This window comes from Eubalaena glacialis, chromosome 12 (assembly GCF_028564815.1).
Source record: "Eubalaena glacialis isolate mEubGla1 chromosome 12, mEubGla1.1.hap2.+ XY, whole genome shotgun sequence".
NCBI classification, from domain to species: Eukaryota; Metazoa; Chordata; class Mammalia; order Artiodactyla; family Balaenidae; genus Eubalaena; species Eubalaena glacialis.
This window is the reverse complement of record NC_083727.1, coordinates 105,608,184-105,752,362: the sequence shown is the minus strand read 5'-3', so window position 1 is coordinate 105,752,362 and position 144,179 is coordinate 105,608,184. Positions and strand designations below refer to the sequence as shown.

The following is a 144,179-nucleotide window of genomic DNA, read 5'->3' as shown; positions in this document are numbered from 1 at the left end:
GCACCACCAAACCAGCTTTACAACAAATGCTAAAGGAACTTCTCTAGGCAAGAAACACAAGAGAAGGAAAACACCTACAATAACAAACCCAAAACATTTAAGAAAATGGGAATAGGAACATACGTATCGATAATTACCTTAAATGTAAATGGATTAAATGCTCCCACCAAAAGACACAGACTGGCTGAATGGATACAAAAACAAGACCCATATATATGCTGTCTACAAGAGACCCACTTCAGACCTAGAGACACATACAGACTGAAAGTGAGGGGATGGAAAAAGATATTCCATGCAAATGGAAATCAAAAGAAAGCTGGAGTAGCAACTCTCATATCAGACAAAATAGACTTTAAAATAAAGACTATTACAAGAGACAAAGAAGGACACTATATAATGATCTAGGGATCGATCCAAGAGGAAGGTATAACAATTGTAAATATTTATGCACCCAACATAGGAGCACCTCAATACATAAGGCAAATACTAACAGCCATAAAAGGGGAAATCGACAGTAACACAATCATAGTAGGGGACTTTAACACCCCACTTTCACCAATGGACAGATCATCCAAAATGAAAATAAATAAGGAAACACAAGCTTTAAATGATACATTAAACAAGATGGACTTAATTGATATTTATAGGACATTCCACCCAAAAACAACAGAATACACATTTTTCTCAAGTGCTCATGGAACATTCTCCAGGATAGATCATATCTTGGGTCACAAATCAAGCCTTGGTAAATTTAAAAAAATTGAAATCTTATCAAGTATCTTTTCCAACCACAACGCTATGAGACTAGATATCAATTACAGGAAAAGATCTGTAAAAAATACAAACACATGGAGGCTACACAATACACTACTTAATAACGAAGTGATCACTGAAGAAATCAAAGGGGAAATCAAAAAATACCTAGAAACAAATGACAATGGAGACACGACGATCCAAAACCTATGGGATGCAGCAAAAGCAGTTCTAAGAGGGAAGTTTATAGCAATAGAAGCCTACATCAAGAAACAGGAAACATCTCGAATAAACAACCTAACCTTGCACCTAAAGCAATTAGAGAAAGAAGAACAAAAAAACCCCAAAGATAGCAGAAGGAAAGAAATCATAAAGATCAGATCAGAAATAAATGAAAAAGAAATGAAGGAAACAATAGCAAAAATCAATGAAACTAAAAGCTGGTTCTTTGAGAAGATAAACAAAATTGATAAACCATTAGCCAGACTCATCAAGAGAAAAAGGGAGAAGACTCAAATTAATAGAATTAGAAATGAAAAAGGAGAAGTAACCACTGACACTGCAGAAATACAAACGATCATGAGAGATTACTACAAGCAACTCTATGCCAATAAAATGGACAACCTGGAAGAAATGGACAGATTCTTAGAAATGCACAACCTGCCAAGACTGAACCAGGAAGAAATAGAAAATATGAACAGACCAATCACAAGCACTGAAATTGAAACTGTGATTAAAAATCTTCCAACACACAAAAACCCAGGACCAGATGGCTTCACAGGCGAATTCTATCAAACATTTAGAGAAGAGCTAACACCTATCCTTCTCAAACTCTTCCAAAATATTGCAGAGGGAGGAACACTCCCCAACTCATTCTACGAGGCCACCATCACCCTGATACCAAAACCAGACAAAGATGTCACAAAGAAAGAAAACTACAGGCCAATATCACTGATGAACATAGATGCAAAAATCCTCAACAAAATACTAGCAAACAGAATCCAACAGCACATTAAAAGGATTATACACCATGATCAAGTGGGGTTTATTCCAGGAATGCAAGGATTCTTCAATATACGCAAATCAATCAACGTGATACATCATATTAACAAATTGAAGGAGAAAAACCATATGATCATCTCAATAGATGCAGAGAAAGCTTTTGACAAAATTCAACACCCATTTATGATAAAAGTCCTGCAGAAAGTAGGCATAGAGGGAACTTTCCTCAACATAATAAAGGCCGTATATGACAAACCCACAGCCAACATTGTCCTCAATGGTGAAAAACTGAAACCATTTCCACTAAGATCAGGAACAAGACAAGGTTGCCCACTCTCACCACTATTATTCAACATAGTTTTGGAAGTGTTAGCCACAGCAATCAGAGAAGAAAAAGAAATAAAAGGAATCCAAATTGGAAAAGAAGAAGAAAAGCTGTCACTATTTGCAGATGACATGATACTATACATAGAGAATCCAAAAGATGCTACCAGAAAACTACTAGAGCTAATCAATGAATTTGGTAAAGTAGCAGGATACAAAATTAATGCACAGAAATCTCTTGCATTCCTGTATACTAATGATGAAAAATCTGAAATTGAAATTAAGAAAACACTCCCGTTTACCATTGCAACAAAAAGAATAAAATATCTAGGAATAAACCTACCTAAGGAGACAAAAGACCTGTATGCAGAAAATTATAGGACACTGATGAAAGAAATTAAAGATGATACAAATAGATGGAGAGATATACCATGTTCTTGGATTGGAAGAATCAACATTGTGAAAATGACTCTGCTACCCAAAGCAATCTACAGATTCAATGCAATCCCTATCAAACTACCACTGGCATTTTCCACAGAACTAGAACAAAAAATTTCACAATTTGTATGGAAACACAAAAGACCCCGAATAGCCAAAGCAATCTTGAGAACGAAAAATGGAGCTGGAGGAATCAGGCTCCCTGACTTCAGACTATATTACAAAGCTACAGTAATCAAGACAGTTTGGTACTGGCACAAAAACAGAAATATAGATCAATGGAACAGGATAGAAAGCCCAGAGATAAGCCCACACACATATGGTCACCTTATCTTTGATAAAGGAGGCAAGCATATACAGTGGAGAAAAGACAGCCTCTTCAATAAGTGGTGCTGGGAAAATTGGACAGGTACATGTAAAAGTATGAAATTAGAACACTCCCTAACACCATACACAAAAATAAACTCAAAATGGATTAAAGACCTAAGTGTAAGGCCAGACACTATCAAACTCTTAGAGGAAAACATAGGCAGAACACTGTATGACATAAATCACAGCAAGATCCTTTTTGACCCAGGTCCTAGAGAAATGGAAATAAAAACACAAATAAACAAATGGGACCTAATGAAACTTAAAAGCTTTTGCACAGCAAAGGAAACCATAAACAAGACCAAAAGACAACCCTCAGAATGGGAGAAAATATTTGCAAATGAAGCAACTGACAAAGGATTAATCTCCAAGATTTACAAGCAGCTCATGCAGCTCAATAACAAAAAAACAAACAACCCAATCCAAAAATGGGCAGAAGACCTAAATAGACATTTCTCCAAAGAAGAGATACAGATTGCCAACAGACACATGAAAGAATGCTCAACATCATTAATCATTAGAGAAATGCAAATCAAAACTACAATGAGGTATCATCTCACACCGGTCAGAATGGCCATCATCAAAAAATCTAGAGACAATAAATGCTGGAGAGGGTGTGGAGAAAAGGGAACACTCCTGCACTGTTGGTGAGAATGTAAATTGATACAGCCACTATGGAGAACAGTATGGAGGTTCCTTAAAAAACTACAAATAGAACTACCATACGACCCAGCAATCCCACTACTGGGCATATACCCTGAGAAAACCATAATTCAAAAAGAGTCATGTTCCACAATGTTCATTGCAGCTCTATATACAATAGCCAGGACATGGAAGCAACCTAGGTGTCCATCATCGGATGAATGGATAAAGAAGATGTGGCACATATATACAATGGAATATTACTCAGCCATAAAAAGAAACGAAATTGAGTTATTTGTAGTGAGGTGGATGGAGTTAGAGTCTGTCATACAGAGTGAAGTAAGTCAGAAAGAGAAAAACAAATACAGTATGCTAACACATATATATGGAATCTGAGGGGAAAAAAAAAAGGTCATGAAGAACCTAGTGGCAAGACGAGAATAAAGACACAGACCTACTAGAGAATGGACTTGAGGATATGGGGAGGGGGAAGGGTAAGATGTGACAAAGTGAGAGAGTGGCATGGACATATATACACTACCAAACGTAAAATAAATAGCTAGTGGGAAGCAGCCGCATAGCACAGGGAGATCAGCTCTGTGCTTTGTGACCACCTAGAGGGGTGGGATAGGGAGGGGGGAGGGAGGGAGATGCAAGAGGGAAGAGATATGGGAACATATGTATATGCATAACTGATTCACTTTGTTATAAAGCAGAAACTAACACACCATTGTAAAGCAATTATACTCCAATAAAGATGTTTAAAAAAAAAAAGAAAAAAAAGACTTCACCTTCTAATGCAGGGGGTGCGGGTTCGGTCCCCGGTTGGGAAGCTAAGATCCCAAGTTCCACGTGGCCAAAATTGTAACAAAATGTAACAAATTCAATAAAGATTTAAAAAATGGTCCACATCAAAAAAAAAACCTTTAAAAAAAACCCAAAATATTTAAAAACTCGTTGAGACATCTTACTCGCAAATATTGGTACTATATCCCTTCCTGGGTGTATATATAAGAACTTGGGTTGCTATTGCTTCAGAATTCAGGCCTCACAAGTTCCCAGCTGTCCTATAACTACATTGAATGTGCTGACTTAAGTCCTCTCCAAAGACCAGAATCATTCTCTCCTTACCAGGGCATCTCTCACACTGTTTCTTCTACTTCAATCCTCTCAAATACAAGTTTAAACTCCAGGTCTCACCAATAAAAATTTCATGAAGCATTACCTTCTATTTTAATATTTGTCAAACACTATCTTTCCATTAAAAAGAAAGCACTCTTGCCCCCTCTATTCTCATGGGTTGCTGACATTGCAGGGATTGCCTGGATAACATAGCCCCGTTCTGACAGAAAAAGATTCAAGTAAAACACAGAATTTCATCAATTAATTGGAGAGAGATAACAAGGACAGGGAGACATTCATAAACTTAAAAACTGAATGAAGCAATTCCCTCTTTATAAGAAGATCAGTAAACAGAAATGTTATAGAAAACAAACTTATGGTTACCAAAGGGGAAATGGCAGGGAGAGATAAATTAGGAGTTTGGGGTTAGCAGATACAGACTGCAATATATAATATAGGTAAACAACAAGGTCGTCCTATACATAAATATATATCTATATTTTTATTATTATGCTGTACACCAGAAACTAACACATTATAAATCAACTATACTTCAATAAATAAATAAATATTCAAAAATTTAAGCGATCCCCCCACCCTGCCAAAAGAAGAAAACAGAAATGTTAAAACTCAGGGAAGAGATGGCAAAGCAATGGGAAGAGATGAAACAAGAGCTGGTAGAAACCGGCAAAGAACTGGAAAAGAAAAATCACAGAAATAAGACAAAACTGGAGGGAGCACAAATCAAATCAAATAGATGCTGTAAAGTAATCAAAACAGAAAAGAAACTTACTTCTTTAGAAGTTGAAAAGAATTAGAAAGAAAATGAGAAAGAAACAGGCAAAGGAAATCCAACACATTGTTAAAATTACCAAATAAGCAAAGAAAAAAAGACTTAAACAATATGAGGATTAGAGGGACAGAAACAAAATGATAAACATGATACACCCCCTGCAAGAGAGAAACTGTAAATGGTATATAAAAGTGATATATAAAATATATAAAGTGATTTAACTATAAATAAAATATATTAAATAAAATATAAAAGTGATTTAACTATCACAGAGTGAAATGGGAAGATGGGGAAAAAAAAAGGTGGGAAGAAAAGCACAATGATCTGTAATATATCTGAGTCAAAGGATGTCATTTAAGGCTGTAAAATGAAGTAATATAAATACTAGCATATATAAATCATACAAAGATAAATTTTAAAAATTATTTCTTACCAAAATTAGGAGGTGTGGGGCAGCAAGTTGAAGGGAGAACATGAAAATAAGCTTGTTTTATTATTGCACATAGTAAGGAAAAATAGATATCGTCTCTAAAGAAATAAAAGGGCTAAGGGTGTTACATATGTATAATTACACAAGTAACCACAAAACAAAAACACTGAAATTCCTAAATACCAGATGAAACATCCACAGTATAAAATAAAGATCACAGACTGAAATACATTTTAAAAACTATAAAGGGAATTCCTTGGCAGTCTAGTGGTTAGGATTCTGTGCTTTCACTGCCGAGGGACCAGGTTCAATCCCTGAGTCAGGGAACTAAGATCCTGCAAGGCATGCAGTACAGCAAATAAATAAATACTATGAAAACCGCATATATAGGGCTTCCCTGGTGGCGCAGTGGTTGAGAATCTACCTGCCAATGCAGGGAACACGGGTTCGAGCCCTGGTCTGGGAAGATCCCACATGCCGCGGAGCAACTGGGCCCATGAACCACAACTACTGAGCCTGCGCGTCTGGAGCCTGTGCTCTGCAACAAGAGAGGCCGCGATAGTGAGAGGCCCGCGCACCGCGATGAAAAGTGGCCCCCGCTCTCCGCAACTAGAGAAAGACCTCGCACAGAAACGAAGACGCAACACAGCCAAAAATAAATAAATAAATTTATAAAAAAGAAAAAAGAAAACCGCATATATTAAAAAATAACAGAATTAAGACTACATACATCTTTTAAATCAATAAATATAATGGACTGAACACATCTATTAAAAGAAAAAGAATTGTAGACAAGTTCAAAAAGTAAAACACAACTCCAAGTTATGTGTAAAATACTAATTTAAAACAAAGTGATTCAGAAAGACTGAAAATAAAAGCATGGGAAAAGTTATACCAGATAGATATAAACCAAAAGAAAGCAGGGGTTCCAATCATAAAATCAGAATAGATGGAGTATCAGAAAAAGAATATTAAATGAAACAATAAAATGACATTTTATAATCCTAAAACTTGCAATTAATGGTGACTGTATAACAGCTATAAATATTTACTTGAGCATGAAAAAACATAGCATCAATTTTCATAATTCAGAAAGTAGGAAATACCAGAAAGGTTGACAAAAACATGTTTCTAGTAGAAGTTTAATTTCTCTCTCAGTCCATGAGTGAGAGTGAGGATTTAGAAGATTTAAATAATGAAATTAATAAGGGAGATAAATTAATAAAAATTCAATACCCAGAAAACAGAGAATACATCTCCTTTTCAAGCAGCGATGGTACAGTCAACCAAAATTGACCAGACTAAGCTATGAAGAAAATCTCAATAAATTCTTTATGATAGTGAGTTTTGTCATCCTAGAAAATGAATGCCTTTCCATTTGTCCAAGTCTTTTTTTTTCCTTCAGGAGTATTCTATCATTTACTTCACATAGGTCTTTGCCTAATTATTGATACACTTATTTCTTGATATTTTATCTTACTTGTCACCCTTGTTAATAGACCCATTCCATTAAATTGTTATACTAACTATATATATGGATATATAGAGAAATATATACGTGTGTGTGAATATATATACATTTCTGAATATTAGTGCTATACTATGCTCCTTTACTGAACTGTAGATTTTTCAGCTGATTTTTGTTGCCAAATAACCAGAAACTGCAGTCAACTTCCCAGCAGCCCTGTAGTCCTGAGGAGGGTGGCCAGCAGGGGAATCTGAAGGTTTCTGCAAAGACTCAAAGCAGCTGAAGCCCACTCAACTGCCTTCACTGCTGGAAGAGAACATGATTTCTGCCTTCTTTCCATCTTCCAAATTCTTATAATGTGCATTTTATTCATACAGTATAAATTGCACCCATAGGGGCAAAGGGAGTCTAGTAAAAGTACTTTCTGGCTTCCAATTCACCTGATACAGGAGAGGGCATACCAGGGGGTGGGAATGAATGCTGGTTGCCAAAAAAAAAAAAAAGTATCCAACATGAATATAAAATATATGAAAAGTTTTTAAGATGTCAATAAGATATAGAAAAATGGTGAAAGGATATAAACAGTTTCCCAAAAAGTTGGTATAGGTATGAATAACAGTTCACAGAAAAGGATGCCTCTTTAATGCCTCTTAAATATCTGAAAAGGATGTCTATACTAACTCATAAGAAGAGAAAAGCAAATTGAAAGTATCCCTAGATAGCAGTGTCCATTGTTTGGAAACATCATAAAGTCGGTAACACACTGTATTGGTGAGTGTATGAGGAACCAGGAACTCTCCATGTATCTGCTGGGAGAGTGCGATTTGGTATTACCTACCGAAATTACAATTGCACACAAATATTTCATTTCACTTAGAAATTCCACTTCAAAGAACTTATCCTCTAGATATACTTACACATGTGAAATTGAAATAGCAAACAGCTGCATACAACCTAGCTGTCCATCAATAGGGGATTGGTTAAATAAATTATGGTACAGTCTTCAATGGATGATTATGTATATTAAAAAATGGAGAAAAACTTTGTGTACCACTTCAGAAATAGTTTCAAGACATTAAGTGACAAAATCAAGGTGCAGAACTTTACGAAGAGAAATCTAACTTTTGTTTTTATAAAAAGAGGAAAAATCACATATTATTGCATTGGCTTTTATATGCTAAAAATTCTGGAGTGGCATATAGGAAACTAACAGTAGTGATTATCTTTGGGAGAGGACAGTAAGAAATGGGCAGATGGAGGACAGAGTGGGAAAGATACTATTGGGATTTATGGGTGAACTATATAAATGTGCTGCCTAGTCAAAAATAAATAAATGATTTTTTTAAGTGAAGAAGATTGAAGAAGGAAAAGAACTTGGCAAAAGTTCAGTGGAATGCTATAAAAGCAATATCAAAAGACTTGAGAATAAGCCCCATGAGGAGTGAGTGTGATTCAGACTAGAAAAGGGAAAGCTGAGAGGTGATAGAACAGAACTCCGACATACAAGATGGCTGCTGGCCATTTGCCATCTTCCCTGAAAACACCAAGCTAAAATGGTTTAGCTTGAATATCCAAATTAGACTATGAAAACAGAACTAGGTTATCAAAAGAATATATGGACTTGCTTTCACTAAAGCCAAACAGTCCTTGAAATATAGAGCTCTCAGTTCACTTGCTTAAATACCCTGAACTGGCTTTTGGTCCAACTGCTTTAGAACAGAATACAAAGCCCTGCATAATCCGCACCAGGCTACCTTTTAAACTAGGGCTATTGCCAGACACCTTCTGCATTCCTCCTTTCACATGATATACCCTCACCTCTGGTGTGTTTATAACTTCCTGTTTTTAAAATCTCCTATGCTTTTTCATGCCTCCATGCCTTTGCTGATACTGATCTCACTTTCTGGAATATCCTACTTATCTTCCTAAAGTGTCCCTACTCACTCTTGAGACCCAAGAAGTAACCCCTCTGTGAAACCGTTTCGGAGCCCTCCCGAATCATGGCATAATTTGCTGGGCCCTCCTATGCCTTCCCAAGTCAAATGCTCATATCTCTATTTCATTGTTCAAGAGGCTACATGATGATTAGTGGAATAGAGGTTTGGTGCCCCACTAAAGTTGGCAGATATCAGATGTCATCTTTTTATCCTTAGAAACCAATATGGTGGCCCATGGTTAGCACAGGACCTGGCCTCAAATCATGCTTACTGTATGGAGAGTGAGGTATTAAAAAAATGTATTTGGGAATATGAAAATTTAGGCACTCACTCTGTGCTTATATATTTCAAACACTTTGATGCAATGATTACTGGTCTGCTCTCCTATGTTTACAACTACAGGAATAGAATCCAAGGCAATCTGTGGGATGTACTAAACAGATCCTGAGTACACTGGAATATATTCCATTTCAAAAGATGCACAGTGGGTTTGACATCAATACAGTTGTACAATGGGGAATACAAATGTGCAAAAACATGCTCTGAAAGTGAAGCGCCATCTGTTGTACATCATTACTTGAAAAGGATAATCATTTGGGTGTGTATTTTCTGATAACATGTGTACTTAAAACTTCCAAACTTAATGTACCACTAATTTACTTCAGCATTTTAGTTCTTTTCCTTAAGGAGAAAAAAAAAAAAAAAGCCCACAAATGCTTCTGCCTTGACCTTACCAGCACCCGTTTCCACATCACCCATCACAAAATAAACAGAAATAGGTCCTCTTTAAGAAGCCTTGGTTTTAAAAATGGGTTTCTTACATGTCAGAAAAATACATTTTAATTTATAAAAAGGTTCAAATCAGCAAATTCAATCTCAGGTTCATATTTTACATCCAAAGTCTTATTCAAACACCTGAGTCCTTGTGCAATCATTTTATTTATCGTAATTGAGTAAATTATCCATAATTATTGTACATGATCGTATCATTTATCAGGAAATTAAATCAAGCAGAACTACCTATGCCTTCTTTCAGTCCAATTTTATATTGAATCTACACAAAAGAAGTGGAAGCACTCTCCCCTGAAGTTAGACTGAGTTGGGTTGGACTTGCCATTCCATCACTATGGTTGGACCATAGGCAAGTACTCATCCTCATTAAACCTTTGTTTCCTCCCTTATAAAAGAGGAACAATAATAACAACATGCCTTAGAGAGCTTTGAATTAGAAGTGTGTTGCATGCAGTACCTGGCATATAATAGGTTCTCAATAAGTTTGGGGGTGTTTTCTAAATCATGGTTCCATCTGCTAATCAGGATTTTCTTTGCCTTATTGTAGTTTCCTCAGTCTGGAGCACCTGTGTCATCCCCCTACCTTACCCTAATCAGGCAAACTCATCTTGGTGCTTAAATACCAGTGTCAACTTCCCTGAGAAAACTTCCTGATTCCTTCCAACTTTTCTAGGCCAGGTTAGTCATCCTTGAATATTCTGCTTACTTCTGCATTACCCTTATTATACTGCTATGTAATATTTATTTACTCATCTGTCCCCCACTTTAGTGTAAGTTCCTTGGGAAGAGAGATTGTGTCTTGATCTGTGGTATCTTTGTATCTTCTAACACCGTGTCTGCATTTAGAAGGGAAATAAAAATAAGTGCTCTTAAAATGCTTTTATTCTGACAGCTGGAATTAAAGACACTGTAGGTGTTAATGAGATTTTGATTAAGAACTCAAGGGGAAATTTCCTATTACGGTAAATATTTAAAATGTTCTAAGTCCTGAATTAGTCATTACTCTTCTCAAAAAATAAAGTGGTACTGTTCTTTGTTAATGTAGAGAATCTTAGGTTTTGAATCTAGTGTTTTCTTTGCCATATAAGTAAAATAAAATGGCAACTCTGCCGAAGCAAATTCAAGCACAACATGGACAATGTCCACAATGTATGTCCATAATGTCCAAAGTCCATAATAATGTTTCAACAAACCTAAAACACAGGGTCTCTCATTTTAACCTTTGGGAGAAAGGTGAAAAAGTTTCAGTGATGAGTGTTTACCAGCTGTTCTATGTATTTAATTCCCTGATGAACTATGTTTGAGGGTGGAGTAATACTGGTTTCAGGACAGGGCAGGAAATATGTAAGAATCCTCAATATTTCCTTCAAATCCCTCTCCACACGGATATGTTTCATCAGTTAAGATTAACTTAATTAACACGATCATTTTTCAAGATGGAAAATACCACTATTGAAAGTGAAGCAATCATTTGAATGCTATAATCAAGCACTCAATTAGAATTAGAACCACACCTTGCTAATTAAGTTGGAGGAATCTTACACTAGGAGTCCAAAAGGCTCAGACTCTTACTCTCTATACGTTTGGTGCAGGACAGTATATCCAGATTTTGTTATTGTTGGAATCTGCAGAGATACTCTACTTCAAAAGCCAAGAAACCTGGTTTTTCAAACCAAAAGTATGCAGAAATCTAAAATAACTCATAGAGTTTTTAACACAGAGAAAACAAAAGATTTTTTATTTATAAGTACCCCTTATTATCTAAGGAAGAAGGATTCCACCATGGGGAGGAGGTGAAAGGGTCTGAGCTCTGTAATATAAACCAGCTTCCCGACCAAGCCTTCATTAAAATGTCCATTTCTCACCAATGCTTGAGGGAGGGGCTTTTTATTGGAGAATGAGGAAACCCTCTGAGTTCTGCTCCCAGACAGTCACGGAGTGAGGACAAAAGCTGTCCCCAGAATCCAGCCACATCTGTCTCACACAATTATTTTAGTCTTTTGGTTTGATTCAAAACCCCAAAGTGAGCAACTAATTTCATCACTGACAGAGCTGAAAGAAAAAGATAAACTAACTCCAACCAGCATAGGGGTTATACATCCTGCAGGAGTTTGCTCCTGGGAACTGATCAAAAACAGTGATGTTACCTGGAGTCAGTAATGGAAAAACTCTTTAGAAATCATTGAAATCGAGTTTAATGGGCCACGCGGTCACAGTCTCAACTGGAACAGCTCTACCGACAGAGCTGTAAATATTTCCCTTCGAAATCACAACAGTCCAATATAGCATGGCTCTGTAGTAAAATCCTCCCTCCTGGCTGATGAAATCGGTTGCCGTGGTAACAGGTGAAAGCAGCAAGTGGCAGAAAATCATTTTCCATCCCCAGCACGATGCCTTCCCCTTTCACAAAATAACACCAACACTCAGGCAAAGTAACAAAAAAGAAAAGCCCTAACTGTGAACACTCTAGAATGCACAGATACTGTCTCTTCCTTGCTCCACTCCACCCATCTCCCCACCCCACCCCATCACCTGATCCCTACCAAAAAAGTTTTTTTTGATTCATCCTTCCCCTTATCACAACTCTCCCTTCTCTTTGGACGGATTTGATAGTGATAGTGTCATTTTGTAGTTTTTCACAAACGTTCACAGGCAGCCAGGAGCCAGGACAGACCCAGTAACACCCCCAGTTCCTAATTCATCCACCCTCCAAGTCCAAACAAACCCTGCTAGATCCTTACCTGTGAAAGTGAAGGCATCCCCTCCCCCTCCAAACTGATCTACTTTCCCAAGTTCCTCATTTCGTATCAAGGTGTGGCCATTTTTCCCTGGTCTCAGATTCATAATTCTGGTGTCACGTTTTACTTCCGATCTTCAGGCCACACCAGCTGCTAAGTTTTTCAGATACTTCTTTGTGGTGTCGCTGGACTTCATCCCTTCTTCCGCCCTCCCCAGCAACTTGCCAAATGCGAAACTTTGTGACTTACGCTTTGTGTGCTAACTTCTCTCCTGGCATCATATTCTTTCTCTCTGACCTATTTCCTAACCCTTGTATTATAATGTAGAAGTCCAAAAAGATTTTTCTTTTCTCAGCCTTGAAAAATCAGAGAAATGCTTGTAAAGCAAGACCTGCCCGTGTTGAGGAAATGATCTGAATCAGAATCAGCTGCTTTTGGGTAGAAGCTCAGGCTAGAGGGTCTGAAAGTGGGTGAAACTATTGTGGGTGAGGTGAGGGGAAGAATTTGTCTGTCACTCAGCAGAAGAGGAAGGACGTGGGAACCAGCGAGATGGCAGAGGCTTTGTACCCCAGGGTCCCCGAAAACTTTAGGGAAGTGATCAAAGTCACAAAATGTCTGATCTTACTTAGATTTTGGTTTTGTTTATTTTGTGGGGCTTGTATGTGTGTGTGGCAATTGGTGAAAGTGCTGTGCTTGTCATCCAGGTTGACATGGCAGGACTTAGGCAGCCAGTTTGTCTTCCTGAGACAGACAGGGAGCTGAGGGGAAAACTATGAATATATGAGTAGTAAGAAATTCTCAAAACCATAGAAGGGCTCTGGATTCTCATTTGTCATGTTTGACTATCTGAAGGAGGCCCTGGGTGATGCCTAGCATACATTTTAGTAAATTTATGTAATTTTATAACCTGCCTTTAACACTTTCTGGCCCAAGGGAGGGCATAAAAACACACAAATAAAAAAATTTTAATGTGAATAGGACACTTTATACATTGTGACTATAACTTTGTAAGAACTATTTATATGAAAAAAAATTAAATATACCAAAAGATCAACTGTTTGGTAGTGGAATTATGTACAAATTTTCTCTTTTTCAAATGTTCTGTAATATGGTTATATTACTTTTGCTTTACATTTTAAATAAGTAATTATGAAGGCTATATAATAACGTGAGGAACTATTCATGGTAGAGTGTATTTTTTAAATAGAATAAAAGTAGTTCTGTGGTATGTCTGCAATAATGTAAGATAAAAATACAATACAGGTATCCTCCACTCTTTGAAAGCTCAGTTTACACCACTTCACTTTTATGAAAGGCTTACATTAGCACGTGTGTTCGCTAATGGAAAGAAATCCTAAAAGGATTTTTGTTTTTGTGAAGGAAGGTGAAAAGCAACAGTAGTGTTCAGCGTTTGTTTTGCAGTGAGCTTAGAGGCAGCGTGCACCCCGAGCAGAGAGAGTGGCACCACCAGCTCCTTCCCTGGAACTACTACTCAGCATCTCACCATCAAGTTGCCTTAGCTTTAACTGTGTCTGTGAGCCTCTGCGCTTTAATCTCGATTTGTTTTGTGCCTCCCTTAGCTAGATGTGTCCTAGGGTAATTGCTTCTTCACTTTACGCCATTTTGATTTACAAAAGGTTTTGTAGCAATGCTCTATTTTGTTTCTTTTTTTAAATTAATTAATTAATTAGTTTTTGGCCGCGTTGGGTCTTCGTTGCCGCCTGCGGGCTTTCTCTAGTTAGGGCAAGTAGGGGCTGCTCTTCGTTGTGGTGCATGGGCTTCTCATTGCGGTGGCTTCCCTTGTTGCAGAGCACAGGCTTTAGGCGCGCGGGCTTCAGTAGTTGTGGCTCGCGGGCTCTAGAGTGCAGGCTCAGTAGTTGTGGCGCATGGGCTTAGTTGCGCCACAGCATGTGGGATCTTCCCGGACCAGGGTTCGAACCCGTGTCCCCTGCATTGGCAGGCAGATTCTTAACCACTGAGCCACCAGGGAGTCCCCTCTATTTTGGCTATGGAGGAAACCCGTGTATGTAGACAAGGGGTGGAAAGGTGTTAAAAATGGTCGCAGTTTGATTTTTATGGGAAGCAGATTCTGAGATAGAGTTGGGTTCGATATGTTTATCAGGGAGCCCTTAGGATCAAGATTTGTGGGAAGGAGGAGGCGGAAGCAGGGAGGGCAGGGAGAAGTGTAGCTGAACTGGTTCCTGGGAGTTGTCCCCGCTGGGCCAGAATCGCTGTCCTGCGTGGTCCCCCTGCACTCAGTCACTGGATGTGGGCCACTCCAGGGAGTGGCGGCCTCGGGAGAGGCACTTCTCTGCTGCATGGGCCTCCATCTGAAGGCTGTCTGCTGACAACACTTCTAGCAGCTGAGCCAACAATTTCTTCCTTGAAGGGGGCTCTGAGCCACACATACACACATATATATGAATTCATATGTACAGCAAAGTGATTCAGTTATACATATATATTCATATATATATATGTCCATAACTGGGACAAAAATGAAAACATTTTGTATAGAATGGCAGGATAAAATGTCATTCGAAAACATTTTTGTGTGTAAAAATCCCTTTTAATTTTGCTACGTCAAATTTTTATTTCTATAGAATGGGGCTTTTAATAGTATCCATCTCATAACGTTGCTGTGAGAATTAAGCAAGATAAGAAGTGTAAAGCACAAGGCCTGGCACAAAGTGTTCAATATTATTATTGTTCTTTGTTTGTAACTTTTCCTAAATTATACCCTGCTGAGAGGCTAGTCTTCTCCTTTGCCTTCCTTGTGTCACTAGTCAGGGCCAAACTACCCTTTTTTTGCACCTGCCCCTTCTCTTTCTGCTTTCTGGTATTGAAAATGACGTAAGGAGTTTGGGATTAACATACACACACTATATAAAATAGATAATCGACAAGGACCTACTGTATAGCACAGGGAACTCTACTCAATATCCTGTTATAACCTATAAGGGAAAAGAATCTGAAAAAGAATATATATATGTATACATATATGAACATATATATATGTATGTATAACTGAATCACTTTGCTGTACATACGTATTCATACATATGAATATATATGCATGTATTATATGTATTTATATATTGTATATAAATATATTGTATGTATTCATATATATGTATACATATGAATATATATGTATGAATAACTGAATCACTTTGCTGTACACCTGAAACTAACACAACATTGTAAATCAACTATACTTCAGTTAAAAAAAATAAAAATAAAAAATAATTTTCAAAAATTAAAAAAAAAAGAAAATGATGTAAGGATGTGACGCTGGAGTCACGCCAGCCTTCTTATGAGCGCTGGATAACAGGCAAGAGGAAAACAGGCCCACACTCTAAGGATGGTGAAGCAGAGGAATAAATAGTCTGGGTCCTTAATGGCGTTGTTGACAAGCAACCCTGAGCTGTCTCACTCAGTAAACCATAAATATGCTCATGATATTTAAGCTACTCATAGCTGGGCTTTATTACTTGCAGCTAAAAACATTTCTAACAAATATTTAGGTCAGTAGGGATAGATGGAAGATTGGGAGGAAAGAAACACATGAGGTTTACAAACTGGCTTGAGTTCTGTGAATATGGGAAATTCATACATAGAACTTCATGATGAGATCCCTTCTGACCGTGTCTGCTTCAGATTGATCCACGGTTTAATTTTCTGAATACCTCCCTACTCATGACATAAAACAAATTAAGCCCTCCTTTGCCTCTAGGCTATATGGAGCAGGTGTGTGGGGAAAGAAAGGATACTGATGAGATTTTCTGTTATTGGTGGATACCAGTGTGGCCATTAAAAAACAAACCAGAGACCTGCTTCAGTCAGTACACTGAGATTCCTAGAACTTTAATAAGACCTGCATTCTGACAATTTCCAACATCACCTATAATTTTAAGCTATTCATCCTCTTTATTATTCAGCAGGCATGATCCCTGTGGAGTTGTGGAAAGACACTTTCATCTCCATCCTTAGGAGAGCTGTGTGAGCATGGCTCAGCTAGTGACAGCTGGGGACCTAGGGGGAAGAAATTCAGGAGCTAGGAGTTTAACACACTTGCCAGAATTCTCCCAGCAAACAAGGAATGGAGAGAGGAATAGACTTTACTGCTTCCCCAATTTTTATTCTTCATCCTAACTCTCTAAATGATGCTGCTTATCAGAGGCAAATGTCAAGCTTTTGTATTGTCATAGATAAAAGAGATAGCTACAGAAATTAAAACTCCCTGAATGATTACTTTAAATGAATTTCAAGAACTGTAGAGTTTGGAATTGAAACATTATGAAAAATAAGACTGACTTCCTGGGTTGGCTTTTAAGAATAGAGTGAATCCATTTCCAAAAGAGGTGGATGAAATGACCCAAGCCCCAGGTCCACTGATCCCACACGCTCATATACACTTAGAAATGTCAGTTATTTAGCAAGATGCTCCCCCATGTTAGTGACACACTTTTGGTTATGCGTATGCCTTAAATTCTGTTTTGTCTTGGCTCTTAACTTTGTGTGGGCGACTGCACACTTGTCCCAATGAAATGATTTCTCTGTGCATGGCTGAGGCCCATGGGATTAGCAGAGCAGCTCCCTGCTCTCCTCTGCTGGGCTGTGCTTCTCTTCCAGCCCTCCACACACCCCAGCCCAGACATCCTGGCACGTCTTTCCAGACCTTTCTTTCAGCTGCTTACATGAGTATGTGTTTATCTTTGACCCATCAAGTGCTGTGCAATCAAGTCCATACATATAATGCCCATGTATCCTGACTCTACTATAAGGATCTGTCTGCTGCTTCGCTCAGCACACTGGGTGAATCCAGAACCCTGAGGAGGGGCACTGGAGCAGCTGGTAAGTGCAGCACTACAGAGCCTCACTCTGACCTGAGTGCTTCTGCGAGCAGGCCAGCTTTCAGCTCCCTTGTTCATGCTCCCCTCGGGCCCTCTGCTCATCGGCAATGCCTCAGCAGTGCTCAGCGTCACATGCAAGTTAAGCAAGTACATCCTGCCCTTCAGGGTGCCTACAAGGCATGAAATCAGATTGGGTGATGAGAGCAGATAAAAAGGCCTGTATAAGCACAACCGTGCAAACCCTGAACAGACACATCAAATGCATAATAGACTGTTACTTTTTAACGCCAAGCCAAAGAACTTGGCACAGGAGGGACCGACTTTAATCTGTGAGAAAGAACAATAGTCAGCAAAGTGATTCCCTCTAATTCCTATATTCCATCAACTGGTAGCAGAAGTAAAGCTATAGGACGCTCCCCCAGATAACAGACTCTCCTTAGAGTTCTCTTTTTGGTCTAAATGTGGGTATGACAACACTGGGCAGTGTTTCCCCCAGTGTGGGCTGAGAGCCCTTTTCCCCATAAATCACCAGGGTGGATTATTTAAAAACATAATTTTGTAGACTCCATCTCAGAGCCAAATCAGAAGCTCTGGAGGGTGGGGATGCTGGCAGTGTGTATTTTAACCAGATCCCCAAATTTGAGACCCACCCACATAGAGAATATGGGGTTTTACTAATATATCAATGTTTCCCAAATGTGCCTGGAGCCCTGAGGATCTTTTTAAACAGACTCCCAGGCCCCTTCCCTGGAGATGCAGGTTCAGTAGGTCTGGGGCAGGGCCCTGGAATCTGTATGCTTCATAAGTATTCCAAGTGATTCCTCTGGTGGGGCAAGTTTGGGGAACTCTGATAGGAGGCGATTGCAAAGCACATCCCAGTTAAACTATAATAGTAAATCTGCCAGTTATTGCATCCTTACCACTAAACACTCTGCTGAATGTTTTCCAATGATAGCTCATCTCAAAACGATCTTAGGAGGTAAGTGGTATTCTGACTGCTATTTTAATGCAGGAGGAAAATGAGACTTAGCAAAGTAATTTGAGGTCATAGAGCTCCTAAGTACTGAACTCAAGTCCTAGGAGTTAAAGGTCCCTGCTCTTTCCCAGGGGACCAGCCTGTCTCTCTTTACACACCAGACAAGCACCAGAATGGAGTGTCTTCCCTCCTGTACTACACTGGAGAGATTCTCTTCTATGTGGTTTTGCGATGTTTGGAATCAGGACTTAGTATTCAAGGTCATAAAATACATTCCTCTTCATTTTGTAAAATGTTTTTCTGACCAAAACATTTTTAGGTTTTCATTTTTAAAATTCTTGGTCTGATGCTCACATTTTATACAAAATTCACTTCTTCATCAGAACACCTGAAGTTTCATACCATCAGGTTCTCCCCCAGTGACCTTGTGGAATTCACCTCTATGTCATAGTGCAGAACTCGGAATTATTTATTACTGCCAAGAGGCTAGAATGAACATCACAGAATCTCCCTCTGAGCAGCTTCAACAAAGATGCTTTGGTCTTAGGTGTTCTTGATCTTTTTTTTTTTTTCTAACTATATCTAATGTTCACATGAAAATTCCAGGTCAGGCTGAACTCCTGAGCTTGTAAACTAATTTTGAAATTTGCTGGAGAAAGCTTGTTAAAAAACAATCTTCAGAAAGCTACTTTCTTTGCGTACATATTGCCTGGGGCTGCAGTACATCAAAGAAAGGATTGTGTCAGGGTTAGAAAAGGACATGGGGAGGTCTGGGTGAGGTGGGAGTGGGGAGGAGATGAAGTTGGTCTTATCCTAAATTAATGGACATTATATGTCATTTCTCATTCAAATTCAAAGGTGGAAAAAAGAACTTGATGGTGGGCAAGCCAAGCCTGATTTTCAGTGTGGCCACCATCTTAAAGGGTTATTTGGTTCTGGGCAGTCTCTGAGCTCCAGAGCAATGGATCATGAGTAGTTCAAATGGACAGGGAAAACAAATCAGGAACTGTTCTTAAAAAGTAATTGCATTTTTGATATACATGTTGTTGGATTGGAAAAAATCAGTATTATTAAAATGACCATACTACCCAAGGCAATCCACAGATTCAATGCAATTCCTATTCAAAGCACCAATGACATTCTTCACAGAACTAGAACAAAATTTTTTTAAATTTGTATGGAAACACAAAAGACCTCAAATAGCCGAAACAATCTTGAGAAAGAAGAACAGAGCTGGAAGTATCATGCTCCCTGACTTCAGACTATACTACAAAGTTACAGTAATCAAAACAATATGGTACTGGCACAAAAACAGACACATAGAACAATGGAACAGGATAGAGAGCCCAGAAATAAACCCACACACTTATGGTCAATTAATCTACAACAAAGGAGGCAAGAATATACGGTGGAGAAATGACGGTCTCTTCAATACGTGGTGCTGGGAAAACTGGACAACTACATGTAAAAGATGAAATTAGAACATTCTCTAATGCCATATACAAAAAAACTCAAAATGGATTAAAGACCTAAATATAAGACCAGATACTATAAAACTCCTAGAGAAAAACATAGGCATAACACTCTTTGACATAAATCTCAGCAATATTTTTTTTTGGATTCATCTCCTAGAGTAATGGAAAAAATAAACAAATGGAACCTAATTAAACTTAAAAGCTTTTGCACAACAAAGGAAACCATAAATAAAACAAAAAACAACCTATGGGATGGGAGAAACTATATGCAAATGATATGACCAACAAGGGATTAGTTTCCAAAATATACTAACAGCTCATACAGCTCAACATCAAAAAAACAAACAACCCAATCAAAAAATGGGCAGAAGACCTAAACAGACATTTCTCCAAAGAAGACAGATGGCTAACAGGCACATGAAAAGATGCTCAACATCACTAATTATTAGAGAAATGCAAATCAAGACTACAATGAGGTATCACCTCACCACAATCAGAATGGCCATCATCAAAAAGTCTACAAATAATAAATGCTGGAGAGGGTGTGGAGAAAAGGGAACCCTCCTGCACTGTTGGTGGGAATGTAAATTGGTGCAACCACATGGAAAACAGTATGGAGGTTCCTTAAAAAACTAAAAATAGAGCTACCATATGATCCAGTAACGCCACTCCTGAGCATATATTTGGAAAAGACAAAAGCTCTAATTTTAAAAGATACATGCACCCCAACGTTCATAGCAGCACTATTTACAATAGCCAAGACATGGAAGCAACATATATATATATAATGGAATATTACTCAGCCATAAAAAAGAATGAAATAATGCCATTTTTCATTAGATTAGAGATTATTAGACTAGAGATTATCACACTAAGTGAAGTAAGTCAGAGAAAGACAAATATCATATGATATCACTTATATGTGGAATCGTTAAAAATGATACAAATTAACTTATTTACAAAACAGAAATAGACTCACAGACATAGATAACAAATTTAAGGTTACCAAAGGGGAAATGGGAAGGGGAGGGATAAATTAGGAGTTTGGGATTAACAAATCAACACTACTATATATAAAACGGATAAACAACAAGGACCTACTTTATGGCACAGGGAACTATACTCAACATCTTGTAATAACCTGTAAAGGAAAAGAATCTGAAAAAGAATATATATATATAACTGAATCACTTTGCTGTATACCTGAAACTAATACAACATTGTAAATCAACTATATTTCAACAAAAAGTTGTTTGTTTTGAAAACAATTTTTAAAAAATACTTGAAATATTGGGGAAAAAGTAATTGCATTTTTGTAATCAGATGAAACAGTGGCCTGTTTAGTTTTGGGGAATGCTTAAGGCACCACTCAGACCTGACTGCTTCAGTGTCCTCTTTCTTTGTTTTTCCCTTTAAAGAAAAGTTTAACAGTTTTATTGAAGTATAATTGGCATAGATACACTGCACATATTTAGAGCGTACAATTTGATAAGTTTCGGCATTTGTATACACCGTGAACCATCACCACAATCAACATAATGAACTATGCATAAGTTTCCTTTTGGGTTGTTTCTAGTTTGGAGCCTTTATGAATAAAGCTGCTATGAACATTTGTTTACAAATCTTTGTGTGATATATGCTTTTATTTCTCTTAGGTAAATACCTAGAGGAGGAATGGTAGGGTCATTTAATTGATGCAGTCTTTTATTTTTAAGAAACTGCCAAACAGTTTTCCAAAGTGGTGGTACCATTTTGCACTCCCACCAACAGTGTTTGAGAGCTCTGGTTCTTCCATATCCTCACCAACACCTGGTATGGTAGGTCTTTTTAATTTTAGCCATTCCAATAAATGTGTAGCCATATCTCATTGTGATTTTAATTCACATTTCTCTAATGACTTACAATGCTGAGCATCTTTTCATGTGCTTATTTGTCATCCATATATCCTCTCTGGTAATATGTTTGTTGAAATCATTTGCCCTTTTTTTTAATAGCATGTTTTTTTTTAACTTTTGAGTTTTAAGAGTTGTTCTTTTTTTTTTTTAACATTCTGGATATAAGTTCTTCATCAATTGTATGATTTGCAAATAGCTTCTCCTAGCCTATGGTTTTTCTTTTCGTCCTCATAGTCCTTTAAGAAGCCTGTTAATTAGAGGAATCAAATCTGCCAGCAGCCTGGGTGTGGCATGCCCACTGCCCACTCAACCCCATGTGAGAAGAGCCAGAGGAAGGCCTAGGACCTCCAGCAGCTGTGAGTCAATGCCCCAAGGTGATGTCAGGGTCAAGAGTGGAGGGCTGGTGCCAGGGCAGACCGTGGGCAGGGGAGACAGGAAGGGCATCTGCTAGAAACAGGTACTGGGCTAGAGGCCCCCTCATATTTCCTTATTCTTGTCTCACACTCAGTCCTAAGAGTTAGCCGCTGTTACCCTGATTCTATAGCAACTTGCCGAAGGCTACAGAGCCTTCTGTAGCAAGGCTTCAAATCAAACTATGTATGTCTGACTACAAAACCAATGTTTTGGTTTTCGTTTTGTTTTGGTTTTCACGATGTCACCCTGTCTGCACCACAGCCTTGCATGGCCGTGGGCTGGGGTAAGTGGGTAAGACCGCCAACCTAATCGAACACAATACCAGTCCAACAAGAGTTCACTGAAGCCCATCTGTGTACGGAATAAAGAAAAAATCGTCTTAAATAAGCACCTGAAGGCCAGAGGATCTCATGGAACTCTTATGCCCTAGAGACAGGGCCCAGTCATTTTATAAGAAATATCGTAAAATGCACATGCTTTGTCCACCATATTGTTTGTACATAGGAAAAGGCCAGTCACTAAATTAGCCTTGAGAAAATGGGTGGTCTTCAACGAGCATTTGAGGAGACCCTAGTATTGCTGCGTTTGCCAATAGATAACGTAAGTACCAGTCCATCAACCTGAAAAAAACTGACTGTAATCACTCACTGGTGTGTGGTATCAACAGAGGCACCACCAGCAATCCCGTGTGCAACTGATCCAATTTGAAGTGATTTGAAGGCTCGGCCAACATGATGTGACTAATTCAAATGTATAATAATGACCTGCTTCTCCTGAACAAACTGCAGACAAAGATTCTGTGCTTCCAGGAGACAAGTCTTCTCCAGTCGCCTTCCCAGTGTCTGAAAAAGCATAAACTAGAAAGGAAGGTTTATTTATTTTTTTTACATCTTTATTGGAGTATAATTGTTTTACAATGTTGTGTTAGTTTCTGCTGTATAACAAAGTGAATCAGCTATATGTATACATATATCCCCATATCCCCTCCCTCTTGTGCCTCCCTCCCACCCTCCCTATCCCACCCCTCTAGGTGGTCACAAAGCACTGAGCTGATCACCCTGTGCTATGTGGCTGCTTCCCACTAGCTATTTATTTTACATTTGGTAGTGTATATGTCAGTACTACTCTCTCACTTAGTCCCAGTTTACCCTTCCCCCTCCCTGTGTCCTCAAGTCCATTCTCTACGTCTACGTCTTTATTCCTGTCCTGCCCCTAGGTTCATCAGAACCTTTTTTTTTTTTAGATTCTATATGTGTTAGCATACTGTATTTGTTTTTCTGACTTACTTCACTCTGTATAACAGACTCTAGGTCCATCCACCTCACTACAAATAACTCAATTTCATTTCTTTTTATGACTAATATTCCATAGTATATATGTGCCACATCTTCTTTATCCATTCATCTGTTGATGGACACTTAGGTTGCTTCCATGTCCTGGCTATTGTAAATAGTGCTGCAATGAACACTGTGGTACATGTGTAGTTTTGAATTATGGTTTTCTCAGGGTATAAGCCCAGTAGTGGGATTGCTGGGTCATATGGTGGTTCTATTTTTAGTTTTTTAAGGAACCTCCATACTGTTCTCCATAGTGCCTGTATCAATTTACATTCCCACCAACAGTGCAGGAGGGTTCCTTTTTCTCCATCCCCTCTCCAGCATTTATTGTTTGTAGATTTTCTGATAATGGCCATTCTGACCGGTGTGAAGTGATACCTCATTGTGGTTTTGAGTTGCATTTCTCTGATGATTAGTGATGTTGAGCATCCTTTCATGTGTTTGTTGGCAATCTGTATATCTTCTTTGGAGAAATGTCTATTTAGGTCTTCTTCCCATTTTTGGATTGGGTTGTTTTGATATTGAGCTGCATGAGCTGCTTGTATATTTTGGAGATTAATCCTTTGTCAGTTGCTTCATTGGCAAATATTTTCTCCCATTCTGAGGGTTGTCTTTTTGTCTTGTTTATGTTTTCCTTTGCTGTGCAAAAGCTTTTAAGTTTCATTAGGTCTCATTTGTTTATTTTTGTTTTTATTTCCATTTCTCTGGGAGGTGGGTCAAAAAGGATCTTGCTGTAATGTATGTCATACAGTGTTCTGCCTATGTTTTCCTCTAAGAGTTTGATAGTATCTGGCCTTACATTTAGGCCTTTAATCCATTTTGAGTTTATTTTTGTGTATGGTGTTAGGGAGTGGTCTAATTTCATTCTTTTACATGTAGCTGTCCAGTTTCCCCAGCACCATTTATTGAAGAGGCTGTCTTTTCTTCATTGCATATTCTTGCCTCCTTTATCAAAATAAGGTGACCATATGTGCGTGGGTTTATCTCTGGGCTTTGTATCCTGTTCCACTGATCTATATTTCTGTTTCTGTGAAAGGAAGATTTATTGATCCTTTTAGTCAGGATGGCTTTTTCCAACTACACAGGATTTGTAACATAATCCAGAGATGTTTATTCCCAGTCGGAACTTATTTTTCTTCCCTTCCTCTGTTTCCTCCCCCCCCCCCCCCCGAGTAATTTCTGCTCTGAGAGAATGCTCTTCTCCACCTCCTTCTGATGGAATTTGATATTTATACACAGCAGAAGGATACCCCGTGAAACAGTTGTGTTTGAAAGATAATCCTTTCACTTGTCCTAGAAGTGGAAATTTTGTTCTGGGGGTAGGATGGTCCGTCTCAAGATGCAGCCAGACATGACCCAATAGGGGAGGGTGAGGCAATGTGTCACGAGCCAAGACCTGGGTCCAGAGAACTGCTCACTGGGGCAGGCGGGTGCTAGGGGAAGGGGCTCTGGAACTGGAGACCCCCACCCCCATCCTGAGTCTGACTCGCTTCTAAAGGTTGACCAAGCCCTACTGCACTTATTTTAAAATGTATTTAATAAACATTTATAAAGAGCTTACTGTGGCCAGGCATCATCTTAATCACTTTACACAGATTCACTCATGAAATTTTCATTATTGCTCTGTGAGGGTGATACCGTTTTGATCCTCACTATACAGAGGAAGGAACAAAGTCACTGGCAGGTTAAGAAGCTTGACCCCAAAGTCACCCCAAAGCCAGGAGGTGGTAGAGCCTGACAGTGGGTGTCTGAGTCCACTCCCTCTATCCCTACCTGTGCTGCTTCCAAGAAAAGCCCGACGTGGACAACGGGCCATGGCAGCAGTCACGGAAGAGTCAGATGGGAGCAGGTGGCACTCAGGAGTCCAGGCCAAGGGAGGGTATAAAGGAAGTCTGTGGGACGATAGAGCCAGGACTCAGGCTCTCAGACCAGCCCACATGTGGGTGAGGAAGGAAGCTCTGAACCAGAAATGCCAAATGTGGCACCCGCATTCAAAGCCTCAGCCTTGCTTCTAATTTGTCTTATAGCTAAACCTGATGGTTTGATTAAGGAATCTATTCATTCATCCATTTGCACATTCACTCACTCATTTATTCATCATTTATTTGGTCAATCAGTCAGTCATTCAAAAAACATTTACTGAATGTGTCATACTGCCAGGAACTTTGCTAAATGCCAAGGAGAAAACATAGCAATAAACCACAGACTGTACACTAATTTAAGATTTAATAATATCCCTAAATTAAAATAATCCCTGCTTGAGAAGCCCAGGGAATAATTTACATTTAGACTTATTTAAAAATGAAGGCTAATTTAAATTGAGATAGAAAGGAATAAGTTTGCCCGTGAATCAACAGTAGTACACATTTAATGTGGAGCCTAGTCATTGAACCATTTTGGTCAAATGAGTCTATTTTCCCCCTTTGGCTAAGCTAATATTAAAATTAAAGAAAGGGTAATAGGAGGTGAAAATATAAGTTTTGACTTCAAATTCACTAAAAAGAAAAAAAAAACTATAGGTACTATTGAACCATACATTTAAATGCTAAATCAATGTTATTGTTTGAGCAGCTGTTCTTTTATGAACAATTTTAGAAGGCATAAGCTAAATTTTATTTCATTAGCAGAGTATAGCTTTTCGATAAACAACGTAAATATAATAGGCAATTTCAATTAAGGCATTAATTAAATAAATTGGGTGAACTAGGGTTTAATTTAGACCAGTGGTTCTCAAATATTTTGTCCTCAGAATTCCTTTATGCTCTTAAATATCATTGAAGACCCTAAAGAGCTTTTGTTTATGTGGATTATATTTATCAATATTTATCATTTTAGAAATTAAAGCTAAGAATGAAAATATATATTAATTGATTTAAAGATAACAATAAACCCACTTCATGTTAACATATTTATGAAAGATATATTTTCTAAAACAGTAATGTTTAGGGACAAGAGTGGCATTGTTTTACATTTTTGCACATCTCTACTGCCTAGCTTAAGAGATTCTCATATTTTCTTTTGCATTCAATCTGTTGCAATACACACTTTTGGTAGAAAAAAATCAAACTTCACAGAGATATTTAGTTGGAAAGGAGAGGAGCATTTTTAAAAGCTCTATTATTGAGGTATAATTGACAAATAGAACTTTTAAATATTTAAAGTGTACATCCTGGTGATCAGATACATGAATAGATTGTGAAAGGATTCTTCCCATCTAGTTAATTAACTTAGTATAATGCCCCAAATTCCATTCCCATTGTTCCAAACAGCAGGATTTCCTTCTTTCTCATGGCTGAATAATATTCCACTGTGTGTGTGTGTGTGTGTATATACGTGTGTGTGTGTGTGTGTGTGTGCATGTGTGTGTGTCTATATGACACATCTTTATCTGCTGACGCTTAGGTTGTTTTCATATCTTGGCTCTTGTGAATACTACTACAATTAACAGGAGAATGCAGATACCGCTTCAAGATGCTGTTTTTCGTTTCCTTTGGATATATACTCTGAAATGGTGCTCATGGATCATACGGTAGTTCTATTTTTAATTTTTTGAGGACCCTCCATACTGTTTTCCACAATGGCTGTACCAATTTCCATTCCTACCAGCAATGCACAAGGATCCCCTTTTCTCCACATGAGAGGAGCATTTAAATAGCCTTTAAATAACTGCGGATAACCTTCTTTGGTACAATACCCAAACTCAACAGCAGTACTTTCTTACAGGTAAACTGCATTGTGGAACCTGAAATATCAATGAACCTTTTGTACTTTGTAACATTAAAATCCACTGGTCTATCTTGTACTTCAAGTCGATCTTTTACTTATGCATATATTTTTTTACTAGATCACATATTGGTAAATATCCGCTCATAACACTGGGCAGATTTTCCAAATGTTGACATCAACAAATTGTACAATATCCAAAAAAATCACATTTATCAATATCTCCATCGATCTAATCAAAAATTATCTTTTTTAATTTTTTAAAATTTGGCTGCGCCGGGTCTTAGTTGCAGCATGTGGACTTCTTAGTTGTGGCATGAGGGATCTAGTTCCCTGACCAGGGATTGGACCCGGGCCCCCTGTATTGGAAGGGCGGAGTCTTATCCACTGGACCACCAGGAAAGTCCCAAAAATATCTTTAAGTATTGGGAAGCTGTCAAACTCACAGTAGAAGACACAGGTTTTCCAAAATTCGAATCTCTTGAAAGTCAAAACTTTATCATTAGCAAAAAATACAAAATTAGCCAAAAATGTCAGTCCTGGCAGTGACAGTCTACTTTGTTAGTTTTCCAAAAAAATGCCCACCAAATCCACCAGTCTGAATAATCATGGTTTGTATGTCATTTGTTCTATCAAGTAAAAATGGTCTTCTACATATAAAGCAGCCAGCTCAGCTTGCAATTCAAAGAGCTTTTCCTTAAAACAACTGTCTTCAGTCTATAGCAGAGATGTCTTATGTGTCCTCACTGTTTTGTCTCACATAATATTTTCCTGTTGCATCAAGGTCATTGTTAAGTGAAACTGGCATTTGTTTTCTCAGGGCGTGAGTGATGCTGGAAGAATACAAACACCACTGGTGCAGTGCAATTGCCTTAATTTGTATTAAGGCACCAGCGTTTTTACCCACCACTGCTTTTGCGTCTTCAATAAAATGTCAACACATTTGTCCCAAGGATAAACCATAAGATTCAGAAAAAGTGGTTCAACGCTTTGAATTTTCCAGTGCGGCTGGAGCTTATTGCGGAACATTCATGTATAGGAACCTCTTCTTTGTGCTTAGTTAGTGCTGATATGAGATGAACGTCAGCAAAAAGTCAGTCCAGCCATGTCTATAGACCAATCCATTTGTAGGGTGAAAAGTGCAATTCTGCAGAAGAGATATGAACTCCATCTTCACATTTGTAGCTAAATCTTGAATTCACTGAGTTGCTGTAACCTTGGAAAGTGGTACTGCTGGGATTTCCTTTACTTACTCTCTGTCCAGCAGGCAGTGAGCAACGTCTGATTACAAAATCGTTACAGGATTTATTTGTCTCTGAGTTGTTTGTGCTCCTTCAGTCACGTAACTTATCCTAGAACATGCTTCACGGAGTTTTCATTTCTAGTTCAAAAAGTTGGAACAAATCATTTTTGGCATTTAAAGAGCTCACCAAGTCTATGTTTAAAATACTCGATTATTTATTCTTTAAACTCTTGAGTTATTGGTCTCAAAATTGGCAAATCTAAATTGGCAATATAGAATGACAATTTAATTGATACTCTATATTATCTGAAAATTTTCTGTTGCATAAGACCCAGCTGGCAAATTATCAACACCCACAAAGTGAAGGAAACAGAACTTTTGTCATTTGTTTCATTTAGAGTTTTGCACAGTATCTTTTGAGAGTCACAGAATTCTGTTGTGTCAGTTTCCACATTCTTCAGCATCTTTAGACATGGATGGTACAACTGTGGGTTGAGAAAGCAAATCCTCTAATCTTTCCTTTTTATGCCAAGATCCCTTCTTTAAATATAAGAAAAATATATTATAATTTTAAATTTTACAATAAAATTATTGAACTCAAAATTTTCAAATATGTTTTCAATAAACTTTTAAAAGCATTGCAAAATTGTGTATATAGTATGATCTCACTTAAACAAAAATACATATGTGTGTATATCTAAATATAAAAAATACATGCAAGAATGGCCACAGACATGTTAATGGCGATCATCTCTGAGTGGCGGGATTTTAGCCATTTTTGCTTTTTCCTTTATATTTTCGCGTATTGCCTAAATTTTTGTTGTGTTTTTAAAATAGTTTTTAAAAGCTATTTTCCTTGTTTGTTGCAGGGAGGGTACCCGTTCCCAACCTTGGATGCTGCTGTGTGACGTGCTGTGGAAAGGAGGAGCGGGACTAGTCAGACGGTTTGATTGATGAATCTGATGAATCTGCCCAGAATTAATCTGGGAAAGAGAACTTATCCATGCTAATCAGAGCTCGCAAAGTTGTATTTGAATACCAAAACATGAATACTTTTACTTGATTTACTGAGAGAACTATAGCTGTCAAATTCCATCAGAATATCATCTCATTCTTTTCCAAATCACAGTGCCAATGGGAGAAAACAAATTATGGAGTCATAGAAGGCCAGAACAAGAAAGAAATTTTAGAGATCATCTGGCCCAACCCTGTCACGTTACAGACAAGAATACTGGGCTCCAAGAGGAGGAAGTATGTCTTCCAGGTCACGGAGAAATCTCGGAGTGTGTGTGTGGTGAGGACCAGTGCCATTTGGGAGGCCTGAGATTATGTCCTCATAGAGCCCTGATTTATCAGCCCTGGAGAAAGTGTGTCCCAGCCCTGACTCTCCATCTCTCCCTTATCAACATCACCAAGACTTCCCATAAGCGTCTTGTCATGGCTCCAAGATGTCTTCTTATCATGGTTTAATTACATTTACTCTACAATCTTCCTGCTTTCTTCAGAGATGCCACCTCATCCTCATAAACGTATGATATTGAAGTCTTAAGGCAGAATGGGAAGTCTTAATGCATTAATGAGTCGGCTGTTAATGTTTATTACTATCAGTTGCTGACTGAATCCTATTTCCAGATTCCAGAGTTCAGTCTCTGCTGAACCCATCATTTTTATTCCTTTAATGTATGTGCTGTAAAGATCATCAGCCAGCAGGGCAATGGTCTGGAACAGTGAGCAAGGGATTGAGAGGAAATAAAGGAGATGCTCCAAACTCTCCTGCAGGCACATTCCTTGCCCTAAAAAATTGCTTAAACCTACAAAATGTAAAGCCAGGTTGCACTGAATGTGGCTGCCTAGCCATCTGGAAACACTTCTGGAAAAAGGTGGGGTAGGTATTACAGTTCTCCAGAGAAACAGAACCAACAGAAGATATATATAACAGATGGGTAGGTAGATAGATACATCAATCTATATATAGGAATATATAGAGAGAGAGGATTAACTGATTGACTGACAGAGAGAGAGATTTATCGTCAAGCAGAGTATGCTGTATTGATTACCAACCTCAGGAAAGGACTCCACACACCTATGCCCATTGCATCTTGGTATTGGAGTGACCAAGGAAGACACTACGCAGTCAAGCACTAGATAGAACAAGTCTTTACTCACATAGAAAAGGGGCAGAGCAGGATTAGCTCCAATAGTATGCCGTGGTCCTCACGGCTGGTGGGTCCACCTCCACCATGGCCAATGCAAGGCAACTGGCCTACGAAGCCCCAAGCTCCTGAGCACCCCTCCCCAGCGGCAATAGAAGGACCCTGACCAGGTCTGAAATACCGAAAGCTGGGGGTGTGCCTGAGGGCCGCTGACATACCTGCTTAAACAGAACAAAGGGACACTCATCTGGGAAAAACATTTCCACACTAGGTGATAACCTACACAGGCTGTATGGGCTCTTTATCTCTAAGGCCCAAGACCCTTTCTTATTCCGCCAGATTGGGGTGAAAATACTGTGCACATGACACTGTCTTTGCCAACATTCATTTTAAGGAACTGGCTCACGTGACTGTTGGGGACTTCTAAGTCCAAAATCAGTGGCTAGAAAGTCAGGTAAGAGTTGATGCCGTGTCCTGAGTCCAAAACCTGCAGGACAGGGCAGTTGGCAGGCTGGACAGTCAGCAGGGTTTCTATGTCTTGAGGCAGAATTCCTTCTTCAGGAAACCTCAGTCTTTACTCTTAAGGCCTTGAACTGATTGGATGAGGCCCACCTACATTATGGAGGGTCATCTGCATCGCTTACAGCCTACTGATTAGTCACGTCTTAGAAATACCTTCACAGCAACATCTGCATTAATGTTTGATCAAACAGCTGGGCATCATACTCTAGCAAACTTGATTTTCTTAATGCATTGATTACCTTCCTTATGCCCTAAATCACTGGTTCCTCTCTGGAAGAGTATCACTGATTCTTAATTATCCTCTCACTGTGCCATTTCCCTGTGGGAAAATGTTCAGAGGGTCTCCACTGCCACTATAGTTATATACAAACTCCTTATTCTGACACATAAAACCTATGACCTGGCCACACACATCACCTGCCATCACTCACCCCCATGCAAGCAGCCAGCCTGTTTCCCTGGCTCTTCCAGGCTCTGGTACTTGCTCCCTAGGCTGCCCCCAGCCCTGCCCATCAAAATCCTACTGCCTCAGAAAGGTCAGCTCAAAGACCAAATCCGTTCAAAAATCTTATTTGTTGCTCAGTTGAAAAAATCTCCCTCTTCTATGTTTTCAAAATATAGTTCCTTTTTTTTTTTTCTTTTTTTTTTTTGGTCATGTGGCATATGGGATTTTAGTTCCCCAACCAGGGATGGAACCACGCCCTCTGCAGTGGAAGCGTGGAGCCTTAACCACTGGACCACAAGGGAGGTCCCCCAGAATAGGTTCTTTAAAACTTTTATTTTTAATGTTCTGCCTTCTACAGAGACCTTTCAAATTCACTATATCCCTTTGGAATGTAAGCATCCTGAGGACAAGGATCATCCCGACATCCTCACAGAACAGCCGTTCAGAGATCCAAATAATTTCAGAGTCTGAGAAATAAGGGAGTAGAACAATGTTCTCAAGGTGACCGAGCAGCATGAGAATAATCTTTACTTTGAGGTGAAAAAAGTAAAGTCTTGCTGTAACTACCTGCCCCCTCCCTCCTCCTGCACATTGCCCTCTGAGACCACTTCAGCCCCACCTGTACACTCCAGCTGCCCCGACCATGGTCTTGGAGGAAGGAATGTAAGGCGTACGAGATCAATTCCTCTAATCGCTGACGCTGCTCTCACTTCAGACTCCCACTGTGCTTCCCCAGGACTGAGACCCACTCAGTCCGCCAGACCTTAAAGGACTAGACTCCTGCCCACGTCCATCCTCTCATAACTAACCAAGAGTTACCCAAGGCCACAGCTGTGGTTAGGGAGGGGAGCGTGGGCTGAGTCTAAAGATCTGGGTGTGAGTCCTGAATGTTCCACTCACCAGCTTGGTTAGTTATGTAACTTCCCCCAGCACCTCTTCCCCATCTGCAAGGTGAGCATTATTGATACAGTGCAATGCGTAGGGTGCAGGGTTTGGTGAGGAATAGATGAGATGCAGCTCATGAAAATGCTCTGCAACATTTGCTACAGATCTCAGTTATTCCCTTGATTGGGTCTCATTGCAGCCCCTCTGCCCCGGAAACACTTGGAATCAGGGACTTACCCCAATTTACCAGCCTTTCATGTGGGGTCATGTGGGAGGACATAGGGAAGGAAAAATGCTCACTGAAGTGAGAAGACATCATGAGACAAGAAAAGCGAGGGGCAGCTCCCTATAATCAATGAATCAGTTTATTATAGGGTAACTTACTCAGAGGGTGGGATTGGGATGGGAGGTGGTGGGGAAGAAAATGATCTGGAAGAATGTGGCATTTGCAGCTGCATTCTGCACCGCCAAGGGGCCATTGGGACAATTTTATAGTTAACCTAGGGTATGGGGGGGGGGCGGGGGTAGGTGCTTAGAAACAGGAAGTACATTCTTAAGTCAAGATTCATGAATGGATAACTAGTTTCATGGGCACCGGGAATACGTCACCAAAGCTTTTCATCATTGTTTGGGGACTAACTCAGCATACAGGTTACCTGGTCCTAATGACTATTAAATAATACCTATTAACTACAAAACCCCTGATGACAGAGACGTGATTTACTGCACAGTACAGTCCTGGATAGGGTCAGAAGAAGGACAGGAGAAACAGTAAGGGCCCAAGATGGTGTCAGTTATGCACGTTTTGCCCCCAACAACTTGACGGCCCCTACAGTCTTATCTGACATTCTTCCACATAGACCCAAGAGCCGGATATAAAGATTAAGATCTTTAAATCAACTGATGTAAGTGTAAGAAATTCTAACACAATTTTCTTATGTTTCTTATGGCAATAACTTTGAAGTTATTTTTGAAATAGAACATTCTCTAAGAATGTTTAGGTCCTCTATTTGCTGCCCCTTCCCACATGGTGGGGTCAGCCTGCTGGTCAACCAGCATGGTCTTCATCTAGCTTTCATGTCCTAAGGCATGGCTTTTACTGACTGGATCAAGCTGGGACCCAATTCCTGACCACCCTGGGCTGGCTTAGCTGATACTCTCTTCTAGAAATGACAAGGTAGGAGAAAAGGTCAGCAAGTGGCAGGGTCTAGTCATCTGAGGGCACATGCAGGTGGCAGACCAGCCAGGTGAGACGGGAGCCCATAGCTCAGCCTTGGAGGGGCTCTAGTTGAGTGAGTGGCACCGTCCTCCTTTAGGTGAAACCGGAGAGTTGGTACCCATCTTCTGTGCTGGACAGCACCACCACCGATCCAATAAGAAAGGGATGCTCCACCACTCCCTCCTCCATTCCTCCCTCCTTTCTTATTCCTGGAGCGTTTCAGCAGATGCGACACTGGCGCCTCTGTGGCCTGGCCTCACTGCCTTTATACAGTCCACCAATCCCTTCATCCCTCTGGCCTTAACTGCTCTTACCCCTCCATGCCCATTCTGAAAGGGATTCCACCAGCCTTCCTCCAGGAAACCTGTTATGATTCCTTAAGACGAGGGAAGGATTCTGTCTCTAGCTCTCGTGGTACCCTTTGCACATTTCTAATGCAGCATTTATTGTAACACACCACACTTGTTTGTTTACTTATTTGTACCCACTAACTTAGGAGCATCTGGATTAAAAAAAAAATTATGTTATATTGAGAGATGGAAGTGTCCGCCCAAAGTGGGATCAGAGGACATCAGAAATTCTGAGTTAACAAAGGGACAGGATGGGTGGGTGACAATAATGATCTAGATGAACAAAATTCCTAACAATTGCGTATCACTTGGGTCCTTGAAGATGCTGGGAGTATAGGGAAACTCCTGCCGTTTGTGTGGGCCTTGGTTCTGTGTGGGTAGGCATGCATCAGCAAGGCAAAATGCCACAGCTCAGCCTGGGAACTGTGAGTTAGAAATAAATTATATAGATAGTCATCGAATAAATTATATATATAGTCATCGCTTTCTTATATTCTCCTCCCTTGCCTACCATGCTGTAACATATCATTTATGAGCTCTGCAATGAATCACAACAAGAAAGAAAATAGTGATCCCTTTCAGTTTGCCTCTAAGATTGCAGAGAAATTTGTTATGCAATAAAAACAGCACTAACATTCTCTGAAAATATTCCCCTAGAACATACCTTCTAGGGCTTTCCAAATAGCTCAAAAGAAGGGTTTCAAAACTTTTCCTGTAAAGAACAACTTGAGTCTAGCACTTCTCAGAAGAAATGCCAGCCTCAATTTTTCTCGGCTTAATTTCATTTCAAGAATAGTACATTTTCTTCTTCCTCCAATTAAGCTCCATTGCCTGGTCCCAGGAAGAAAAGGAGTCGTGGTAAAGCAGCCACAGTTAATAGATGAAGAAAGGAAGAGCAAAGCAATGAGACTGACAACAAAAATACATTTGGGAGGATGGACAAAACCAGAAATTCATTATTTAAAAACACTAATAAAATAGCTAAAGCTTTGAAAAGATTGATGAGAGAGAGAGATAACTAGCAAATAACAGGAATGAAGAAAATGCCTTTAACTACAAATGAATATGCAATACCCAAAACAAGAAAATACTATGAACAATTTTTTCCCAGTGAATTAGAAAAGTTAGATAAAACAAACCATTTTCTAGATGAATATGTTATCAAAACTGACTCAAAGGGGAAAAAAAGCACAGAATCCCTGCTGTAGTCTAAATGTTTATGTCCCCTCAAACTCATATATTGAAATCCTAACCCCTAAAGGTGATGGTATCAGTAGGTGGGGACTTGGGGGATGCTTAAGCCATGGGAGTGGAACCCTCATGAATAACATTAGTGCCCTATAAAAGAAAGATCTCTAGCCCCTTGCACCATATGAGGACACAGAAAGAAAGTGCCAGCTATGAACCAGGAAGAGGCCTTTCACCAGAATAGCACCATGCTGGCACCTTGATCTTGGGCTTTTCAGTCCCCAAGACTGTGGGAAATAAATTTCTGTTGTTTATAAGCTACCCAGTCTGTGGCATTTTGTTACAGCAACTCAAATGGACTAAGACAGCTCCAAATAGACTTTAAAATATTAAAGATGATCAAGAATATAAAAATCTGCCCATGGTATCGGGGGAAAGTGATGAAACAGTTTTACAAATGAGATCTACCAACAATTGAAGGAACAGATCCCTGTCATGTAGGAATTTTACCATAAAATAGAAAAAGAGGAAGAATTGTCCACCCCAAAACACATGTTACATGACCAGTATTACTCTGATATCAAACCAGGTTAGAATGATTTAAAGAATGAAAATAACAACACTAATCTCACAAACACTGATAAAAACCTCCTTAATAAAATATTAGCAAAGAAGATTCAGTGATTAGAAAACAAAACAAAAATTATGACTCAACTGGGTAACTGGTTTTATCCCAAGAATATGAGTTAAGTTTAGAAAAACGTATTGTTTTTAAAATCTATATTTTATCTATTATCACATTAGCTGAATAAAAGAGAAAAACAAAGTCATCTCAGTAGATGGAGAAAAACTTTTTTTTAATTTATGATTTAAAAAACATAGCATATTTGTTTGCAAAATTAGAAGGAAATTTCAACTTAATAAAAATTTTGACACAACAAAAAAATCATACTTAATATAGAAAATAGAATAAGAAAAACATTTGATAAAATTAACATCATTAAAAATTAAAAACACAGATTCACAGATATAGAGAACAAACTAGTGGTTACCAGTGGGGAGAGGGAAGCGGGGAGGGGCAAGAGAGAGGTAGAGGATTAAAAGGTACAAACTATTAGGTATAAAATAAGTTACAAGGATATATTGTACAACACAGGGAATATAGCCAATATTATATAATAACTATGAATGGAGTATAACCTTTAAAAGTTGTGAATCACTATATTGTACACCTGAAACATATAATATTGTACAGCAACTATACTTCAATTAAAAAAAATTAAAAACAAATGCCATGCACATATATTTGGAGAAAACTGTAATTCGAAAAGATATACACACCCCAGTGTTCATTACAGCACAATTTACAATAGCCAAGACATGGAAACAACCTATGTCAATCAACAGATGAACGGATAAAGAAGATGTGATTGATATATATATATATATATATATATACACACACACACACACACACACACACAATGGAATACTACTCAGCCACAAAAAAGAATGAAATGCCATTTGCAGCAACATGGATGCAATTAGAGATTATCATACTAAGTGAAATAAGTCAAAAAAAGGAAGACAAATACCATATGCTATCACTGATATGTGGAATCTAAAATATGACACAAATGAACTTATCTATGAAACAGAAGCAGACTCACAGACATAGAGAACAGACTTGTGGTTGCCAAGGGGGAGGGGGTTGGGGGAGGGATGGATTGGGAGTTTGGGATTAGCAGATGCAAACTATTGTATATAGAATGGATAAACAACAAGGTCCTACCGTAGAGCACAGGGAACTATATTCAATATCCTGTGATAAACCACAATGGAAAAGAATAAGAAAAAGAATGTACATATATATATATACACACACACCTATATATAACTGAATCACTTTGCTGTACAGCAGAAATTAACACAACATTGTAAATCAACTATAATTCAAAAAGTTTAAAAAAACAACAAAACAAAAGTGCTGTGCAAACTCGGAATAAAAAGGCACTTCCTTAACCTGGTAAAATTTGTAAAACTATAGCAAATATCCTATTTAATGGTGAAACATTAGTTTTAAATAATTTAAAAATTATTTTAAAGGAAGAAATAAAACAATCATTCACAGCTAGTATTCATTATCTAACTCAAACTTGAGAAAACTCAAGAGAAAAACAGACCAATTATTAGAATTACAAATTGAGGTCAGAATAAGACAAATATATATAAATAGGTTGCATTCCTACACACAAAAATATACATATGCATACAATTTTAAAGCATATCGTATATAATAGCAACAAAATGTAAGGTACTAGAAGTAAATCTAATGAAAATGTGCATATTTTTATGAAGGAAATTATAAACATTTATTGAAAGACATTAAAGAAGTTCTATGTAAGTGGAGATATATCCCCTTCAAGGATAAGAGTGAATATGATAAGGTTGTTAATCTCCCCCAAATAAGCTATAAAGCTTCAGTGATAATCCCAACAGTATTGTTCATGGACTTTGACAACTTTGTCTTAAAATTTATGTAGAAGAGCAAAGAACCAAGAACAGACATGACAATTCTGAAGAACTTCAAGGTGGGTGAGGACCCTCATCTTGGCAGCTATGAAGGTCTTCCTAAAGCTTGAAGAATGAAGCAACATTGTACAGGGAAGGGACAAAGAAACCTACGAACAGAATGGGAAACTCAGGCATTGACATATTCATAGACGAAAACCTGACACGTGACAGAAGTGGCTTTGGAAATCAGAAAGGAAAGGACAGAAGAGTCCAGTGTTTTTCACATTTTGGTTTACCAATTACCCACAGTGAGAAATGCATTTAACACTGCAACTCAAACCATACAGTCATGTGTATGTAGGTAAATATATACATAAAACGAAAACAGAAGATTCAAGGAAAATAGTTACAATTACTATGTGCAGTGCATTCTGGTATTTTTCTATTCAGCCCTGTTTTATTTAAAACACACACACACAAAATTGTTGCAACCCATACAGTTGATTCCATAAGCACTACAGAGTTGTAACCTTCAATTTGAAAAACTGCACTGTGCAACAAGGTTCTTGATAGAGAGTTCTGTGCAGTGGGCATGCTAGTATGGTTCCCCAGGGGTTGGAGAGGGAGTTGATTTGTAGCGTTTGCCCATAACTGTGGTATAAAAATTCCTGCCGTGGCCCATATGAGCTAGCAATGTGTTTAACAACCAGCTAACGCGATGCCTGAGAATTAACAATGAACTTTCATGAGATGGTACGAGGTAGCTGCAGCACGCTGCTGATTCTAGGATAACTGGTTACCCATGTGAAAGAAATAAATAATCAGACCTGTACACCACACCATATATGAACATTAATTTCAGGTGAACTAAATACCTGACACATGAAAAACAAAGATGTGAATGTGAAATGTGAAAAGCAAAAGTTAGAAAAGTGCAAAACAAAAAACAGTACTATGTCTTTTTAACTCCTGGGTAGGAAAGGATTCTTAAATGATGTGAGAATCACAAGCCACAAAGGGAAAGCTTGATACATCTGATTACATTTAAAATAGACATTCCTGAGCATTAAAATTCATCACTTAAAAAGTGAAAAAACAAGCCACAGACCAGGATACAACATTTGCAACTCATATACATTCAGAATTTTATAGGAATTCTTATAAATCAATAAGAAAAAAAAACCCTATAGAAAAATACACAAAGACACGTGCAATTAATTTACAGCAGAGATGATCTAAATGGCAGAAGAAAAAGGAAGAGAGGGAAAGAGGAATGGAGGGAAGAAGAAAGAAAAAGAAAAGCTCAATCCCACTTGGGTTAGATGTATCAGCTGGGTTCAGGCTGGAAAGCAACATTCACACCCAGTCTTTCAATTCAGAGGAAATTTAATTCAGAGACTTTGGAAACCCAAAAGGCGAGGCAACCAAGAGACATAACTGCAGGAACCCCTAGGCTGGAAAGGAAAGAGAAGACATGGTGTTTTCAGAATCCAGGACCTGGGGCTGCCCAGCAGGCCCTGAGTGGAGAAGGGGCCATCCAGCTGAGTCAGAGCCATGGCAGGGGCTGGCCAAGGTGAGCTGGGGCCATGGACACCCCATTGGAGGCAGAGTGGATGGGCAAAAAGACCTTGGCTTCTCCCGTTTAACCTTCCACCAGTGCTTCACATTAGCTGAATGAAAACGGAAGCCAGCAGGCAAGGGACCCAGGGAACTGTCCTTTTAGAGATGGGCTCCTTCCAGGATAGGAGAAAGGAAAGATCTGAGAGAAAACATGTAAATGCCCAACACATCAGGGGATGCACTGAGACCACTCCGTATCCATTAGATCTGGAATATTTCTAAAGTCAAACAATAAAAAAGCATTTTAAGGATGTGAATGTATGAGAAATCTAATACACTGGTAGTGAAAGAGGAAACTGACACAACCAATTTTGAAAATAGAGGTTTTTTTTCTCTAGTAAAATGGAAAGTGCACACATCTGTGACCTAAAAATTCTACTCCTAGGTATAAATTCCAGAGAAAATTCTCACATATATGCACAAGGAGACATGTACAAGAATATTAACCATTTGGAGATGGTTTCAAAAGTGGAAATAATTTCAATGTCCATCAATAGGAGAATTAATTTTTTAATGTTATATATTCATATAATAATGGAATACTATATCACAGTTAAAACGAAGGAACTAGTGCTACATGTATTAACATGGATTTATCCCTCAAACCATGCCATTAAAACAAAGCAAGGAGCAGAAGACCATATACAATATCATTCATATAAAGTTTAAAAACATAAAAGACAATTCTGTATTTTGCACGGGGATATTGTTTAGGACCACATACAGAGGATAAAGTATAAGAAACATGCAAGGGAAAGATAAACACAAAACGCATGATAATGGTAACCCTGGGAGTGATCTCGAGGAAAATGGCATCATGGAAGGGTCCCTAGGAGTCTTCATCAATATCTAAGTGCTTTGCTTCTCAGGTTAGGTGGGCAATACTTGCCTGTTCCTGACAGTTTCTCTCCACCTTTTTATATGTCTGAAATATTTGATTTTTATTAAAAAGATAAGGAAGGACTGGCATCAAATTACTTTATTACTCACCTATATATATATATCAATCTTCATATTGGTCAAAACTCTGAAATGTGTTTATAAGAATTCATAACACAAAGCTGGTGTGAGAAATAGAAATAGTTGGTAAATTGCCTGTTAATTACTCCCTATGTTTTTGGACTTACAAAGAACTTGTGATCTTTCCTCCAAAAAGGTCAGCTCCTTCGTTCCATCAAATATATAAAAACCCAGAACATTTGGAGATAGTATTAGTGGCTAATATGTATTAAGTATGTCCTCTGCTTCAGGCACCTATCATCCCCCACTGTATGTATGAGAAAAACAGGGCACCAAGAGAGGAAGTCGATTTCCCAAAGCCACCTAGCTAATCGGGGACAGAGCCTTTTCCACACTCACTCTTCTGCCCCACCCAGGTCAGCCCTTGTTTTTCTGTCTTACCTCGGAGTCATTTTTAAACCAGGGTAGATGAAATAAGGGTGCTTCTGGCAATCTCTAGACCTGACCATAATGTGGAGCTTTCTAATGTCACGGAATAGAAAACAAAATTCAGAGGGCTCTCTGGGGAGAAGCGAGCACTCCCTATGGGCACCCCTGGCTCTGAGGTCACGCGACAGCTGCCACCAGCGTGTGACCTTGGGCAAGTTAATCAAACCAACTGCATTCCAGTCCTGGTTCTACCACTTTCTGACCCGTCACTTAGCTTCTTTAAGCCTCATCGAAAAAACAGAGTATTTAATACCTTCCTCATTGAGTTTGCCTGAGGGTGCTAAGTGAAAGCATGTCAGAAGTTCTTGCACCCTGCCTGCTCCGTAACCTGAGATGGTTACCCACGGGGCAGAGCCAACAGTGCCCATCCCTTCCCAACTCCACATTCAGTCACCTCACGTTGAAATTGGCCATAGTGAGACAGGCTGGGACCTGGGACCCTTTGCTGCAGTGCTTGCACCTGGGCAAACATCTCCCCAAGCAACAAAATGCAAAGAAACTATAAGGGACTAAAAGCAACTGTGTGCGTGTGCAGTTGGGGCAAATTATGGACAAGATACAAAAAGACCAAAAAAAAAATCAACTGCCACTTCTGAAGAGCCAGGAACAAAAGCAGGACACTGCGCACGCCCCCTGCACTCAACACCACCAAAGAAGTGGGTAAAGCATCTAAGCCACCCCTCCGGCCAGACCCCTGGACACAGCCCTACCCTCACCCCATATAAGGAACCAGCTCAGCCCCTGCCTCGGGGCTCAAGCCAGCGAAACTGTGCCTTGTTCTCGCTCCCCTCTGCTGCAGCAGGAAGCCCAGGAAAGCTTTAGCCTGAATTTCTTGTCTGGCCTCTTACCAATTTCTATTGATTAAGGAGGCTAAGAATCCTGGTCGGTAACAGCAGCAAAAGGACTTAAACCACAAAAATGGACAAATTCTACAAATCAGGGCTTTATTTATTTATTTTTCTAAGAGCTGGTTGTTAAACGTTTTACCAGCAACCCCTGCAGGACTGTTGGAATTGGTTTGTCAACTATATAAATATTAGCTATTATTGTTTAAGATGTCATGACCAAGAGGACAAAATGGAGAATGTTTAGGGGTGAAAACAGCTCCCACAAGAACATGGTCCTCCATCTCACAGAACACCTGTGCGGCACACACAGGTAAGGCCTTCCTCTGTGCCCAAGCCGGGACGGTGGGGTGCCAGGGAAACAGCAGTTTTTCCACAGCCGGTCCAGCACAAAGGGGCCAAGCTCCACGGCTTCATTACTGAGTGAGCAGGTGGTATCTTCACGTGTTACTTTCTAACCTGACCAGCACTGTGCTTTTCCTGAAACCCCAGTAAGTACCGGGAACCCTGTACTTGGTTGCCTTTGCCACTTCCTAACTGGGTGAGGGAGAATGCCCCTTCTTCTAATGGTTTACTGCACAGAATTCCCATCTCACTGAAGGTTTAGAACAATTAATTCAAGATTTTAAAATAGGAAAGTATATATATTAAAATACACCAGACAATATGTGAAAGGCAATGAGGAAAATCTAGATATATAATGATTTCTGTGATCTTTTTTCTCTAAACTGTGCAAGAATGTGGCTATCCTGAGACTTGCCTTGTGACAATTCTTATATTAGTAAAATATTAACTTGCTCAGAAAGTGAGCAATCCTCAGCATAACAAACACCTGAATGTATTTTACTGAGAATTTCAGCAGCTTCTCCCTTAGACATGTTTAGGAGCCAGAGTTATTTGTACCGAACACAAGTAACTGCATTTCTCAGCATGTTCGAAATGAGAGGAAATAGAATTGTAATGAAGTCCACACAGGCCGCCTCAGCAAACACAATAAAAACACTTCCCTCACTATTCTGATCACCACGGCTTGAGATGGCTAATTAGAAAATCCTGAGTCAGAACATAAGCTCTTCAAATTCGAGGAAGAGTTGCCAGCATCATTTTCAGATTTACCTCCAAGTGTTCAGTTGCTAAGAGACATATGGACAAAATGTACTGCAACATGGAAATGGTTGTTCCTCCCAAAGAGCCAGGCTTACACAAAGCCTGTGTGGTTTGTATTTGCCTCCATGGCTACAGTGATGATTTGCATTATTTAATGTGTTTGCCATTGTACTGGAATTAAAGATGTCTCATCATGGCCCTATTTGTCATTAGCTGCCCGCCTCTCAGACCTGTCCCTTCCAGAATGTTCTCCCCACGCTATCACCAGAGTTCTCTTCCTAGAATGTTAGTCATTCATTTATCAACTTCACAGTTGCCTTCTGCACTGTTATTTAGTTTACACTCTTAATTTAAATTGATTTATACTCAAGCTTATTCTTGCCCTAAGCACTCCATATGATTTGCTGTCACACAATGGAAGAAAATATTTGTGAAACATATCTAAAAAAGGACTTGTATCTAGATGTATAAAGAATGCTTCCAATTTAATAACAATCCAATTAAAAATGGGCAAAAGATTAAAACCCTACAAAAGACAATATACCAGTGGCCAATAAGCACATGATAACAAGTTCAACATCAACAGACATCAGACAAATGCAAATTAAAATCACAATGAGATACCACTACACACTAACTTTTAAAAGATTAATAATTCAAGGTTGTTGAGGATGTGGAAGGATTGAAATTCTGATACAGTGCTTGCTGCTAGGAATGTAAAATGGTACAACCAATTTGGAAAAAAAAAAAAACCTGGCATTTTCTTAAAAGTTTGAAACTGTACATTCAAAAGCATGATTATCTAACTAGTATATGTCTCAGCATTAGATCTAGAAATATACACAGAATAAAATAGGGTTTAAAAGAAAGTTAAATGTACAGTTACCACATGACTCAGCAATTTCACTTGTAGGTATCCATCCAAGAGAAATGAAAAAATACGTCCACAGAAAGACTTGGGCGTGAACGTTCTGGGGACAATAGAAGCTTCTCTCGGGGTGACACCCTTCCTAAGAGCTGAGCACTTGGTGGAGGGCTGGGGGCCGTGGCCTGAGGTCCCCTCGGCTTGCTCTCCGGGTGTGGAACCAGTGCCTCATTACCAGGGCCCCGAGCTCAGTTTGCTGCCCCCCAAGACGGAGCCTCCATTCCATGAGTGGGGACCGGGCAGCAGAAGAGAACTTTAACCAGGAAAGAAAACGTGTTTTTTTGTATTTCAGATAGGTGACTCTGGCATTCTGGCAGACAGAGAGAACAGACTTGTGGTTGCCAAGGTGGAGGGAGGGTGTGGGGAGGGAAGGACTGGGAGTTTGGGATTAGCAGACGCAAACTAGTATATATAGAATGGATAAGCAACAAGGTCCTACTGTAGAGCACAGGGAACTATATTCAATATCCTGTGATAAACCATAATGGAAAAGAATATGAAAAAGAATGTACATATAACTGAATCACTCTACTGTACAGCAGAAATTAACACAACACTGTAAATCAACTATACTTCAATTAAAAACACACACAAAAAAAACCCCAAAAAACCAAAGCAGAAAGACACCAAGAGACTGGGGCTGGCTGAGGTTTCACTTTTCCTTTTTAACCAATTAGCCGCCATTCTAAATATCGTAGACCAAACAGAGACTGGGTCATCTGCCCCAAGGTGGGAGTCTGCAGCTATCAACAGACACAGCCCCAAACTAGTTTAGGACAAGTTTATGTGTCAGAGAAGGTAGACCACAGAGGAAGCTGTAGCCAAGCCTTCGCCAGCATAATGGAGTTAAGTATTCTGGAGCGGAAAGCATCTCTCACTCCTCCATCACATTAAGGTGAAAATTGAGGGCCCATAGCGAGCTCTAGACAAAATACAATTATCTTACCTTGGACAGGTTTCTCTGTTCTCTTCAGACTGTGGTAGGCAGAATGGTCCCCCAAAGACGTCGACACCGTACTGCCTGCAGACTTTGAATATGCTATATTAAATGGCAAAAGGGACTCTGCAGCTGTAACGCTACAGATTTTAAGATCAGGAGATTATCCAGGACTATCTGGGCGGGCCCCGTCTAATTGCATGAGCCCCTAAAAGCAGTGAACTCTCTCCAGCAGGGGGAAGAAAGACTGTAGCAGAAGGGAAATGCAGAGAGATCTAAAGCATGAGACGCGCTGGATCTACCAGTGCTGGGGGGAGCCACGTAGATAGCGTGAGAAGGGACATGGGCAGCTATACAAGCAAAGACTGGCCCCCAGCTGACTGCTAGCAAGGAAATGGGGAACTCCAACCTCAAGGAACTGAATTCTACAAACAACCTGAAGGAGCCTGGAAACTAAACATTCTCCAGCACCTCCCGAGAAGAGTCCAGCCCAGCTGACAACCCGATTTCAGCCTTGCGAGGTCTTCAGCAGAGGACCCAGCTGAGCCCCATTGGGCCCAGACCTCAGAGCCATGGAATAAATGGGTGTTGTTTTAAGCCTCGAAGTTCACAGTAATTTGTCCTTGCAGAAATAGAAAACTGATACAAAACTGACACATAAACACATTTTTAAAAAGGAAGTAAGCAAGCAGAATTCTCAAGGAAAAGTGACTTTGAGTATAATTCCCTTTTCTTATTGCAAATACAGGACATAGGAGCCTTGGAGCTCTTTGCTCAAGAATAATAGTTACAATCCATACTCCCTTCTGTGCTCCTCAGTACACGGCTGTATTAAATGGGAGACTGAGGCTCTATTTAGGGGATTTTCTAAGGCCCTCTAGCAACACTGGAATGGAGAACGGATTTCAGTGAGATCAAGACTGCAATAGGAATAAAAAAAAAACCTGCAATAGGAAGACCAGTTGTCAGGCTATTGTACTGAGGTGATTGAGGGACCACAGGGCAGGGCTAGCTGGTATGGAGGAGTCAGATTGGAGAGGGAGACACTGATCCCGAATAGTTCTAGAAGAGCTGGCTAGGTGGAAGGTAGCACCAGTAAATCAGAGAATTCAAGAGGAGGAATAGACGTGGGAGAGACTGCAACCATGGGTTTGCTTAAATCCACTTCAGCTGCCTTCACTAATCAAGGTGGTTTTGCATGTCCTCCAAGCGGCATGTAGCCTAAACAATCAGGTATCTATCTGCCCGAGTTATTTTCCAGGAACTTGGAGTCAGCTGTGCCTAGTTGGAGCTCAGCTGATTAACACTGGAGAGGCCCACTGACCCTCCAAATGGGCACACATGAGTGGCCACGCAAGGACCTTCCGACGCCAGAGGGTCGAAAACTCCAGCCCCAGCTCGTGCTAAGCGCCTCCACTTTTGAACGTGCAGAAGCCTGTAGCTTCGTTACGCCTGCGCAGAACGACAATCCCCCCTCCCCTTTTCCCGGTCACCCTTCCCCACGCTCCGCACGCCTCAGACGGCCCTGCTTCTTCGTTCATTATCCCATAATTCCCCTGAGCCCCTTGCGGACCTGAGACTTGTGTTCCCGTCTTCTCACCTGGCTGCCTTTTAAATAAACCCTCTCTTTGCTGCAAACCTTGGCGTGTCAGCGTTTCGGCTTGCTGAGCGTCAGCCAAACATGACCCCGGTCTGGTTACAAGGTGGTCACGGAAAAAGCTTAGTTTGGGATCTACTGAATTTGAGGGGCTTGTGGAACATCCAGATGGTAACTGGATATTGAAAACTGAAGCTCAGCTGATTCTCAAAGATGCCAATTTGGGAATTATTAACATATACATTCAGAAGATGCTCATGGGTTTTCTTTTGCTTTAAAATACAGTAAGAAGACTGAGGAAGAGATACAAACAGGGAGTAACCTGGAGGTAATTAGAAAAGGGTTTGGAGGAGAAAGGAAAAAGGAGGGTAGAAAAGATGAGAGAGCTGGCTAAGGTAGAATTAATTGATATATTACTAATAAACTACGAAAAAAGGTGTGCCTGGAAAGTTCATGATCTTAGGGGAGAGAAAAAGAGGTGGTAGGAAGGCAGAGGTAGAAAACGTCCCTGTTAGCCACAGCGAGCACTGCCACCCTCTGGCCTGGGTGAATGACGATGGACGGAAGAGGGAGACGCAGGGAAAGAAGACAGTGTTGACCCAGCCACTCGCACCTGGGGAGCTTCCTGGGCTGGGGATTCGTAATTTGAGGAATGTTAACATTGTGTTCCTCCTGAGTACACCATTCATTCAGTGAAGACTTAGCTATTTACAAAATCATCTACAGGGGAGTTGGAGACTCCCCACACCCCGATTTCTGTGAAAGCAATGCTGCCATCCTGAATACGACTGAAAAATCTAAGTTAGCTTACGCATAGCCACCTACGCATCCAACACAGTTTCCTCATGAAAAGCTCACAATGGCTTTTTTTTTTTAACATCTTTATTGGAGTATAATTGCTTTACAATGGTGTGTTAGTTTCTGTTTTATAACAAAGTGAATCAGTTATACATATACATATGTTCCCATATCTCTTCCCTCTTGCATCTCCTTCCCTCCCACCCTCCCTATCCCACCCCTCTAGGTGGTCACAAAGCACCGAGCTGATCTCCCTGTGCTATGCGGCTGCTTCCCACTAGCTATCTACTTTACATTTGGTGGTATATACAGTGGCTTTTCTTGATACCCTTTGCAGAATCCCAATCTGTGAAAGCTTTTGAAGGCTGCACACAGCAGCAGGGAGAGAGAATAAGATGCCCACACAGCAGAGCTTAGGAGAGCTCCCTGCTGAACCGCCAGCTGTGGGGCAAGCAGCCAGCCAGGGAAGGTACCATTTAGGATGGAGTGTTCCTCATTTTGCCAGCTGGTCTAGATGGGCTCAAAAAGAATTTAAATTTAACCTATTCCAAAGCACCAAATGATTATTTTAGACCATGAGACCAGATGCTATACTTGCATTATCTTTCCTGATGCCTCTAGTTTTGGCTAAGAATCAAAATAGTTGTTACGGTTGTCTTAAACTTTCTAAACACATATAATCCAAAGCTGCGTGTGTGAAGTATCTCCAGAATCTTTTATTGCTGCTTTTAAAATTCCCCGTAGACACTAACCCATACTGTTGCACTCAAACACATTTCTACCACAAAGATTAAAAAGTACTTAAGAATATTTTTTATTCTACCCTGTATCAAGGCCATAGACACACAAAATGTTTGGATCACTTAATAAGTTATAACATTCCATGTTTTCATAGTAAGAACAAGGACATAAATGATCATTTCCTGAGTTTACAGTGCAATGTAAAATTTAATCTGTATTGCTAATCAGACATCTTACAGCATAGAAATGTGATCAAAATGATCATTTGCTTTATCATGTCATAAAACACAAGAGCTTATTGTAGAACAGTGATACAGTTTAAATGGTAAGGAACTTTGTGATTCATAACAAAGAATCCTGTATATACTTGTTGCCATGATTGACCTTAGAGGACAAATATCAGTAGTAAAATAAGTTATGGTACAAAATAAAGTCAACAAGGTATCTATAGTGAAGAAACATTTGATTTCATTTAAGAAACTAAAACCTGGATTCTAGTTAACCTATATACAAAAATGTTCTTTTAAAAAACCCTAAGTAATCACAAATTTAGCTAAAACAGTTGAATGACACCTCTTCATTATGCTGTAAAACTATGGATCTCATCTTTGGAAAAGTTCAAATCATGCAGCAACCTGAAAAACAAATAAAAAGCACACGTTTCTCAGGGAAGATGTTTAAAAATAAAGAAGATCAGAGTTTACCATCGTAACCATAGTATTTTTTCATTTTCCCCATTTAGCATGTGTTTTCTAAAACACTCCACAATTACCACTTCTAAAAAATTAACAGTAATTCCTTAATATCATCAAATATCTAGTAAGTGTTCACATTTTCAATTGTCTCATAAATGCCATAATTTTTTAAACTTTGTTTGAATCAAGATCCAATTAAAGTCTACTCACTGTGATTGGTTTATATGTCTTTTGGGTATTTTTTGATCTATAACATCCCCTCCATCTCTCTCTCTCTCTCTCTGTCCTGCAATTTATTTGTTGACAAAATCAGATTTTTAAGTGTTGAGTCTCCCACGGTTCTCATTTTGCTGCATCCCTGTGGTTTACTTTAATAATATGTTCCTTTTTCCTTTTATCTCCCAAAATTTAATAATTGGATCGAGAGGCTTAATCAGATACAGGTTCAATTCTTTTTGACAAGACTACTTCATAGTGCTCTTTCATCAGGAGGCACATAATACCGGCTTGCCTCTCTTTTTGGATGCTAACCACCACTGGTGATCTACGTACAGATCTACTAGTTTCATTAGGGACCGAAGTTGGTGATATTCTACTCCTATCATTCTTTATTCATTTATCAGCTGAGGAATTCTATAAAGAATAACTTCTGCTCATCTATTATGTGGTTATCCAGTAGTATAACTCATACAGAAAAGGCAGAATAAATGCTGGTTTTCTTCCTCTTTATTCACCAGTTTTTGAAGTAAGGACTTGATCCCCTAGCATTCTATCGTAATTTTCCCCCACTGAACAGGAGAAGCAGAAATACTGCTTAAGTATAATTCAACTTGGAAAATACTGTAAATGGAGACTGAGATCTTAAGAGTAGCTCTGTTTAAAATAGTGCTGAAGGGGACTTCCCTGGCGGTCCAGTGGTTAGGACTCCACGTTTCCACTGCAGGGAGCATGGGTTCGACCCCTGGTTGGGGAACTAAGATCCTGCAAGCCATGTGGCATGGCCAAAAAAAAAAAAAAGGAGGTGAAAAAAAAATAAATAAAATGCTGCTGAAAGTAATAAACATTTACTCAGTACTCACTCTTTGTAGTCACTGTGCTAAGCATTTCACACGCATAAATATTATCACTTATTCCCTCGGATAGGCGAGTGCACTAAAGCTTAGAAGGTTTTGGCCCTAGGACACCTAGCTGATGATTGTAGGATGACTGTAAGTGGTGGAGCTGGGATTCCAACCCCAAGCGGCAGCTTCCGGAGCTGACACACACGTTCAGACAAAGGGACAGGACGGCAGAGGGGTTACGAGGGCCAACGTGGTGCGGCACGCAAGCCTCTCACCATCTGAACCCAAATAAAGGAGCAAGAGAGAAAACTACCTAGCAAATGTCAGGGTCAGTCATATACCAAACAAGGAAATGCAGGCCATTCAAGGCAGTCATATTTTAAAATCATCGAGAAACCCAATAGTGGCTATATCTAACCAAATATTTTAAAGTGTCATTTTAGAGTTAAATAAGATCAAGGTGATTTTTAAATAAGACGGTCACTACCACTGGTTGTTCTTTGTGCGGAGTTCAACTCTTGGTCTTGGCTTATTTATGTTCTAGTCTCTGGTTTTTGTCTTGCTGTTTGGCTTTCTCTCACTGTGTTATTGATTAATGCTCACCCAGTTGCAGAGAATGATGGAAGATCAAAAGCTACAATGAGATGAACACTGCCTATTATGATATATTTTTAAAAAATTATTATATATTATGCAGCTTTGGTGGAAGAGGAGGTTGAATCTAGTGTCCCCAAAACTATCTGGCACCAATCTTGTGAAAGTGTCCACACTACCAGCCACTACCAGAGGCCATCAAGAGCTGGCTGTGTCTGACTTCTGTGTTCACATCTAACTCTGTGCATAATCTGGGCCTCCGACGCTTCACCTGCACGCAGATTAAACACTTTGTTATTATTTTCTTACGCTGTGACAGACTATTGAAGTGCAGTTTCATATGAATAGGAAGAAATGAGAGCCACGTCAACTGCTGTTTATAGGAGGTCGTCATTTCACGGTGCTGGGATTCTCTCTCCTACCACGTTGCTACTCACTTCATTCCTTGTTCTGTAAATGGCACTGGTCCACAAATGCAGATGAGGACTTTGGACGTGTCTAAACTTCTTTTCAAAAATTCAGAAAGCAGAGCTGGTGAAATGTATCCCCGTTTGCCGTTCCATTCAGAAGTAGGTGCTGAGAGAACAAATTCAAGGTCAAATCTGGAGAAAAGAAACATTTTTTTAAAGTCTATTACATTAAATATATTATGAACATGTTTCCAGTTCACTAATGCATCTTTTTCTCCCCTGGAGAACAAATGGATATATGAAGGTTGACACGCTTGCCAGAAAAGCACTAGAACAGAATGTAAACAAACATTTTGCAAAAACATACAGGTAAATCCACATTTACTAAAGATAAACTTTTGCTACAGATAAGAGAATAATTTGACGTTTTCTATGGAACTCATTAGAAAGAGAGCTCTAAAGGATCTCAGAGAACTCCACATTTTTATTAATAATTCACTTGTATAAAGCACAGCAAAGAGCAACGACCAGTGACATGTGCATTTTCATCTCTGACTCAAACCCCTCCAATGAGTCCTTGACCCCGATAACCAACGGCCTATCTGACTTCTTACTGTTACTGTGTTCATGGCTTCAACCTTGACTTACAGTACCCCTGTGCCACACCCGATGTCACTGCTGTGAATGGCCCCACAGTCCGTTTGGTTGCGCAAATCCCGGGCAGAAACCCGGGATTGATCTGCCTCACCCTCCACGTCCAAATTCTCCCCAATCCTAGCTCCTAACTCTGTGCTCTGCTTCTCTCAGCCTTCACTGCCACACCCTGCCTGTTCTCTTTCTCCTTCTGTAATGTTTCTACCACACCCCACTGTTCAGTTTCTTAGCTCAAGCATCATTTCCAGGGAAGCACTGCAGCCCCACAAGTCTGGAGTCCTTTCGTAATTACATGTGTTGTAGAAATGTTTCCCTTTTCCTCTTCCTTATAGCCTTTCTATCAGGCTGTAAATATGTGGCCACCAAGATGATTATCCTAGTAATGTCTACCTTCCCCATTAGACCAGAAACTCCATGAGAGCAGGGACCATGTTTGCTTGGGTTATCACTGCACCCCGAGGGGCCATCACACAGGAGGCACTCAAACACTATGGAGTGAAACATTTCAAAGAAAAGAAAGGGCACGGAGTTACAGTCAGAAAGAAGCACATCAAACCAAGTCTCACAAGGGAACAACAGACCATTTCTTCCCACAGCTCTGTAACCTGTTAAGTGAACTGCTGATGAACAGCCGTAGCAGATTCAAAATTCTAAGCTGTACCTGCTTCCTTTGCTCCATTTTTGCAAACACAATTAGTTCTTATCATTTTCAGTAGCATCAGATCGAATGTGTTTCTACATTTTCCACTTGAGTAATATGTTAATCTCAATCTTAAGAAAACCCTGAAGTGAATAATTTCTCTCGTGAGGTGGCCCTGGGAGCGAAGCGTCAGAACAGAAGCAAGACACGGCTGGAGCTGTGGTCCTCGCCTGGCTGGGCTGCAGCTGGGTAAACGCTCCCAAGAGCGGACGGGCCAGCGCAAGCATACGGACCAGCTCAGGGCGCCAGCCGGGGCTACAGAACCGGTCCCAGCTCTCACCAGACCCAGCCTCTAGGGCTTATAGGTCCATCTGTGGAACAAGGTGGGAAAACTATATGCTCTCTTACAATTCTAATATTCTGATTTTATATTTAAAAACCCAACAGAGACGTGTTTTATTTCTTGCCTTCTAGGTTCCCATTTCACTTTAGCAGCAATAGGAATCCACCCTATATAAAACAGTACCCCAAATACTTTCACTAATGTTTTTTCCTTCCCAGCACTTATAATTAAGATAGCATTACATAATTCTGGAATGTGATGTTTGTTTGCTGTGCCATGAGGGCAGAGTCCTTGCCTGTCTTGTTCATACTGTATCCAGGCCTGGCTTGAGGCAAGTGTGCAAAAAATACTTGATGAATGAATAAAGGAATTTATTTAACAAGATGCCATATTGGTTAAAGGTAAACACTATACTCAGAAGAACAAAGCCATATGCTGGCATCTATGAAATTACATATAAAAAGTACGTGAATTTGTAAGGGCATTTTTCTGGGAAGAAGGTCTATAACCTTTCATCAGATTATCAAAGGGGACCCAAAAGCAGCTGTGGAACCACTATCTTAAGACATATCTAATTATACATAGACAACGCAATAAAATATAGCAATTGCCTTGTTAAATTACAAATAAAAGATAGTCTCCTCTGCCTCTATTTCCAATCAGTCTGTCACTGGAATAAAACTGCTAAGATATATAAATCAATACTGGCGTCCTTTGTCATCTGAAAAAAAACCTTAATTTTCCTTTAGTGAGATGCTTTAAAAAGAAAAAAAGAAAAAAAAAAGCCTAATCAGTGGCATGCTTTCTGCAGGCATCTACTAAAGGGTGAAAAATAACTGTGATCCTTACATAAATGGTATAAATTCCTCATGTATTTTGTATTTATTCACATATTGGTCCCCTGGGTATACCTTTGGGTCTCTCAATGGAAAAAGTGACCAGGTGGCATGGATGCAATTTCCAGGGGATTGTAAGGAGGCTGCTATCCTGTTTATCTTCTCCTTCCCAGCACTGGAAAAGAGCTTTCACTGGAGCGGGAGCAATCCCAAGGTAAGGCTCAAGAATACATGAATGAAGGATTTCTTATACCATATCAGGATACAGATGGTTACTGTGGATGGTTGCTTCTGAATTTTTCTGAAGGGCGACTTACTGTCTGAAGCATTTATAGCCTTGAGGCATGAGGGGATGCACTGGCAAACGTCCTGAAACTCCTTTCTGCCCTATGATTTCAGAAGTGCCAGAAAGGACTGGCACTCTTGAAAAGGTCACCTGAAAATAAATTTCGAGAATCCATAAAGTGCAAAGCAACATGAGAGAGAGAAAGAGAGAGAGACAGAGACAGAGAGAGAGAGAGGGAGAGGCCTGCTTCTGATGAATGCCTATGAGGTCTAAATGTCAATGGAAGTAAACAAGCTTGTCCAAAAAAAATTACTTTCAAGTAGGCTGATAAATGACCTGAGATAAAAAAAATCTTGAAATATAAACGTATGCATTTCAGTCTAAACCATACGCAGAGCCTGAAGTCATTCAACACCGTATTCCCTCCTCCTCCAGGCAATCAGCTTCCCAGACCCACTCCTTCCTATTTCTTACACATACATATCCCTGCCTTCCCATTTTTACTGCCACAACTCCAGGTCCTGCCCTTCTATCTCTTGTCTAAGATGCTGCTCTAATAAGCTCACCCTCATCTATCTGGCACATCATTGTTATACTAGTTCTCCTAAAAACCCAGATCCAATCTCACAACTTCTTTGCTAAAGCTTCAGTGGCTTGTCACTGCCCACAAAGTAGTATTTCAGAGCACTTGGGGCCCTAGCTTTTCCTGGTTTCTCTAGCTCAAGAAAAATACTAGAATCTGCAGAAAAACTTGCTATTTGCTCATGGGCAAAACAGCTCACAAAATAAACAGCTAGGGGTTAAAAATATTTCTCAAAATGAATCTGATTAAACACTTGTGCTCCTCCAAATGTCAGTGGTCGTCCATGAAAACAAAAGGCTAACCTGTCAAATAAGTTTGGGACTACTGGGTTAAAAGAAGTTAAATAGATTTGTTTAGAATTTCTCAAAGCCTTGAATATGCTAAGTTCATATTAAACTTCAAGAAGATAACATAGTATACATTATTTCTCAAACTTATTTAATCATAGAGCCCTTTAGGGGGAACATATGAATATTTCAAGGAACACATTCCAAGAAACACACCGCTGGGACTTCCCTGGTGGCGCAGTGGTTAAGAATCTGCCTGCCAATGCAGGGGACATGGGTTCGATCCCTGGTCTGGGAAGATCCCACATGCCATGGAGCAACTAAGCCCATGCACCACAACTACTGAGCCTGCGCTCTAGAGCCCACGAGCCACAAGTGCTGAAGCCCACGTGCCCTAGGGCCTGTGTGCCGCAACTACTGAGCCTGCGTGCTGCAACTACCGAAGCCCACGTGCCTACAGCCCATGCTCCGCAAAAAGAGAAGCCACTGCAATGAGAAGCCCGCGCACCACAATGAAGAGTAGCCTCCACTTGCCGCAACTAGAGAAAGGTCACACGCAGCAACGCAGACCCAATGCAGCCAAAACATAAATAAATTTTTAAAAACACCAAAAAACATTGGGAACTGTATTCAATACCTTGTAATAACCTATAATGGAAAATAACCTAAAAAATATATATCTGAATCAATTTGCTGTTCATCTGAAACTAACACAATATTGTAAATCAACTATACTTCAATTAAAAAAAACCCAAAAAAACACCACCCCTGGAGGAATATCTGGGAGGAACAGAGAGTGGTATAGGGTCCAGATTAGGGGCCCACATAACTGAGTTGCCTCGCAGGCTGGGGAAAAAGAAAGGCGTTCAAGCACCTTGTTTAACTTACTTGTGCTTCTGGAATCACTGGATTTTGCTGTCTTAAATGGGACTGACACATTGCTGGTCCCCAGACTGACACCAGAATATAGAAAAACTTTACCTTTCGAGAGGCTATTGTCAAAATGGATCAATAGGCCTTGGTACACTTTGACTTAGTGACTCTTCTGGTGAATCTTTATCCTGCATAGTTAGAGAGGTACAGAAAAATTTGTACTCACTATGTCAAACAGTAGAGGGTTGGTTAAACAAATTATGGTATGAACTCAATGACCAAATACAATGCAGCTATGAAAAATCATGGTGTAGTGTGAGTTTTCGCAACTAGCACAGCTGGCAGTTTGGGCAGGATGATTCTTTGCTGTCCTGTGCTGTCTTGTGCACTGGAGGCTCTTAACAGCATTCCTGCAGGCTCTTAACAGTCTCTACCCACTAGGTGCCAGGGGAACCCCTTCCATCAGTTGTTACGATCAAAAACATTTCGAGACATAAATGTCCCCTAGGGTGTCAGGGTGTCGGGCAGGAAGAAACAGAATCACTCCAGGTCGAGAGCCACAGGTTGAAAGTATTCTATACATAGAATACACACAATTCACTAAAAATGTAGTTATAAAAAGTATAGTCAGTATGGCTACATTATTTAAAAACACAAAACAAAAATAATGTGTGCATTTAAGCGTATAAGTGCGTGCGTGCGTGTATGTATGTGTGTGTCTGTGAGAGAGAGAGGGAGAGAAAGAGAGAGAAAGAGAATGGAAAGATACAAACCATAATGTTGTTCCTTGGATGGTAAGATTATGGGTGATCTTTTCCCTTATATATTTTTCTATACAAATATGTATTAATTTTATAAACAGGGGGAAAATCAGCAAATCATCAACTTCTACTATTTATAGAAAAGAATATGCTATTAACTTTACTAAAATAAGGTTATTATCTTCAAACATGACTGCTTTGAAAGGGAAGGAAAATACTTATTATATTTATATATTACAAAATGTCATCCAGAAGTCAATCTCATTGTCAAACTGTCCTGCACCTCACAAAGAATTCTGCAAAAGCAGAGAACTCACAGCGGGCGCATTCTACTGGGGGAGGGGGGAGTACCGTGTGTAAGACTGCGTCAACCAGGCCTCATAACACTGCTCAGGAGTCGAGACAGAGATACGTGAAATTTAATTTGGATTTCAGTTTACATAGTAATTAGCTACACCGGCTGCTGTACATATTTACCTTCTACTGGAGTTAACAGTCAAGTGTAATAAAATATTTGGATAAAATTCAGGCAAGCTAACTTTTTTTTTTTCCGTTGAAATTTTATGCTTAATGACATGAAAACTGAATTGAAACAGAAACATCCTGAAAGAGTACAAATGGTCTACCTATCTTCGGCAATTCTGTTAAGTTTAGCAACATGGGAAAATGAAGAGATCCATTCCCTGGATTGCATGAGAAGATAAGCCAACACAATATCCTGTTCCCTGTTATACCCCCATACAGGCACCTGGGAGACGCTCACAGGAAATTCATGAGTAAATGAATGTTACAAATATGCTAATTCTGGGCGAGGCACCCACGTCTGCTATCTCATGGCCCGCACTCCCAAACAACCCTATGACGGAGATATTGATGTCCCTGTTCTACAGATGGAAAAACTGAAGCTCCGTCAGATCAAGTGACTTGCCCGAGGTCACAGGTTAATAAGTTTCCATCATACAACAATGTTTCGAAGAATTTCCTTTGCTAACTATATTATTTGGATAAACTCTGAGGACAAGCACAGCATGCTTGCTGAAAGTGAAAATATTAGATAATACACCAGTCTCAGTATACATTTTTCCTATCCCTACTTGCTCCGCAAAGGATTGAATGGAAAGCTGTGTCCTAATCCTACAGAGTAAGGTATTTCATTTGTTTTAACTATAGAACTTACTTTTTTTAATAGTCACAATCTAATAATAATTTAACCAAGGAGATGTGTTCAAGTTTCACATTCTGCCATCAGAAACTTTATTACTAAAACGAGCAGTGACATAGGAGAGTCAAGATGTAGGAAAGGGTGGTTTAACAGATAAAAAAAATTAAGCCTTAAATGTTAATTAAATGACAGATGTGACAAATTAAAACTACCTTATATTAATTTTGAACTTTCACTTTCCTTCTACGTATGGGACTCAACAATTATACTTTGAATGAACAGTACTACTGACAGCCATCAGTAAACCTTTAAGGCTAGGTTTCTCCTCTATCTGCATAAAACCTGAGAATATGGAAGGTTCCTGATAAATGTTCCAAAGCCACGTATATACACAAGGCCTCTGTGCTTCCCAGTGTGGGTCTGACCCCAAGGCCTTTGTGTTTTCCAGTGAGGGTCTGACCCCGAGTCTCCAGGGGGCACAGATTATCTGATGCTGGAAGTCAGTGCCAGTAGAGGGCCCCCAGCAAGGAGAGTGTACCTCCAGAAAGTGGAAGGAAAGGGAGGGGACAGAGAGCGCACAGCAGCGGGAGCAGGCAGGTGAGAGCCGGGAGAGAGAGAGGATAGAGGCAGGCCAGAGGCAAAACCCTCTCACCTCTCCCAGCAAACAGGAGCGTCTCACTCACTTAGAGCCAGTCATCCAGAAGTGAAAAAAAAGGGGCCTTTCCTCATCCTCAATCCTGCAGCCTATGCAATTCCACCAACCCAAATTATGTGGACCAAGCAAGACAAAACAAAACAAAACACACAGGGGACGTTGTTAAAGGGCACTTCATGTTCAGAAGCTGTCAACACATGCCTTTTCACCAATTCTTTTTTTTTTTTTAATTTTTTTAACTTTTTATTTTATATTGGAGTATAGTTGATTAACAACGTTGTGTTAGTTTCAGGTGTAAAACAAAGTGATTCAGTTATATATACACACGTTACTCCTTATGTCGAGTTTAACATCAATGGATAGACTAAGAGCACAATGTCTGTTAGCTGAAATAATAGTAAATGAATTTTTCTTGTACAAGCAAACTATCTTGAAGAATACCATGTCCCAAAACTGCCGGAAATACTTTTTTAAAAAAACCTAGCTAAAAAAGTGTAGCTATGTCTGCTTAAAGTCTTTTAAATGCTTGTTCAGGAAACAGGAGCTCAAACAGTCGACACAAGAACACATGTATACAGAGGTCCTTCATAGCAGCAATCCAAATATCTGAGGCAGGGCTTCACAATTTCCAAGCATTTACACTATCTTCTCTAGTCCTCACAACAGGCTTATGAAGTAAGTAGGAAAGATGTCATTATTCTATTTTGAAAATAAAGGGACAGGCCCACAGAGCTACGTAATTTTTGAATACAGTTTCAAGCTAGTAAAGGGTAGACTGAAAACCAGAATTTAGGTCTTTAGGCTTTTTGATAAATGCTGCTTCCAATTTTCCACTTTGAAAATTAGTGAAAAAGATACTTGAAAAACCCAGGAATTTGTATTTCTTTAAATTATGCTCTAAATTGCCATGCAACTACTTAAGTATAGTACATATTCTTAGGTTTATGTTTTAAGTATGTAAGAAGAGAAGACACTTCGATGATTAAATTCAGGTCGTCCTTCATTTGTGCAAATTATTTACTAAAAGAGAAAGAGGGGGAGGGTGGGAGACAACAGGGAGGAAAAGACTAGAAGGAACCACGGCATCACCTTCGTGAGAATGTTCAGAAAATATTCAGAAGAACTTGGAGCCCCTGGGACAGCTGCATTTCTGAGGTCTTTAACTTTTAAAATGTCTAGAACTTTATCTCCACCATACTGTCATAAACATAAATACTTACGTCAGGTATTTTGTATGACTTATGAAGTTCTGCAATTCTTAGAAATAGTTTTTAATGATTACAAAAATGCTTCAGAAATATGACAGCTTGTCCAATTCATTCTTCTTCCGAAAATTTTGTTTTGAATTTCCAACTGCTTTCATATCTCTTTAGGGGAGATGGGGCATATGCATGGTTTAATTATCTCACTTCCTTGGACTGTGCTAGGGCTCTTTTTTCAATGAAACAAATTGCCACCTTGCTGTCCTTGCTGCCTCATTTTACCACTGAATTCAGCCTGACTCAGACTTTTTTCTATTACCTATACCAGCATTTCCCAAAGTGTGTATTAAGGACCACTAGTGATATTTAATACGTGTTAATGTAAACGAACAAAAATGAAGAGAATCTTGCTAAACAATGCAGAAGGAATCCCCTTCTTGGAAAGTCACAGTGCATTGGCATAGTAAAGGCTCTAAGAAATCCTGTAGTAAAAAAACATGTTTATTTTTGCTTAACCTACTCACCAGATTTATTTGATCTGTCCCCATTATAACAAGAAAATCTTGAATTACCAAATTGGCTACACTGGATCATTTTCAATGAAACCTAACTCAGTATAAACAACATAACATAAACATAAAGCTCAGTACATATTTTATTGATACATATTTGATGTCACATTGACCTTATCAAACTATTTCTTTGGGGGAGGTGTACTAACATTACCTACATTTAGTTTTTTGTTTTTGTTTTTAAAGAGAATTAGTGATTATTTTTGTTTGAAGGAGTTCCTGGTCAGTTAAAAACTCCAACCAAAGGAGGCAGGGTATCAACTGACTAAACCTGTATGAATATTTAAAAACAGAGCTAATACCACTTTTATACCTTTTATCCTTAAATGCTAATTTCTCCAATTGGCTTCTCCAAATTATGTCATCCTCTGTTTTATTGAAGAACATCAGCTTCACTTTCCTTAAAAGAAAAAACAACAACAACTCAAAAAGTACTATTTCGATTATAGAATTAAAAATATGCATGAATGGAAAGTCTAAGAGTGAACTAGCGTGAATGTTTTTTTAGTGCCAATTAGGTAACCAAAAATATCAAAAATAAAAGAATCAAGTAAATAAAACAGCTTGGAGTGGAGGAAGAAGAGTGAGAAATGACGACTGAGGGATAACATGTCTGTTGAGGTCCACTAAGTATTTAATCGATTTAGAATACCTTCTACTAATCTAGCAGTCTTACAAGGGGTAGTAATTAAAGACAAAATGACATACCTGAGACTGGGTATATTAGTCAAGGCATAACTCAGTACTTTAACCATTGGTGTGAAGCCTGTTCCCGCTGCCAATAAAAAGAGATCTTCCAATTCTTGGAACTGGGATATTTTAAAATTGCCCTCGGGATTGCTTACAGAAACATAATCTCCTAAACAATGAAATATACATAAAATCAGGAAAAACAAAAACTGAGACCGTTAACCTAGCCGAATAAAGAACACTAGGAGAAACAGGATGCATAATTATCAGACTACATCTCAGTTTTTAAGGAATGTAAGGGGTTTTGAGAACACTCATTAGGCTCCCAAGTATGTCATTATACTCAAATTATCATTATAATCAAATTAATAATGAGATTTCATTATACTCGTTTCCCAATATTATTTTCCCAAATCAACTGGAGTCTCTAACATACAAACTACTGCCAAATATTTAACTACAAATTATCAATAAAGGCTTGATTGCTAAACTAAAACTAGGCACTTCAAAAGCAGAGTCCGAGTCTTGTACAGTATAGGGTGGAAAATACACATTCACTACTTACATACTGATTCTTAACCACAGTAATAAGCGTAGTAGGAGAGAAAATTGAAATAGAAATGTATTCTAATATCTTATGTTGTTAGTAAATGTGCTAACTTTGCCTCCATCAAATCTCTGAAAATACCTATCAATTAAAACAAGAGCTGTTCTGCATTTAATTCCCATAAAGACAAAGCAAGATCAGAAACCGTACTTGGGGCATGCTACTTCCAAATTTTCAATCAAAACAGTTGAATTAACCCTTTTCTGCTGTGCAGTTGATATAATCGCTATGTACCACTCATATAAGAGAACTGTCTTCAGGACATTTCAGAAATTTTCAATGTAACTTTAAAAATAAAAAATAAAGCTGACCATATTTTAAAAACAATTTCAAATGCTCTGGTTTATTTTTAAATGTTTGGATGCTCATTTTTCCCTTTTTTGTCCATGGCAGGATAGTAAGAATTTTGTAGTAATTGATGAGCTAAACATTAGAAAGTAACAGAAGCTCCTTGTTATAGTTTGAAAGGGACCATAAGATCAGAACATCCTCAGGAAAAAGTCAGCTGGTTGTTTACTAAAGCAGCCTCACAGAATGATATTAACTTGATAACTTTTGTCCACAGTCCAGTCCTTCCAATGTCATAAAATTGATTAGACTCAGGCAAGGACTTGATGCTAATCAAGTTCACAAGAGATTAAAGCACACATGCCAGAATGGCAATGGATTTTCAGCCTGACTACCTGCATCTAGTGACCTGAGCATTACATGCCCCATCCAGGGCATCTCATTCCCAGTACTGGAAGACCAAATATTTGGAACATTTGGAAGGGCAAAATAATCGTCTAAAAGTTACTTGATGAACATGGAATTGAAACAAAGAAGTGGGTAATTTTACAGGGTAGCTCACATAGGCCATAATGAGGCTTCATGAGTTATCACTGCTCTCATGAAGGCATCTCATTCCCAGTATTGGAAGGCATCTCATTCCCAGTATTGGAAGACCAAACATTTGGAACACTTGGAAGGGCAAAATAATCATTTAAAAGTTGCTTGATGAACATGGAATTGAAACAAAGAAGTGGATAATTTTATAGGGTAGCTCACATAGGCCATAATGAGACTTCATGAGTTACCACTGCCATGCCAGTGTACAACCCTCTAAGTGGCACCAGTATCTGTGCCATGACTAGTTCCCCTAGATGAAGTTGAAACAACACTGATCTTGCTATTTTGGCTTTCCTTTCCCATGCTCTATGCTGACTCTCCACCCTGCTCTCTGCTACACAATCTCTATGGATAGGTTATAATACCATCAGTTAAGTTTCCACCTGCCATATTACAATCATGTTGTCAGTCCTTCACAAGGTGATATCACCTTCACTAGATCTGTAGGTATTCCAAAATTCTTTAGGTTCACATTTATGTTCAATATTTTGAGTTATGTAACCAAAGATGACTCATCACATCTATTATATGTAGACTGCTGAGCTTAACTTTCAGACAGCAACAAATTTTCTCTATTTCCAAATTTTAGTGATCTACATCACTCGATATTACTGCTAATACTGTCTTAAAAGGGGAAGAGCTCTTTTACTGTTAGGCAAAAGGCAGTGAAAAGTTGAAGACACAGAAAAAGGAGTAGAAACAGGAGGGGGGAGGGTGTCTCTAAATATTAGTAGATTTCATTATAGTCCCTTTATTAATTCTTTCAAAGTACTTTTATTGAGAGCCTGTTATGCACTAACTGCCCTGCTGGGTATGGAAAATACAAAGATAAGACATATCTATCCTTAAACTCAAAGTCCTGTAAAGAAGGAATATTATTTATTCTTATCCTAGATCAATGAACAAAGTGTTAGTTACCGAGGGGTTCAGAAGAGGAGGGAGGCTTCATAAAGTAAGTGATATTTTAAAAAAATATTTTAAAAAAGTTACTTGACAGGTAGAGAGAGGCATTCTAAAAATTTCAAGCACCTAAGAATGAGGATGACAAACTTCTGGACTAACTGATTAAGTCCTCTTCGTGGCCTGCAAAGACTTGGATGCTTTTTCCAGCTTCACCTCTCACTATACAAAATACTTGTGCTACTCAGGTAATGAAGACCCATCCAAGGCGTCAAAGTGCAGAGCAACATGATTAAATCTATCATCAAGGCAGTATGGAAAAAGAACCGGAAAATGCAGATTAATAGAAAGATACCAGTTAGAGGCAACTGAGAGAGACCAATTACAGATTAAGAGAGAAATGATGAAGGCTTGACCTAAGAAGGTGGCAGAAGGGATAGAAAGGAAAGATTAAAAAGTCACTGAGAGGTAGACTCAATAAAACTTAGTGACTGACTGGCTTGGGAGGGAGAAAATGGGAAGACTCAGGGATGACTCGAGTCTCCAGATTGGGTCGAGGATGAACAGTGATGCCGCAAATAACAGATGAGGAATATGGAAGCAAGGATAGGTTGGTGGGACTAAGAGAACACGACTTTGGTTGCAGACATGATGAGTTTAAGATATTTGACAGACTCCCACAGGGAAATAACTAAAAGAAAGTGTAACTTGTGATCCAATCCAGAACACAATCTAGGTTAAAAAAATACATACTAACCAATCTGAAGATGATCAAGCTCTGGTGTGAAGAGTCCAGCAGGGTAGATTTTGATCAAAAAGTAGATGTATTTATTGTTGGGAAGAACTGGTTCCTTGAACTCTGAGAATAAGGAACCAGATACAGGTGTATATGGCTTCACAATTTCAGTACCTGGAAAAAGTCACAACAGAGAAATTCAAATCTAAAAATCTAAATGAAGGTGAAGCATACAAATTTTATGATGCTATCAGTATATATTTAAAACTGTATACTTAATGTGAACTTAATTCTATGTATGTAGTACATGTATATATACCCTAAACCTATGTGTGCTGAGATAATTTTAACAAATCAGTAATCTACCCATAATATAAATAACCTGTTTTTATTAAGCGTGGCATAAGGTGATGGGGTTTTATGTTAATAAACTTAGACAACCATCTACACCATCAGCATGTAAGCTTTGTAATAGGCCACAACAAAAATGGCATTAAAAGTTTACACAGAGATGCAAGAAGGTACTTACATAATAATTTTAATTATACACCAAATTTTTAAAAAATTTTATTTTATTCTATTTTATTTATTTATTTATTTTTGGCCTCACCACACGGCATGCGGGATCTTAGTTCTCCGATCAGGGACCAAACCCGTGCCCCCTGAAGTGGAAGCACGCAGTCTTAACCACTGGACCACCAGGGAAGTCCCCATACACCAAATTTTTAACAATGGATACCGATGGCCAGTGGGATCATTTGAGTTCCAGGAAGGGAAGAATTTCACTTTTTACTTTATATATTTCAAATTGTTTTAACAATTTAATATTTTATATATTACTTTCGTAACTGAAAAGAATGTTATTCCAACTACTTCTAAGAATATAATAATAAAAAACAGGGTAAAATTAATCAGAAGTCATATTTTAGCTAGCCAAATTCCAAAGAAAGAGGAGTCACCACATATTTGAAAGACCAAAATTTTACACATGGTTCCATCACATACACAAAAATTAATCTATGTGTAAATTATAATACACTGACAATAACCACACTGGTGGAGATACCAGCTATTGAATGATAACGTGGCATTAGTGATGATGGAGAGAAAAACTGAACAGTGCCGTCACAATAAACCATATTCACCAAATCCTGGCTGGTAGTCTGTGAGGCTGATTGCTGGAAAGGCTAGGAGTGTTATCTTCTGCAGTTTCAAAAGACTATGAAGATGTTAGACATCGGTAAGAAAGGTATTTAAAACAAGTAAATGAGGTAATTTCAGGATGAAAATGAGGGAAAAAGAATTTACACAGTAAGGAATATGTTTACAGAGCTTCTTATACTAGTGGCACATGCAAGGAAATCATTTATAATCATCCACTCATTTTCAGTTTTATAAATTCAACTTCCTAAATGACAGACCCGTAAGTGGCTAAATAAGAGACGTTAGTGTGTGTTTCTGGCAGTTGTCTTCACGGAAGACCATCTGTGTGCTCCCTCACCTCTTTCCTTTAAGGCTTTGTTAGTAATAAATTACAGTGCTGGTGGCACTATCTCTGTGACTAGTGATAACTTCTTTGTTCATACAGTGATGCAGCACAGCTATAGTTCCCACATGCAGGATCACTGCATCCACAAACCTAGAATCTGGCTATCACTAAGTCTAGCTGCCCAGAAACATTTTATTAATAACCTAAATGGGCGCTTCCTCGAGAGATTAGTACTGATTCCGAACTGCTTATAAAAGAAGAAACTGTTTCCACCAAGCCTCTGCTTGCCTTACCTGTAATAGTCAGCTTGAAGTAAACATGTTGCCCAGTTGGCACCTGAAGATGTGTGCTTGGTGGCAGCATCAAGCAGAAAAGCTTCGTATCATGAGTCACGTCTTCCTTGGAAATTAACTGGCACTTTCTGTAGTACAAACCTAGAAAGTGATTCATTTTCTCTTAGTGATGAATAAATTAAATAAGAAGTACTCTCAGACCTACCACGCAAAAACACAGGCTCAGCTTTTGCTCTTTAGTGAGCTTGAGTTTCACTAACAGGCCTGTGACATTTTAAAAATTCGTCAGTATTTTGAAAATCTTATAGTGTTAATTTTTTCCATTTTATTTCCTGCGATATCCATTTTCTAAAACCTGTAAGTACTTCTGTCATTTGAAAAATAAGCTCTATAAAATGAGTGTTATTTCCTCATGTCTGTCGTTATAGCATGTTAAAACCATTATAGCCTAAGAAATTAAAGTCTAGTTTATTTCTTCTTAAATTTACTTTTTAAAATAATTCCATCCTTTAAGCCTATAACAGCTATATAATTAAATTGTAGATGTGAAAAATATTTGATAATCAACAAAGCTCATTCTAAATTCTTTTCTTACAGAATGGAAAAGTCCTGAAACTCAAATATTTAAGGTTTAACAATACCAGCACTATTCAATAACTTAGAAATATTTCTTTGATAAAGGCAGGAAAAGTATACATTCTTGTGTCTCTGTATATGTGTATTATATATACACAAACAAAATTCATATGTATATGAATTATAGAACATTTCAATGGTCAAAAAATGATTAAAACAAAAAATAAACTTAGGTTTAAGGGTGTAAGTTCTGATTATCTGGAAAATTAATTTAAGTGAAAAACTGAAGATGCCAAGTTTGTAATACTAAAATACAAATAAACAAAAGGAATCAAGTATTTCTATAAATATGGGAAATATTTGAAATTAATACCCTAAGCTCAGGAAATATTACTTGTATACAGAGCAAAATAATACCACTTGGATTGGAAGATCTTGTTATAGAAGTTCTGAAAGCATGAATATTTTCACTTGTAAATTTTCTTTCAGATGTAAACAGCATGCCAGAGTAGACTTTGTTTCATAATTTCCTCTCTTTTGTAAAACAGCATTTACAGAGATGTCAGGAATTAATCCTAATAAAGCATCTTATTATCCTAATTATGCTCTTTTTTTTAACCTAAAAATATTTAAGTAGGTGCAGAAAGATTTACTCCAGACCTTAGGATGTGAAGGTCCTACATCGAATAATCCAATGGTTAGTGGAAAACTAAAATTCACATAGAATCCTAAGAAATCATTTTGACCACAGTTTCATCCAATTCTCTTCTTCCCTTGTCCCTTTTGCTCCCAAAGACCCTGGTCACTAAATCTTTCCATCTGTCACCATGGTAGCTCGGTATGCACATAAACTTAAGAGTGCATCGTTGCCAGGGCAAAGCTTAGACCAGATTACAGCTAAGAGTACCGTCCCAGAGTTATCCCGGAAGGCCTAATCCAGTACTGGACCGACGAAGGATCAAAGGACCTAGGCTCACCCCCAAGAAGAAATGAAGGTTCAAACGATCTCCTTATCCCTTCCTCTAGACCTTCCTGGGACCCAGAGTGGTAATACAATATGAGACCCCCATCTATATGTCTAAATACATGAAAGTTATAAATCAGACAAATAACTGCTAAATAAAATATGTTCTACGCTGTACCTTGAAATATACTTTCATAATGTCCTAGAAGGCTAGGCTCGAATTCAGGATTCTTGAACTCCTCAGAGTTCCACGCAGGAAGATGGTGGAGGGATGAGAGCTGCACCCCCTTGACTGCCTATGGCCTGACTCCCCTCTTCTCAGCCCCACTGTCTGACCCTGAGTGGAGCCCTGTGCAGGTGTGGGCGCACCAGCCCATATGTTAAGGCTCATCTACTTGCTCTCTCCATAAACAGCCTTGGCCACTTCTTGGATAGAAGCGGATTTGGGGCCATTTGGGCAGGGAATTCTGGGGTTCCAGATACCTGGAGGGCAGTGGTGAAGGAAAGCGCCTGAACTCCAGGTGGATAATTCTTCACCTTGCACACTCCTCATGCTGTGGGAGCCGTGCGGCTGGAGGAGAGCCCTTGTGTTTTCCTCCAAGCACGGAGTCCAGGGCAGGTGCCCCTCCTGACAATTTCACCTCTAGCCTTTACCAGAAAGGATTTGCTAGAGTAAGTATGCACCTCTTTGACTATACTTAAAACACAAGGAAACTCTGGGTTCCAGTGATTGACTGGCTTTCCTTGTTAGAGAATTAACACAGTATTCCTGCTATTTAACACCACTGAGATAATTTCAACATCTTACCGATAAAATAATAAAACTGCCATAATTTCACAAGGACGTGCTAACAATAGGTTCTAAAAGTCTTACGGAAAATTTAAGAATGTTTTCGTCTTTCAGTTGCACTGAGGAGAGAAGTATCACAGGCATGGACCTGAAAAATGGGGGAAAAGGAGTATAAAGCAGATGCACTGACGACTTCAGTCTGGATAATGCCTGTATTGAAGTGTCAGGTTTTTGGTTTTATAAGCATAATTATACAAGAAAATGAGAAACTGAAAATAAATATGAGATGGTGAAACAAAAACATAAGACAGAAAACTGTCTGCCCAGAAACCTCACTTCTTTTTTTTTTCATCTTTATTTTTTTATTGAAGTATAGTTGATCTTCAATGTTTCAGGTGTACAGCAAAGTGATTCAGTTATACACACACACACACACACACACACACACAAACACACATTCTTTTTCAGGTTCTTTTCCATTATAGGTTATTACAAGATATTGAATATATTTCCCTATGCTATGTAGTAGAGGTCCTTGTTGTTTACCTATTTTATATACAGTAGTGTGTATCTGTTAATCCCACATTAACTTCTTTTAATAACATACATATAATATTGAGACATTCGGCGTAACACTGAAATGCTGAGGATAATATGATAATTTGGGTATCCTTTTTTCTTCTTGTTGAAAAGAAACTATAGCTTTCCTTCTAAAGAGTAGACTTTCACAGGCTAAAATAAAGACAAAGCTCAGTGGGAGACAGACGTGAAAGAGAGCGCTGGAGTGGGAGTCCATACTGCCTTCACCCTGTAGAGCACTGGACTGGGAGTCCATACTGCCTTCACCCTGTAGAGCGCTGGACTGGGAGTCCATACTGCCTTCACCCTGTAGAGCGCTGGACTGGGAGTCCATACTGCCTTCACCCTGTAGAGCGCTGGACTGGGAGTCCATACTGCCTTCACCCTGTAGAGTGCTGGACTGGGAGTCCATACTGCCTTCACCCTGTAGAGCGCTGGACTGGGAGTCCATACTGCCTTCACCCTGTCCTTCAGCACCTTCTTGCTCCTAGTACACTTTTTGTTTTTCTGGCCATGTTACGTGGCATGCGGGACCTCAGTTCCCACACCAGGGATGGAACCTGTGCCCGCTGCAGTGGAAGTGCAGAGTCCTAACCACCGGAATTCCCCCTAGTACACTTTTAAAGCACCTATCCACTCTCATTTTCCCTGCTGGAAGCAGGGGCTTACAGAAGTTAAACAGCTTGCCCAAGATCACAGTGTCGCTTGAGAAGATGTGGATGGGGCAACAAGTTATGAGAGCTTCTTGCCCCAACTCATAGGCCTTGTTCAAAAAGTTTGAGAATCATCGTTCTAGAACAGTACATTGTTCTTTAGCATCTTCCTCCTTATTTTGACCACATCAGTTCAAGTATAAATGTTTCTAGATTATCCCTCCACCCTTTACAACTCCCTACTAACTATTTAACGTCCGAATTAAGGAACCAGTTCAGCAAGTCACCATCCATCCCAGGTACATCTCTTCTTCAACATCCCCGATTCCTACCGTTCTGAGCAACCACAGGTTTTCTTAGCACTCTTTACTACTTTCAATTACCTAAATATGGGTGTCCCCTGCTTTCTGAAATTTCCCTTTACGCCACTTATCTTTTATGAAAAATCTACATTAGTACCTGTTTTTCCTAACTGAAAGAAATCCAAAGAGGATTTTCACTTTTATGAAAACCGGTGAAAAGGGAAAATAGCATTCAGCGTTTGTTTTGCAGTGAGCTGTTACGGAGGCAGCGTGCACCCCGAGCAGAGAGGGTGGCACCCCAAGCTCCTTCCCCGGGAACTACAGTCAGCATCTCAGCATCAAGCCGCCATAACTTTGAACTGTGCCCGTGCGCATCTGCGTTTTGTCTCAGTTTACCTTGTGCATCCGTGAGCTAGATGTGTCCTAGGGTAACTGCTTCTTCCCTTTACACCATTTCCACTTATGAAAGATTCCATAGGATGCTCTACTTTTGGATAGTGGGGAAACCTGTATGATTTACTTACCTCCTAATTTGCAATCTACCTTTACTCATGCCTTCCTCTAAGATCTTCCTGAACCAACATAGGGCAAGCAGTTAGTGGAACTACACACTTAAAAAATGCTCCAATGGAAAATAAATAACCCCAAACATCAATACTAACATCTACAATACTTAAAAATATATTGATATACATACCTAGATATGTCCACGCAGAAAAACCCCCAACCTACAGCCATTCAATTCAATAGACATTCCATTTAGAATCTGGGTTATGTAAGGAGGGAAATCCAATATTACATTAACACCTTGGAAGAGGCTCAGAGCAAGACATGATATTGTCTCTTAGCTCAATTTTATCAGATGCCTGAAAGGGTGAAGCCGTATGTTGCTGAGACCACTCCTGTTTCTGGAACCTAAGGTTGAATAGAAAGCCTGCACACTTGAGGGGCCTTGCCCTGGGAGACATTTTTCATATGATGTGGTGATGGACTGGAGAGTTATTAATGACTGAATGAGATTCTAGTAAAGCGCCGGTTTCTTCTTAGCTGTGTATCATTTGATATAAATGGTTCATGGCCAGAGACCAGGGGCTGGGCTGTGAGATAAGAGAAAATCTATATATTGGCCTCTGCCCCCGGTTCCTGGCACAGAGTTCCTAAAATTCTTATAATATCCTAAGTGATAAGAACACTAGGAGCATCTCTTGTTCTTTACACAGTAGTTCCCCCTTATCCATGGGGGATACATCCCAAGGCCCCCAGTGGATGCCTGAAACTTCTGTTTTTTTCCTATATATATGTACATATTATACAGTTGTAATTTATAAATTAGGCACAGTAAGAGATTAGCAACAATAACTGATAATACAATAGAACAATTATAACAATATACCATAATAAAAGTTATGTGAATGTGGTCTATCTCCCTCAAAATATCTTACTCTACAAACTTAATGCCGTTTTCATCTTAACTAAGTACTTATCATGAACTGTGGCAGTAACTTTTGCAGTTTAAAGTACAACAGCAAAACTAGCACGGATTCCTTTTTCCTTCTTCACAATTTCACAGAGAATCTTCTCTGTTCTCATGGTAGATCTTAGCAACCTCATAATTTGATTTTTTTTTCTTCCTTTCCTTGTTAAGACAAGAACTTTCACCCTTTCACTTAAAGGAAGCACTTTCTGGCTTCTCTTTGGCATACTGGAATTGCCAGCATCACTTCCCTTGCGCTTTGGGGCCATTACTAAGTAAAATAAGGGTGACCTGAACACAAGCAATGTGATCCCACGAGAGCTGATCTGATAACCCGGACGGCTACCAAGTGGCTAACGGGTGGGATGCGCTGGACAAAGGGATGATTCACGTCCCCAGCGGGACGCCTTGAGATTTCATCACACTACTCAGAATGGTGCACAATTTAAAACTTATGAATTGTTTATTTCTGGAATTTTTCATTTAATATTTCTGGACCACGATTGACTGCAGTAAGTGAAACCTCAGAAAGCAACACCACAAATAAGGGGGGAACCACTGTATTTGTCTTTGACCCTCATCTCTAACACGGGATTCCTAATACCCTTGTAAATTCCTAAGTAATAAGAGAACCAGGAACATTTTTGTCCTCATGAGGTGACTCTGGGTGGGCTCCTGGATGAGCGCCAGTCACCAGAAAGACTCAGCTATGATAGAAGTTTGGAATTTCCAGCCCCACGTCCCACCCTCTGGAGAGGGGAGAGGGGCTGGAAATGAAGTTAATAACTGATCATGCTTACATGAGGAACCTCCATAAAATCCCAATAGCAGGGGGTTTAAAGAGCTTCCAGGTGGGCAAACACATCAACACTGGGAGGGTGACAGACCTCAACTCCCCACGGACAGACGTTCCTGTGCTCAGGACCCTCCCAGACCTTCTCTCACCCTCTGCATCTCTTCCATCTGGATATTCATCCGTATCCTTTATCATATGTGATCTACTCTAGCAAATTAATCAAGCCTAAGGAAGGGGTCTTTGGAACCTCCCATCTATAGCCAGTTAGTCAGAAGAACAGGTGGTAACCTGGGCTTGCCACTGGCGTCTGAAGTGTGTGTGTGTGTTGGGGGACGGGGGGAGGGATCATGTGGGACTGAGCCCTTAACCTGTGGGATCCGATGGTGTCTCCAGGTAGACAGTGTCAGAACTGAGTTAACTTGTAAGACACCAGCTGGTACTGCAAAGAACTGCCTGCTGTGGAGGAAAATCTCCAGGTATTTGGGACCAGAAGTGTCAGAAGTGAAGCGTTCTGTGTGAACAGTAAAGGAGACACATAGGAGAGAAAGACAGTAGGGAGGAACTGAGTTTTTTTCCTACACAGGAAAAATCTGAGTTTTTCCTTTACAGAATCTGTCACAGTTCATACAGCAGGGGTCAGCCTGATTTAGCCTTGCTGGCTGCCTGTTTCTGCCAAGACAGTGACCTTGATGAGCAATGAACTTGTGTGCAGGGATGATGCTCAGAACACCTGAGAACAAGCGGAGCCTTCAGTAGCTCAGTTGGTAGAGCACAGGTCTGCAGAACACTTGAGAACAAACTATTTTCAAGAACTGTACAAATACCTAACATTTTTAACTACGGATAAAATAATTCAAACCCATGAAGTCACTAGAATACCTTCCTATGCTGAAGAAACAACAAAGTTTTAGTTATTGTATACTTTTAAAAGTATTATATAATTGCATTTATTTTGCTGTTTTTAAAAATTATTCAGCCTTTTCACTAACTTTGGTAAGACTTCCACTTAACCTCTAGTAGTATAGTTTTATCATCCTCACCCAAACCACTCTTGAATATATGAATAAGAATACGTTCATAACACAGCTTCAAACACTAGGATGATAAATGTGTATGGGCACACATTTTTCCATATACTGGGGTAAAACCTAATGAAGCAGTATTAGTAAATTGACAATAAAGCATAGATTCCTTTCTGTTTTAACTATTACTGTTAAAAATATACCTAAAGTGGGCTTCCCTGGTGGCACAGTGGTTAGGAATCCGCCTGCCAATGCAGGGGACACGGGTTTGAGCCCTGGTCCGGGAAGATCCCACATGCCACGGAGCAACTAAGCCCGTGCGCCACAACTACTGAGCCTGCACTCTAGAGCCCGCGAGCGACAACTACTGAGCCCACGTGCCACAACTACTGAAGCCCACGTGCCTAGAGCCCATGCTCCGCAACAAGAGAAGCCACCGCAATGAGAAGCCTGCGCACCTCAACGAAGAGGGGCCCCCGCTCGCCGCAACTAGAGAAAGCCCGCACGCAGCAACAAAGACCCAACGCAGCCAAAAATAAATAAATTAAATAAATAAATTTATTAAAAAAGACATAAAAAGTTATTTTAAAAATATATATATATACCTAAAGTGTATTCAGGTCTTTTACTACCTCACCTAGACTGATGTGAGCTGAATCCTTCTTTCAAAGTGAGGATTTTATAGAGTTAAATATTAGCATTAAGTTAGGAGAAAGGAAGCTCTTTCTCCAAGACTAGATTCAATGGGGCCCTTAGACAATGGGGTCCACATCATAGCAAGGCTGTCACTAGATTTGAACATTTCTGTGCTTATCACTTTTCCTCAGTTCCATAACTAATAATTCAGCCAACATTATACACTGAAGTGCCTGAACTGCCTGAATTCTAAGTTTTTAAACTTCTTCTATTCTATCTTTTAGTATAGTAAATAATTTCTTACTCATTTACAGCCTGCCCCATCTATTCTGTGTTTCTTCTTATTCAGGCCATTCCGCTAGAAATAAGAAGAAGACAGCAAAATGCCAAAGCATCTTACAGTTACTGTGCAAGCAACGACTTTACACCTGCTGGGCTGAGCAGACAATTTAAGAGAACAAAGCACAGTGAAGTTTCTATTTGCTATCCACAATATTTTTTTCTTTTCCAGTAATTCTGAATGCTTGTTTTAGGCCGCAAAGAAACATGGATGCACAGGCAAGGAAGGGGAGGGGAGGGGTGAGGGTGGTTCTTTCTACACCTGCAACGAGAGCTGTTGTTCACTGTGGCAGCGAACAGCTTGCCTGCAGAATCACAGGCTCCGCAGAAAGCCTCAATTAAGTGACTGCTCACAGAGTGCTGACAAGCACATTTACACCTACAGACAGTACTTCAGTGTGTGTGCACACGCACGTGTGTGGTGTTAGCAGTTAGGAAGCCCTGATGAAAGTATAGTTCAAATCATGAGAAACTGCCATTTTTTTAGGTTAAAAAATAAATATCAGTGATTTCATACAGTTCAACTTGAATTATAAAGACAGTTATAGATTCTATATATATTTAACCTAGAGGTTTATAAATAGCTGCTGACATATCACAATTATGACACAATTTTTTAAAATCTTGTTTATAATTTTGTATCCCAATATTCATTTACTGAGTTGTTTGTTGGCAAATCTGTATAACTGCCTTTGTCTGGTGATCTAAGTCCCCATATTAAAGGCAATCACAATTAAAATAAACTTTAGGTTGGATACAGAAATAGCAATCCAATTATCTATTAGTTTCTGACTCTTAATAGACACAAGTTCGTTAGGCATCACACACATACACACACACAACTACTCATTCATAATCTTCATCTATTCATCTTTGGGAAGAAGAAAATAATTGGAAGCGCCCAAGTTACAAATGGTAGTTTGGTTCTAGTCATATAATTTAATTTACTAAGTATTACAGCTGGATTAAAGGTAAAAACGAAGTAGTTTCTCTTCTCTGATTATGTTCTTTGCTATATTTGAATCTTTTGTGTAAGTAAATTCTAGAAATGACATGAGAAGGTAGTGCACTAAGTCTTCAACTTACATGCTTATTTTCAAACTTAAATTTTTAAACTAAGAAATTTCAGTAAGAGGAAGCCAGCATGAAAACCTCCTTGAAAACCAAGGAGCCACGTGATAGACTGAACATTTGAAGCTACTGACAGCAAGTTAATCATAATACTTTGATCATGTAAGTATTCAGTTTTGCTAGTGCGGAAAATAACCTATAGTTTTTGTCATGATTTAAGGAAGAGAAAGGACAAAGAAGAAATTATCTATGCTAATTCTGTCAAACAAATTAAAAAAAACAATCCCCTAAACTCTGAGTCATTTTCCAAAGTGGAAAATCTAATTCACTAAAAAATACATGCATGGCTCTAACTTCAGACAAGAAAGCTAAAGCAAACTATGGTGGTTCATGATTCAAGCCAAAATTTATGGCAGGGATGAAAGAGTTCATGGAAAGCCTCAGGAAATTATAGAAAAGAATACTTGAGCAATGTTCATTCTATTTCCAAATGGAGGTCAGCCTGGGTTCTCAGTATCATTTATTTCTAGGACTTAGCTTTTACCTGGTTTGCTATGATTTTCCAATCACTAGAGAGTCGGATAATTTCAGGGCAACAGATTTCACTTTAATAATATCTTTTTTCATTTTCACTGTCTTTTACCTATTCTCTTCTGATCTGCTACATCACTCAGTTATTCCTCTATGTTCTCTCTCCCTACCTTATACCACACAATTGAGATCTCCTGCTCTGGGAAAATGACTCTATTTGAACTTCCCCATATATGGCTTACATTTTCTTTCTCTACCAACTGCAAAAGGTCTGGCACAATAAGTACCCAGTAATGATACCTGGAAAGCCCTTCATAGTTTTGGGGGGTTTTTTTAAAGCCACTTTCAAAACATTGCTTGATATTGACCTCCTTCATTCATGGAGAGTCATTTAAGGTCAAATTCATCTGCATCTGTTTGTTCACTTAAGGTAACCTTAGAATGCATTCAAGTTTGCACTATGTAACTTGGTCTTACTGGCCTATTTCTTGATACAAGTATTCTTCAGTCTCATGTTTGTGTATGTTCTTTCTTCCGCCTGGGAAAATAATTTCTGATGCCTTTTATTTGTTTCGTACCACAATACCTAAAATAGCCTTCTACACACAGTATGTACTCAAAATACAGCTACGTGATACTTTTCTGAAAATTAAAATACTATCCACAAATATATTTTTATAACTTTAAATATTTAAAGATGCTAAACTGAATACATGCAGTTAGTTTCTTCTAACCCCTCCCTAAAATAACAGCAAAGATGTTTTTTTTTCTGTGTGTGTGGTTGTTTTTTTAAGGCCTAGCCTGCAAGGACAATAAGAACAGAAATAAGAAAGCAACAGAAGTTTGGGAGCTGACAAAGCAAAGAGACGACTGGTCACTGACTCAGTAGACTCCGTAAAGCTAAATCCTAAGCTAGACAAACAAAAAGCCAAGAATCAACCCATCTGTAATATGAGATCCCTTTGAGGCTCAGAAATTGGCAGGACCAAGTATCTCTAGAATCAGAGTGAAGGCAGAGCTAAAACCACTTTCTGGAAGAAAGTTCATTTAAGAAGCCTAGATGCCGCCTCCCCCGCTTTCTGAGGTCCTCCCCTACTTCACACGGACACATGACTGATTCTCTCCTATTCTGGCAAAATATCAGAATTTTGCTCTCTCCGTAGAGGGCAAAACAAAGGGTCTCTAGATTGGGTATATGTTATAGGCTGAACTGTGTCCCCCTCAATTTTCAACGTTAAAGTCATAACCCCCAGTACCCCAGAAAGTGACTATATTTGGAGACAGGGTATTTTAAAAAGTAAGTTAAAATGAGGTCATTAGGGTGGTCTCTAATCCGATGTGACTGACGTCCTTATAAGAAGAGGCAATAGGGACACAGACACACGCAGATGGAAGACCATGTGAACACAGCCATCTGTAAGCCAAGGAGGGGCCTCAGGAGAAGTCAACCCTGCCAGCACCTTAGTCTCAGACTTTTAGCCTTCAGACTGTGAGAAAATAACTTTCTGTTGTTAGGCCACCAAGTCTGTGGTACTTTTTCACAGCAGCCTTAGTAGACCAATATAGTATACTAGGCAAAAAAAAAAAGGAAATTAAGTTTACAGATATCCCAGCCTTCTTTTCCCACATAACTTCTGAAATGCTGGATGTGGGGTAGAAGACTGTTTACCCTAGAGACTCTGACAAAATACTGGCATCAGACTTTTCCCGAAGAAACCATCCAGCCACATAGTAAATATTACTGTCAACAAGCCACACCCACATGCACAGAGTTTCCAATCAGCCTTTAGAGTTCCACCCTGAAGTAAGAGCAGATGGTCAAGGATCAGCAGACATTCAAAGAAAGCATCTAATATGAAAGACAAACCAAAATAAACAAACTGTAGGAACAGAGGCTACACAGGGAGACAAAAACTCTCGAACACTATAATTCTTAAAAAGAGAAGATAGAAAATAGGATGCTAAAACAAAGGAACAAAAATCAAAAGAGTTCTCCAAAGTTAAAAATATGAGAGTAGAAATGAGTATCACAACAGCAGAGCTGGAAGACACAGCAGAAGAAATCTCCCAAAAAGTAGAAGAAAAGGACAAAATTGAAAATGAGAGAGAAAAGACAAGATAATTAGAGAACTGGTTAAGAAGGCTTAAAGTAAGACTATTTCTAAAAAGTAAGAACAGACCATGAAGGGAAGAAATATCAGTATTCCCCAGGCCCGAGGGTCTTAAGTTTCCGTAACGGAAATATTAGCAAAAAAGGATGAACATTCGGCACAGAAGCTGAAAGCAGACCCCCCGTTAAGGTATATCAAACTGTGAAATTTCAAAACACTTGGAAGAGGCAAATCCTACCAGTTTCCAAAGAGAAAATATGGAGTGCATTCACTTTGTGAAAATTCATCAAGTAGAACATTTGTAATATGCACCTTTGCCTATAAATGTTATAGTTACATAAAAAGCTTTAAAAAATAAAGAAAGGAAGGAAATGAATGGTATCATCCTTTAGGAATAAACTCAGAAACTGGTTTAGGTAAGCAGAGAGACAGTAAATGTGCCTTCTCTAACAGAAAAAAACTAGATGTGCCTACAAGGCATAAACTTAACTTGTTTCTGCACCTTTTATTAAAAAAAACAAACCTCAAGGAGTGAATGGTCGGACAAGAGTCTGAGTGGGTTTCTCCATTTAGGTATCATTACCTAATGACTTTTGTTATGTCTAAACATTAGATAGCAGAGTCAGAAATTTAATTTCTGCTTAAAAAAAAAAAAGGAGGATAACAGACACAATGTCCCTTTTCAACTCCTTAGAGAGAGATACAAGGACCCTTTGGCTCACTGCAAGTGGCCTTCCAAACTCTGATATAACTGAGCCACTGACACAACATTTTCATTAACCCAGGACTCAAAATAATAGCACAGCCTACCTGTATCTTTCTTTGGAATAAGTGAATTATGATTCTCCAGGGGATGACCAAGGCATTTCCAAGAAGTATTCTCTTTTTTCTTCAGGACAATCTCTATTTTTCCCACATTCTCAACAACTCGCACTGAAAAGAAGATAAATTCCATTTGTATTCATTGATACTAAATATAAGGTTTTACTTTTAAACCAACCTTTCTCAAACAACCCAAATGTCCCAATCAGATATGAATGACACTGAGCATTTGTGAGATAAACAAAATTCTGTGTACATGTTCATCAAAATTGTTTATGCCTTATATGGTGTTAAATCCAGTTTATGTTAGATTCAGATTAACTTCTTTCAAATTAATTTATCAAGGGCCAAACTAATACATAATGCTAGTTTTCATACAAGCTCAAATAGAGCCATGGCAACTAATTAACACATAGCTTAAAAAAAAAACTTAAATATACAAATTAGCCATTGAATGAATCCACAAAAGCAAATTTAATTTATACTCTTTTAACATTTCTTGGGATCTGAGGGGTTCTTATGAGTGAATTCAGTAAACCAATATTGAGCCTAATAAACATAGAAAAAGCTTCAGGAGAATGAATCCCAATAAAGTGCATGTCAATCTTTGATAATTAAAAATCTTTTAGATTCTCTTTTTATTTTTGAATGTTTAAAATAGTTTAGAATACATGAGTACAATAATAAAATAAACTTTTAAAATTGATTAAATTTTATGAATTGAATGTGCTTTTAAAGATCTAAAGTATATTTCTTTTTGTCTTTAGAAACAATCTGTCCTTCCCTACTGTAAACACATAATTCAGTAGCAATTTAACAACTTTTAAACACAGATTAATCAAATAAATTCAATTCAATGAGCACTGATTTGAAGCTTAACAAACATAAGAAGTCCTTGATTCTAAAGAGATTAATTTATACAATTTATAGAACTTACTATGGTATAAAGAAAAGGGAAGGTATAGAACCGGTGTAAGGTACTCTGACAGTACTTTAAAACAAGAAACCACATGTATATACGAATATAGAATGGAATATTATTCAGCCCTAAAAAAGGAAGGAAATCCTGCCACTTGCAATGACGTGTGATAAATCTAGAGGGCATTATATTAAGTGAAATAAATAAGACAGAGAAGACAAATAGTGCATGGTATCATTTATATGTGGAATTAAAAAAAAAAAGTCACACTCATAGAAACAGAGAGTAGCAAAATAGTGCCAGGAGTTGGGGCAGGGGGAGGGGGGAATAGAGAGAGCTTGATAAAAGGGTACAAACTTTTAGCTACAAGATGAATAAGGTCCGAGGATCTAATGTATAACATGGTGACAACAGTTGATGACACTGTCTGGTATAATTGAAATTTGCTAAGACAACAGAACTTGTGTTCATACGCATACACACACACACACAAAGGTAAATATGTGAGGTGATGGATGTGTTAATTAATTTGTGTGAATCTTTTCACAGCATATACCTTTATCAAATCATAACATTGTACACTTTAAATCTTCAAATATATTGTAATTTTGTCAATTATATTTCAATAAAGCTAAAGAAAAACACAAAAAACAAGAAACCACCATTCTTTGATGAGTCTTCTATTGCTAAACAGCTGTGTAAAATCCACATTGTGTACAGAGTGAAGTAAGTCAGAAAGAGAAAAAGAAATACAGTATGCTAACACATATATATGGAATCTAAGGAAAAAAAAAAAAAAAAAGGTCATGAAGAACCTAGTGGCAAGATGGGAATAAAGACACAGACCTACTAGAGAATGGACTTGAGGATATGGGGAGGGGGAGGGGTGAGATGTGACAGGGTGAGAGAGTGTCATGGACATATATACACTACCAAATGTAAAATAGATAGCTAGTGGGAAGCAGCCGCAGAGCACAGGGAGATCAGCTCGGTGCTTTGTGACCACCTAGAGGGGTGGGATAGGGAGGGTGGGAGGGAGGGAGATGCAAGAGGGAAGAGATATGGGAACATATGTATATGTATAACTGATTCACTTTGTTATAAAGCAGAAACTAACACACCATTGTAAAGCAATTATACTTCAATAAAGATGTTTAAAAAAATAAAATAAAATAAAATAAAAAATCCACATTGTGTATTTACATGCAGAAATAGTCATAATTTAATGTGCTCTGTCAATACTAAATATTTGAATATATACACCTAAGAAAAATTTGTCTGGTCTGGTCAAGTATATTTCTACAAGCTGCATGTCAGGAGTAGGGCTGGAAGGAAGAATGGGGACAGGAATTTTTTTTCTAAGGAGAGGAAAAGGAAAGTGCAAAGATAAGAGATGAAAAAGGCGAAAGAAAAAAGGCGTGGGGGGAACTGAAACCAGAGAGAAAAGAGTACATTTAAAAATTAATGTATTTGCTTATATAGAAAACATCATGTCCTTGTCTGCAACATGAAAATATACAAATGAATAATAAGATAAATGCTGTCCACCGTCCCATGTGTGTGTGTATGTATATGTGTGTGTGTATATGTACAAAGATAAATTATTTTTGGTAGCTTACCAGAAAAATCTTCCTGAATCTCATGACTTAGGGCTGGAGAAAAAAAAATTTCAGTTAAGATCCAGCTTCAGTTCCTATGGTCTACAAATACCATATAAGATCATTTAAATGGTTCTTTCATGCACCATTTCAAATCTCTCAAACATATCCTGAGAAATCAAAAGAAAGAAACTGAACACAACCAAAATACTGTATACAATATTTTGAGACAAATTACTTAAATATGTATCTTCAATTTTTCCATTTCTCTCCCTATTAATTAAGGAGTAAATACTCAATTGCCCACAGGTGGATAACCCACACTGGTGCAAGGATAGTCCCAGATTGCCAATGCTACAAACCAAGAAGGGAGCAAGGCAGGGAGAGAGAGCACGTGAAACACACATACTCCAGGGTGTGCACGTGCGTGTGCGAATACAGGCCGGGACTGGGTCTAGCTCAGCGTTTCCTTTCTTACTGTTCTCTAAGTTGAATATGCACTCAGTTATTGAAAAAGAAAATTATTGGGCATCTGTGCGTGTTATGCACTTTCCAGGTGTTACAGTTATCACAGTTAGTAAAAGAGAAAAATCCCTGCTCTCATGGAACGTACATTCCAGAAGGGGGTGATGCAAGAAGTATTTTTACAAACATCTGCTCTAAAGTTCACTGTGTTAATATAGTTGTGTGGAACTTAAAATTCTGCATTATTTTAGTCCTTCTGATCTAATATTAGCAACCAGGAGTTTCACATTTTTGACTGTGGAATTTTTGTTTGTTTTTTATATGTGTGCAAGATACAGTTAGCTACAGTGTGAACAGAACTAGCCATAAAGTATTTGAAACATAATAAGTGCTGACACAGAGGTCTTCCTTAAAGAAAAATCATGACAGAGCTAATGAATAATGTATACTTTTCTAGACATCTGAATTTTTGATTAAAACTCTCCCTAAGAGGCAATATATATTAGATATTATGCTAGCAAAAAATAGGGTAGCATGTATTTCTAGAAGAAATGTTTAAGATTTCAGGTTGATTAATGAATGGGGGGAAAATAAGAAAGAAAAAACATTTATCAACTCCAATCAAATTCAGGACTAAAGGTCCTTCATTAATATGGTAAAGCCATGAGCTGAATCTCGAGTCATCTGAGGCCTGGAGAATTTCAGTCTCTGTTTTGCAAAAGTAAATGAAACGTTCTTTACATAAGAATGTGTGCTTAAAATACAGTTTTCCTCTTGCTGTTTTGGTTTGTTTCATTTCTACTTTCTAACTAGAATAACATTACCTTCTTTAAAGGAGAAAAGGATGAACTCCTAGAGTCATTATGGGTGAGAAATGCATTAAGAATCTGCTACCTTGATTCTAGATTTTAGTCCTCATTTCTTTCCCCTGATAGATCTGTAACCTCTCAAAACAGACAGAAGTGAAGTGTATGGCAGGTCTTTGCCCACGAAGGGACAGGCAGCTGAGGGGTACAGTATAACCTTGCGGCTGGCAAGAGACAGGCCGATAGAACAGCGCCTGGTGATGTCTACTCAGCGGGAGCACATGACAGGCAGGGCTCCTGTCAGAGATTTATTTGTAGGTATTACGTTACAGAGTCTTACAAAGCTGGGCCAACAAGTATTTCATATGATTATTGATTTTGATCGCACCTAATTGTTTAAACTTGGGAAAAGTGAGGTTGTACTGCCATTTGCTAGCGCTTTCCTTAGCATAAAGAAATAACAGAAAAAAAAGATCAAAAGTGACAAACCAAAATAACAATGGCACATAAAATATTATAGGTACCGAGACTCTACACCAGTAACTACTATACCTAAAGGAAACAAAAGTTGTTTCCATTAATACAGAATAAGGTACTTACCAATATGTATAAGATATGAATAATCCTTGATAACTGTTTCTGCTCTAAAGGAATCATCCCGGTGATCAGCTATTACTGAGTCTAAATTGATATCCTTAAATGGAAATCGAAAAAAGAAAGATTAAAAAGTAAACTTTTCACCAAACTCCTATTACTACACTTTTAAGCTGATCAGTGGAAGTTCATATGGTACTTATTTACAGAACCCACAAGCTAAATACACATTATTCCTGTTTTTTGCTCTCTCATACAACCCAGTTCTTCTCCTTCAAAGCATATACCACAGTTTTAACTATGCATTTGTCTATGCTTAATGTCTACCTTACACACTCGTCTTTACGCTCTAAGTGTAAGGGGCAGAATACTGTCTTCAGAATATTGCTCAGCACCAAGTAGGTGCTCAAATATCTGTTGCATAAATAATTTGGAAAAAAAATTAGAGTCAGACAAGAAGCCAAGATATTTGCGTTCATTTTTATCTTTCCACTATTATGTGACACTGTGCAAATAACACAACCTCTTAGGCTCAGCTTATCAAAAAAAATAATAATAATAATAAATTCACTAACAAATTTTTAGATGTCTCTAATTTCTACATAGCTTTGGTGCAAGTTATTTTGGTGCCTATCGTTTACACCATACACTGAATACATTATTCCACGTAGAAACCTTCCCCCTTCCCTTAATCATCCATCCTCTGTGCTTCACTGATATCACCAATGAGAGCACACAGACCCCAGCCTCGCCAGGCCCTGTCCTCTTGGTTCAGGTCTGCTTGGTTAGGAGACAATACCAAGAGGGAGTGGAACGCGGGACAAGCAGTGCCTCTCTGGGCCTCCTGGCTCTTTCAGGCAGAGGCTGGTCACTCCTGCGGAGCCATCAAATCCTGCTGCAGGAGTAGGAGGAACTCACCAGCTCAGATGTGGTTCTGCTACTACAGAAGCAGCATAAATTCTCAGAAATTCCTAGCTGCCAGAACTTGTCTTTAAATCTCCACAGTTCCTCAAGTGTGGGAACCTTGCCAGTTGCTGGAGGATGTGTCTGGAGATGCTGTAAGTTGCCTGCTTATTTATCTGATTTCCCAGCTGGACTGTAAGCCTGGTGAGAGTTCAGTCTCTATGAATCTGGCCCATCATTAGATTCCTGAATTCTACGATGGTGTTGCAAATGAAGCAGGGGTTCAATAAATACTTAGTGAATGAATTAACTCCTTAATTTTAGTTTTCAGAGGGCATTAACTGAACCCCGTTAGTGGCTTAAGCATACTAAGCTCCAGCAGTACAGTCTCTCCTGTCTCTTGAATTCCAATTTAAGTGCAGGAAATTAGTTTGTATGGTGAAGTTAAACTGGGACTCTCACTGCTGTTATCTATGCTTAAACACAAAAAAAATCACAGAAGAGCACATAAAATATGCTTCTTCCTAGTCTATTTTTTCCCTAAGATGCTATGGCATGGTTGTTAAGAGCATATACTATGAAGCCAGCCTGCCTGGGTTCAAAACGCTAGATCTGCCGCTTACCGTGTGACTTTGGGTAAATTACTTAATTTCTGTTTCCTCATCTGTAAAATAGGGGTAACGAAAGGATCTACCTCACAGAGTTGCTGTAAGTTAATACAAGAAGAGCTCTTAGAAAAGTACACCTGCGCATAGCTAACATTTATTATTTATTTTTTTGTTTTTTCTGATCTTAAAAATGTGTTTACCTTCTGTTTAGTATATATGACAATGGTGACTAAAGCATCTGTTTGGAACCAGTCATAGCTGTAAAATATTTTAAAAAGAATAAATAATCATGTGCAGTAACATGTATTAAATCATTAAATATATAATTTTAAAATATATACAATTTAAAAATATAAAATATGACACAATAAATACATGATTTAAAACATATAGTTCAAAATCTACAGTGAGAAATATATTTCTCTAGGTAAAGTTTTTTTTCTAAATAATCAGTGGTGTTACCATGAAATAAATAATAAAGCAATTATTTCTCAATTTAAAATACTTATACTTCCATGTATTCCAACTTGGATAAAAACAAACAACATCCTTGACAAGGCACTTTTTATAAAGGTTACACATCTAAAATTCCTTTTATCAGAGCAATAACACAACATGTTTTCTGAAGAAGCATGACAAAATCGACATGCTTATTACCTTCACTCCTCCCTGTCACAAATATATTATTACTCCTCAAGAAATTAACTCACCAAGGATGTTTAATGGTCAACAGTAAAAACTTAAGGAAAAACTAAGTCTTCGGTTTTGTAATAGCTATTGATCAAATTGATTCTGTTTTTGCACTGACTACCTGTATACAGGCCCCCAATGTGAATGCTAGGAGGTATCCTGAGGCCCTTAACTTAAAATTGAATATGAAATAATTTAACAGGTATAGCAAGTACAGCCGGAAGCTGCTGTTATAGACTCACAATAGGGGGAAAGGTGGTAAAAGAAAGACTACAAATAACACACATAACCCTAAGGGCATCTGAAATATCATTAACAAAAATATACATGGATTGCTTAATTTACTAAGACAGGGTACAATACATTTTGAAGGATTTCCATTAAAAACTGATAAAGCAAACTAGACACACAAAAAATAGAATAGTTGAATAAATTATGGATTTCTATGATCAATTTCCATCATATGATAGAATACAGACAAAAAATGCTTTTGCAGAATCTTTCATGACATAGGAAATTGATCACAGAATATACTGTAACACCGTATTATCAAAATAGAATAGTATGGAAATAGGTATGACATGAATAAACTGTGTGGAATAAACCAAATATTAAGAGTCTATATCCAGGGTTGATGGGATTACAACTGATTTTATCACTTTCTTTTGTATTTCTCTGTATTTTCCAAGTTTTCTACCATGAATGTATATTTTATAATCAGAAAAAATAGTTCTGAATAGTTCTTTTTTAAAGTTGTGGTGTTTAAAATGGGTTAAACTTCAGTTATGTTAAAAATTCATATTTATGGAACAGCTCATTCTCCAACAATGCCTGATAAATGAGGCACTACAGTTCTAGGGTCAAAGAAACATAATTAACATAATAAGCAATAAATCAAACTTAGAGCCATTTTTTTAATGTATATATTTTGGTGTCGAACTGATTAAGCTTTAAAAAAGTAAAACAAGAATGCATACCTTGGAGAACTAGGCCCTTCTTTGGCAAGTGGATCTGTCACTTGGCTCTTGGGAAGCATGCCTTCACAAAGAAAAACAAACAAAATAGCTACAGTTCATCTATGTAGCATTTTTCTTTTTTTCCCTCATCTTTTCAGTAAACTTCTTATTGAACTATTATAAAAGGACACAAGTCATAAATGTACTACTCAATGGATTTTCATAAGTAAAACATACTCTTGTAGTCAGCACCTCCCTGTGCCCCCTTCCACTCAGCGCCCCTCCCCCAAGGGTAACCACTATTCTTTTAACATCATGATTAGTTTTTGCCTGCATTTGGCCTTTATAAAAAATGGAATCATAAAATATGTTCTCTTTTGGTCTGGCTTTTTTGGTCCAGCTCTATAGACGTTTCAGTTCATGTCAAATCAGCATGATTAATAGTAAACAATAAATCAGGTCTGGAGCTTTCTGAGATTTTATCCAGGATGCTGAATGCATCAGCAGTTTGTTCCTTTTTATTACTGAGTATTACTACACTGTATGAACATACCATATACCGGAATCTATTCATTCTCCTGTTGATGGACATTTGGGCAGTTTTTAGCTATTACGTACAGTGCTGTTATAAATGTTCTTGCGCATGTACATATACATTCTTAAAGAGCATCCATCTACATTTCTGGTAGGTATATAGGACATGTGTATGTTTAGCGTTAGTAAATACTGCTGAACAGTCTTCCGAAGTGGTCGTACCAATTTACACTTTCTACCAGAAGTGTGTGGGAGCCCTGCTGCTCCACCACCTTGCTGACACGTGGTATTCTGTCTTTTTTCATTTTAGACATTCTTGTGGATGTGCCCCAGCATCAAATTTTATATTTTTATTTTTATTTTTTTAAAGATTTAATTTTTAATTTATTTTTGGCTGCATTGGGTCTTCGTTGCTGCATGCGGGCTTTCTCTAGTTGTGGTGAGCAGGGGCTACTCTTTGTTGTGGTGCACGGGCTTCTCATTGCGGTGGCTTCTCTTGTTGCGGATCACGGGCTCTAGGCACACAGGCTTCAGCAGCTGTGGCTCATGAGCTCTAGAGCACAGGCTCAGTAGCTGTGGCTCACGGGCTTAGTTGCTCCGCGGCATGTGGGATCTTCCCGGACCAGGGCTCGAACCCGTGTCCCCTGCATTGGCAGGAGGATTCTTAACCACTGCACCACCAGGGAAGTCCTCAACATCGCATTTTCAAGGCTCTGGTTTTCTCGTTGTTTTCGAAAACTCTGAGAACACGGAAGAGCTCCAAAGATACTATCAGTGATACTATCAGACAAACAACTTCAGGTGTTACATCACAAATTGCATAAAGTAGTCTACAATAAGACAATCTTTTCTAGTTAAAAAAGAAAAGGTAATTCATTTGGCAATCCAGCTTATTAGCTGAATTTCTATAACTTTCTTGTGCAAACAGGGAGAAAAAAACCCCAATTTTTAAACATACATTAGTAACACGGTTCAGTCAGAGTAGCCCCGTGCATTTCGTAAGTGTCATACCAAACTTTTTTGGTGGGTTAGTGGCAGTGTCAGTCATAATTCCAAGTCATACTGAACGGCTGAGGAAGCCAGAGCCGCCGAGCCCAGAGGAGGGGAGATTAATAGGCTGGCTGCTCAGCATCTGTGTAGACACTGGAAGAGCACCCCACGCCTGAGGGAGGGACACGTTCAGCCTGGCCTCTGAGGGTGGAACTCCTAGTCACGATGAGTATTCAAGCTGAGGGCAGATGAACACATGTTCAGGGATGTTATAGAAGGGACTATGGTAAGAGTCAGGGCTGTTCGATGCTTTGTGACCCCCTAGAGGGGTGGGAAAGGGAGGGTGGGAGGGAGGCTCAAGAGGGAGGGCATATGGGGAGATATATGTATGCATATGGCTGATTCACTTTGTTGTACAGCAGAAACTAACAACATTGTAAAGCAATTATACTCCAGTAAAGATATATATATAAAAAGAATGTAAACAGTAATTACACTCCTGAAAAAAATCTATCCTATAAAATAAAAACATCAGTATATAAAGATAAAAAAAAAAGGAGGGCTGCAATAAGGGATCTACAAAGTTCTCTGCCAAATCCTCTAAGCTTAGCCAAGTAAACACATCCTTTGTATAAAAAATATCTAAATACCCCAAATAATTCTGTGAGGCAATATTGTACACAGTCATGTGAATATGATTCATTTTTTACTATAAATGTATATGACTTACCGTTTAAGAGTTTCTTTTCCTCATGATTGTCTGTACAGTGGTTTAGAAAAAAAGTTAGGTAAGAATATTGTAACATCAGAGAGAAGATCGGTTAATATTATTGAGTTAAAGATAACAGCCCTCTTCTTGAAGGGCTTTCTTCCGAGGCCTGAGGAGAGAAATAAGGCTGATAAACAGATGGCCTATGCTTTAAGTAAGAAATTTCATCTCTGAAGACTGCAGGCCATTTCTGCAGGCGTTTGTCTACCATTTCACTGGGCTTTTTCCTCCTTCTTTGGACATTTTTGTTCTAATATCTTGGTTAATTTCTTTAGAAAGCACATAAAGACCCAAGTTTTGTCCTTGTCATCATATTCTAAATTAGTCAAAACTATCCGAAGTTTATTAGATTACACTTTATATATGAAACATACATATTAACCCATAATAAGATAACCCTTATTATCTTTCCTATCTAGGTGAGCAGTTAAAATGATTATTATTACTCCAAATTTAAATGGCCAAAATGCTGAAAATATGTTAAGACTTTCACTTGTATATCAGTGCAATCAATCATTAGGGGTACAAGCCAGAAAAAAATTTAATGGGTATTTTCTTTCAGGATGGCAGCCAGCTCACAAATCTATATTATATTTTGATCACCACAAGTTTTATAACCATATGTCAAAATAAAACCCTCAGCAAGTGGCCAGAGTTTAAAAAAAAAAAAAAAAAAGAATGCCAAGCTAACACAAAATATTCAAGTAGTAAACTAAATTGATAGACATTAATTGTTAAGGTGACATCATCTTGTTTTGTAGAAAAAGAAACCAAAGTACGTATATCAAAGCTTTCAAATTTTTTTATGTTCTGATTTTCAATCAACCAGAGATCCCATAATTACTACCACTTCACTCACATGCTATAAAATACCCATGATTAAGGAGGTCAGATAACCATTCTTTTTATTTTCCCCTTTTTACCGAAATAAGTTTATAGCTGAAAGGGATCTTAACAACATACACCAAATTATCATCCGCTCCCCTCATTTAAGGCTGAAAATCAGAGGTCAGGACTTGAATGAACCCCACAGCTCTTTAGCAGCAAAGCCAAGATTAAACTTCATCTCCCCTGAAACTAAGTGCCATTTTTCTTAACATGCCATTGTGAGAGATAATACTTTCTGAAAAGACACAGGACCTAAAAACCATTTAAATTATGCCTCAAAATGAGCTTTGTTTTTCAACTGCCAGATGAAAATCTAGTCATTAGTTTGCAAGGGATCACTGATGTCCCTGCTTGCTGACTTACTTTCATATAATTTCATCTGTCTTTGCTACTGCAGTTGTGATCATTTGTTTTATCAATATCTTAGAACAAATAGCAAACTCACAGTAACATAAGTAAATTAAACCTAGTTTCAGTGTACAACATAGTTGGCAGTTTGATGAATCTCATTTATCATGTAAAACAACTTGTTTTTATCTAAGACCCTCACAGATTTTGAAAACTTGTCCCCAGGGAATTTGTTTCTAGGGAAAAAATATGTCATCTCATATGATTACTTCCTGTCTGATGTGAATTGATTTGAACCTGTCTGAACTTTATGGATCCTGCTAAGTTATTCATTTTTTTCTGAGTCTTTTTTTCTTTAATACAAGAAGCACCAGTAGGAAGAGAACATCTACCTAAATGATCTAAAATATCTTTAAAACTCCACTAGTGTACTTTTGCAACTCTTTTTGAAAACTGAGTCACAGAAATAAGTGAGACTATTTTTTTTTACTATTAAGCACATTTACATCAGAGTTACTCTAGGCACATGAGATACTTTCCTCTCTAACAAGAAATCTAACACTCTGTCCTGATAAGTAATTCCATCATTTGGTTGGCTCCATGGCCAAGAAAATTTGCATCTTCTTATAATATTGGTTAGACTGCATTACTCTGATCAGAGCCTCTGCTTTCTGGAAAGGTCAGAGTCCTTTAGAAGGCTGGAGCTGTGATCTATCAGCACTCAACTCTTCTTTGGTAAGAGGGCTGGTGACAATTTTTAATTGTGACCCCAATCTAGTTTACCTCTTCTAAGTGGAGCCACAGAAGGATCCCCTGGGATGAGGAAAGTTAAAAAACAAGCAAGCAAACAAACAAACCAACCCTGTCTTACTAGTATACTCATTCATTTAACAAATACCTGTTGACCATCATCTTAATAGGGATAGTGACACAATATGAAACCCTTTGGATAAAAAGTTAGGAAAATACGACTATATGTTCAGTTTGCTTATACATGCGTAAAGATGATTTGGAAGGATCACAATAACACGGTTACCTGCATCTGTGCACAGGAGGGAAAAGGGTAGGTGGGAGACAAAGGTATGACCATGGCACTTCTCATTCTGGAATCATGTGAATGCATTACTGAAAAAATTAAATGAACTAAATTGAAAACTTCAATATGGTCTTTTCAATATGATATGATAAATGTTTTAAAAGAGATCTATAGAAGGTGGTATGGAAGCACAGGGATGAGGGAGGGCATTGCTACTTGGAATTTGAAAGGACTTCATTGAGGAAATAATATTTTAGCTACATTTTGAAAATATGTATGCATTTGTCAGGAGGCCCTGAACAAAAACATTCTAGGAAGACAAACGCTGCACTTTTATATCTGAATGTCATATTTATCCGTAGCTACATACCCCATCTTCCTTTCTCACTCCAAAAGGCCGATGTCACGTAACCATCAGATAGAACCTCCGTCTTATTACCAGGGATCTTAGTCACAAAATCCAAAGTGTACCATTCCATGTTCCCTTTACTGCTTTGCCTGGCCAGAAGACTCCCTGGTTCTCTACAATGTGTTTAATAACCATTTTTCTCTAGAAATTCTTCCTCATCTCTAAAGAGAACTAACTCTTCATAACACAACTGAGGCCTAATTCTTGGTTTTGTTTCCAAAGTCATAAACTCATTTCTCAAATTCTATAAAATTTAATAATTTATGTATTTCTAAACTATCCTCTTTTACTCTCCTTAATTTATCTTTGTAAGTATCTTCTGAATCATCTTCAAATTTTGTACATCTCTCAAACTTCAAGGCCCAGAAGTTTACTCCTTATCCTAGAAGTAGTCTACCAGCAGAATTAAAATAAAGGTTTAATAGTTCAAACACATACTCTGAAAAATTCCAGGATTAAAAAGTTCTAAAAGTACCAGAGTATATAGTTAGTTATTCCTGGTCAGTTTTTCTCTCCACTATTCATTTAACTAATCACAGCAAATACTGCATTTTTAGAAGTTTGTATTTTCTGTTTTCAAGGCTATACTTGTCATTTTTTATTCAATTCTCCAATTTATTAGTTATTTTCTACTCTTGTCCTATCCTCAGAGGGATTAACCACTCCTTCCTTATTTGGTATTACCTATACACAAATATACACATGTTCAAAAATCATTTTTCAGGACTTCCCTGGTGGTCCAGTGGCTAAGATTCCATGCTCCCAATGCAGGGGGCCCGGGTTCGATCCCACATGCCGCAACTAAAGATCCCGCGTGCTGCAACTAAGACCCAACACGGCCAAATAAATCAATCAATAAATATTTTTAAAACAACACTTTAAAAACAATCATTTCTCTCTGAAAACAAAACAAATACTAACTTAAACCAAACACTGGCCAGTCACAATCATACAGCAAGACCCACTTCCTGCTCAGGCCTGCATCTGCCCCCTGACCAGGGACTTCTCACCCCCCATTTTTAATTACCTGTCCCTTATATCTTTCTGGCAGGAATCACTCAGACAGTGGGACCTATAGCACAAAAGCAAATGAATGCAGCCTGGCTGAGAAAGCAAATCTGCTCAGCCAGTAAAGTCTACTTCATCATGACACCCACCCCTTTCTCTCCACTAGTAACTGTCTTGCTTCCCCCATACTGAGCCTCTGAGCTTGTGTTCTGTCCACCCACTTGAGCCCTGAACTGTCCCCATTTTATCAATGAGGAAACGGTAGCTCCTAGAAGAGGGAACTTTGACTGACTATACAGAAGCTGACCTCCCAGCTGGCAGCCAGCCCACCCAATTAGTGATGACACTAATACCATCATTTTTAAGAATAAAAAACTAATTCATATATGAGGGTTTCTCCATGTCAGCACTAGGAACATTTGGGGCCAGATGATTCTTCGTCGTGGGAGTGTATCCTGTGCCTTGTAGGGTATTTAGCAGCACCCCTGACCTGTCCTCTACCCACGGGAATGCCAGTAGCATCTAGTTCAGCTGTGACAACCAAATCATCTCCAGACATTGCCAAATGTCCACTGGGGAGCAAACTCAACCCAGGTTAAGAACCACTGGCATATACCAAAGAGAAATACATTATTTGCAAGAGGATAACTTTAATGAGGTGATTTTCTGCCTTACAAAAGGAAGCACCCAGGATTTCTCTCAATGGTGGGCTTCTCCTAGTAAATAACTGTAGCCTTTAAGGAAGGTACATGTACCTACAAGCCTCAGGATCTTCTCTTTTAAACTGAGGGTGTTAGAACAGCTCTAAATCCCTCTTCCACCTCCAAAGTATTCTACTGATCTATGGTTCTAAGTGCTTTATAGTCAGCAAGTGCTTGTGAAAACTAAAAACATAAAGTATTAGAAGCCATGATAAAACAATGAGAAATTAAGAAGAAACATTCCTGACACTGGGCTATGCCATTAGAAAATGTGACTATTGGGCTTCCCTGGTGGCGCAGTGGTTGAGAATCTGCCTGCTAATGCAGGGCACACGGGTTCAAGCCCTGGTCTGGGAAGATCCCACATGCCGCCGAGCAACTGGGCCCGTGAGCCACAACTACTGAGCCTGCGCGCCTGGAGCCTGTGCTCCGCAACAAGAGAGGCCGCCACGGAGAGAGGCCCGCGCACCGCGATGAAGAGTGGCCCCCGCTTGCCGCAACTAGAGGAAGCCCTCACACAGAAACGAAGACCCAACACAGCCAAAAATAAAATAAATAAATTAACTAATTTAAAAAAAAAAAAAGAAAGAAGTTATTTAAAAAAAAAAAAAAAGAAAATGTGACTATTTTACAGAATGGCCATCAATAAAAACTCTACAAATAATGAATGCTGGAGAGGAGAGGATGTGGAGAAAAGGGAACCCTCCTATACTGTGGGTAGGAATGTAAACTGGGGCAGCCACTATGGAAAACAGTATGGAGGTTTCTCAGAAAACTAACAGTAGACCTATCATATGATCCAGCAATCCCACTGCTGGGCATGTATCTGGAAAAAACTCTAATTCAAAAAGATACATGCACCCCTATGTTCACAGCAGCACTATTCACAATAGCCAAGACATGGAAACAACCTAAATATCCATCGAGAGATGAGTGGATAAAGAAGATGTGGTACATATATACAATGGAATATTACTCAGCCATAAAAAAGAATGAAATAATGCCATTTGCAGCAACATGGATGGACCTAGAGATTATCATACTAAGTGAAGTAAGCCAGAACAAGAAAGACAAATACCATGATATCACTTATATGTGGAATCTAAAATATGACACAAATGAACCTATCTATGAAACAGAAAAAGACTCATAGAGAACAGACTGGTGGTTGCCAAGGGGGAGGGGGTGGGGGAGGGATGGAGTGGATGTTGGGTTTAGCAGATGGAAGCTTTTATATATAGAACTGGATAAACAACAAGGTCCTACTGTACAGCACAGAGAACTATATTCAATATCCTATGATAAATCATAATGGAAAAGAATATTAAAAAAAGAATGTGTATGTATGTGTGTATATATATAACTAAATCACTTTTCTGTACAGCAGAAATTAACACAATATTGTAAATCAACTATATTTCAATAAAAATATATATATATAAAGAAAATGTGACTATTTAAAAAATATATTAAAATTTTAAGAGTACATTTATGATCTGGAACAGTGCTGTCCAGAAGAAATATAATGCAAGCCACAAATATAATTTAAAATTTTCTAATAACCACATTAACAATGTACCAAGAAACAGGTCAAATTAATTTTAATAATATATTTTTACTTAATGCAACATATCCAGAATCTTGTCATTTCAACATGTAATCAATGTAAAGTTATTAGATATTTTACATTCTTTTTTTCATCCTAAATTTTGAAATGCAGTATTTTACGCTTGTAGCACATCTCAATTTGGAGAGTATTTCCATACTCAATAGCAGCCACATGTGGCCAGTGGCTATAATAATGACAGCAAAGGACTAAAAAAAGGGCAAAAAGAACATTTGTCATCTTTGCCAGAGAATGAAGTGTTCCACATAAATAATCAATAACTGAAGCTCACCTTTTCAAGCAAAGTTTCTCCCTTTATTCATTATTGATATCTTTCTAAAGCACAATACAAACCACAATACTTTTTAAACAAAGGATTATAAAAAACCCACTGATTCTTCTCTTGATAAGGACCCACTAGTATTATGTGTTTTATATTCTGACAATGTTAGCTCTTCTGTGTTCTTCCCAGATACCACTCCTACCCTAGAAGCCAGTAGATAAATGGAAAACTGTCCTCCCAGGACTGCTCAGCTGTGGGGATGCCTACAAAATGCTACTTCTGGCTCCTCCCTGCACTGGGGTCTGGCAGGTCACCCCACCTAAAAGATGGTGTCAAGGAGCTCGTATTGAAAGAAGCCCATATATAACATTTCTCTTCAGTATATCCATCACCCCCACAACCCCCTATAAATCCTCATGTCAGCAAGTCTCCACCTACTGTTCCCACTTCGTCTCTGTTTTCATCCTCTATTCCTACTTAATCTGTTTTCATCCTCTATTCCCACTTCATCTCTGTTTACACCTCTGTTCCCATTTCATCTAGAAGCTCTAGTTGTAGAGTGAACATAGTCTCTAGTTTGCTACAGTTACAGTTTACTGCCTGCCCCCTGTTGTCTCAGGATAACTATTAATAGAGGCTCCATTCATTCTCAAATCTGCCCCAGTTTGGACAATTACATGGTCACCCCATCTAATAGTTTCTATCCTTAAGTCTCACGCCAGCAGACTTCAAGGATCAATCTCTGCCTGTAGATGAAAGGCACAGGAGGTACTGTTAAAACAACATTCACTTTAATTATCATGAACATTCTTGACACATTAAACCTTTCTCTTTAGTTACTTTGTCCCCCTTTTTTTTTTTTTAACTATTTATTTATTTATTTATTTATCCATTTATTCATGGCTGTGTTGGGTCTTCGTTTCTGTGAGAGGGCTTTCTTTAGTTGCGGCAAGCGGGGGCCACTCTTCATCGCGGTGTGCGGGCCTCTCACTGTCGTGGCCTCTCTTGTTGTGGAGCACAGGCTCCAGACGCGCAGGCTCAGTAGTTGCGGCTCACGGGCCCAGCCGCTCCGCGGCATGTGGGATCTTCCCAGACCAGGGTTCGAACCCGTGTCCCCTGCATTGGCAGGCAGATTCTCAACCACTGCGCCACCAGGGAAGCCCCACTTTGTCCCTTTTATATGATCTACCAGTTCTGGTTAGCTTGGAGTTCAGACTGTATCTTGCTGGATCTTAAGTCTCTACTGTTCCAAAAAACCCGATCCATTTACTTGCAGTCAACAACTTTGCTGATTTGTAAAATTCTTGTCTTTGCTTCCTAATGCCTTGCAAGTTCTCTCACATCACTACCTGCTACTGGCTTCATCCTAGCAAAACACTTATAATCCAAAAAGGCTTTATAGTGAAACAGAGATTCATAAACATGTTCTCACATGCCCTGTCAATAATAATGATAATACTTAATTTTTCCCAGAAGCAGAGCCATTGTAAGACACATGCTGATAATTATAGGGATACAAAGGAATAGAAAATGTAAGCAGCCTCAGTATTGTAGGAGCAGAGGAGCAAAAGTAGCCACCACAGCAATAACCACTTCTACTATTCCCACCACCTGTTGCTTCTAATGCATCAGGTGGCTAGCAAACATTATTTAATCCTCACAATGACTTTGAGATGTTTCATTCTTAGACCCCATTTCACTGCTGAGCAAAAACACTCAGATCTGTTAACTGATGCTGAAGATCAACAGCTTATGAGTGTAATTTGAGGCGGAGATGAGATCTGAAGCCATGTTAGTTTCTGTGAAACTTGTGCTCTTTCTACGGATCATGCAGCCTCAGGAACCAATCCCAGGGCCAGAGACAGTGTGAAAAAGGAAACTTTTTATTTATGAATACACAGTATCTCAGAGTCCATTTCTCATTCTGGATAAGAAATATGTTTGCACTTCCCTGAACCAGGTGGTGAGAAGGAGAAGGAATATTCATTATGGTTTAGTTCTTCACCATTAGGATTTAGTCAGAAATCCCAGTTTCCTCAACCCTTCTGATTTTGGTTTCATAAATCTGTTTGTTTTTGTTAGTCTTAACTACCTTTATTTCATCCTTGTAACTGAATGACTTTAGGTTGTCAGTTGCTCTCCCTCAGAACTTTCAAGATACTGCTCTCTTTGTCTCCTATTGACGTTCTAGTAAATTAGCAGTAACAGCCAGTAAATTACACTAGTAAATTAGCTGTCAATTTACTAATCACTGGTTTGTTAGTAAACCTATCTCTCTCTGGCTGTTGTCTTTGGTGTTCTGCAGTTTTACCATGAATAGTCTATGTGTGGATTTCTTTTTATTTATCTTGATTGGGGATTTGCTGAACTTGCTAAATCTGAGATCTGTGATTTACCAGTTCTGGAAAAGTCTCAGCCATTCAGATGTTGCCTCTTCCTCATTCTCACTACTACTTCCTTCTGGAAATCTGATGACAAGTGTTAGATCTTATTGCTCTATCCTCCGCGTCTCTTGCATATTTTTCTATCATTTTGTTTCTATGCACCACGTTCTGGTCAACGTCTGCTGCTCAGTCGGGCAGTTCACTCAACTCTTCTACTACGTCTAAACTCTAACTATTCATGCTACGCACTTTTTAATCTCACCAGCTCCATTTTTCATTTCTAGGAGTTCTATTTTTTTTTCAATTTTACGTGATTATTTTAGCAGTCTCTTGCTTTACTCATGTTACCAATTCATTCTTATTTTCCTAATCACTTCAAACATAATTATTTTTATTCATAATTATTTTTATAATTACTTGTATACAAATAATAAAGTCCAAGGGGTGAAATTCTGCTTTTGTTTCTGCTGACTTGCTTCCTCAAGTGTTGTTTAATTTTTCTACTGTACACTAATAACTGGTGATGTGTCCCTGTGGGAATTTTAAGGGTTTTAGGTTGAAAGTTTGTTCCACCATTAAAAATGTGTACATAAATCTGCCAAGCAGGCAGGGAAACCGGTAATGGGAGACCATCTTATTTCTCGGTTTGAGGTTTCTAAGACCACATAGGTGGTATATATATTTGAATTCCCAACTCTTACGTGGGCAAGACTGTGGTTACAAATTCTCAAAAGAGATTTCTCTTTCCTCTCTTCCATCACCTCATAAACAAGGTCAAGGCAGACTATCCTGACATCTCCCTTTGTTGTTGCACAGATTTCTTTTCAAGCCTTCCCATTTCACTGATCATATAGACTTCAAGAGTCAAGCCACAGGCAGGGATCTCAGCTCCAACTCCCTGCCTTTACAGACCCAAGATCCGGTCTCCCATTTCCTATGTGACCATTAAAATTCCCATGTGGCTCTACGTTCCAAGTATCTGATAAGTGCTTTGGGGAAATGAAGGCATCAGAACGAGCTTATCATCCTGGACTGCTGCTTCTAGCACCCTCCTTTTTTTTTTTTTAATTAAATATCTGGGGACTTCCTTGTGGAATCTGCTCATTTCAAACGGTGTTTGTCGTATTTGATGAAACATTTTGAAGATGATCTGTCTTTCATTTCCAGGAAGGAAGGAAGGAAACCGGAAAAGTCCTTTTATTAATTTCATGTCTCCTATGACACAGAAACCTAAGGAGCTGGCACACTTTCTGACCACGCTGAACGGTATTACAGAGAAGCACACGACCTTTAGTACCGGACTGTGTAAACAAGATATGTAATGTTCAGGATGAGGTAAAACTAGTCAGTCAGAAGTTTTCATTAAGAACATGGCCCCTGGGCTTCCCTGGTGGCGCAGTGGTTGAGAATCCGCCTGCCAATGCAGGGGACACCGGTTCGAGCCCTGGTCTGGGAAGATCCCACATGCCGCGGAGCAACTAGGCCCGTGAGCCACAACTACTGAGCCTGCGCGTCTGGAGCCTGTGCTCCGCAACAAGAGAGGCCGCGGTGGTGAGAGGCCCGCGCACCGCGATGAAGAGTGGCCCCCACTTGCCACAACTGGAGAAAGCCCTCGCACAGAAACGAAGACCCAACACAGCCATAACTAACTAAATAAATAAATAAATAAAACTAAAAACTTAAAAAAAAAAAAAAGAACATGGCCCCTGCTGGCAGTGAATAGGTGAACTCAGGAGCAATTAAGAGAAGAAAGGGATTTGTTTACAAAAGTAAACTGGTTTGGAAGAACTGCCAGACACTAAAGTTCAAACTAGTTTGCTTTTGGTATACACGCAGACCTCGTTTTACTGTGCTTTGCTTTACTGCACTTCACGGATACTGCGTTTTTTAAAATTGAAGGTTTGGGGCAATCCTGCATTGAGCAAGTCTATTGGTGCCGTTTTTCCAACCGCATTTGCTCGCTTCATGATTCTAGGGCACGTTTTGGTAATTCTGGTAATATTTCAAAGTTTTTCATCATTATTGTATTTGTTATGGTGATCTGTGAGCAGTGACCTGATGTTACCATTGTAATTATTTTGAGGCACCACAAACTGCACCCACATAAGACTGCAAATTCAATTTATAAATATGTGTGATCTGACTGCTCCATCGACTGGCCATTTCTCCATCTCTCTTCCTCTCCTTGGGCCTCCCTATTCCCTGAGACACAACAATCTGAAATTAGGCCCATTAATACAACCCTACAGTGGCCTCGAAGTGTTCAAGTGCATGGAAGAGTCCCACGACTCTCACTTTAAATCAAAAACTAGAAATGATTAGGCTTAGTGAGGAAGGCATGTCAAAAGCCAAGACAGTCTGAAAGCTAGGCCTCTTATACCAAACAGTCGGCCAAAGTGTGAATGCAAAGGGAAAGTTCTTGAAGAAAATCAAAAGTGCTACTCCAGGAAAGCAAAACAGCCTTACTGCTGACATGGAGAAAGTTTTAGTGATCTGGACAGAAGATTAAACCAGCCACGACATTCCCTTCAGCCAAAGCCTAATTCAGAGCAAGACCCTAATCTTTTCAATTCTATGAAGGTCGAGAGAGGAGAGGAAGGTACAGAAGAAAAGTATGAAGCTAGCAGAGGTTGGTTCATGAGGTTTAAGGAAAGAAGCCATCTCTATAACATAAAAGTTCAGAGTGAAGCAGCAAGAGCTGATGTAGAAGCTGTAGTATGTTATCCAGAAGATCTAGGAAGATAATTAATGAAGGTGGCTACACTAAACAACAGATTTTCAATGTAGATGAAACAGCCTTCTACTGGAAGAAGATGCCATCTAGGACCTTCATAGCTAGAGAGGAGAAGTCAATGCCTGGCTTCAATGCTTCAAAGGACAGGCTGACTCTCTTGTTAGGGGCTGATGCAGCTGCTGACTTGAAGTTGAAGCCAGGGCTCACTTAACCATTCTGAAAATCTTAGGGCCCTTAAGAACTATGTTAAATCTACTCTGCCTGTGCTCTATAAATGGAATAATAAAGCACATCTGTTTATAACATGGTTTACTGAATATTTTAACCCCACTGTTGAAAACTACTGCTCATAAAAGAAAGATTCCTTTCAAAATGTTACTGCTCACTGACAATGCACCTGGTCACCCAGGATGTCTGATGGAGATGTTCAATGAGATTCACGTTGTTTTCACGCCTGCTGACACGACATCCATTCTGCGCCTTGTAGATCAAGGAGTCATTTAGACTTTCAAGTCCTATTATTTAAAAAATACATTTTGTAAGGCTATAGCTGCCACAGATAGTGACTCCTCTGATGCATCTGGGAAAAGTCAATTGAAAACCTTCTGGAAAAGAGTCACTATTCTAGATGCCATCAAGAACATTCCTGATTCATGGGAACAGGTCAAAATATCAACATTAACAGGAGATTGGAAGAAGTTGATTCTAACCCTCCTGGATGACTTTGAGGGGTTCAGGACCTCAGTGGAGGAAGTAATTGCAGTCATGGTAGAAACAGCAAGAGAACTGGAATTAGAGGTGGAGCCTGAATATGTGACTGACTTGCTACAATTTCATGATAAAACTTGAACAGATGAGGAGTTGCTTCTTATGGATGAGCAAAGAAAGTGGTTCCTGAGACGGAATCTACTCCTGGTGCAGATGCTGTTAAGATTGTTGAAATGACAACAAAGAATTTAGAATACTACAGAAACTTAGCTGATAAAGCAGCAGCAGCGTTTGAGAGGACTGACTGATTTTGAAAGAAGTTCTACTGTGGGTAAAATGCTACCAAACAGGTCTGCATTCTACAGAAAAATCGTCATGAAAGGAAGAATCAATCAACGTGGCAAACTTCACTGCTGTCTTATCTTAAGAAGTTGCCACGGCTACCCCAATTTCAGCAGCCACCACCCTGCTCAGTCAGCAGCCATCAGCATCAAGGCAAGACCCTCCACCAGCAAAAAGATTATGACTCTCTGAAGGCTCAGATGATGGTTAGCTTTTCTCAGTAACAAAGTGTCTTTAAATTAAGGTATGTACATTGTTTTTTCAGACATACTGCTATTGCACATTTAATAGACTGGAGTAGAGTGTAAACATAACTTTTATGTGCACTGGGAAACCAAAAAATTCATGTGACTTGCTTTATTGCAATATTTGCTTTATAGCAGTGGTCTGGAACTGAACCTGCAATACTTCCGAAGTATGCCTGTATGCATGTACTGCTTATTTGTTTTATAGCAAGAGAAAGAAAAAATCCTTTTTGAGCCTCTGTTACATTCATGCTAATTTACTCACATTAATTCTTAGCCCTATGAAACTGTGTACAGATGAAAAAACTTGAGGCTCAGAGACAGAAACTGCCATCTTTATGGCACAGCCAATAGGCCATGGAGCTAGGGTTCAAATCTAGGTACGCCTGTGCTATTTCTATACAGCTGACACAGGCCTCTAACAATAAGGCCTTGAAATACAAAACTCACTGAACTAAATAAATAGTAGCAGAGTCAGCTCAAATAAGCCAATGTATTCTTAATTTGGATGTCAAAATCAGGAGTTGTTCAAAAGAAACGACTCCGTTCCATCCACAGTAAAGGATTTAAGCAAAGTACTCCTGCTACTCCAATTGCCTGTCTAAACTTTTCAAAGGGCGCTCTTCCAAAATAAGCTTAGGAGGAAGAGATGATCTCCAACACCATGCCGATTGTAGAGTGGCAGTTTGGAAGGTAAGGGAAAGAAACCGTTTTTTTGTTTGTTTGTTTTGTTTTTTTTAACATTTATTTATTTATTTGGCTGCACCAGGTCTTAGTTGCAGCACGTGGGATCTTCGTTCCAGTGTATGGGATCTTTAGTTGCGGCATGCGGGATCTCAGTTGCGGCATGCGTGCGGGATCTAGTTCCCTGACCAGGGATCGAACCCAGGCGCCCTGCATTGGGAGCACAGAGTCTTAACTGCTGGACCACCAGGGAAGTCCCAAGCAATCGGTTTTTTTAAAAGTACTTTAAAATCAGTTTTTATGGTAAAGAGTCAAGCAGTGGAAAAGTTCAAGGCAAATGGGAGACAGAGCTGAGAGGGGAAATTTTACTGTATAACTTTTTATATTTTCTGATTTTTGAGTCATGTGAATACAATTACATATTCAAAAAATTAAATTTTAGGAAACTAGTCTAAAAGTCACCTCTAACCAACTGTTCGAGCTACTCTATGTAACAAGAGAATAAAAGACTAATGAAAACTAAGTAAATAAAGTTTTTTCACTTCCATTATGCTTATTCTCCACACTATGAATGTTCTCTCAAAACATGCCAAATTTTTAAGGTAAAGTCATTGTTTCATTCTAAAGAACTAAAGTAAAATCTTTACAGTGGCTAGAACAGGAGCCCAGTAAAATGAGAACAATTTAGTGATTTCTTTAAATCTATTTGCTGAAATCCACCTAAAAGACAGTCCATGTGTATCACACATCAATGCCAGTTTAGCCCTGGCTCCACGTACCTTTAGGAACAGCAGGTTTAACGGCCATCCTGCCAACCAGGCATTCTTTCAGCATGGATTCATAGTTGACCCAACGATGAACCTGGTGTGGGAGAAAAATAGCAGAAAAGCATCATGACTCTAACTCCATGAGATGCCCTAATTTTCTTCTGATGAAAACTAAATATTCTTACACGGCTCTGAAAAACTAAGAAGCAGATTCAATTAGCCAACAAGGGAGTGACAAAATGGGAGCATATATAGGGACTTTAGAACAATGTTCTCAAAGTGTTGTCTACAGACCTCTGGAGGTTCCTGACGCCCTTTCAGATACCCACGGGGTCTCTATTAGTTTCATAATAATACTAAGATGTTATCTGCCTTTTTCACTGTACTGACATTTGCAGTGATGTTGAAATAGCAATGGTGGGTAAAACAGTTGGCATCTTAGCACAAATCAAGGCAGTGGTCTCAATCATTACATTGTTTACCACCACAGACCCACGGGGCTGGAGGGAGTTGGTTTCATTTAAGAATATCCTTCATGAAGTAGGAAAAACAATTAATTTTCTTAAACCTCAACCCTTGGTTACAGGTCTTTTTTTATATGCTGCGTGACAAAATGGGAAGTTCTCAAAAACACTTCTGCTGCTAAGTAAGATGGTTGCCGCGAGGAAAAACACTTAGGCAACTGTTTGATTTGCCTATTAAACTGTGTTTTTTCTTGAAAGGCTGTTTATCCATAAAAGAAAAAGAATGACCTATAAACTACTCAGACTTGGGTATCTGATAGACATTTTCTTCTAAATGAACAAAGTGAGACTGTCACTTCAAGGGAAACAACTGACAGTATATGTTGCCAGAATTACTAGTGGGAATTAAATTTAAACAACCTTTCTGGGGGGCACCTTCTCAATATATATTAAAAGCCTTAAAATATGCAGCTCTTCCCCTCAGTAATTCAGGAATTTACCTGAGAAAATATTTGCATATACACAAAGATGCAGGCACCAGGATACTTACTCATCATAGCACTACTTATATTAGCAAAATATTGGGAGCAACCTAAAAGTCCAATTGTAAATAACCAGTAAAGGAAAATCATAATATATTATTCCATAAATGCTATATAATCACTAAATAATCAGGTCAAATAATACTGATACCAGAATCTTTATGTATGTTCCTGAGTAAATAAATATACACTAAAATAGCAAATATGTAAAAAATATATATGTAATTATAAATGCACACTAATTAATATAAATTGAAATTTTATTTACCAAATAGTTATGGAGTCTCCAGTAATGTGTAAAGCACCATCTCTGGGGCTATGGGGTTGGGTAGAATTTTAACAGATAGATGAAGGAGAAGGATATTCAAGGAGACAAAGGTATGGGGTTTGTCAATCATGGAACTGGTGATTTGCTCAAAGCACTTCAGTTCCAAAGCAAGTTGCATGTTGAGAATATTTACCTTGATACATTATTTTTAGGCCCTCAAATGCCAGACGAATGACTTTGAATTTATTACACTGTCAATGGTGAGCCTCTGAAACTTGTAGAGCAAGGTGCTAAGACGACTGTCTTTAAGAATACTATTCTAGCTGTCATGTTATCTAAATTAGTACTGAAGGTAAAGATACCGGGACGGTATTAAAATATTAGGACTAGAGAGGGTGATGATGACTTGACCTAAGGCAGTGGGAAGAGAGAAAAGGTGCAATGTTTAAAGACAGCATCATTGAAGTTTACCAGTGATTAGACGCTGAGGCACATCTGTTACCAAGACTGTTGCCCCAGAACCATACTCCTGCCCCTCCCTCAGACGGAAACTAACTGCCCTTATCGAGTTTCAGGCCCAAATACAAAAGGAGGAAGCTACTCCTAAAGACATTTCTAAACAACTGGTTAGAACTAACTAGGCCCAAAATGGCAGAAGACCTAACTCCAGTGGACCTTGAGCCTCATTATACACTCACCGTACTACATTAGCATGCTATAAGTGACACACCCACCAGCGCCATGACAGTTGACAACTGCCATGACAACAACCAGAAGAGCCCAAAAAAGGACTGAAAAGGAGTGTTGCCTCAGTTCCTGGTCCAAACCACACCCCCAGTTCTCGGATAAGTCATGAATATTCCTCCCACTCTTTACTCAGTTCCCTCCATTTTACCTCAACCTTCCTATATATATGGTGTCTCAGCCTGAGTCAGGTTGAGAAGTTGATCTGAGAACTAGTTCTTGCTTCTCCATTCTTTGGCCACCGAATAAAGCTTGTGCTGTTCCAGTCTCAGCACTGGTTTTGTTATTGGCTATACGAATCCAAGCAGAAAAAGAACCTCCCAGGCTGAGACAAGGGATCTTGGCCTGGGCCAAGACCCTGGCACAGGTCCAGGTGACCACTTCAATAACACAATGAGAGAAGGCAAAGATTACTCAAGTGGTTTCAAGTTCCCATTTCCAGAAACAGGAAACAGTAGAAAAAACAAAGGGAAGAAGATGAGTTGATATTATCTGAGGGCACATTGAGTTCAACTGCCAACAGGTTTTCAAATTGCCCATCAGCCAACTGGAAATACGAAACGAGAAGTCAGAAGTGAGATCAAAACTAGAGATAGAAGTCTGACAATAAAGAGATTACTTAACATTCTTTGTACAACTCAAATACTAGATATTAAAGATATAAGAAGCTTCACCACTGTTTCTAGAATTTTATAAAGTTGTTTACTTCTGTGGTGAGTAAAAGTCATAAATAAACATCACTGGTCTTATTAAAGCCAAGGGGAATGCAGCAATCTGGTAACTAAAGTGTGGACAAAGAGTGTAGCCTGACATTTCAGTAGTCAAAGGATGTTGCAGCCATAAAGCCATCAAGCCACTGCAGCCGCCCCCTATGGTGTGGCCTAAGAGGAATTCAGGATGGAGAAAAAGAGGATACTGGCCCTAGAGAGTTAAGGTGCATATTAAAGGAACAATTTCAACAAGCCCAGACTCTTGCATCGTCCCATACACAGAAAGGCACTAAAATAATTAACTGAGACGCCTGCTTTTTGTGATTCGTAGTAATGTTTTGATGTTCTACTACATGTTTTTTCCCAGCAAAAGCTCCTACATATCCTCGTTTCTCCCTTACCTCTTTGGAACAGTTTCTCAGAGCTATCTGAGAGGCTGTTTCCGGACTACGGTCCTCAGTAACGCCTCAAATAAAACATAATTCTCAGCTTTTAGGTTGTGTATTTTTTTTTGGTCAACACAAGTATTGTTGAAACTGCTAAAGAATTTAACAATATAGCAGTTCTTGTGACTTCCCCAAAACAAGCTTATTTCAATAAGGTCCATATAATCGCACGACACTAAGAAATATGAATAGGACTAGATGTTACCGGAAATTCTTCTTGTGGAAGAGTACATTCAGCATCAAGAGGTTATAGGCGCCAGCTAAAATCTGGTACTTGCCATCTTGCCTCTTCAAGGACTAAGTCACTAGCCACTGCAGCTGCTGACCTTCAACACCCGCTGAAAGGAGTGCAGGGTGGAGATCAGGAATGAGGCACTCTGTGCTCTGGGAAAAACTGGCAGAACAGGCCTTCAGAGAGTTAGATGTTTTCAGGAGATGATTTTATGAGCCCAAATTCCTGCATCTTCTCATATCTAGAAAAGCACTAAGATCATTTAAGGTGACATCTGCTCCTCGTAACTAGCAGTAAGCATCTGCCAAAACGTGTGCTTGACTCCAAGGACCCCTCTTCACTAAAATCATATGCAATACTGACCTCTCCCCCTACCTCTTGGGAGCAGTTTCTCAGAGCTATCTGAAATGCTGTCTCCCAGGCTATAGTCCTCATTTCGCCCCAAATAAAACTTAACTCACAACTCTCACATTGTGAATTTTTTTTTCAGTTGACACAGGACAGATAAAAGTATGGTAGACAAGTTTTCCGGCAAATGTTCCCAAACTTTCTATTTGGCTTGCACTGCTAGCCAATAACAAATATCAAATGACAACGGGAATTTAAATCAGCAATAAGGACCTCCCAAGGAGAATCCTATTATCACCAATGGGTAAAAATGACTTTTCTCCAACCCAGGAAAAACATTAACAGCAAATGAGATTCAGTTATTTAAGCAGATGCACGTAAGTACATTAAAATACAAAACAAATTATATTTCTGGTATCCTGGTCAAAAAATAAATCCTATAATGGATGAGAAGGTAAGAGGAACAGAAATCAAATTTCATTTGTTCAGAACGCAACTCTAAAAATAACCCAATCTGATTCAGATATCTCAAATGGTAAAAACCCAATACTACAACATGGTTAATCATCGCTAAAATACAAAATAAAGCATTCGTGAGACAAAGGCAAATTTCTATTCTTCTCAAGATAGTTGTTTCAAAATAGCAGTTCAGCCAATTGATAGTAATTATCATATTCTACATGATTTTTAAACAGCATAAGAGCTAATCATTGTTTTTAATAAATATAAGGGGGAAAAGTGACTAATTTAAATATCTTTTGACACATACTACAGAATCTCTGCTATCTCTAGGAAAAATAGGTTTTCTATTCATTAATGATCTTTCTACATAATATGCAGACTTAGTACAGCAAGACAGGCTGATTACGTAACAATCCCCAAATGAGCAAAGACTAAGAGCAAAGAAGCTAAGGGACTTGTTATTTCCTCTAATGGTCACCGCCTCCTCTAAGTCAGTCATCACCATAATCAAAATTGATCAAAACTTAGTAAACAGTTGCCAGCAGAGGAGCAGCAAACACTTAAGAGTGAACTCCCAGATACAGATCTGAGAGCAACTCTAAAATGTTAGTAAAATAATTCAAAGGCAAATTAAATGAACAGTTGTTACTTATGAGCATCTTCCCACACTTCAAAATTCAAGCCACACATCTGAAATTTATGCCCCTATTTTCTTTCCTTCTACCACTGTCGCGCTGCTGAACCTAAGAGCACTCTTCCACTGTGAGAGGATGATCACTTCCAGCACCTTACCTGATCAAAAAGGTCAGTACCATCCGATCCTGCCGCTCTCATAAGTTCCTCTTCTCCACCAGGATGATACTCCATATACGGGCTGACATTATAAACAAAGCCTACATCAAATAAGGAGAAATAACACCCTAAATGAACTTCTTACAAACTGTACAGATTAGAAATCGAAGTTTCAATACATTTTTCCAAATACATTCCATTTAACAAACCATCATTTAGAAGTATTAAGAATATGAGGGGTCTGAGATTTCACCCTACTTGCAAGCTAACAAGTTAGCCTGCCGGTTTCATGGGTCCTGACAGAAAACAGGAGACTCCCAGGTTAGAAACAAAGGAGAGCTTAGTACTTACATCAGTAGCGGTAACTAGAATATCAGCATCTGCATGAGTTCCCTGAACCCCAGTTCCCACAGAGCTATGTGAAGAGGGCCAGATAACACCTGTAAACTCAATGTGCTTCATGACGGAAAAGCAACCTTGAGCTTAGGAAGCTCGAACCTTTTCTAATGGACAGTAAATACACCTGGCCCTTTGCTCTGGAGGGAGACATGATCTCTATTATACTGAACAGTAAGCAAAGCTGTCCTTTGCTCTAGAGGGAGACACTAGCTCTACCATCTAAGGCTGTTCACTACGCAAACATCCCTGAAAAGACTGCCTAGAACAATGACAGTCGGCGCGTCTGCTCGCAAGCTATGCAGGTGTGCAAAGACCTATAGAGAACTGCCTCCTAATGCAAAGAAATAATGAAACACCATATATAATATTTAGCAGTTCTCTCTCCCCCTACCTCTCTCTCTCATATTACAACTTCATCGTCCTCTACTGCCCTGGCAGGAGAATCTGATGAAAAAGAATGGAGCTGTCATCCATACGTTGATCATCTCAGCAAAGGCTGAGATGGTGACTGGGCCACTGAGGCACGGTCTGCGAAAGCAAGCACAATTCTTTTCTGCAGTTGCCCAAGGAACCAAGATTATTGTTTAGATCTTAATAATCCTTTCATCTTCCCCAATATTTACTTTATCTGTTCATATATTTAACTATGTTTTTATCTTTTAAGAAGAAGGAATAGGGAACAAGAAATACAGGAGAATAGCTCAATGAATAGCCTTCCCAAGGAAGTGAATTCCTTTTTAATCTTTCACTTGTAGTAAACTAGAGAGCAGACAAATCCAGCCCTCAAGACTCCTCAAGAGTGCAAGGAGGACAACTGGTTTTCTTATATCCAGGACTATTCCTTCTTTATGTAATGACTTCCATGAATTTAAATAACCTCAGATAATTTAAAATGTTCATCCTATATAATAATCTTGGAAGGAAAGTAGTTGAGTTTCAGACTCAAGAAAGGTACTGTAATATTTCCACCAGTTTAATTTTGGAAAATAACCAAGCAGTCCAGGTTTCTTTATAAAATTGCTTAAAGGCAATTCACAAAAAGAAGTAAATTCACAAAATCTCTCTTCCAGCAGTCCTCCAAAAAAGTCAGGAAAAGAAAAAAAAAAAAAAAACAAGTGGCAGCGTTCCCCTGTCTCTCCTTCCCCATTCACCTTTCCCCGCCAAATTTAGAAGGAATTTTTGCGATTGTTTAATGCTCCAAATTCCACAGACCACAAATGTCTGAAGTAATGATTAGGATCAGAATTATTCCCAATAGGCTTTTAAAGATAGAGAATGCGTTCCAAACAAAAGAATTCCAAACTTTCTCTGCAACCAAACCTTGACTTGGGTTCTAGAGTTTCTCAGGAACATGAAATCTATAACACATGATCATCTAACTTTCTGTGATGGAATCCCATGTATTTCAGCAACCAGTGGAAAGATGACCAGGCAGCTTAACAACAACCCCTGATCACCAGAGAAAGCCTGAGACATCTCATGGTGTTCTCTGCTGCCTGCCAATCCTTTAGATGAACCCTTGTCCTCTCATATCTTCCTTCTGATGGACGAGGATCACTCCGGACCTGAAGAATGTCCCATCCTCTTCAAATGCACGAAATCAGGAATGCCTATAAAATCCCTCAGTTTAAGGAATTAAGATTGTTAGTGTCTCAGCCCAAGAAATGTTAGCTCCAACCACACTTGGCAGTGTCAGTAATTTGCTAATTATGAGACTTTAAACCCAGCCCCAAGATGCAACAGGTGCATTTCCTCTGGTCCAGAGGCTCGCTATTCCCTCTTTTTCTTCCTCCCTTATCTCCTTCCTTTTTGCCTTTTCAAAAGCATTTCCTAACAACTAAAATTTGCACCTCTGATTGTAGCCGAAGAAAACAAGAACCTAGCTTTATGCTTTTCCCTCATGCTTTACTGTATTCTATTTGTACGATACATGGCTTTTATATTTATTTATTTATTTATTTATTTTTGGCTGTGTTGGGTCTTCGTTGCTGTGCGAGGGCTTTCTCTAGTTGCGGCGAGCGGGGGCCACTCTTCATCGCGGTGCGCGGGCCTCTCACTGTCGCGGCCTCTCTTGTTGCGGAGCACAGGCTCCAGACGCGCAGGCTCAGTAGTTGTGGCTCACGGGCCTAGTTGCTCTGCGGCATGTGGGATCTTCCCAGACCAGGGCTCGAACCCGTGTCCCCTGCATTGGCAGGCAGATTCTCAACCACTGCGCCACCAGGGAAGCCCCGATACGTGGCTTTTAGATAGTAATTTCTCACATGCAAGTTTCCAGACTCCTATGAGTTCTTACCACCTGATTTTTAGAAACTAATTTTACAACGTTCCAAATTTTGCAGTGATGCAATTAACTTCTTCCTAAAGCTCTAATTGCTCAGGTGTGGCAGATTTGCACAACTGATTGCCCATTAAATATAAACAAATAGTATTTATGAACCAACGGTCATAATCTCAATTTGATGCTAGGCTATTAATAAATTCTGCAAAACCTAAATGTTAATAATGACATTAAGAACAAAAATGGGCAGGAATGGATTCATGAAACATCAATCCTAAATGGTGCAAAACTAGGCTGAGACCAAGATCCTCTGGTCACAGCCCAACTGCTGCTTTTAGATCATTTACATGGATGACTTTCAGTGGTAGAGGGGGACTTAGGGAGGATACCTACCTACCTACCCATCTATCTATCCCCTCCTTTGTGCTTATATTTTATTTTTTGTAGTTTTTTTTTTAAACTCTAACCAGGAGTAGATACAAGAAAAGGATTGACTGAGTACTGTGACGAAAAGCAACTTAATTTCACAATATATACATACACCAAATCATAATGTTATACACCATAAACTTATACCATGTTATAGGTCAATTATATCTCAATGAAACTGGGGGGAAAAAAAGAGGAGGAACAACTTACTGAAACCGAAATACAGCAGTTCTATTAAGAATATATACTCTAGTGTTTAAATATTGATACATTATTTTAAAATGCCCTAGCAATATTCAGGGGTATATATTTTTTTTTCAGGGGTATATTTTATAGCTAATTCATCCTAGCAGAGCTGCAGTGCAATTGAAAGCACACAGTCAGAAAAACAGCTACACTGAGCTCTTTAGGCAAGGTACTGGTAGAACCTGTTCTAATATTTTCACACTAAATTATCTTGTTTCCGTTATATGTCTGGAACTCTTGAGTTCTCCAATAAGTTCCTAGAATAAAAATCAGCCACTTCAAAATTACCAATTCAATCACAGAATGAGTCTTAAAACTGGGAGAATTCTACAGGCAATTTTTAGTCTGATCTTGCATCCAGTACAGGATTCACCTCTACAGGATGTATAGACAGCATGTGCACACAGCATATAGGATCATCCAGCATCTGCTTGGATCCATCCAGTACCAACGTCTAGTTTAAAACTGCTTGTTGAAAAGCTTAGTTCAAGGATCAATATCATTTCAGGTACAACCTGAAAACTAATGTTGCCATTTTACACGCAAAGAACTCTTCCATCTTGGCAAATGCTGCCTCTGGTTTTTCACGTATATTTTTATTTGTTGTAATTTAAACCCCAACTGCTACTGATAAAGACTATGGGCATCTTACAGTAATATATTAACTTTAAGTTTGTGCGTACAAATTTTAAAAACACACACTAAAACGTGTAAAAGAGAGGAAAATATACTAGTTGCCTAGCCTAGCTAACAGCGTTACTATGATTGATCAATTAAATGTGGTCCTGAACTTCCTAGCAGCTAAGGCCAAAGGAGATACTAGTTACAGTGGTCTCATTACCTGATCTTAAAAAGTATTAAAAGGGAACAACAAACAAACAAACAAACAAACAGAGACTCATTAGTTCTTTAAAGGCACAAGACTCCCTTCGAGTTTTTGATATTGATATTGCAAAGATTTGAGTCCCTACACAGGGGCCGTGGACCACATAACATATAGTACAATTTAACAACATGCAGAAACATTCTTCAGGTAGCATTCCTCCCATTCTCTCCAGCCTCAGGTAACCACAAAGGTACTTTCTGTCTCTTTAGATTTATATATTTTGGGCATTTCACATAAATGGAATCACAATTTGTGGTCTCTTGTGTTTGCCTTCTCTCACTTAGTATACTATTTTCAAGGTTCATCCATGGTGTTGCATGTATCAGTACTTCATTCCTTTTTCCAGCTGAATAATACTTCATGTATGGATGGGCTACATTTTAGTTATCCATCCATCAGCTCGGGGACATATAGGTTGTTTCCACTTTTTAGCTTTTATGAATAATGCAGCTATGAACATTTGTGCAAATGGCTTTGTGTGGGCACATATTTGTATTTCTGTTGAGTATATACCAAGGAGTGAACTTCCTGGGTCATACAGCAATCTATGTTTAACCTTTTGTGGAACTGTTTTCCATTCTCTGCAGCAATATGTGAAGGTTCCAATTCCAGACCGCTCTTTTTTTAGTCACTACTCCAACTCCCCTTAGAGACGAAAAGCCTTTTGCCACCTGTGGAACCTGAATCACACCTCATATCTCAGATAACTGAACTCAGAACTGGACTGCAGCATGACCCAAACTATTCTCAACCCCCAGCTCTAGATGACACAGCACAATGGAAGACTCAAGTGGACCTTTTATATCTATTAATCTAGCTCCCAGATGGGGCTCCCACAATTTTTCAGGTTAGGTACCCATATATGTGAACCCTAATAGCCCACCAATAAGGAGGGAAGGGCATCCCCATGGTTCAGGCCACACACCCACTAACTAGTAATTTTTCACTTTTTCTTTGTTCTATGTTGTAAGTCAGCGAGTTTCGAAGTATGGTCCGGGGGCTCCTGCAAAGCTCAAGACTCTTTTGGTGGTCCAAGGCCAAAACTTTTTCATAGCAATACTAAGATGCTGCCTGCCTTTTTTAAAAAATTATTTCACAAGTGTATAAGATTAAATGCAGAAGGTGATATGAGAATATGGTTGTTATCTATTAAGCCACACATTAAAGATATTTGCCAACATGTAAAACAATGTCACTTTCTCACTATGTTTTGTTTTGGAAAATATAGTTATTTTTCATGAAAATATTATTATTTATGATAATATACAGTGAGTTTATTTTTAAATCAATTTTTTAAATTCTTTCAATTTCTCAATTTAATTTCTGAAGGGTAAACATCAATAGATATGACCATCATAAATAAAACTTCTTTGGGGTCCTCAGTGATTTTTAAAGGAGTAAAGGGATCTTAAAACCAAAAAGTTTGAAAACTACTGCTATAAGTAAAAGTGGTATTTTTATAATTAGCTTTTAAAATAATTTGTTTTAAAATTCAAACACAAATGTAACTCCAAAGCCCCACATTACATTAATTCAACAAAAGTTTATTTAATGTCTATCATGTATATACAAAGTATTATGCTAGTGTACTGCAGTGTTCCTGCTTATTTCACTAATCACCACTATTCATTTTGTTGGCTCTACAATAAATGAAGGAAAAGGGTGTGCTCACATAGTAAAATCACGGCATATTTCACTGTATTCAAATACACAGATCCAGTTTTGCAAGTACTGTAACTACTTTGCCATCTTGTGTTCAGTAAAGAAACTGCATATTGTTTTCATTATTTTACGTCTGATGTTTATCTAGTTCTAACAACTGCTGAGAAGAGGGTGTTAAAATACACAATGGTTATGGATTTGAATTTTTTCTTTCAATTCTATTAATGTTTGCTTCATGTATTTTGAAGCTTTGTTATCAGGCATAAACAGTCTTCCTAATGACCCTTTCAACATTATAAAATGTCTTTATCTCTAGTAAGAGTCTTTTCTTTGGTAATAGTTTTTTATCTGCTATTAATATAAGCCCAATCTTACTATATTTACTGTTTTTTTTTTTTTTCGCCATGCCACACGCCTTGCGGGATCTTAGTTCCCCGACCAAGGATTGAACCCAGGCCCAGGGCAGGGAAAGCACCAAGTCCTAACCACTGGACCACCACGGAATTCCCTATATTTACTATTTAGATAGTATACTTTTTCCTACACATTTATTTTCAACCTGTCTTTATATTTAAAGTGTGTCTCTCACAGATATCACGTAGTTAGGTCTTGATACATATACACACACAGAAAATCTCTTATCTTTCAATTAGAATAACTGGTCCATTTACACTTAAATTAGTTACTGATGTGATTGAATTCAGAGCTACCATCTTATTAGTCTCCCTTCTCAGCCCCAAGTTTTCTTTTTTCTTTTTTTTTCCTCCAGGTTTTCTGTTTGTGTCTCTATTGCTCTTTCGCTGACTTCTTTTGGGCTAACCAAATATTTTTTGAGAATTTCATTTTATTTTATCTATTGGCTTTTTAGTATACCTATCTGCATTATATTTTAAGTGTTCTAGGGGTTACAATATATCCCTAAGTTTAACCAGTTTACTTGAGTTAATGTTGTACCCCTTCACATGTAATGTAAGAACAATTCACCACCCTCCATCCCTGATACTTTATGTAACCCCACAATACAATGTTATAGTTTTGCTTTAGAAAGTCATGTATTTTTTAAAAGAGGAAAAAAAGTAATCCTGTCTCTTTCCTCACATATTTACTATTTCTTAAAGATCTCAGTTTCCATCTGGTGTCATTACCCTTTAACCTGATGGATTTCCTTTAGAGCTCCTTGTAGTATAAGTCTGCTGATACTAAATTCGTAGTTTTTGTTAATCCAAAAAAGTCTCTATTTCATCTGCATCCTTAAAGTATCTTTAATGATACAGAATTCAGAGTTGATGGTGTTATTTTATTCTCTTCAGCAGTCCTTTTTATAGCTTCCAGGTGTTTTTCTTCTGGCTGTTCTCAAGATTTTATCTTTGGCTTTCAGCAGTCTGAATATCATGTGTCCCTATGTGATTTTGTTTGCATTGATCATGTGTGGATTTGCTAAGCTTGTGAATTGACAATTTTATGTCTTTCACCAAATTTGGAAAATTTTTGGCCAATATTTCTTCAAATATTTTTCTGTTCCATTCTGCCATTCCTCTCCTTCTGGAATTCCAAATAAATATATATTAGACATTTTTATTTTATCCCAGAGGTTCCTGAGCCTCCATTCATTTTACTTTGGGTCATTTTCCTCTCTGTTCTACAGATAATTTCTATTAATCTATCTGCAAGTTCACTAAGCTTCCTTTTTGTTAGGTCCAATTTGCTATTAGGCCCATTTGGTAAAATGTTTTACTTCATATATTGTATTTCTCAGTTCTACATTCCCATTTTTTATAGTCTCCTATTTGTTCATTCATTATGAACAATGATGAGATTTCCTATTTGTTCATTCATTATATATCTATGTTTCTCTACTTCCTTGAGTATTGCTGTAATAGGTGCTTTAAAATCCTTGTGAACTAAATTCAACATCTGGATCATCTCCGGGTCAGTCTCTAATAACTGCCTTTTCTCTTGAGCATGTCTAGAAACTTTGGATTATATTCTGGCCACTGTAAATAGTACGTTGTAGAAATTCTGGATTCTGTTACATTCCTCCAAAGAGTACTGACTGTTTTAGTAGGCAATTAACTTGACTGGACTCAAACTCTAAACTCTGTTTCCCCTTTGGGGGAATGAAAACTAAAACCTCTGTTCAATCCTTTTAGCCTTAGTTAGGTTGCCTAGAGTTTGTCCGTATGCAAGATTTAGACAGTTTATATCCCTCTCTGGATCTCTTTTTCTGGATTTTCTTCCTCATTTTTCAGTTAGTACAAATGCCTCAAACTCTGTCATCTAGTTCTTCAGGCCAGCCAAATTCTGTCATCTAGTTCTTCAACTCAAGACTGGGAGTCTCCATCTGAATTTTAGCCACCCTTCACAGTACCAACTTGGGCATGACCTCAAGTCAAATGCCACAGGAAACGGCAATTCACCCAGCGACAGTTCCTTCTTCTAAATATAGATCACCCTTACCCTCTAGTTTCTGTCTGCTTTTGGTTGCTCACCAGTGTTTTTAGATAGTTTTTTTCTTTTTTTAAAATATGTTGTTCTCAATTTATAGTCAGTATTTGCTGGGGTTTTAGTCCAAAAGGAGTTAATCAGTTACACCTAAGAGCAGAATTCTGCCTAATATTTTAGAAAACTAGGCAATTATCTTGCTAATTTCAATAGAGACAAATGGAAAAGATATTAATGAAAGATAAATGGATTTTACAATGATTTAAAGTAAATGTGGCCTTGGTATTTAAGAATAATATAATAGAATGTAGGCTTGCAAGGTGTTGGATAACAGAGTATCTCAGGACTTTGGGATTAAAAGCACACATTTGCCTCTCACGTTCCTGCAATCTTCCTCATGACTGCAAAGAATAAATAAGACATAAAACCACAGAGACACAGAAATCAGAAGAGGACATGAGAGCAATAAAGTTTTGGAAGACTGAAAGCCAAATGATAAGCAATAATTTACTTAGCAGAGTGAAGAAAGGTGAAATAAGGCCTATGTGTAAATTGGAGGGGAACCTATAAAAAAGCCAATATGTGCAGCAGAACCCCCAAAAGGTGCAGTAATCAGAGACTCCAGGTAGTTCTGAAAGTGAGGGCGCAGGAGGCAACCAAGTAATAAGCCCCTTTCCCAACCCACAAGAAGTGTAGGGTTACTCTCTAGAGACAAGGAACCAGAGACACATTACACTCAGGGAAGCGGCAATTAGTGGAGGAGGGGCTTGAACTAAAAATGAAAAGTAAAAGTCTACGGGTCAAAACACTAAGATCCACCTCCTACCACCCATCACAGCAGAACATTTATTTGCAGATGATTGGAAGACTGTAGCCTAAAAGAAAAGATTTACAGATAGTAGGCTGGGGATCCCTGCCACTGCCCCCAGTCAATTCATAAAAAAATGTTCTGCCCATACACGTGGAACTTCCATTCAGCTTTCTGGGCCATCACTCTCACCATGAAGAGGCAGAACATTTGACAAAAGTCACTAAAATTAAAATTAGTATCTTAAGTACTTATTAAGTGTCAAGCTCTGGTGCAGTTTTTAAGAGGAAAAAAAAAAAAGAAGACTAGAAATGAGACCAGTGCTACCTCAGAGAAATGAGAACCAGACAGCAACTGTCCTGAATATAACTTAGCTTCAAACTGCACCAAATGACTTCAATGATGGCCAGTCTAATTAACAAAAGAGCTAGAAGAATCTGGTCTGAATGCCTCAGTTTGCCCAGGAAAATTTAAATGGAATGTAATAAAGGCCTGCAAGTACTTCAGAAGGTTGACTGGCCATAATTACCAAGGGTCATCTTATGTTACATTATTAGTATTAGGAAAAAGAGCCCTGACATTCAACAGTTTCATTAAAAGGAAACTGACCTGTCAAAGCATGAAAAATTAACCAACATTCTGAGCAGTCAGTTACACTCTGAGTATTTTGAAAAAAATCCACAAACTTCTCCTAGAAAGAATAATGACCAAACATTATTAGCACCAGACACGTTTACTATTCTTAAACTGGATTTACAACTTACACCAGTAATAAACAAGACACCCTATCTCTAAAAGATCAGTTTTCTGACTACCCCACTCTTTCCTATTCTGTGGGATCACTTCCCTCTGTTTGCCTGTGCCTTAGGGCTACCAATGACAGCTACCAACACTGAACTGCCTTGCTATTAGTTTACCTGGAAGAAAAACCCAAATATGTCCTTATGCTTTGAGTTATTTCCTATTTTCCGAAACAAGCCAGCTGCAAAGATTAATTAAAATGTAATGATGGGGAATTCCCTGGCAGTCCAGTGGTTAGGACTCCCGCAATTTCACTGCTGAGGGCCCAGGTTCATTCTCTGGTCGGGGAACTAAGATCCTGCAAGCTGAGCGGCATGGCTGGGAAAAGAAAAAAAAAAAGGTGTAATGATGAACTTAAGAAGTAGAAAGCCACAAGAAAAAATTGCTCCCACCCTTAACAAAAAGAAAAAAGCCAGATAATCCAAAAACACTGTAAGTTTTTTTTGAGGATTTTTTTTATATATAAATTTATTTATTTTATTTATTTATTTTTGGCTGCGTTGGGTCTTTGTTGCTGCGTGCGGGCTTTCTCTAGTTGCGGTGAGTGAAGGTTACTCTTCGTTGTGGTGCGCGGGCTTCTCATTGCTGTGGCTTCTCTTGTTGCGGAGCACGGGATCTAGGCACGCGGGTTTCCGTAGTTGCATGGCATGTGGGATCTTCCCGGACCAGGGCTCGAACCCGTGTCCCCTGTATTGGCAAGCGGATTCTTAACCACTGCGCCACCAGTCCCAAAACGCTGCAAGTTTCTGAGCCCATCAGTGAGGTGAGGTGGTAAGGCAACCAAATATCTAAATTCCACAGGGTGACAAGCCCCTCTGAGGAAATGGGACGTATGAACCACTTCACCTTTGACAGAGCACAGCCAAAAGAGATGTTGCTATAAAACAACTGAAATTTTAACAAACTCTTTTAGGGCCCAGTGTGCACTAGTGCCAATTTAGAACGCTGAGAGGCTCAGAAACAAAGGGATTCTGCATCCAGTCAATTCTTTTTTCACAGTCTTGCACTTCATGAGATGCTCATGGGAAATAGCGTGAGCAGGGCAGACCTGAGAAAGGTCCATAGGTGGTCCAGGTGTGTAGTACCTGCTCCAAGACTTGAGGGTAGAGCAGGAGTACCAAGAAAAGGCCATCTGTACTTTGGGCCTGCAGGAGTACAAGGTGATCAGCTACTGCTGAGGAAGGAGCAAGAAATTCACCCATGTTGCAGATCAACCCTGACACGCGGCAAACGCAGTCTGTTGCTGGGAAGGGATAGTAAAGCCTCCCACCCTCAAGTCCCTGCACTGATATGAGGCCAAGGTTAGCTGCTGCTGGATAGGGCAGGAAACACACATCCTCCTTCACCCTGCATTGACATTAGGCAAATGTAAGGTCAACACTAGAGGAGGGACAGAAAGCCCACTCAGGCCGAGATCCTACGCTGATATGAAACAGATGACTTCTAGCACTGGAAGGCAGGCAGAGTAACTGCTCACACCCCATGCCCTCTACCCTGTCCTCCTCCTCCCCTACTGATATAAGGCAAAGTTCAGCTGCCATGGGCAAGAAATCTGCCTGCATTCTAAACCCTGCACTGAATAAGAGGCAGTGGGAAAGTGACAGGATCACTGAGAAAGCTCAGCCCATGGGGCTCAGGTAACAGGACCTGCCTAAGACTGAGGCTGAAACAGGAAAACTGCAAAACCCCTTCCACCACCACAAGTCTTACATCAAACAACAAGTAAGAGCAGTCTGCCACTGGGAGAGGGGCAAGAACATGGTGAGAGACCCTATGCAAGTATATAGGGCAAGCTGTCAGCTAAGGAGAGTAGCATAGGGACAATGAAAAAATCCTCCAACACTAAGGCCCCACATCAAAAACAAGGTAGCAGTTACCTACTGTTGGAGGAATTTGAAGTCAGTGGTGCACCAGTGATAACAATAACAACCACCCCAAACCCAGATCAACTACTAACTAAGCTGACTCAACCTAATTGCCAGAAAAAGTGTACCATTTCTTTTTTTTTTTTCCTTCTGTTAAAGAAAGGCAGACTGCCACATGCAGCAGCTCATGTGGATGTGTGTGGAGTACTGGAAGCTTGACTACCCTACGTTCTCCTACAAATGACCTTGAGAGCTTGTTTGCAGGTTCTAGTAGGGGAGCGCAGCTACTCATATACCCCCTTGACGGAAGAACAGTCCCCCTCTATCGGGCAAGGTCATCCTCTTCAACCAAGCATGCAGCTTCGAGAGGGACGCACATGGAGCGGTGAGGGAGAAAGGGGAGACCTGCCTAGCCGTCCAGATCAGCTGAATCAACCCTGGTGATCAATGGGGTGACAGATGTTGCAGCCAGATCACCCTCACATCCAAAAGTGTACCATCTCTGAGTATAAATACCTCAAGTTCTACTGTTCATCTATATTCAATGTGTAACACACAATCAAAAAATTGTAAGACACATTTTTCAAAATGATAAAACCCACTGTCAACAGAGAAAAACAGCAATACAACCAGACTTAGAGATGGTGCATATACTAGAACTTATCGGACAGAGACATTAAAATAACTCTAATTAATATATTAAAAGATCTAGTAGAAAATAAGGTTGACACTTAATAAATGGGAAATTTCAGCACAGAGATGAAAGCTATACAAAGAAGCCTAATGAAAACACTAAAAATGAAAAACATGGTATCAGAATGCAGAATTCCTCTGATGAGTTAATCAGCAGACTAGACACAATAGAGGAAAAAATAAGTAAACTTGTAGAAAAGTCAACAAAAATGATCAAACTGAAACACAAAGAAAAAAATGAGTGAAAAAACAGAATGGTGCATCTAAGAGCTGTGGGACAATACAGGCTAACGTATATGGAACTGGAATCCCAATAGAAGAGAGGAAGGAGTAGAAGTATTTGAAGAGATAATGGCCCAAAACTTCCTAAAATTAATTTAGAGAACCCCAAGCAGAAAAAATAAAAGGAAAACCACATCATAGTCAAACTGCTGAAAAGCAAAGTAAAATTTTAAAGGCAGTCAGAGAAGAAAGAAGCCTTACATTCTACAGGAAAACAATTAAGAATGACAACAGAGTTCTCATCTATGCAAACTAGAAGATGGAGTGATATTTTTAAAGCGCTGAGGAAAATAAACTGTCAACCTAGAATTTTATACCCAATTATAATGTATCCTCAAAATGAAGGCAAAATAAAGATGTTTTCAGATGAACAAAAGCTGAGAATTCATTGCCAGCAAATCTGTACTGCAAGAAATGTGAAAGTCAGTTCTTTAAGGGAAATCTGGATCAACACAAAGAAATACCAAGCACTGAAAATGGTAAAAATGTGGGTAATTTTTTTCACTTTCTTAATCTCTTTAAAAGATAAGTGACTGTCTAAAGCAAAAATAGTAACATGTCACAGGATTTATAGCATATGCGGAATGAATAACAATAATAGCACAAGACACTGGAGAAGGAAATGGAAGTATATTCTTACACTGTATGTAAAATGGTATAATATTATTTGAAGGTAGACTGTGATAAATTAAAATTGTATATCATAAACCCTTACAGCAATGACTAAAACAAAGATGACAAAAAGGTATAAAGAATAAGTTAATAGTGAAGATAAAATGGATTCATTAAAATATAATGATGACTATGTCAACAATGGGTGAATCTAGCCATGTGAAGGGTTTCTAGAGTTCACTGCATCACTTTTGCAACTTTTCTTGAAAGTCTGAAGCTTTTTCAAAATAAAAGGTTTAATTGAAAATATTAATGGCAAAAAATGGGCCTGAAGAAATCTCCAATATTTACTTAACCCCTACAGTGTGCAAAGTCTGCAAAAGGAAATATGAAGCTGTACAAAGGGGAGAGAACATAGGATTCCCATCAGGCTGCAGCTCACATTCTATGAGCTCAAAAATGAATAACTGACCATGAGTATGTATCAGAAAACTGTCCAGAAATAACAAAATTTTTGATTAAGGAATTGATATATTCCCTAACTCTAAGAGCCAATAACCTGGAAACGGCAAAAATGAAAGTCCCTCAACGGGTCACTATTTTGTGAAATCATTAAAATATCCCTACCATATGTGGTTTAAAAGGTTTAAAAGTCCTATTCAAAGGATATTTACTGAACACTGCCGATGAGCCATGCCCTGTACTAGATGCTAGGGGCAGGGAGAGAAGCTGCATATTAATACCCTGAAACTCAATTTAAATAAAAAGACAAAAATAGAAGAAATGGCCCAAAAACGTTATAGATGTTCTAACAGAGGACATACAACAAATACTGAGGAAGAAAGTCCAGGGGAAGAAGCAAAGTCCAAGAGGACCAGAAAAAGATGAGGACACTGAAAGGAAGAAGCTGTTGGAAGAAAGAAAGGAAAGAACTGAGGGTGTTTCAACAATGTAGGATAAACAACTACCTGAGGTCACAGAAGAGGCTAGAGAGGACTGACAAGAGCACATAAAGGGTCAAGCCTTAGAAAAGAGTGTGCCTTAGAAAGAATGATGTCTTCGACTTTCCAATACAAGAAATTGAGAAGAAAGAATGCAGGTATCACTAACTTGAAGTTCCTCATATTCACAGTGAACACCTATGTGTTGCACTTGGGCTCTTTCTCTCACACAATCACACCACCCAGACTTCGCACGTGCTTTTTCCGGAACCTGTAATATCGTTCCCCTTCCTCTCTGCCTGGTTAATGCCCATTTACCTTTCATCTCTACTCAATCTCCTGGAATCTTCACTCTTAGCACCGCCGACCTCTCCTTCACGATACTCCTCAGATTTGAGTAACACTTTGTGTTCCCTGCCAGATTGTGAATTCCATAAGAGCAGGGGCCAGCTCTGTTTTAAATTTCCATGTCACTCCCCAGAACCTGGTATCATGCATGAAACATAGTAGACCCCAAGAAATACATATTAAACGAGTGAACCAATATAGAGAAAGAGGAAGTTAAAACCTATAGTCTCTATTTTTTATGAATGACAACTACACACAAAGTCACACAGAAAGCAAAAGCTATATTTCATTAAATTACTAAAAATAGAAATTGTCTCGGAAGGCTATCCTGTATGACTGTTAATTAGCAATGCTATTTAGCACAAGGGAAGAGCTACAAGTAATAGGCACTCCATCATAATTTCAAAATAAATTAATTCATGAATGGCACTCAAAGTGAGTTACGCATAAAGGCTAAGCCAGAATCCAATCTAGAGTTGAATATGATAAAACAGGAAGCAGTACAGTGTAGTTTAAGCATAACAGCTTAGAATCAGGTTGCCTAGGTTAAAATATTGGCTCTACTCCCATCAGCTATGGCTTTGGCAAGTTACTCTTTGCTCTGTAGTGGGCATTAATGTTTTCCCTACCCAGCGTCCACTCCCCTTCCAGCAACAGCAGCACTGTTTCTTCAAGGAGTCACATCCTCCTCCCTGACTCTGAATTCAGTGTGGCCCCTCTCTAGGCTAGAGGATGAACTTGTGACCTAGGTTTAAGTGATTAAGTACACTATTTCCCCCTAAATAGAACTACAATTCCAGCAACGAGAACATGATCAAAACTGTGCCAATCAGAGCCAATTCCAAGACTTTTCTTTTAGCTATTAGATAAAAGGAAGAGAACCTGAAAACAACTGGGGTTACAGTTGCTGTGGTCATCTTGCTGCTATGAAGAGTCAGTCCTAAAATGGAGCAAGCCCAGAAGGGAAACTGACAGACAGTGTGAAAGCAGATCCTGAGGACACCACCTGAGCCCCTGTACCAATCCTCACCTCAAGTCAGCTCCACCTGTAACTTTTTAGCTCTCTGCTTAAACCAAGTTAGGCTGGAGTTTCTGCCACTTACATCCATGAGTCCCCACTAATATACTTTCTCAGCTGCAGTTTCATCATTTGGAAAATGAGGATTCGCTAAGCTTCCGTGCCCTCATCCATGAAGCAGGGTACCTACTTCATAGGTTTGTTGGGAAAAGTAAACACTTAGCACATAGCACAGATCTCACACATCATCAACTTGCTAAGATGTTTAAAAACAGAAAACACTTCTTATAAAGAATACTGAGCTATATATGTGATTTTAATTAAAAATCTGAGAATTATGTGACTGGATAGTAAGTTTAAGTGAGCAAAAACCTCTGGTAAAAAGATAATGGCAACAGCTAAAATGTAAATCGGGATAAAAATCCCAACACTGAGTTTCCTGCTACCAGGTAATTGAGACATTAACTAAGACTATAACAAGAGTTATTGCAAGCAAATTATCACCACAGAAGTATAGATGCCAATGTTGAAGAAGAGAAATTAAAACAGTCACCTCCCCAGTAACAAGAGTAGAAATCAGTGAATAGAAAATGGACAAGGAACAGAGAAAATCAAAGCCAAAAGTTAAGACTGATAAACTTCTAGTAAGACTGATAAAGAAAAAAAAACAAAAAAACCAAAGACTATCAATATTAGGAATGAAAGAGGGTCTATCACATAGAACCTAAAGACATTAAAGAGATAATAAGAGAATGTTATAAACAACTTTATGCCAATATGGTAAATAACGGAGATGAAATTAACAAATATACTGAGAAACGTAACTTATAAAAACTGACACAAGAAAAAGAGAAAATTTGAATTGCCCTAAAAATTTCTTTAAAATTGAATTTGTAATCAAAAACTTTCTTACAAAGGAAATTTCTAAATGTTGGCTGAAGTCTGTAAACCACTGTGTCAATCAAGCAAAACACCTGAGGGTTAGATGAGGCCCCACCCCACCCCAGAACACCAGTTTTTTCCCCCTCTAGTGGATTTTTAGTGAATGGAAGGGTGGCACAGAGAGAGGAAGAGTCAAAAAAAGAAAGAAGAGATTGAATAACAATTAAGGAGATAAAGACAGAGTAAAAGTAAAAGAAATCGAATGGTCTCATATGTCAGTAGGACAGAATAAAACCAACAAAGACTAGATTACCTGCATTAATGGTGTATAATAGGCAACCTGAGAACCTACAGATTAGATTAGAAATGGATGAATAAAGGGAAATAGACCTGAAAAAATGTTGGTTTGTATTTCCTAAACAAGCAAGTGATAGCAGAAGGGAGTTGTTCGAGAATCTGCAAACTGTCAAGAAGCAAGTAAGGAGGCTGTTACACAAAGCAAACAAGGTACAGAATAGTTGAGCTAACTGGAATAACAATACAGTATTGTTTAGAGGCACTCTGTATTACTGTGAAAATACCTTCTATTATATATTAAAGCATTAGTTCCAAACTTGAAAAACTGCTTCTAGAAGAAAATTTTCAGATAGAAAAAGTTTCTCAGCTAGAGACAGAAATACAACAGTTTCTCAAAACAGCATTGAAGCAGGGAACTAAGGAAACCTGGAGAAAAGAACTTGGTGTTAAAAAAAGTCAGCTCTCTTCTTGGTGGGTCTGAATCTAACCTAAAAAGTATAAAACTTATTTTACTTTATTATTACTGAAGTATAAATAAAAGATAGCCTAAAGAACTACAGTCAATTCTCATTACTCTAGGCAGTTACGTTCTACAAACTCCCTTCAAACACTGAATTAGCCAACACTGAACCACTGCTCCTAAGGGAAAATATTAATACAAGGTGAGGTTCCTGCAAGCCTCTGGTCACATTTTTGTCAACCAATCAGAACATAACCTCGTTTAATGTATGTTCTGCTTGACATCTTATTCAATACATACTGTAGATTCATGAACGCTGAATTCACAGCCAACAGCACTATGACTCATGGCTGAACAAAGCTCATCTAACAGATATTTTCTCCAGAAGGCACATGACCGCATTCTTGGGTCAGCACTTCAGCACTCTCCTTGCGGGGCGGGGGGGCATGTATACAGTGAAATCACCAACGAAAAGCACAGGATGTGAAAAATGTCGCACTAAAAAAATGGCGAAAAAGACACTTGTTACTGTAAGAGAGCTGGAACAAGAAGGCAGAACATTGCCTTGTCTGACCTCGGCTAGGAACGTGTGCTCGGGCAGCACCAATTTTTCACTGCACTGTGCATGTCTGCAAATTACTATGAAAGCACTATGAGTGCTGATTTGGGAGTTACAAATAAATTTTAGTGAGTAGGCAAATTTGAAGCCCAGGAATAATGAGGATTGATGCACTCACAAAAATTTACACTACTGTCATACGAGTAAATTTTTTAAAAGTTTACTGTAAATGAACCTAGAAATCTAGGAAACGGTAATGGAAAAATACCATTTCTTGGAATCAATCTGCCAAGATTTTTTAGTTATTGAAACATGAAAAATACAAACCCATTAAAAGTCACTTTTACAATGGTCTCAAGCAGGCCTCTTCAATTTACTAGCATATGACAATCAGCATTAGGAGAAATCAAAATCTGTTCATTTCTAAGTTATAAATGAAATCCATTAAATCCCACTTGGGGAACTGAATTCACTAAATTTTTAACAGCAGAATGGCCAACATATTTACTGTAATCAACTTTTTAGAAATATCATTTATTTCAATGGACTGTTATTGAGTATCAGGCCACACTTCCCCTCACCCTAAGATTAAAATGATGCCAAAAGATGATTTCATGACTTAATACATCATTACCCACACTGATTACATACTACAGTAAAATATACTACAGGAAAAACAAAGTCTGATCTAGGCTCTACAGAGCTCTCGCAGATGAGTGATTTAGATTTTTATTCAAACACCTAAATGTTCATGTTCAAAGCTTCACATATTTGTAAATCACCTTTAGTTCTTGAGAGAGAGACAGAGAGAAATAGCAATAAAAGAGAAAACTACAATTGCATGAATTAATGAGAAATTCAACAAAATTTTTGAAAAAGCTCTCTCTCTCCCATCCAGTCCCTCAATGTCCCAATTAACTCCTACTGCATTATAGGAATTACATAATTTACAGAGAAAGGTGAGAATTAAGTGAACAAATCAGAAACTCCATAAACCTGCCTTTGAGATCATTCCAGACCAATGCCCACATTTTACAGTCAGCTGCCAGCCAAGTGCTCTTTTTACACCATCATTTTTAGGAACGTGACTAGATTTAGCACACCTGAACATTAAGCAGAACAGTTATGTACTCAAAAAAAAAAAAGTCCCCCAAATATTAGCTATAAAAACCCATGCCAAAGTATATATTTTCTAAAGAGACACTGTGTCTCCCTTGGTCTGATCAAGCTGAAATTTGAACTGATCTAAAAATGGGGTAATTGTTAGAAAATGAAGAATCCAATACTTTAAAAAAAGAAAACAAATTATACCTTGATACCATGCTTCCCTGTGGTAGAGCTTTGATTAAAACTTGGGTCCAAACATTAGCACTGACCTTCGAAGCTAAATTGGCATACATTCCCTTTAAGAAGGTATCATTAACATTTTAAATTAGAACAGCTAAGAAGAAAAAGACAATTACATTCAGTCCTGTGCTTTCTTCTACTTTCATAGAGGATTGTGTTAGAAATTACCGGGAATTTGTCTGTCTCTCATTCATCCTACTTTGCTGCCTTTGTCAACATCCTGGTTCACCTATTACCACCTGAACTTCTGTAAGAGCTAAATGCTTTCCTAGTCTCATTTCAATTCACTATGCCCACCACCAGACTACCTTTTCCAAGGCCTTCTCTGTCCCCACATTCAAGCACCTCCAACAGTTCACACTGCCATCAAAATTAAGAACACATTTCTCAGCTTGGCTTTCAAGGTCCTCCATAATCCGCCCTAACATGCCTTCAGAGTTTTCTTTCTTATAATTCTCCAACAGGCAGCCTAAGCTCTGGAGCATACCTCCAGCTTTTCTGTGTCTGGACCCTTGGTTAGCATTTCCCTCCGCTTGGGTGTACTTCCCCCTCCCTTCCGGTTGAAGTCCTGTCCACCCTTTCAAGGCTTATCTCTATCACAGAAGCATCTCTGATTTTCCTAACCCACATGTCTCCCTCCCTGCAATCTGACATCACTTTCTTTATAGCCCTCATAGGGCACTTCACTCAGACTTGTCTAGCAGTTATTTATCTTCTCCTCCTAGGGTGGAGGGTCCCAGGGCAGGGCCTAAATCAAATGTTTCTTTATTAAAATTAAAAACCAAACTCTGTCAAAAGGGAAAAAAAAAAAAAAGACACATCTTACTTTGCAATCGGGGGTGGGGGGAAAGCCTAATTATTAGTAGGGTAGAATACATTCTCCAACAGAAACTTTAAAAGAATTTATCCTTAAATCAACAACCTTACCGGAAGAGCGTCATCCATTCAAATCATTACGGGAGATATGTAACTGGGAGCAACATGTATTACTTTTCAAACGTAGCAAACCTGTCCCTGATCTCCATCAATACATCAAATGAATAATAAAGTATGACTGTATTGTAACGATGCCTCAGGTATCTAATAGCGCTAGGATGTGAAGGGTTCACATGAGAGAGTTTTCTGAAAAAGTGGCTTCCTACTGCAGAAACAGCTCAGACACGCCCGTAGCCTGGACCAGCTGAGAAATCCTCGTGGGAAACTGACCTCCACTTCACCCAGGCCAGCAGAAGACACTTGGGCACAGTGGGGAGGTCATTTTGTGCCAGTTACCTGCACCTGGTAAACAGGTATGCAGCACGGAGAGAAGGCAAGGAGGGTATTAAAAACCCTATCAAATGGCAAAAGGAGCTTTTTGTGTCTGGCAGAATCCTCATTCCAAGTTACTGGTCTATCCACAGTGTATTAATCCTTGAGAAACTTTGAAAAGTTGACCATCTGTTCTTCTGTCTCAGAACAAGCTATGTCATCCCCTCCTGGAAGATTCCATACCCTCTGCCACTGAAAAACATTCCACGCTCTAATTATATCTGTTATGGATTGAATTGTGTACCCCCAAATTCATACATTGAAATCCTAACTTGCAATACTTCAGAACATGACCTTATGTGGATACAGGGTCAATGCAGATGTAATTAGATGAGGTCATATTAGAGTAGGGCAGGCCCCTCCTACAATATGACCCATGTCCTTATAAAAACAGCACATTTGGACCCAGACAATCACACAGGAAGAATGCCATATAAAGATGAAGTCAGAGATCACAGTGATGCTACCACAAGTCAAGCAACTCCAAAGATTGCCAGCAAACCACCAGAAGAGAGGCGAGAGGCATGGAACAGATTTTTCTTCAAGCCCAAAGAAGATATCCTGATCTTAAAGTTTAGCCTCCAGAACTGTGAGACAATAAATTTCTGTTGTTTACGCCACCTAGTTTGTTGAATTCTGTTTGGGCATCCCTAGCAAACTAACAGTGCTACTGGTGTCTTTCCATTTACTATACCACTGATCTACTGTGACAACCACACACCTCTTCAAGTAACCAAATTTCTTAAGAATGGTAAGTGTTGCACTAGTTCAACAAACACATACTGATGACCTCTATGTGCCAGGCACTGAGGACACAGCAGGGGACTGACATGGTCCCTGCCCTCATACAGGTGACAGTGTCATCAGGATAACTGACAACAAACCAAAATTATACAATGATAAAATTACAACTGCGATAACAACAATAAGTGACACACTTCCTTTCTTCTTTAAACTGAGGATAGTGGATATATGGAACCCCGTCTAGATGACTCAAGGACATTGCCATGGAGACCCAGTGCACAGCTGCAAGCCCTTTATTGTTTTTGCTTCCCTCTCAGATGCCAGGTTGTAGGACACCATGAGATCTACTTCCATCAACTATCATTCTTTGCTCCCTCTCTCCCAATCTATCCATTTCTAGCTTGGGGCTTCTAATTTGCTGTGGGCTAGAAAAATCAGGTAACTCATATTGCTAACAAGCGTGGATTAAGTAATAAAAAGTGCTGCAAGTGAGAACTAAGGATTTGGCTTTAATGTGGGTTTTCTGATTTACTTTAGATTCTCAGAGACATTTTTTCCTACAGAATTCTGTTACACGGCACAAAGGTGGAACATTATTCCATATAAACTAGGTGTTACTGAATAATTTTATTACTTTGGTATTAAACTGCCTGGTAAACACTTGTTTTCTTTCAAACGGAATACAGTACGGGGATGCTATGTGAACAGTGACTTAGGGAAGAAATACTGCCCAAATTCAGAATTAGAGAATTTATTGCCCAGTGTAAGGCATATTTTTGTTATCTAATTGCAAATCATATCACCAAATAACAGGACCAAGGGGTTGTATAGCATTACAACTGGAAACCCTAGCCAAAACGTTTTGCAGTACATAATAAATACCACCTACCTCTTATGCATATCCAACAATCATCTCTTTTGTTGTGTTTTTTAAGTTCTTCTTCAGTTACTTCAATTAATCTTCCTTTTAATCCTGTTAGGTCCTTTCCACTTTTGGTCAGTCGAATCCAATCCATAAGACTTCTGCCCTGTTTCAGAGGGACCTCAAAAAGGAAAAGGGAAGAATTCAATGTGGCTTTTTCGAGTAAGCTGCTTTCCCTTCCCCTTCCTGCTGCTGGTCTTCAGGCCACTTCATTATTGATTCCCACTCCAAAAGATAAGAAAACTCAAATATAACAATTCTAAAAATCTTCTTCAGCTTTAGGAGGTGGTATTAGAATTATAAATGGAACCCTATATAAAGTACCTGGGCCATGAGGTGGGGCTGAGAAATTCTGGCACACAAATGTCCATCCAAATGGTATCATAGTACAAGGATAGTACTGAACCCAGAGTCAGAAAACAAGTTTTGGTCCTGGCTCTATCGCTAATATGTTCTAGTCGCTTACCAATTTGGACCAAAATTTCTTTGCCTTAAAAATCAAGGGATTTGATAGAAGAAAACAGAAACAAGTGGCTAAAGTTGATTTTCCGGATTTTCAACATACACAGAATATTAGAAATCACATGAGATGGTAATATGTTTTCTAAGAATCCACTGAGAAACAAAGGTTATCAAATAATGGAAAATAATAAAACTGTGGCTCCCCATATTCCTTATAATAATGTCTCTAAACTGTCACACTCTAGGGAAGGGGTTGGCAAACTGGCCTATGCCCGTTTCTGTATAGCCCTTGAGCTACAAGTAATTTCCACCCATGGTGGTGGTGGTGGAGGTGAAGAGACTGAATCTTTATGACGCCCTCAAAGCCTAAATTACTTATTACCTGGGCTTTGCATAAAACTTTGCTTTCTCCTGCCTAGAGGGTTTAATAACAGGATGTTTGGGATTTTGTGGGGTTTTTTTTTTTTTTTTTTTTTACAAAACACATTTTCAAAGCTTTTAGATAAGAGGTACAATTAGTGTTTTAACCAGTTAAGACACCCTAGTGGAAATTTTTCAAGACATCTAACCTGTATAACTAGTTCGTAACATAGTACCAGATAACTGTTTAACATAAAAGCAGTCATATTCAAGGAAGTTTATTGCTATTTGTGTCCCCCCAAAATAGACTGAAATCCTAATCCTCAATGTGATGGTATTAGGAAATAGGGCCTCTGGTAGGTGATGAAGTTGTTGGGATTAGTGCCCTTATAAAGCAGGCATTAGAGAGTTCCCTCACCCCTTCCGCCAAGTAAGGACACAAAAAGATGGCTACAAACCAGGAATCGGGGTCTCACCACACACAGAATTGGCCAGGGCATTGATCTTGGATTTCCCAGTCGCCAGAAGTGTGAGAAATAAGTTTCTGTTGTTTATAAGCCACCTATGATACTCGGTGAGAGCAGCCCGAAAGCACTAAAACACACATCTCACGTTCCTGAATCATATCTATTTTAGACATGCAATTGCCCCCAAAATAACCAAGTTAATAGGTCTGTGGTGCCTTTCCAACTTCACATTTCTTCTTACCAATCCACATCATCCCATTCTTACCATCGCTAAAACTCTCTAGGTCTCTTGGTCTTTATAAATGAAGTAAAGTGTGAGAATACATATGATCTTCCCCATCCCAAACCACTTCTTTCACCACTCCATCACCTGCAGGGTAGTTAAAAGTAATCTTTTGGAAATGCAAATCTAATCTAGGACCCTCCCTCCTTCAGTGGCTCCCCATATTCCGTATAATAATGTCTCTAAATGCCCTCGAGTGGTTTACTAGGCCCTTCATAATCTGGTCATAGTTTACCTCACTAGCTCCACGTTTTAACTTTTGCCCCTTCCCATTCTATGCTTTTAGGTAAATGGAAACTGATTCCGCTCTCTCCCCCGCAGACATGACTTCCTCCAGAAGCCTTTTCTGACCCCGACTCCTTCAAGGTCATAACAGACTGTTATAGTCCCTATGGTATTTATAACTGCCTCTTTACTAGTCTGTGACGCCTACTGGACTAAACTCTTTGACAACAGAGATGTTGGGGCCCAGGGAAGGCCATGCAAGAGGAACACTTTGACTGTCCTCTTTGTCTCCCTGAAAGCAGGAAATAAATCTCCCATGTGAAAGGTGCCCTCCCTGTACTGGGAGGTAGAAAGACATCCTTCTCACTAGAGATAGGAAATTCAGGGCCAAGAAGCCTGTAAACAAATCTTGGTATTTGTTTACTAATTTACCACCCAAGCCCAAACTTTGCTCAAATTCCTTACCATTTCAGTATCCAGACCTAAGTTTCTTTGTCCCATCAATTCCTCTCAAATGTATTGTCTGTCTAAAAAGTATAAAAGCTGCCTGCTTTGGCCACTTCTTAGTGTAATAGGGAAGAATCTATTACAAGTTAATCACTAAAGGGATGTCGCCTATAAGTTTAAATAATACGTAATGGCCCATCTCTGGGAACCCGGCTATCCGGGCAATGAGCATTAAGCTAAAATACCTTTGTTTAGTTCACAGGAAACATCCTGACCAGGCCCACCTGTGAATGACTGCAGAGAGGAAGAAATTAACACATCCTCTCTGGAGGCTGATGGGAAACAGGGAATGTTTGACTTTACTCCCTCCCCTTCTAGTATAAAAGAAGCCTGAATTCTAACTCAGGCAAGATGGTTCTTTGGGGGATGACCCCACCAGCTTCTCCGTTTGCTGGCTTTTCAAATAATGTCATTATTCCTTCCCCCAGCAATTCGTCTCCCCCTTATTGGCCTGTCGTACGAACTTAGACTCATAACATTACATCCCATTTCTACAAGACTTCTGTGCATGCCAATTAAGTTTGTTTCTTTTTCTCCTGCTAATCTGTCTTGTGTCAATTTTGTAGAAATTTCCCCCTCCCCAACAGAGATCACATCTCCAGCATATGGTAGGGTCTCAATAAATATGGTATTGAGACCCAAATATGGTAGGGTCTCCATGTCTCTGCTTCTTATTTGTAAAAAAAGCTTCAGTCTCCTAGGCCTTCCCAGAGTTCCAAAGAACGGAGTCAAACAGCTAATGACTACAGAAGTGAGAAAATGCAGAAACCAAGGAAAAGTAGTCAAGCAAGAAAACTACTAAGAGCTTGCACAATAGTCACAGGACTCCTAGTCCCTCCTGAAGAGATACAGATAACAACATGATGCATATCCTTGAGTTCTTTTACGGCAACCAGGACCCCAAGCGATAGAAACTGCTGACCACAAACACGAAGGCCCCAGCCTGGTTGGAACAAGAAGGTTGCGGATTGAGATTTCTAAAATATCACCATGTTACCTCACCACCAACCAAACAGAAGAATGTCCGCAAGCTAATCATGCTCCCTGGACCCTCACCCCAAATGTTGCCTTTGAAAACCCTTGCCTGAAAGCCATCGGGGAGTCTGGGTGTTCTGAGCACTAGCTTCTCCTTGCTTGGCGCCCTGCAAATAAACGCTGCACTTTCCTCCACCACAACCCAGTATCAGGAGATGGCCTTTGCTGTGCGTCGGGAAAGCGAACTCAAGTTCGGTTCGGCAACAATTTCACAAAGGGGGAAAAAAATCGTCTGAGTTTTCTCTTGAATTGCACAATAATCGTATTTTATTCTCTTTCTGGACCCAAAGACTCACCTTTGCCATCACCACCTGGGGAAACGTTTGTCTTTGCCTCTAAGTTTTCTCCTTTAAATGATACTGAGAACATGGCTGGTAGTTTTAATGGAGAAGGGCAGCAACTCTCATATTCTAATCCAGAGATGCTTTCTTTGAAAAGGCTCTACTATTCAGCCAAGCACTTAGCTTAAGGAGAGAAGCAGGTCAAACACCAAGGAGACGAGGACACACGACTGGATGGCTGCATAATATATGCAGCAATAAGTGAAAAGTCACAGTCAGAGTCACATCACATCAAGCCTACTGGGTCCAAGGCAGCATTTCTTAACCAGTTTTCTTTTCTGTGAAATGGAGATAACGAAAGCACCCACTTCATAGGATCATTAGAAAGATTAAACAAGTTAATACATGTAAAGCACTGAGGTCTTCAGTAAGCACTAAATAAATCTCAGCTTTATTATTATTACAGTTGGGGTTATAGACTTTTGAAAAGCTAATGAAAGCTACAGATCCCTGAACCCATAATTCTAATCTAGAGTCAAACTCCAGGTCCATGTGGAGAACATAGAGAAAGTTGGTGAAGTTCCCAAATGATGTCAATGCTAAGGTTTAAGAGTTCAGAAATGAAAAAGGAGTGGCCCGAGTAGGTGGAAGTCTTGAAAACAAAACATGAAGATGTGGTTATTGAATGAGGAACTAACAATCAACAGGAGCAAGCAGCATTCATGTTGCAATGAACACAGGAGACAATTCTATTAAATTCTGCAAATATAAAACACATTTGTGTTCCACCTGTTGGTAACAGAAGCTACGTGCAACAAAAAGTTAAAGAGTATTATATTAGCTTCAGAGTCAGCAAATGACATCAGTAGAAAAGGCAGTGATAAAACAATCAGGTACCAGAGGAAGAGAGAAAGGCAGTGTGACTTGGAGAAGTGTCCGTAAACCTAACTGGAGGTTTGTAGACACTTGTTCTCGCTTCTCCAATCTTCCCTAGCTCCCGGAGTCCCCACCCTTGGCGGGATGATCACTGGTCACTGTCGCTAGTGCTCAGCCTTTCCTCTCTTCTAGGGAACTCACATCGCTCACAACCCCTTCGGAAAGTGAACAAAAGAACGGAGAGGAGGTTATGTTGAAGGAAGGAAGCTAATATTGAGTCCCTACAATATGGGACGCACAGAGCCTGGCCCTATCATACATCTGAATTTAATTAATGGGAAAAGAGTTGGAAGAAGGGAACTGACAGAACGGGATAAAGGGATGGGAAAGAAAAGGGGCCAGTACGTAAGAGGGAGGGAGGTTAGGAGAGTTCGAGGACTGGAAACGGCATGGGATCTGAAAGAGATCGCCAGCAAGGGCGGGAGGGAACGAAAGCTAGAGGTGGGGACAGGAGGTGCGAGAGGGGAAGGAAGGAGAGAACGGACTGTGCCGGAGCATGAAACGCTGGCGGGAAGGGAGGGCTGCGGCACGAGACCGCCGGAGTCACCCGCTTACCTTGCTACGCCCCCCGGAGGAGACGCGCTGCTGCGAGCTGGAGCCCGGGAAAGACTGGGAAGGGACGTTCAACATCCTGGACCCTTGGCCCGGGCCCTGCCCGGGGTACGCCGCCCGACGGGATAGCTCGGCGCGACCCCTCTGGGGTAACTCCTCCGGCTCCGGCTCCGAGGCCGGGCAGAGGCCAAGCCCCCAACCCACTTCCGGGGTCGCCCGGGGTGAGGCGCGCCATGACGCAGCACGTCGAGGACGCGAGGGGCGGAGCCAACGAGACCAACGGCGAGCCGGCGGGGGTGGAACCAGGGCAAAGTACGCATGCTCCGTTCGTCCCGCACCCTGAATTTCAGCACCGCAAAGAGGTGACAGCTATTCCATGGAAAGATTGAAGGGTGAAGCTGTTCTTAAGCCTTGGTGCTGACTGAATCTGAGAATAAATTCTTGGAGACGCCTGTTAACCCAGAACACAAGTGTCTGCCCATTGTTGAAGCACTACCATCACACTGCTTGAAATATGGAACAAAATAATACAATTAAGGCATTTTGATTTCTCAGAAATTCTCTCTTCTAAGGCACCACGCTGTACAGGAAAGAGAACCTTTAAGAGTTAAGATGTCAAATGCAAACAGCCACTCCTGCTAGGTGAAGAGAACACTTCACCTTTAAGAACTCTCGCTAATGATTAACGAATGAGTCGCAGAGGTTAATAAAGTCTCTTTCTGCTCCATTCACCCACTCACAAGTTCTTCCTCCTCATCTAACTTCCTCTCTTCCCTGAAAGATAAAGGGGACTGAGGACTGATGCAGCCCACGTCCAAATGTAGCGCTGAACAGCTAGCCACGTTTAAGAGTCAGATAGGTTTAGTTTGGATGCCACCCCTGCAGTTAATAAATGAGCATCCTTCTGCAGGTTACTTTAGTATCTCAATGCCTCATTTCCCATCTGCATAATGGATTTAGGTTTTAGTAAGAATTAAGTGAGACGTCAAGTGCAAATTACCTAGCACAGTGCCTGGCTAATAACAGGCACTCAATAAACGTGGCTGTGGCTTTTCATACTATTCCACCATATTAATGACAGCAGCACAAATACTGTGCAGGTAAACACCAGTTCCTAATACTCAAGGTCCAGATTGGTGACCTGGTGGTTTTTTTGCATATCTCTTGGGGAACACACATATCCTGAGAGCAGAACCCAGTGAAAGAAGAAGTTTTCAGGAAAAGAAATATAGTTCTAAGTAACTCTCCATCCTCCTGCCATTACTAACTTTTCCTGACTCTGAAATATGGTTTGAACTTGCTCTATTTCAATTGCTTTGTCCTTAAAGTTCCTGGAAGTCAATGCTTATATTTCAATTGCTTGCCACTGCAAAGATTGTATTTGAGCTAAAAGAACTTCATGATCATAGTTTACTGTTACCTCTCCCATGCAAAGTGCTCCTGTTTTCTCTTTCATTAAAAGATGATGTATTCTTCTATAAGTCTATGTTTAAAAAAAAAAAGCTAATCTCTAAGAATTTCTTATTTCACTTCCTGTGTGAAAATTTTTACATGAGACTCTCAGGAGCAGGGAACCACAGCAGCAATGGAAGGTGATGCTGTTGGAGAATGTTTCCTATCTGCCAAATTTCTTAGCTCCTTCCTGGACAGAAATGGAAAAACAATACTATCAAATTCTGGCCTTTTGTCTCCCCTTTTTTAGACTCCATGTAAGTCACGTCCATTTAAATGTTTTGTTTTAATTCTGGGGATCCCTCAGTGTAGTGCCATAAGTACTAAACACCCATGCTATTTTACTACTGGATTTGAGGACAGCAGAAGGGGATTAAAGTAAGAATTACTTGACTCATCATTCATTAAAATCCCTACAATTTAATAGCCCTAACGTTGATTCCCAATCTCAATTGTAAACAATGATTTACAACATTTTTCACCATCTGCTAGCTAATACATAATAATATTGTGTGATTGGAAACATAAGGGGATTGTCCTCATTATCTAGTAAGATAATATTCATCTGTAACTACAACATCCAATGGGGATCGGTAGGAAATACCAGATGTTACAAGATTCAGTCTTGAAAATTAAATATTGTCTTTCTTTGAAAAGTTTTATTTTCAAAATTATAGCTGAAGATAAATTTGTAATTTGATGAAGATATCCAAATTATCTTTTATAAGCCCCAAATGTTTATAATACAATCAAGGTTCCATTATAAATAAAACCTATTTTTAAATTCCAACATTGAATTATAGTGTAGGGATAAAAAAGGCCAAACTACCATAGTAATTACTAAATAGTTCATTTTATTAATAATTTATATACAAATAAGTTAATTTAAAAGGATTATGATACATTTGTACACTAATCTAATTTGTACCTACAAGCTTTGAATGTCATCAAAAGTAATCAGATTAATGTTCCCAGATCAGCTCCTCAATTTCTTCTTCGCTATCAGAATCTTCATAAAATGAAATTGTGGCTTGAATTGGAAATTTTTTCAGAAGAGCTTCTGCTTCTTGATATAAGTAATCGTAACACTTTGATTTTGGCCAAAATAGTCTGAAAGAAGCAGACAACATAATATGCTTTATTTTTTTCACATTCAGAATCCTTCTACTCATGAAACGTTCAAATTTCAAAATCTCCATATATTTAACAACTGATTTATGCATTTAGATAGTTTAAAATGCTACTGTCACAGCTTTCACGGAGTCTACTTGACAAAGTATCAATAACTGGTTAATTACTTTAAATCTTTATCCAAGCTATAAATTGGACCAAACAAATTCACACTAAACCCTTCGTGAGCATAAGATCAATATTTAACTTACTTCAGGCATTATGGATATATTTATTCTTACAAAATACAGCAGAAGGTTTGTCTTCCAATTTCCAAATTCCTTTGGGGAAAAAAATGAATCCTACCATGACATTAAAAATTGTGATGATAGCCAACTTTATAAAGATGTCAAAATATTATGCATCTTACGCATAGGCAGAAATTACCTAGTATTTTGCTTGAAACTCAGACTTAGCTCTTCGTTACAGATGGAACCAAAGCAAGTTTAGAAAAGTACAAAAAGCAACCTTTTCGAAAGGCTACCTCTGACCCCAACCTCGAGCCCATCTCTCTCCCCTTTCCCCACCCAACTAAATTTTGGAACACCATATTAAGATGTTGAGAATTAGACTGGTTTTATACAAATAATTTGTATGTAAATGTGATTACCTCAAAACTTCAAATTTCCAACAAATATTAATCTTGCCATCTGCTCTTCTATTATTTTTCATCCAAGTAAAATAAAAGGACAAGGCTGAATCACCAGCTACAGTACACAGTATTTTAGTATACAATAAATAGCCCCACATACCCATATAATAGACTGATTCTAACAAAGAGAAAGTTACATATGTTCACTATACTCTATTTTAAAAGGCAAAAAAGTAGGCCGTGTAGTTTATAAACGTTTCTAGCCAAATAGTCTCTTTTTAAGCTTATAAACTGGGTGCCTAAATAAACAACCATCAGTAATTCAGTCATTCAATAAATATTTTAGTGATCTCTTGCGCCAAACATAATTCATAATTCAAAGATGAATAAATCATGGTCCCTACCTTCAGGAAGTTGACAACTGAGTAAAAAGAATCAGAAACACACATTACTACTCAAGATAGAACTTAATAAAAATACAGTAAACTTAAGAGAAATACAAAGAAACTGCTACAGTAGTTCAAAAACGGAAGTGCTTATATAGGAAGCAATTGATTTTCTAATGTGTAAAACTGCCAAACCCAAAGAACGTTGTTTAATTGTTATCACACTCTCTCTCCCCCGGAATCTCTCACTGGCCATTTTTCTTCCAGGGACTTCATACTTTACTGAATTCTCCCCTGTTCTGAGTGATTCTTCCCAGTCACCTTTGTGGACCTCTCTTTCTCTGTAGACAGGTTAGATGCTGGCCTTCCCCCACCATTTCATCAAGAGTGATCATCTCTCCTCTCTCACTCCTCCAGATGACCTGACCCACTGCCATGATTTCCCCAATTGTTCATTTACCAAAGGCTCCCAAGTCTGTCTGTGTTTCCACTTAAGAACTTGACTTTGGACCACAGACCTGTACATGCTGCTCTCTACTGGAATATCTATTTGGAGGCACCATAGGCACATTAAATATGACAAATGTAAAATTCGACTCAGTATCTTGCTCCCCAGATCTACAGTTCCACCAACTTGGGCGTCATTCTGTCTTTTTACTTCTACTTTACCTACCATATCCAATACATCATAAGCCTAATCTACTATGTCACCTAAGTATTCCCCAGATTCACCCAGTCCCATCCCCGCTTCCAATGCCTGAACTGCAGTAACTTCCAATTTCACTTTTGGCGTTCTAACTAAAGCTATATACCATTTCCTTAGTGATTTTTCTGAAACATAAATCTTATCACATTACTCTTTTGGTTAAAATCCTTTGAGTAATTCCCAATACCACCTACAGAATAAAGTCCATGTGTTCCCAATGCCACATACAGGATCAGGACAAAACTCTTGTACCAAGGTGAACAAGATCTGGCCTCTGGCTTCCCTGGTGAAATGACCACAGCTTCACACACCCAAATGCCAGTTCCTTGATGCTCCCAGAAGGAACCATGCTGTTCTCTTTTTCTATACTATTTCTTCTGCTCCCACGTTCCCCACCTACCATCCATCTGGTTAACTTCAAGACTCAGCCAGGTAATCACACTTATGATACACACTTCCCTGACCCTTCTCCACCCCCTCTGACAGAGTTAGGCATAAAATTGACCAAACTAAACTATTAAAACACTTCCAAAGGGCTGTGATTATTTTTTTCTCTGTCCTTCACAAGTTCTAGCAAAGAGTAGGAAATTAATCAACATGGATCAACCACTATGTGCTATTATAAACATATACACATTCTACAAACATTATATAGCTCTTCATCTAACAGGTCTCTAAGGCAGGCAAACTGCAGAATTAACTTTCCACCTGATTAAAAGCTACAAAGAATCTTGCAGGAAGGCTGACTTCCCAGTAGCTAGGAACAGTAAACTAGCTCCTGACTGTTAGGTCAAATAACTTTTGGTCCCTTTTGTGATCCTTAGTAGTCTTTAGGATTTTCATCATATTTGCTTTTTCTCTTAACACGTCAAGCTCAATTTGTTCAGTTTGCTGTAAACCATGATTGTGAATACCATTCTTCCTTCTGGTTTGCAAGAGAATAAGAATATACACACTCTGCCTGGTGTGAAGTCAATTTCACTTGAACCCTTTGGCATTAAAAAGAAATTGTTTTGCAGGCACAAGATGTCACCGTTCTACTTTTACTAATACCGCCCACTCTCCCTCTTCGTAATATATATATATATATTTTTTGTTTGTTTTTGTTTTAATAGATCTTTATTGGAGTATAATTACTTCACAATACTGTGTTAGTTTCTGTTGCACAACAAAGCGAATCAGCCATATGCGTACACATATCCCCATATCCCCTCCCTCTTGAGCCTCCCTCCCATCCTCCCTATCCCACCCCTCTAGGTCATCGCAAAGCACGGAGCCGATCTCCCTGTGCTATGCTGATGTTTCCTGCCAGCGAACTATTTTACATTCGGCAGTGTATGTACGTCGATGCTACTCTCACTTCGCCCCAGCTTCACCCTTCCACCCCATGTCCTCAAGTCCATTTTCCATGTCTATCGCTTTATATTTTTTAAGCGTTTACTAAGTGTGCACTGATTAACAGTTCTTTTAGGGGAGAGCGTGAGCTCCTACATTTTCCAGTTCGATGAGTAAAGGACCTCTGGGACAAGGAAGATAAAGAAACGTTAAAGATAGATTTTCCAAAAGAGAAAAACTTCAGGACCAGCTGCTGAGCAGGGCTGGACGAGGCCCCCGGCTCCTCCCTGTGGGTGCAGGAGCAGGAGACCTTCGATGAGGCCTGTCACTCACCTGACTGGGTGTCTGTATCGGGAAAGCTTTCCTGAGGCGTCCGTTATTCCGGGGCCATCTGGCATCTGGAGGTGTAAGGAAATGGATCGAAGTTAGCACTCACCTTCTAAAAAAATTGCAAACCCTGGCCACCAAGCTTTCCTCTCGTCTGCAGGGAATGTGACCGCGGGGCTCTCAGTAGCCTCGCTCCCGGCCCGATCTGTGCGTGCCAGTAGCTGTGGAGGACGCCCTCGTCGCATCAGCACCGACAGGGCCGCCGGTATGGCCACCAGCAGGCGCGATCTTAAGCGAGGGGAAGGCCAGGCGCGTGTCTCCCTGGAGCCCGGCGTACCCCGCGTTGATCCATCCACAGCGCCCCTGGGAGGCGCGGCTCACTCACCGCCTCCGCGGCGTGGTGCGGCGCCTCCTCCTCCTTCTCGCCACGGTCTTCCACCCACGGTCTCCAGAAGCCTGCGGATCTGCGAGGTGGGCAGCACAAGGCGCGCAGAGGAGACGTGAGCCCAGACCCGGGAGAACCGACCGCATCTGAGCGAGGGCCTGGAGGGTGCGGGGGTGAGAGAGCGGAGGGGAGGAGCTGGGGAGGCGCAGGCGGGAGGGATGGAGCGGGGGAGGCGCAGGGCGGGGCCGAGACGCGGTACCCGGAGTCCGCGCCCCCGCGCTGCGTCTGGCTTTCGGGAGCGGCGGGCGGCTGGAGGCGGCAGCGCGCGCGCTGGCCGCCTGGGGTCTCCGTGGTCTCTGCGATCTCCATGGGCAGGCTGGCCCCTGGCACCCACCCGGCCCGAGCCCGAAGCCTTATATAGCCCCCGCGGCCCGCTACATCTTTACACGTCCTCTCCCTCTCCTCCCCTCTCTCCCCTGCCCGCCGCGTAAACAAAAAGGCTGCGCGTGAAGGCGCAGCGGCCCGAACCCCGGGGGCGAACGCGTGCAACTCCCAAATGGCCCGGGGAGCGGGTTTGTCAAGCGAGTGTTAATCGCTCTTCCACACTTGTCTGCGGGGGGTGGAAAACAACATTCGCCCGAGCGGCCAGTTTCCTAGTGAAGAGGCTAGGACGGGTTAAACTTAAGCGATTCTACACGTTTTGTGTATTTCTGCAAAAAAAGGCCGAGTGGCGGGTCATCACTGCTCCACAGTCTCACGGCTTTTCGCCTTAAGCAAATGCCACTGGTTCTGCACTCCTTACGAAAGGAATATCGGTTTGGGGAGGATTTGTTTTTTTTTTTAATGTGTTGACAGACTAGGTTCCTCCATCTGCCTATTATTATTAGAAGATTAAAGATTCACAAGAGTTGAATTGTAAAAGACTGTTGAATTGTAAGTTGAATTGTAAAAGTCATAGGGTTTTGGCACAGAGTTCTACTCTGTCTTCTCGTCTTTGCGATTTTCCCCAACATCTTATCAGTGTCCTCCAAAGATAAGTCTTGAGTGTCATCTATACAATTCTGTCACTCTTGGCATTTTGTCACTCAGTGATAATTAGCAAGTTCTTTTGTGGGTGTTGGGTATGTGTGGAATAATAATGAAATCCTGAAAAGTTATGATGTGGAATAACTTAGTCAACCTCTCTGTGCCTGTTTCTCTTATTTAAGTTACCGCTTACTTATCACAGAGGTCCATGAATCTTGGTAAAAAAAAAAAAAGTTATGCTTCCAAGAAAAGATGATATATAAATGTCATGATTTTTGTCCAAAATGTTTTAAATAATAGAGCTGAACTTCCTCTTGAAAGTTGTAGAGAAAAACCCCAAATGTAGGCTGTAATGTTTCTGCTATTCATTCAATTACTGTGTAGGAAAGAAATCCATCTAATTAATACCCAAGGGCCTATAATGATCTACCTGTCAGGAAGGTGAGATAGGGTTTGCTTCAGATAGAGAAATCAGTGAGGATAGGTATCTAATGCATGTCTCAGTGCCCTAGAGGTATTGTTAGGCTAAATAAAATAAAACGTATAGAATGTTTGCTACAGTGCCTGACACATAGTAAGCTCTCAATAAATTTTGTTATATAAAAAATCTAAACACAACAGATGCTAAGCTATCTGATGAAATGGTTTATCATATCAATTTTGTAAACATCTTTTAGGGTATCTGTAATGTGCTAAGGTCTGCACTTTCCAGATATAATTGTGAATAAGATATCCCCCTATTCTCAAGAGGATCGCAGTCATTGCCATCTGTGGCCATCACAATGGCCACATGAGCAAAGATTTTTTTTAATTGCCACGTTCAATAACAAAAGCACATTTTAAGTAAAGAAGTAGTACAAGGGAGGGAATTGATAAGTCTGTTTGTTGCAACCAGGAAAACCTTCTTAAAGCAAAAGAAACCAAAATTGGGATTTCTAGAAGAATCAGTCAAGAAATAGTGGAGTCTGTGTGTGTGTGTAGTGCAGGAGTGGGAGAAAGAGCAGTGCTTCTAGGGATTAGGTGTTGCTGGAGCAGAGATGTGGCTGAGAAGAGAGAAAAGGCTTGGACTATTAAGAGTCTAATATACCATGATAACGCACTTAAGCTTTATTTTGTAAGCCCTGGTGAGAGATTTTAAGCAGGAGGGTGGAATAATCAAAGTTTTCATTTTATAAAAATTACTCTGGCAGCCATATGGATTTAGGGGAGTCTGACACTAGAGACAAGGAAATCATTTACAAACTCATTGCAATAGTTCAGGCAACAGATAATGAGAAGATGTATACTAAGGATGGGAATGAAAGAATATATTTGATGGATACTTAGAAATAGAATCTACAGAACCACCTGAATCATAAAATGTGGGTGGACATGAACGTGAAGTCTAGATATGCTTCCAGGTTTCTAGCCTGCTAAAGTGGGTTGATGTTGATGGCTCAAAAAAGATGAAGAGAACAGAATATAGGAGGAAGAGCAAGTGAGATGCTTTTATGTTCTTTCATTCTGTTAATAGTGCTCAAGGAAGCAACAATGAATTTGGTTTTGGATCTTGAATCAGTCAGGTCGGGCTGGGCTGGACCGCAATAACAAATAGCTCCAAACTCTCATAGGCTTAAAATAATAGACATTTACTTCTCACTCAGGTCATATATTCACTTTTGTTTGGTGGGGGAGTTACTGCACATCATCTTCACTTAAGGATAAAAGGTGATGGAGCCTCTTTCCTCTAGAACGTGGCCGGTTGTCATAACACAGAGAAGGGAATAAAATTAATAGATTTTAGAAGGCTTAGGAACACATATATTGAGAAGATATCCAGAGGACAACCAGAAATATGAGATCTGGAGTTTAGCAGAGAGTTTACAGCTAAAGATTTAAATGTGGGAATCATAAAAAAAAAAAGAAGAAGAAGAAGTAGAAATTAAAACGATAGGCGTTGATAATTTTCCCATAGAAATTTTGTAAGCTTGAGAACAGGAGCAAGGACAGAGCTCTGGAAAGCAACATTTGCTTGTAAAATGAGAGGGTATGCAAAAAATAAAATAAAACAAAACCAAAACAAATGAAAAACCCTCACTTTAAAGGAATGGTGAAGGTGGTAGAAGGTGCATTTATAGAGCAGGGGTGGTGGAAACACGGGATGAAAGAATTCTAACAAAGAAGGAAAGGTCCAAGGTATTAAGTGCTACCAAGGGGTCAAACAAGATAAGGACATGTGTTAACTGAATTTGGCAGTTAAGGGGTTATAAGTGACTTTAAAACACCATCTTGAGTGAATGGGAGTGAAAGATTTTTTACAGTTAGTTGAGCTATAGAGGTAAAGAAATAAAAACAGTGAGATGATGCTACCATTTTACAGGAAAAGAGAGAGAAGGGGAAGCCTGGGTCAGTAGAGGGGTTTTGTTTTTAGCGTGCAAGAGACAGAAGAATTTTTTTTAAAGGGAAGTTAATGGTCTTCCAGAGCTCAAAATAGTTCTTGTAAATTTGGCTGTGCCAGGTCCTAGTTGCAACTGGCAGCCTCCTTAGTTGTGGCATGCGAACTCTTAGTTGCAGCATACATGTGGAATCTAGTTCC

At 39.2% G+C, this 144,179-nt stretch overlaps 2 protein-coding genes across 6 annotated transcripts; both read right to left on the bottom strand.

The window, feature by feature from the left end:
- Positions 1-47,493: 47,493 nt before the first annotated feature.
- Positions 47,494-134,439, bottom strand: LOC133102019 (cytochrome b5 reductase 4). 5 transcript variants are annotated; one of them, XM_061206932.1, is made up of 16 exons: positions 134,229-134,439; positions 129,085-129,238; positions 106,889-106,989; positions 101,893-101,974; positions 87,699-87,728; positions 85,466-85,526; positions 83,999-84,056; positions 82,294-82,387; positions 80,444-80,476; positions 77,894-78,016; positions 65,240-65,380; positions 63,479-63,631; positions 60,345-60,495; positions 59,950-60,036; positions 50,810-50,974; positions 47,494-48,657 (listed from the first exon to the last, which is right to left on the bottom strand). In XM_061206932.1, the coding sequence occupies exons 1-16, from the start codon at positions 134,301-134,303 to the stop codon at positions 48,603-48,605; spliced, it is 1,563 nt and encodes a 520-aa protein (XP_061062915.1). In that variant the 5' UTR covers positions 134,304-134,439; the 3' UTR covers positions 47,494-48,602. The 5 variants fall into 5 exon arrangements, with proteins under 5 accessions (XP_061062915.1, XP_061062917.1, XP_061062916.1 ...); XM_061206934.1 differs by lacking the exon at positions 59,950-60,036; XM_061206933.1 differs by lacking the exon at positions 87,699-87,728.
- Positions 134,440-136,639: 2,200 nt separating this feature from the next.
- RIPPLY2 (ripply transcriptional repressor 2) lies at positions 136,640-140,947 on the bottom strand. Its single transcript, XM_061207557.1, has 3 exons — positions 140,579-140,947; positions 140,200-140,264; positions 136,640-136,787 (listed from the first exon to the last, which is right to left on the bottom strand). Exons 1-3 carry the CDS (start codon positions 140,945-140,947, stop codon positions 136,640-136,642), a joined length of 582 nt encoding a protein of 193 aa, XP_061063540.1.
- Positions 140,948-144,179: the final 3,232 nt, after the last annotated feature.

Excerpts from the sequence above, each read along its gene's own strand:
- LOC133102019 (XM_061206932.1), bottom strand. The coding sequence starts at position 134,303 with ATGTTGAACGTCCCTTCCCAGTCTTTCCCGGGCTCCAGCTCGCAGCAG. Across the intron at positions 106,990-129,084 it reads TTGTTGGATATGCATAAGAG|GCTTTGTTTATAATGTCAGC; the intron begins GTAGGTGGTATT and ends TATTTGATGTAG. Across the intron at positions 65,381-77,893 it reads TATTCCAAAGAAAGATACAG|GTTTGTACTACAGAAAGTGC; the intron begins GTAGGCTGTGCT and ends ATCACTTTCTAG.
- RIPPLY2 (XM_061207557.1), bottom strand. The coding sequence starts at position 140,947 with ATGGAGATCGCAGAGACCACGGAGACCCCAGGCGGCCAGCGCGCGCGC. Across the intron at positions 140,265-140,578 it reads CGCACCACGCCGCGGAGGCG|ATGCCAGATGGCCCCGGAAT; the intron begins GTGAGTGAGCCG and ends TTACACCTCCAG. Across the intron at positions 136,788-140,199 it reads CGATACAGACACCCAGTCAG|ACTATTTTGGCCAAAATCAA; the intron begins GTGAGTGACAGG and ends TGCTTCTTTCAG.